At 40.1% G+C, this 108,066-nt stretch overlaps 2 protein-coding genes across 7 annotated transcripts; one reads left to right on the plus strand and one right to left on the minus strand.

Moving 5' to 3' along the window:
- Positions 1-973: 973 nt before the first annotated feature.
- On the minus strand, positions 974-13,705 carry Peg10 (paternally expressed 10). Its single transcript, XM_057780223.1, is given in 3 exon segments — positions 974-4,711; positions 4,714-6,044; positions 13,475-13,705. Coding segments are annotated over 3 exon segments (2,544 nt in total). The 5' UTR covers positions 13,480-13,705; the 3' UTR covers positions 974-3,503.
- A 225-nt stretch (positions 13,706-13,930) lies between these two features.
- Positions 13,931-83,510, plus strand: Sgce (sarcoglycan epsilon). 6 transcript variants are annotated; one of them, XM_057777985.1, is made up of 13 exons: positions 13,931-14,089; positions 29,975-30,082; positions 40,193-40,315; positions 41,425-41,582; positions 46,875-46,947; positions 51,823-52,021; positions 65,098-65,260; positions 67,618-67,829; positions 68,752-68,778; positions 69,462-69,650; positions 80,080-80,123; positions 80,952-80,986; positions 83,232-83,510. In XM_057777985.1, the coding sequence occupies exons 1-13, from the start codon at positions 13,981-13,983 to the stop codon at positions 83,280-83,282; spliced, it is 1,491 nt and encodes a 496-aa protein (XP_057633968.1). In that variant the 5' UTR covers positions 13,931-13,980; the 3' UTR covers positions 83,283-83,510. The 6 variants fall into 6 exon arrangements, with proteins under 6 accessions (XP_057633968.1, XP_057633978.1, XP_057633987.1 ...); XM_057777995.1 differs by lacking the exon at positions 80,952-80,986; XM_057778004.1 differs by lacking the exon at positions 29,975-30,082.
- Positions 83,511-108,066: the final 24,556 nt, after the last annotated feature.

Here is a 108,066-nt window from a genome sequence, read left to right on the forward strand (position 1 = left end):
TGTATGAGTGGGACTGACATGCTTCTTTACCCACCACCCGCCCTACGGGATTACTAACCCCACACCTTTACTCTCCCTTCAGTTCTTCCTTCCCCATATCTCAAGAACACCAATCATATTGAATATACCCGTGTTATGTCACTGGAATTGTCATCAATTGGTGCATTTGCATGTTAGTCTTTTGCTCCCAGGGTATTCTTGGTGTACTATTACTAGGCTCTGTGATTGATGTATTCTTCATATAAAACCCCGTTCCGAATTTACTCAACTTGTACCCTCCTGCCACCACTTCCCATCCCCACTCTGCCTTGTGATCCTATTTGCCCATCCTCCACTCATAAATCTCAGTTGTTCCAAGAAGTACATCCACTAAGGTCATGTCATTGTAATCGCTGTGGATCGGTTGCTTCCTTACACATGCATTTTATAAGTGGAATAATTTGGTTTGCTGGGGTAGTCTGGGTACATCATCGATAAGAGTCTATGTGACTGGTATGTTGCATGGCACGTCATCCTCTACCCTCCTGCTCTATCTCCCATTCTTCTGCCCTTGTTCTTCTTCCCTTTCATTCTCAGAGGTCCCTCCCCCTCTAATATGTTAATAAATCAAGTATTCCAAGTTATACGGAATTAATAATTATGTCACTGGAGTTGCTGTGAGGTGAATATTTGGCTAATGTCACAGCTGGAATGAACTAGTCGATATCTTGGAGTGTTCTGGGTATATTATTAATGAACTGTGTGACCAATTGATATATTATTAATGATGAACTGTGTGACCGATTGCTTATATGCCATCCCTATCCCAAACATTTTCCCAACCCCACCCTTCCCCACCCTCTTTTCCCATTTGCCCTCCCCAACCCCTTTACTTCCTAGTTCCTGCCGGTTATCATTCCGGACCCATCCACTGCTCCTCCCTCCATTCTTGATGATGGGTGGGCGCTGAAATGATCAGGACACAATTTGCCTTAACCACTAAGTCTTTATTTATTGAATTTTTATTGTAACATCAATATAGTAAAGAGAATACAGTAATATAGTTTGAAGGGTGGGGTTGGGAAGGGGAAGGGAAAAAGGGGTGGGGTTAGGGAGGGGAGGGGAGGAGGGCTACTGACAAGGAAAGAACAAGAGATTTTATTCATCACATTCTTATAATTTCCATGAATATTTATCATTCAGCATTACAAGTTTTATTCCAGTAACAATTTCTTAAATATGCCTCTCAAAGTTTTACTCACAATCTATCCCTGGAGATAATTCCTGGGCCTTTATTAGACTGATCTAATCATCTTTGAACTTTCACTAGAATTTTATCCATGTCTAATTCACTCATAGAATGTTGATTTCCCTGCAGTTCCCTCTGAGTAGAATTTTAAAGGTAAAATTGTAGGGAGGGGTAAGAGGGACAAATAAGTACACTCGTCCACTTATTGTTATCTTATCCTATCTTATCCTAACTTATCCTAACTTATCCTATCTTATCCTAACTTATCCTAACTTATCCTAACTTATCCTATCTTATCCTAACTTATCCTAACTTATCCTAACTTATCCTAACTTATTCTAACTTATCCTATCTTATCCTAACTTATCCTAACTTACCCACCCACCTAAGATTACTTAATAATCCCTCCCAGCCTAAAATTCTTAATGACTATGTATCCCCTATTACTTGACTATAGAAAAAAAAAAAAGAAAAACAATACAATGTTCAAGACCAACTCAAAAATGTTCTACAATCTGAAACAACCAAAAGATTCCATTCCCATCAGATGTGTGTTCCCTCTCCAGCTGAATATGTAGCGTGGTTCCTGCAGACTCTTCTCTTCCGCAGGTGGTCCTTCATAAATGTTCAGGCCTCTCCAACAGGGTGCTCTCCATTGCCAATCTCGGAACTGTGTGGGATGCAGGATGCTGATGATGCACGACAACCAGATCAGTTCAGGAGTCCAAGAGGTACCTGCAAACTTAAACACAACTCTAGACTGCACCATACAGATGCCCCTCTCAAATTAGCATCTCAGCCAAATGCCTCCTGGTTCAAACCAAACTGACCCTTCATGATGTTAATGAAAAATTAAAATTTGGGCCCACAGCCAATTAGCTAATTTTGTCAGTTTGTATTTTCCTCCTTTTCCAACTTATCTTTCCTTCCCAATAAATGAATAAGGGCATTTTTGTTGGAAATGCCAAATAAAAGAAAAAAAGGAACAATTAATGTAAATTTGATCAACAGAAGAAAAACAAAAGGAAACTTAACAACTTAACAAACTAAAAGGAAACTTAACAACCTAACAAACTAAAAGGAAACTTAACAAAATTTCAGTAAATTGAAGAGTACTTATCCTTAACACCTAACCCTTATAGCTAGTATATAGGAATAGGGCATAGTACACACTGCCAAAAGTCATTAAGCAAGCTTCAAAACACAACCCAGTGTGCGTCAGAGCTGTTGTCTGTGAGCTGTGGGCCCACACCAGCATGTTCTCCCTGACTGTCGTGGTCAGCGTCTCCAGATATCTGCTTGCAGTGGTGGCAAATGTCCGTGTGTCTATGCCAGGGCTGCAGAAGATGGCCCATTTCTAGGCACTCTGCAGCTTGAAGATCAAATCAATTAAAACACATGAAGGATGAAACTGAGTTCTGAGGTAAACTGAAGTGACGCTTCACAAAAATCAGAAGCACAAATGCACCATTTAAAAGTAATTAATGTAAAACATGATGACTGGCAAGCTTTCTGGTCCCACTGAACAGGAATCAATAGCCAATTAGGGTTCCTCCAATTGTATATCTTTTTTGTGAATTTTAAAGGCCCAATTAATAGAATTTAGATTGTATGTGTACTTCCTAATTCAATGGAAATTCTGAAAGCATGGCCAACACTTGAAAACAAAATGTTTAAAAAAAATCTACTAAACTACTTAAACATGCAAGGGTAGGGGAGAGATGATGTGGATGGAAAAGGAAACTTCACCGTGAAGACAAAAAACCATGTTGTGTCCTACTGTTCAAACTGAGCTAGAGACTAAGTCTCAGCAGTCAGGCAGGAAGATGACAAATCCTGCAGCAGGGTGAATGGCAGTAGTAGTGAATCAAACAAAAAGAAAGAGGTTAGACAAATGGAGTTTGAAGTCGGTGAAGTTCCGGAGGGTGCAGCAAGATAATCACGGAAGCCTTTCCATGCTGCACCAGAAAGTCTGGCTTCCTTCATAAGGTGCCCGTCCTAGGATGCGGGCAGGTCGTGTCCTTCCTCCTCCTCTCCTCCCCTCTGTAAGAAAGCAGCAGGTCCTGTGTTTGCATCAGCTTCTCTGAAAAGAAATTAGCCAGTCTGCGATTGAGATGTCAAATTACTAACTGGCAGTCAAGATGGAAAACCGACGTTCGCCCTGCGTGCCTTTGTGCCTCAGGTGGTCTGAAGATCCAGTAGCACACAGTCATTGATTGAGAAGCTGCACAGGTCAAAGTTGAGGGCAGAGACACTCCGAAGGTCACGACAGTCTTTACAAGGTACTGTAAGATGGAGGTGGTGGAGGTGGCGGCGGAGGAGGCGGCGGAGGTGGCGGCGGCGGCGGAGGAGGATACTGGGGTACCGGATGAGGATGATGGCGGTACCAATGTGGACACCAGGTGATCACAACAGGGGTGAGGATCATTCTTCCATGTATATCTCGTCCCACTGGGTACCATGCAAACATCACCTGATGACCTGCGTAGGCATAGACAGGGATATGGTGATGATGGTGGTGGTACCCGTGAATGTGAGGGACAAATTCACCGTAGGTTGCCAGGTGTGCATGGTCTGCCATGTTTGGAAGAGTCATGCGAACGTACTGATTTTGGACTGTGCAGTTGTGTGGAGCTCTGCAATTGTACGTGACTTGGAGTTTCCACCCTCTCTTCACTTGCAGGACCTGGGCTCCGTTGGGAGCCACGGTCGGAGTCATGAGTCCATTCTTCACGTTCCTGTCCACGAAATCTCGCAGGGCAGCCATTTCAGATTCAGACAACGAGTACACATGTCCACTGGGAATGCTGTGAGCTCCAGGGATCATCTCTATGTGGGGGTCAACCAGCCGGTGACCCGGGTAGACGTGCTCATCCACAGGTGTGTACACATTCTGGACGTAGTAATACCTCACAGGGTGGAAAACTCTGTATCCATCCACGTGGTAGAAGAACGGTGGATGTGGAGGATAAGGCGGTAGCAACAGAGCAGGAGGTATCTGGGAATACATCCGGCAGCGATATCGGCAGTAATCGGAGTTGAAGACAATGGAGCGAGTGCTCCAGGTAATGTGAGGGTCGTGTGTGCTCAGCCAACGAATTCCCAGGACAATGGGAAAGAACGGAGACTGAGTCACATCAAAAGACAGTAGTTCTCGGTGGTCACCCAGGTCAACAATCAGGTGGTGTGTTTCTAGAACAATTGGGCCCGAGGCTATAGGATGCCCATCTATCGCTTCCACCATGATTGGCCATTCTTTGATTCTTAGAGGAATCCCATTTTGGATGACGTAGTCTTGATCGATGAAGTTGCCGGATGCGCCAGAATCAATCATAGCTCGGACAAACAGGGTGTGTCGGCCCGGGATATGGATCTGGAGCATCACTTGCAGGTGCGGAGTCGAAGCCTCGGGGGGTGGGGACCTTATTCTTTCTGGCCCAGTCGCTGAAGGTCCCTCTACAGCGGGGCCGGGGAGTTTCCCGACGGTGAATTTTTGGAGGCCTTCGCTGGACAGTTATCAGCGTAGTGGCCTCCACTGCCGCAGTATAGACATAAGTTCAGTTTGCGGCGTCTTTCTTTTTCTTCCTGGGTCAGGCGCATGCGGGCACCTCCCACGGGCTCAGTAGGATCAGGCTGGTGGTTCTGAGGCATCACCAGGGCCCTGGGTGGATCAGGTCGGTGCTTGCGAGCAGCAGCAGCAGCGGCGCGGGCCTGTCTTCTCTCAATGTGAATGGCAAGACTGATCAGAGCAGACAGGGTGTTTGGGAGCTCGTGGCGAGACACCTCCTCACGAATTTGTTCGCTGAGGCCTTCAAGGAACTGGTCAACTAGAGCGTGCTCATTCCAATCCAGATCATGGGCAATCATCTGGAATGAGTTGGCGTACTCGGCAACAGATCCCATGCCCTGGCGCAGACGTCTGATCTTGCGTTTGGCAGCTTCACGTCTCTGAGGGTCTTCAAAGACATGCTTCAACTCCATCATAAAGGCACGGTAGTTGTGCATCAGGTAACTGGATCGTTCCAGCTTAGCAGAAGCCCAGCGGGCGGCTCGGCCGGTCAGCATGCTTGTCACGAAGCATACACGGATACGATCAACAGAGAAATCTCTGTTGCTCCTCTCCATGAAGGTCTGGCACTGGGAAATGAACTGACCCAGCATGTCAGGGTTGCCATCAAACTTCTCAGGAAGGTCTTCAAGACAGTCATCGTCAAAGAAGATGGCTGGAGCAGCGGCCGCTGCAGCACCCTGGAGCGCAAGGTCATCGTCACTGTCTTCTGGGCGGACCCGGATCTGAATGTGTTGAGGTTCTGGTTCAACTTCGACTTCCACATGATCGCGAAGGTTGCGAAAGCTGCGCAGGCTGCGCAGGCTGCGAAGGCTGCGAGGACTGCGAGGACTGCGAGGGCTGCGAAGATTGCCAAGATTGCCAAAATTGCCAAAATTGCCAAAATTGCCAAAATTGCCGTTGTGGCCTGGGAACATCTCCACCTGGGTGTGCAGGCTGTTGTTCCTCACGGTCGGTCTGACCACCTGCTGCTCTCTGAAGCCACTGCTCTCTCCAGAGATCTCACCATGGCGGCGGCGGCGGCGCTGGTTGTTGTTGGGCACGCAGGGGCTCTTGGGCTTGTTGTTGTTGTTGTTGTTGTTGGGGGGAGGAGGGGGAGGAGGGGGCGGGCAGTCGAAACCACCCCCGGTAGCCATGGTGGTGGTGGGAGGGAACCTCCCAGGTGTTGCCTCACTCTGGGGAGGGTGCCCTGGATCCTGGGCCCCTCGTGGTCGGCGTCTCCTCCTGGTTCTCAAAACACGCTTATTCCTGTAAATGAAAGCAAAAGCATACATTCAACATATACATTCAAAGCAGTCGCTATAAACAATATAAAAACAATATTATAAATATATAAACAATATAAATATCTATTGATAATTAACAGAACACACACCCTCAAAAGGGGATGAAGGAATCACTCACAAAATAATAAAAAGCATACCACCTCTTGATGTCCAGACATCCAAATGCCTGTTCTCCTAAAAAAGCCACCTGCTCCTTATAATTAATACATGACCTTTATCAGAAGCACACTCATCTTTCCAGGCTATAAAGGAAAGTACACAATTGTAAACAACTCCATTTGTATGGAGGTTACACAGCAAGAAAGTTCCAAGGCAAAGATAAATAGGAAGTGAATTATGCAAAATAACTTTTAATTATGCAAATAATCCCAACACCATACCTTTTATTAATAAGGGTGTTAGGAAAAATAACTAATACTCTAGTCAATAACAATCCACACACACAAAAGAGGCGGGTATAAGAACCACAGTGCCTACACTCAGCAGCCCTGAAGAAATGAAGTACACACTTTGCCAAAGGTCACAACAGAGGTGCACACTTCACACCGGAGGTCTAATTATAAAGTCGACCAACAACTATCACAAACACAAGGCTGTCTAACTGCTTTGATGACCACAAGTTAATGTCCTCAGAATTGTCTGTGGGACAGAAAAGGTAATGAACAGTACACAGGGATGTCAGTTTACCTTATTAAGCAATCATTAATCAAATATTAATTGATGCCTCCTAAAAAGAAATAGGCTATACAATAGGACATCTTTTCTTAATGATGCCTGATAATACAACAAATTTAATTATGACTTAATTAAATAATGTAGGTATAAATCACTGAATTATACCTGTTAATTAGTTAATAAGGTTATTAATTTTAAAAAAGGTAACTTTCTTATAAGCGGGAAGGGGCTGTAATTATAGCAGCTTGGTCACCCAGAATTACAGATAATTAAAAATATACTTTATTATGTTTATTAATTAAAATTAGTCAAAGAAATACAGAAGTTTATTTATACTACAGGTCACCAGTGCAGCCTTTAGTTTTTAATTGAGATTTTTTCCGTAGGGCCCACCCACAGGCTTGTAAAATTAAGGTGGGATAGGCCTGGACTCCAAAAAGATGAGTGGATGTGGGGGGGGGAGGGAGTTGAAATGTTTTCATAATGAGGGTAGTGATAACCGTGGGACACTGTCTACTTGTGTACTTCCTAAAAAAAAAGTTAAGTACAATTAGATAATTATGGATTCATAAGGATCTCAAATCTCAATTAAGACAATTAAAGTAGTTATAGTAAAGAATAAGATATTAAAGTTTCACAAACTTTGAAATTAGACAGTCTAGCAAACTTTTTAAAAAGTTTAACTAAGTTTACTGAAGTTAAAAAAAACTTTTTAAAAGTTTGAACTACAAACAACTTTTAAGTTTAAAGCCTGAAACTTCAGAAAGTTTTGAAGTTCTGTTTTTGAAAGTTTGGACTTTTTAATAGTTACAAACTTTTAATTTAAAAAGTTCAATGAAAGGTTAATGACACAAAGTTTAAAGCTTTTGAATAAACAAAAGTTTAAAAATAAGTTATTTTTCTCTGACCAATCAAGGCAAAAATGGGCACTATTAAATTCTATGAAACAAAGATTTAAAGATGTTAATTAGAAAAGTTGGGTGGAAAGCAGCTAATATTTTACTCAATAGAATATTTTTAAAAAAGAGGAAAACTGTCATCCCATATGACACCTGTTCATCACCCTCGTCCAATCCCCTGCTTTCCCCCTCCCATCTTTTAGGCCCCTCCCCTGCTATGTCCAATCCCCCTGCTTTCCCCCTCCCATCTTTTAGGCCCCTCCCCTGCTATGTCCCATCCCCTGCTTTCCCCCTCCCATCTTTTAGGCCCCTCCCCTGCTACAACCACCTGCAGCCATTTTCCCTTTATCCCAAGCTGTCCTGTGGCCTCTCCAATGAGTAGAGCACACGAGGTCCTTAAAGGACAGGGAACAGTGTGCCATTTTAACAGGTTTAACACTTCTACTTAATCACTCTAAACAGATAACTGATAATATTCAAGTTTTTAAAAAAGTTAGAAGACACCTTGACCTGTGGCATTCCCAATTCTTTAAAAACAAGTATATTAGTAACAAAGACCACAGTCAAAGCAAAGCAATATTTTTTAATTAAATTGCTTTAATCTCTCCTCAAAAAAAATAACAATTTCAAACCAGAAATTAAAAACTTCCTTAAGATGGTCTCAGCATGGCTTGGTGTGGCCTAACCCAGGTCAGGAAGGTAGATAACCAAACGGGGTGGGCTTTACTGAAGCCAAGTCTGGTGGGGATTAACACTTACAAAAGACAATTCATTATAGGACAAAAATTGCATTAGCAAATCAGCAATCAATACACCATTTGTATTGATATTGCAAAATATCTCATTGTTTGTAAAAGATAATTTAAAAAGAGACTTGAGTTAAGGAAATGGGGGAGGGGTTGTACCCATATACCTTGGAGAAGTGTGCCCCTCCCACCAGGATACTCAGGGGGGCACCACCCATGCACCTTGAAGAAGTGTGCCCCTCCCACGAGGATACTCAGGAGGGAACCACCCGTGCACCTTGAAGAAGTGTGCCCCTCCCACGAGGATACTCAGGAGGGAACCACCCGTGCACCTTGGAGAAGTGTGCCCCTCCCACGAGGATACTCAGGGGGCACCACCCGGGCACCTTGGAGCAGTGTGCCCCTCCCACGAGGATACTCAAGGGGCTGCACCCGGGCACCTTGGAGAAGTGTGCCCCTCCCACGAGGATACTCAGGGGGCACCACCCGGGCACCTTGGAGAAGTGTGCCCCTCCCACGAGGATACTCAGGGGGGCTGCACCCGGGCACCTTGGAGAAGCGTGCCCCTCCCACGAGGATACTCAGGGGGGCTGCACCCGGGCACCTTGGAGAAGCGTGCCCCTCCCACGAGGATACTCAGGGGGGCTGCACCCGGGCACCTTGGAGAAGCGTGCCCCTCCCACGAGGATACTCAGGGGGGCACCACCCATGCACCTTGGAGAAGTGTGCCCCTCCCACGAGGATACTCAGGAGGGAACCACCCCTGCACCTTGGAGAAGCGTGCCCCTCTAACCAGGATACTCAGGGGGGCACCACCCATGCACCTTGGAGAAGCGTGCCCCTCCCACGAGGATACTCAGGGGGCTGCACCCGGGCACCTTGGAGAAGCGTGCCCCTCCCACGAGGATATTCAGGGGGGCTGCACCCGGGCACCTTGGAGAAGTGTGCCCCTCCCACCAGGATACTCAGGGGGGCTGCACCCGGGCACCTTGGAGAAGCGTGCCCCTCTAACCAGGATACTCAGGGGGGCACCACCCATGCACCTTGGAGAAGCGTGCCCCTCCCACGAGGATACTCAGGGGGCTGCACCCGGGCACCTTGGAGAAGTGTGCCCCTCCCACGAGGATACTCAGGAGGGAACCACCCGTGCACCTTGGAGAAGCGTGCCCCTCCCACGAGGATATTCAGGGGGGCACCACCCATGCACCTTGGAGAAGTGTGCCCCTCCCACGAGGATACTCAGGGGGGCACCACCCATGCACCTTGGAGAAGTGTGCCCCTCCCACGAGGATACTCAGGGGGGCACCACCCATGCACCTTGGAGAAGTGTGCCCCTCCCACGAGGATATTCAGGGGGGCACCACCCATGCACCTTGGAGAAGTGTGCCCCTCTAACCAGGATACTCAGGGGGGTACTTTTGGTTTTTAATAATACAGTACTAGCTAAACAAATTAAAGGCCTTATTTGGCCTGTGAGGTCACCACTTTAAGATTTGTGACCTTCCCCACTCCGAGACCCTAGGCTCACCCTATTGGGGGCCTTGCATTTTGGGGGTGGGGCTCTACTGTAAAAAAGAATATTTAATCAGAAAAAGTAATAGGGCCCTGGGAAAACAGTTAAACAGTAATTATAAACAAGTAATGAAAAGTTTGGAGAGCAACTGGGGCAGCACAAATTTTGACTTAATTTTAATTTGATTTATCCCTTTCAAGGGGCTAGATTACGAGTGGGTTCGCTGAGCACTCCCACTCCTGAAAACTGGAAGGTCACACCAAGCCACCTGAGACAGGGACCATTTTCACTTACAACAATTACATTTTAGTCTATTTAGAAATAAATAAGTACATCTGATTAATTATTAGGTCTTTACAATGACTTCTTCAAACTCTTCTTTAATTCCCCCAAACACATCAAAGTACAATAATAGTAAATAATCTTATATAAATGTCTCATTAGGAAATGAAACACCAATAAGCAACTCTTAGTTGCTTTAAATTTTAAATGTCCCTTTCTTAGTATTATGTGAAATGCAAATTCTAATTTGCATGTATTTATTTCCAATGTTTTGAACCTCTTTAATAGGCAGATAAAATTAAGGAGGGACATTAGGACGGGGAGAACTGAGGGCAAGAGCCCTATAAGTCCCCTTAACAAAATCCTGGTTCATAGTCTGTAATATATAAAACCATTTTTCTTAATTTCTTCATTAATTAAGAGACATTTCTATTTGGCTTCTCTGTAAATTACAGATGTTTAATTAAGCCAGTTGAAACAATCTATGTCTTGTAATGTAACCACTCTGTTACATCACACAAATTTTATTGTCAACATGTAGCATTAATAACCCACTTGCCCCAAATTTAAATTAGCTTTTTATGAAAAAAGCTAATTCCTTGGGACAGCAAATAATTAGCTTTTTATGAAAAAAGCTAATTACTTGGAATATCAAATAATTAGCTTTTTATGAAAAAAGCTAATTACTTGCAATAACAAATAATTAGCTTTTTATGAAAAAAGCTAATTATTTGGAATATAATTTTATTTCACATTATAATTACAGCTTACTTTACTGGAACTCAAAAACCCACTTTTTAAATGTGTGAGAGAGTGGCCAGCAGCTCAGCTCAGGACAGCAAAGCACCACAGGAAAAGGACCCAAAACTCAAAAGCCTGAAGGCCAGCAGCAAGACATTAATTTGCTTTGGCCATTCAACAAACAGTTACTGAATGCCTACTATGTGCCAAGCACAGTTTACTGTATATAGGCATGTCAGTCAGAGTTAATCACCTAGAATTCTTAAGGAAAATCAAGAAACTGAAACGTTTATGCTCACAAACTTCTCCCTCAGAGGCCAAGCCATAAACCAATGCCACTTCAAACTCCTAAGAAACACATTTCAAGATGCTCCTGTTTCTGTATTCACCAAAGCAGTCAATTCCAGGAAGTCCAATGGTGTCTTGAGAAAATAATTAAATATAAAAATATTTTAAATTTAATTTTTAATTTAAAATAAATACTTGGCTTAATTGCTTTAAGGCATCAGCCAGGTCTTCTTAGAAGTTCCCATATCCCACTATCAGTTTTAATTGTGGGATCATTTTTATTTAATAATGCAAGGCACTTATTAAAAGTGCTTATACATGCCAAGTATACTTATTATTGTTGCTAATTATTCTTATTATTCTTATATTTACTAGACACCTGTGGACAAAAATCAAAACTGCGCAACACTGAAACCGCAGGGAGGCGGGGCTGTACAGCCAGGCTCAGACAGTGTGGCGCACTTGCGCAGTGGAGGCAAGCCTGCGGGAGGGGCTGGGGCCCACACTGCGCATGCGCAGGCAGGATAAGGGGAAGGCGGGGCTCTGAGCCTCTTCAGTGGAGGAGTCAGGCATTAGAGAGGCGGGGCCTGGGCCTCAGAGGAGGCGGGCCTTGGGCGGGGCTGAGCAGATTACGTCAGAGGAGGCAGGCCTCAGGAGGGAGTAAGGAGGCTGCCTCAGAGGAGGCGGGCCCTGGGCGGGGCTGAGCAGGCCACGTCAGAGGAGGCGGGCCTCGGGCGGGCGGGGCTGGGAGGCCGCCTCAGAGGAGGCGGGCCTGGGGCAGGGCTGAGCTGGTTACGTCATTGGAGGCGGGCCCTGGGAGGCTGGCTCTATGACATCAGCACTTGGGAGGTTGGGCATGTGGAAGCAAGTTCTGGAAAAGCGCGTGACCAGCGAGGCGCGCGGACGAGGCGCTAGGCCTCGACACTGCAGAGGCAGGCTAGGAGGGGAGGGGCAGGTCTGAGACTGGCTGCTACAGGGCTGCAGAGTGTCTGCGCGCCTCCCCCCGTCCCCCCACCTCCCCAGACCGCCCCCACCAGCTCCCAAGCGCCCAATTTCCGCGCATGGCCGCAAGAGCAAGCCACCCCCCCCAACCCACCCAGCAAACCAGTTTGCACAAACTGTTGCTGTAGGCCTATCTGCGCCACCAAGCCAACTGCAGCGTCACCTCAATCAATCACCCCTAGACAAGGCCCATTCGGCCATCTCCAAAATCCAACACCCCTCCACTCGCCTGCCTGAGCAGGAATGGTGTGGGCAGAATTTTAAAGATTAATTTTTGCAGCCCAGGACTCCATTTTGTCGTCCCCCCCCCATCACGCAGCTAGCTGTCCTACAGAAAAACAGAAACGGGACCTGTTCCAAAAGGCGAACCGCGTTTTGTACCCCCCTCCAAGGAGAGAGTTGTACTTTCTCCCTCGTCTTTCCAAAACCACTTTTTCTGGAGCTCAAGAGTGCTTATGGCTCTGCAGCAGTTTGTGACGCATTTGTAAATTCATTTTTCTTGCGCGTTCGTATTTGGTTACCTTCCTACGGCTCAGAATTAAGTGCGTGAAGCACGAATTGGCCGCGGATTGCCGCGGATCGCTGCAGTTCGGGCTGATTTGTTGCGCATGAAGCGCAAGTTTGCACACAAACGCGCAAAAGGCGCCCATTAGTACATCGCAGAGCGCATGAAACGCCCATTAGCACACACTGAAGCGCAATAAGCGCCCATTAGTACATCGAAGCGCATGAAGCGCCCATTAGTACAGTAAAGCGCATTAAGCGCCTATTAGTATATCGAAGCGCGTGAAGCGCCCATCAGGTCTTAGCGCATGAAGCGCCCATTAGTAGTTCGTAGCGCATGAAGCGCCTATTAGTTCATCGCAGTAGCGCATGAAGCGCCCGTCTGCAGCGCAAGTGAAGCGCTTCTCCGTTTGTAGCGCATTGAAGCGCTGAAGAGTTGCAGAGCCGTCACTTTGCAGCGCATTTCAGGAGCAGATTGCAATTCGGTCTGTAGCTCATGTGCGTCTGCAGCTCATCACTGTCCGCAGCTCATGCGTCTACTGACCAATTCTGGACGCGGGTCGTGGAAACCGAAGCCGTGAAGGCTCGCTTTCCACACTGGCGTCTCAGGGTCCGGCCACTGAAGGCGTGGAAAAAAAAGATATGCGAGGAGATATTCCGGGGCGCTACTTCATCTCCCGCAGCTCCCGAAAAAAAAAAAACGGGGATTGCGTGTGATCGTTTAAAAAAAAAAAATCCTCACCGCATACTCACCACTCGAGGACCCCTCTGCGAAGCCGGGATGGATGACGGGGTCCCACACCTGGCCCGCGATGGTCCACTGGTGACCGCGGTCCGGAGAAGCTCCGGACCGCAGTCGCGCAGCGGACCTCGGCGAGGCCCGGTGGACCGCCTCCGATGGGCTGCCTTCCTCAGGTCGCCGTCAGGATTCTTCTGGGTTCTTCGACACACACCAACCGAAGTTGGAAACGCGTGTGCCGAGGGCTCGGACTGCCCGCCTTATATAGTCTGTTCCAAGGAGGGGGCGCCAAATCCCAGCGTGCTTCGCGGGCTTGCGGGGGCGGAGAGGGGGGGGCTGCGTGGGCGGGCGCCTGGGGGGATGGGGGGTGCGGCATGCGCTGCATTGGCCCGCCGCTAGGGGGAGCATGGGCCCGGATGGGGGGTGCACGGTACCGATGCTGAACCGGCCAAGCTGGGAGGAAAGAAGAAAGGGAGGGGAGGGGAGAAGCCGGCCTAGGCAGGCCAAGAATGCTATTATCGTGGTGGTGGGAGCTGGGAGACCCCTGTGCTTGGACGGGAAAGGGTCGGGGGACACGCAAGATGAGCCCCGCGACCACTGGCACGTTCTTACTGACAGGTTAGTGGCCTGCGCGCGACACGGAGGATTGGGGGACCACAGGCCGTCGCTTCCCCATCCCCCACTCGGGTTCCGGGGTACCAGGGCGCGCCCAAAGGGTGCTTAGCCCCCCTCTACGCTCAATGCCCCACAGCACCCCGCTCTTCGGGCATGCTGAAGCCCACTTCCTGGGCCCAGTGGGTCCCTCCCCAGGCTTGACCCCTGGCCTTTTCTTTCTTTCTGCACCCCCACGGTCCCTCCCTGTCCAGCAGGGCAGGAATCCGGCTCCAGTTTCTACTGTGAGCACCCCTCCTCCACCCCCCACCTCCACCCCCACCCTGGTGGTGGACATCTTCTGATCCCTGAAGCAGAGACCTGGGGTTCATTGCCCCTCGGGGTGGGGGTCTTTACCCCACAATTGAGACTCCTTGGCCTACTGCAAGCCAAAGGACATGGCTGACCAGCTGCTTTCTTCTTTCACAAAGATGCACGTCTTTTCTCCCTTTCGGGAATCTGATTGAGAGACAGAGACCACCGAAATATGACATTCAAAAGACTGAAATCCCCCCATTCTTTTTTAAGAATATTTCCTGGTGGCGCAAACCTGTTTTTTCTTAGGTCTTACCAAACAAGGAAGCAGAATCATAAAATGCTGGGAACCAAAGGTGTCCAGGTCAGGGTCAACCATGGCTGGGGGCCAGAGATGCTGCAAACAGAACCCATTGCCCTACTGAATACATTCTGAGGGGAAAGGCAGGAACAATTGAAAACAGCTGTGGGTGCTTTGGAGGTCTCAGCTACGGACTTTTGGTGGTGATTACAAGGTTTACACAGAGACCTCGGCTTTCTCCCCGCGCCGTTATGTTTTTCTAAATCTTGGGGGTGAATGAATGTTTTTGAGCACGCTTAACCTAAGAAACAGGTTGCTGAGACTCAACTCCAAACATTTGCTTGGCTTGGTACATATAAACTTGTAATTTTTGTTTTTAACGTTAGGGAAATTTGCAAAGGGTCAAAATCACTCAAATACTGAAGAGAAAGGAGGCGAAATAAAGCAACGTGGATTACCACTTAAGCTGCTCAAAATGTTAGGTGCTGAGAAAATTGACAATCTGTTGCTAAATCTTTGTCCAAAAAGTTAAAGTTAAAAATCAAATTGTCTACAACTGAGTTGGATTTATTCACCACAGATGAAAGATATTTGTCTTTCCAGACTAAAACTCGGTGCGTTTCAGGAAGATTCCTACAGCTTTTTCCCTTAAAGAAAAAAGCGAGACTTTGATTCATTGTGCACTACAAGATGGAAGGGACTTTGCGCTATACAAAAAGCGTTCAGCTTTTTAGCATTAAGCTAAAACTCATTGATTTACTGGGAACTAACTTATTAGAAATTAAGCGTTGACCCCCAGAAACAGAAATGAGGAGGTGTAGGTTTCCAGCAGGAAAAGGCATTTATCTAGGAATTTGGGTGAACATAATCATGTTTTTTGAATTTAAAAATGTTTATCCTCTTCTGTGAGACAGACTAATTCCAGGATTTTTAAAGGAATGTTTATTTAACAGTCGCTGTTCTGGCGGCCGCGGGACTGTCTTGTGCTTCGCAGTTGTTTCTCGTACGAAGTTAATTCACCTAGCTGTTCCTTGATAGCTTTGCTTTTTCCAAAGGTGAGATTTATAGCAAGCATGGATTAAAAATATAAGGAAATTCAAGTTTAAAAAGTCACCGAGTCTTTCAAAGTTTAAACTAGTTTGATTTTTCATTTCAAAATTTGAACCAGGATTTTTTTTGTCTTAAAAAGTAAAAAAGGCTTTGTTTGTATTTTTGTAATAATAGTTATTCTATTCATTGTCCAAATTCCAGAGAGAGCCTTAGTAAAGGCGACCGAGATCACCTGTGACACCCTCGCCTTGCTGTGGGGAGGCAAACTACCTCTTTGCTTACAGAGGTATCTAAAGAAGACATTTTTTTCAGAGGGTTGCATATATTTTTTTCTCAAAATTAAACAGTGGATCAAATTAATTTTCTCTGTGTTTTCTTTCCAAGTAAGTAGATTTTGAGCATCAAATAACATTATTTTTACAGTTTTCTTTAAAAGAAAATATTAAATTAATATTTTCTGGTTGATGTATATGAGCAGCCGTAACAGCAGCGGTTTCAAACCCACGAGCTGAACAGACTCCCTGACCTCAGTATTCTCACGTGTAGCTGTAATCCTGATCAATATCCTTGAGGTTTTTAATGTCTACTTATGAAAAGAATTTCACTTTGCTTCAAATTATAATTTTCCCATAGAAAAAGCAATCACAGATATTCAGGTAAAACTTTCTTGCTATCTGGAAGGAGCAAAACAATATTTAACTGAATAGAGAAAATTAATAGATACTTTAGATTTCTGTCGTTGTTGTCACCAAAATGTGCTTTAAATCCCCGTGTGTCCTAAATCTGATAGACAAGGCTCTCAAATTCTCTTGGTGTTTACTATGCAGGTGAATTTCAGATTTCCTAAGCGATTTTCCCCGTGTGGATTATTTTGTGCCCGGTTTTCACAAGGGTCAGCGTGGAAGCGTGCACTGTTCCTAGGCATGACTTACCTCACTAGGTACTAGCTGTCCTTTGTAGCTGAACATTTTGTCCATTTCTGTTAGAGTTTTCACTGGACCTATCAATTTCTTGCTTTGCCACCATGTTTAGTTTTCAGCAGTGTAGGTAGGGAAAGTACTTTAGCACCAAGTAGGGTTTTGATATCACACATAATATTTCTTCTGTTTGTATATTTTACCTATTTTATGGCAATTTGCCATGTATCTGTGGAGCTGTTGATTTGTATCTTATATTTAGGGTAAATTCTAGAGGAGTAAGGGATTTATATTCTAAAGCATGGGTAGAATTGTCACATGTCAAATAGTAGACCTCCTATTTGGACATTTTATCCTTTTTAATGAGAATTTGATATGCTGATTTGCCACCTGTAGTTGGCTTAAACAAGATAAAATTTTTACTTGTCAGAAAGTAGCTAGGGTGTGAATTGCTCATTTTATCCATTGTTGTAACCGTTTACCATGAATTTAGCAGCTATTGGTTTGCTCTTAAAGGTAGCACATCTTTTAGTCGGGGGAGTAAATTATATTTCTAAGCCAAATGGAATTTCCACTTGTCTGCCCGACTTTGCAAACAGGAATGAACAACACCACAAAGACGAACTAGATATAACCTGAGAGAGAAAGATAGCGTGTGCCCAGCTTTCAGCACTGGTTTGCACTGATGAAACTCATCCCTAAAGAAAAGATGGTAACGGTGAAGAAATCCTGGCTTGTTGAAAATGCTTCAAGTCAAATAGTCCAATTGTTTGTGGATCTCAGTACAGTATTTGCACATGCTGTTTTCAGATTGTTTGTGGATCTCAGTACAGTATTTGCACATGCTGTTTTCAGATTGTTTGTGGATCTCAGTACAGTATTTGCACATGCTGTTTTCAGATTGTTTGTGGATCTCAGTACAGTATTTGCACATGCGGTTTTTCAGATTGTTTGTGGATCTCAGGACAGTATTTGCACATGCGGTTTTTCAGATTGTTTGTGGATCTCAGGACAGTATTGACACATGCGGTTTTTCAGATTGTTTGTGGATCTCAGAACAGTATTTGCACATGCTGTTTTCAGATTGTTTGTGGATCTCAGGACAGTATTTGCACATGCTGTTTTTCAGATTGTTTGTGGATCTCAGGACAGTATTTGCACATGCCGTTTTTCTCTACAAGTATCCCACAATTGTTTCTTTTCTTTTTCCCTAATTGCCTATAGGCTCATACCCTTCCCGGTCCTTTTTCTTTAAGCTTACCCTTCCATAGTCTCTATTCTAAACCCCTAAATCTATATTCTGTTTATTTATCTTATTTCCTAGTCTCAGCGTGGAACAGGACCCTAGGTAATCAGATGAGACAGGTTTGTCTGTTCGGGTTTTTGGGCTGGAAGGAGTCTTTACACTTTGCTCTGTTTTATACTGTTTTTCCAATTTCTCAAGTCTCTAGCAGAGGCAGACAGAGGGATGGCTGGACACACACAGACACGCACACACGCTTTCGTGTGCTCATACACACAGGTATGCACATCATCCAGACTTTTTTTCTAAATTTCAGGATCCAGGTTTCTAGTCTGTTCTTTCCCTTATTATCGGGTTATTAAGTCTAAATAGCAATGTAGTGTTGAAAAAAATAGGAAAGAAGAAACGGGGAGAAAAGAAAGCGAGGCTGGTATTTCTAGGGATCAACAAGTCATATCAGAGACTATTTTTCTGAGTAGAATTTTCCGGTTGGAAAGAGATTCTCAATGGTCTAAAGCCATTTCACATGGACTGCTTCCAAGCCAAATTCTCTGTACATGATTTTCATTGTGAATTATTTTAAAGAACTTGTAACTGTAGTAAAGACAGCAATGAATTAAACAATAGCAACAATAAACCCCAACAACCTCTGCAGCCTGCCATAAACATTTTCACTGCTATTCTTTCTTTCCTGGCTTTTGCTTGGTGTGAATGTATGTTTTCATGGACTAGTACTTTTAAGCTGTGTGGACCTTTTACACTTTATTTGGAAAGAAAGTGAGCCTTGTTTTTAGGGAAGCAGTTTGCAGGCTGATGTGAGAGACTGGTATTCAGACTAATTACCAGGATCGGTGTGTGAGCCAGAGACTAAATGGGACCAGCGCTGGCCAGATGTGTACAGGTTACTTCCTGGGTCTGAAGAAGTGGGAACCGACTAGAACCACAAACCTTTGCCCTGGGTCTTCACTTGTTTAACATTGGCATAGTGATTTTGACAGAGATCTAGAAGGCTTGCTTTACAATTCATGGATGACTAGAAAAGGAATAGCTGTTGAAAATATATAGCAGAATTTAGAGTTAAATACCATTTAAGTTGAGTCAAATGCGATGCTGCAAGCACAGAATGCAGCAGCCAGTGTACTTTAATTCACTGATATGAAGAGGAGGGGGTGACTTTTGTGTGCTTCCTGTTTCTTAGGAAGATCAGTATGAAGCAACGGCATGATGTGGCTTATGAAAATAAAAATCCAAGTTAGACTGTGGTATTAACTTGTAATGTCTGTACATCATAAAAATTAATCGGGCCTTGTTCTAATCAAGCACATCTGGAGTATTGTGTTCATTTCTGGCTGTCAGTTTGAAGAGAGATGTTGACACATTAGACAACTTGCAGAACAGTCTATGAGGTTGGTGAGCATCTGGCAAGTACTCTGTCCTGGGGGGTATCCTCAAAGGGTCTGGAAATGCTTAGCTCCAGTAGAGTGGAAGTAGCAATGAGCTCCCTCTGCTTCAGAGAGCAGAACCAGCGTCAGTGGGTGAAAGTGCACATAGAGTCAACCCAAGAGCTTTCAAATAGTGCAGCACAGCAGGAACATCAACTCCACTATTCTCTTACAGTATCCGGAACATTCGCCTCCTTTGCAGTGGGGAATCTGAAGACAACTGGAACATTTTCATGTAGCCAGTACACAGACTTGTCATGGAAACCTTTCATCTCCCGACAAATGTTCTAAAAAAATGAGCATTTAAGTTGCAAGTTCATGTTTCTCTCCTCTGCGTTGCAAACGTGAAAAAAATCCAGGATCCTTTCTCCCTTTGTCTTAACTAACTATCCAGAGTCACTTTTTTTTCTTTCTCCCCTCATTCCCCGGGTGTCTTGTCTGGTTCAAGCAGACTTCTGCCTAGTGGTGGCAGATACTTAGGACTCCAGGGTTACCTGGCAGGCCGCTGGCCCAAGATAGCTTGGTGCCTGCCATCCTTTTCCTCAGAGGAGTGTGGGACAGAGCTCTACAGTAGCCCTTTCCCCCTTGTGGTATAATAAACTTTATAAAAAAGTTGAGGTTTTTTTGTTTTTTTCACTAGTACCATAAAATCCTAATCACCAACTGTGGCTTCCAGCCTGTGCTGTTTTAACGACAGTCAGCACGAGCTGGTTTCTCCCTGCCTCGGGGGCACATTCTTACTGTGACAAACAACAGGTCTCCGGGCAGATTTTTCTTCCGTGCATCTGCCCATTGATTGTTTATTTTGATAGGCATATCTAATTTGGAAGACGTGATTATTCAAGATGAATTCAGGAGGTTGTAGGACTTCCATAGGGGACCTCTTTTTTGAGCAGTATTTCTGACTTCCTAGAATCTGCATTAAATACTTGGGAACCTTGCAGACTCTGGAGGGCTCTGTGAGAGAGCTGAAGGGAAGGGAGGCTTGTGTGCCGTCCTTGCTAGTCTGCTCTCCCCTATTGCTTTCACTCCTGCCTCAGCCGGGAACTTTCTTCTCCACGCCAGTGCTCACAAGTCAGCATCCTGACTGCACGAAGTGAATTTTACTGTTAAACAACTTTCTTCTCTTTCTTACTCATTTTGTAACAGTGCCATACACTTCGGTGAGGTTGTAATAACACACACAGCCGCTTGTGGTGGCTGCCTTCCCAGTTGCTGGGGATGCCACAGGCATTCTTTGGCTCAGCTCCTATTTCCGGAAGAGAAACTCTCAAAAGTGAGGTTCTGGCATGGCAAAGCTCACCTGATCCACAGCCGGCTGGCTACTTACAATTCCTTGAGTGCGGTGCTTGCCCATGTCCCTGAACTACAAAGTAATAACCCCAATGTTTAAACTTTAAGACTTATTATCCTGGGAAATGACTATGCTGCTTCCAAACATTGGTTTGTGGTGTGGCTATTGTTACTCTCAGAAGCATTAATGTGTTAGTGAAGGCTATACGCTGTTCTTAGGTCTCTCTGGTGAGGTTTTTTTCTTCATTGTTGTTGTTGTTGTTGTTTGTTTTAAATCTTCATTTTAATGCATCTATGTTAGTGGTTTAAATTATTTTATTATTTAAAGATTATCTTTCACATGGCTCACTTTCTACCTAATTACCTTAGGCTAATCAGATATTTAGAATAGATCCTTGGCAACCTGTACCCCGGGAATCACCACAGCATCTATTGTGACATGGAAGGACAGACTTTCTTTTCAGATAAATGAAACGGCTGGTTTCAGAATTGTTTGGGAGATAGGCAGCTTTGGTGTGGATTGCTTCCCATTCTCTGCCCTTTCGCTCATTCATCCGCTCACCATTTGATTCTTATGGAGATCGGCATTCACTCTCTGAATTTGAAAGAGATCAGTTAATTTTCCTAGCAGTTATTGCAGAGAGTTTCAGTTCTGTATTTTTTTACAGCAATTTGCAAAGAAATATAGCTTCTGTTTTACCTTCGAATACAAAAGCAAAGAAAACATTAGCTCTAAGATTTTTGTTTTCTCTCTTTAGAGATCTGTGTTTCTCACTAGGCAGTAAAATTATACCGCTTGCTTTTCTCCCCCATGCAACAGTTAATCAGTGTAGCACCTTTGACAGCTTTGATTTTCGGCAGTTACACAGTTGATTCTAATCAAAGCCTAGCACTGCAGCAGGCTGTTAGATATCTTATTAGAATCTGAATTATACATTTTATTTTTTGGTCTAACAATTTTCCCTATGGATGTTTAGCCTACATGTAAACTGGTAAAAGCGCTCAGAGGTACAGACATGGATGTTTATTGCAGTTGATAGTAAAAATGAAAAACTAGAAAACCCTTGGTAATTTTAATGAATGAATAATTATTTTATACTTTGTTTGGAGATGCATTGGGTGTTTTTGAGACAATGTGACAGATGCTGAGAAATATGTGATCCAGCTATAGAGCTTTTTACACTATTGAATTGACAAAGATGAATCAAACTTTTTTCCTTCAAGATTAGTCTTTGCGAAGATTAATCAAATAATCACATACAATATCATACTCACTGGAACTAAGCTAAATGCTGCAGACACTGGCAGAGGATTTGGCTGGAAGAAGGGTGAATGGGCTTTTCAAGGAAGCTTTTAGATGTGAAGGGGAGTAAATGCTAGGGAGGTGAGTCAGGAAAGGGCCAGTGAGACCAAGGCTCTGCTGAGTCCCGGGGCAGCCAGAGCACGCTAAATAGAAAGTACTGAGAGAAGAAAGAGATGGGCAAGGATGATGCCAGCAGGTCAAGGAGCCAATCTCTCCCAACCTAGTAGACCTACTTAAAGAGGTTCATCTCATACTAACACCAACAGGACATCTCAGAGGGGGGTTAAGCAGGACAAGACCAGATTTGCATTTTAAAAAGAGTACTCTAACTGCTGTGTGAAGAAAAGGTTAGAGGCCTCTGAATAGCCGGCCGCTGGAGGTTGTTTCAATCCAGGTTGGAGATAGTGACTTTGTAGGCTAATGTAGGAATAGCAAAATGGACAGAGGAGGAACATTTTTGAAGGGTAAAATTTGGGTGAGGGTATCAGATTGAATTTGGGGTTGTTTGCCAGAAGGTTATGATTGCTACATTTTTGTCATCTGTGTGATGGTCGCTGTAGTGTCAGAAGGAGGTCTGATAGCTGGTCTAAGTTTGATCCGGTTGAATTCACAGTGACAGTAAATAAAGTATGATTGAGTCACAGGACAGAAAGCTAGGCAATTTTAACATGTAAATAGGTGCAAGTATGCTCTAAGAGAAAAGCAGAGAGAATCACATGTATGGGAGAACATGGTATGTATATTTATGCCTGTGTACCAATATATGTTTCACATGAATAAACCATAGAAAGGTACAAAGACAGTGCATGTTTTAGCCAGTGGGTGGCCTTGGTAGGATGACAATGGGGATGTGAGAAGGGACCCTTATAAAATAGAGCTTCCTGATGGAAATGCTATGAAGCATGACTCTTATAATACAGACAATTAATGACAGTTTAAAACAAACACTTGATGCGAGCCTATTTCTCTTTTAGATGCCTGCTAATTGGAAAGAGGGTGTAGCAGTATTGTGATTTTGATTCTGAAGAGCAGCAGCCTTAGCTGCATCTTCCCTTCCGTAGCCCGGCGGCTCACGCAGACCCCAGTGCTTTCCAATCCCTTTCCACTAGATCGCACTAGCAGTCTGGGTTTGTTCTTCTTTTCATCCCAAGCAAACGAGCACGTTAGGTGGCGGCGATGCCTATAGCTGCTGCATGAATGGTAGACGGCTTTTGTTAAAGGTCCCAGTGCGTTCCCTTTCAGCAGACAGTCCTGTGAAGCACAGGGGGGACTGCAACTTTCTTTCTAATTCATTTGAGCAAGGGAGCAAACCTTAGCTAGAGACCTCTGGTCTCAGTTCCTCTGTCAGATGTTGCAATTTAATTTTCACCCAGTCGTGGAATTATGTTTACTCCAAAACTGAATCGTGCACCTGGCAGGCAGCTTTTTCCCCTTTGGTTGCATTCTTCCCTCAGAAAAACACCTAAAGAGTTCATGAGATCTCAGAGAAGATGTAATGGGAATGGAATTCACATAGCATCTGCTTTCTTCAAAGAGATAAAGGGTGACTCTGAGTCGCCAGAACTCCCTGGCTGAGGGTCAGGCCTGAGGACATGCCTGGTTACCTGACTCTTAGTTCCAGGAGGCAATGGGACAGAGTTTCACAAGGCTGGAGGCACTAGGCTTAAAAGTTTTTGAGGTGCTTCCAGAATGTTCCCTAGCCCAGCATAGAAATATAGTTAAATTTCATGCATCACAGTTGTGGAAAAAATGAGAGTGCTATATAATGCCTGCTGAAGTGATTGTTTTTTAATTGGAGATCACTTGTGGATTATCATTTTGTGCTAACTTTCACTGTAAAGGTTTTATGCATGTTCTCTCATTCAGTACTCTGCTCTGTTCCTGTCCCACCAGAGAAGAAACTGAGGCACAGAAACACTGCATAGCCAGTGTTATGTGACTCCCCGCAGCACTGCCTTCCTGCCTCTCAGCACTTAACTCTCCTTTCTCCTCTGTGTCGCCTAATCTACCTTGCTTCGCGACGAGAAAAGGTCTAGTAAACTGGAATCGTATTAAATAGCTGCTCAGGTTCTGCTAGGATTTTTTGTTTTTGAAGTTCTTGATCTCAAGTCCAGCTGCAACAAGCACTTCCCTTGGGAAAACCTTTTCTGGCCCCTGAGAGCGGCTTAGATGACAGGCTCGGAGAAGCCTCTTCCCCGCCTAGATGCTTACCGACATGATGGCTTTCTTCTGTCAATGAATTGCTTTGTGTTTTCTTTTTGTTTTGATGCAAAAGCGCACCGGCTTAGTTTCTCTCTCCCAGCTAAAGCACCATCTTGTTGCTATTTCTAATGCACGAATCCAGCAATGCACTTTTTTTTTTCTCAGAAGCAAAATAAACTGTAGTTGATATGCTAGCAATAATAAGGATATCCGAGCTGAGAACATGCTGTTTACGCATTACATTCTTAGGTAGGGTTGATAAGTATCTAATAGTGATTTTGACATTAGCTGCAAAGTGGATTCAAAATCCCATCCCGCCACTTACGAAGCATGTCACTGGTGGCAAGTAACATCATTTCATAAGACTTCTTATTCTTATTGTGAATCGGAACTAATACTATCTATTTCACACAGTTAATTCAAGGATAAAATTGGTAAATATGTGTAAACACTTTTGTTCAGTGTCTAGCTATCATAACACTGAAAACATGGACGCTAATTTGAAAAGTTATAGGTGATCTTTTTTTTTTTTGTACAAAGGAAAAAAGCAATAGAAACAGTTTAGGAAACAGTTTTGTAAGGAGTAGGAAAAAAGCATAAAGAAAGGAAAGTGGGCCTGGAGATGCAGCTCAGTGGGTAAAGGGACTTTACTGCTAGATTTAAAAGCTGAGAAATCTGAGTTCAATCCCTGGAACCCATGTACAGCTGAAAAGAGAGAACTGACTTCACAATGTTTTCCTTTGATCTCCAAACATAGAGTGAGGCGTGTGCACCCACAGACATCCCTCTCTCACACACATGCCAACACACACTGATGATGATAATGAATATTTTTTAAAAAGGAAAAGGTCTTGAAGGGAGTTGGAGAAGGGAACACTGGGGGATGTGAGCTATGCAGTCAACAGAGGCAGCTTCTTTGAGCAGAGGATATGCAAAGAGATAACTGAAGCAGGGACCTGAGAGAGGCCTAAGAAGGCTTGATCACTCCCTGGTAAGGTGAGTGTGCTAATCAGATTAAATTTCATTTGACGTGTCCTGCTGTTTACTTGGACAGTGATGTCTGAGCAAGTTATTATTTATTATTTCTGTCCCTTGTCTGATTAGCTCATCAGCAATCAGCCACTATTCATAGCTCCTCAATTGCTTGTATTAAACAGCAGCTCCCCTCCCCTAGTCTGCAAATTACCCAGGTTGGGGAAAGAGGAATACTCTCTTTTCAGAGACTGCTTGCCCCTTCCCTTGCCAGATGAAAACTTCTGCTGCTACAAGCCTCCAAATGAATCAGAAAATCCTAAAACAAACTTTAAGTATTGTGTGGTTTCTAAAGAGCCCGAAGGCATGCTACCTTCAGATTCATTTGGCTCGGATTATTTTGGTGGGGAAGCATTGAAGAGCTGGCCCAGTGAATCGTGTGAACTGCTACAGACTTTACACTGTGTGAGGCAGGAGCCATAGAGCTCGCTCTTTGCCTTTACGCTCTTTAGTTAGAGCAAAGCATTCTTGTCAGTGTAATTGTGTCAAATGCTCACCGCTCTCCCTGTAACGATTTCAGAGGACTGTGTGCAACCTTCGCAGTTCGCCCAGTGACTGGTCTATTCAGGTTGGCATTGTTTTACACATTGAAAGAGTTGTATACAGGAAAATTATTTTTTTAAACTGAGTCATAACTTTTAAAAGATTTTTTTTCTCGTAGGAAATAAAACGCTCTCTTCAGTCTTCTAATGAGGATAAAGCTACCGAATATTACTTTTGTTTTTTCAGTGAGTAACCTCCATTTTCAGTGCAGATTGCAGGGATTTTTTTTTTTACACAAGAAATTAGTTAAGTGCTTCCATAATGTTGAGCATATAATTAAAAGCAAATAATTATTTTCATATTATTGGGATTTTTCTGTAAAGTGTGTGGGGCACTTGCGTGTCTAAGCAATCCCATTCTCTGTGGTATTCTGTCTTGCCTTTAATAACACTGCTTGTGAGCAGAGCATAATAGTTGCTCTTTTATTTAGATTTATCAGGCTTCAGTTTTTCTGAGGTCAGTCAGCTATTATATGAATTTTAAAAATGAATATGCACGGACCAGTGTGGTAGCTCCACGGTTAAGGTGCGTTTCCATGAAGTGCAATGACCTGGAGCCCAAATAAAACAGAAGGAGAGGATTGATTGTAAAATTGTCTCACAGATGTATAACATGGCATGCCTAGTTTCATGAACATGTATCGCACACCCCACTATATAAATAAACACTTTAAAAGAAAGCTCTGGCTTTCTCTTACATTAGAAAAAGAAAGATGTACTCAAAGCATTGCTGCTCCTAAGGTGTAGTAGCATCTGTGAGATGCATGCAGCTGTTTCGTCCTACCTTAATCCTTGACAGTTGGGGCACTAATCATATTTTTTAAAATATCTTATGAAAGATAACTAAGCTATCTCTATGGAAGACTCGGGAAGTATGGAAATGATACATTAGTTTACCAACCACGGACACAAAGTGGCTGCAAAACTCATACTAGGTTAGTCGAGTTCTGAAAGCGAGAGTAGAAGAAGAAAATCTCACGGATTAAAGTTATGCACATCAACCCCTCGAATCACTCATAAAGCACAGTGCATGTGGTTTTGTGCATCAACTCTGAGCGGTGATTCCTGTGTACAGCATAGTCTGATGCGGTTGAAGGGAGGAAGAATCAACCCAGTGCTATCTGGTCTCTCAACCCGTGCTTCCTTTGTGATGAGTCACCACCCAGTTCACAGAGAAGTGACAAGCCCCGTCTGCCTCCTGGATTTACTACCTTGTGCCTTAAGATTAAGCCTCTGTAATCTTCAAACACATTGATAGAGTCCCTTGGGTTTGTAAGGATTGAGTGAGACAATACATGAAAGCTCTTCACTCAAGGTCTGGCAGTGTGAAACAGTAAAATCTAAATGCTGCTGGAAAGTCCAGTTGAATTTGTCGTCTGCTTCCTGCATCTGTAGGGTGGGCTTCTTCACCATTCAGCAGCGGCTCTCATCTTCTGACTGTTAGGATAGATTAGCTTGGGGGTAAGGAGGTAGGGGTTTCAGTGCTGGTTTCCCTCTTGTTTTGATACATACAAGCAAATCAGACTGCTAACTCATATTCTTTCATGTTATACCAGTCTTCTGGACTTACTTCATAACTGTTTATGAGAATCACGTGATGAAATTGTGTAGCCCATCTACCCAGCTTTTATAGAGTCATGGATATCTGTTGTGTTTAGATTTGCTATAAAGCTTTTAAGGTATATGAGACATTTATTCTGAAGGGGCTGCCTAGGTGTGTAACCAGGCTTGCTGCCTTTGGAACCCAAAGATGAAGAGACCTAGAGAGGACTTCTGAGTCATGGGACATTGTTAGCAGTTTTTGGATTTTGTTTAAAATTGAAGCTATTAGGAATGCCTACCATGTGTTTCATCTTTAGAAATCCAAATTTCAGTTATAAAACTTATTAGGAACGTCACTCTGAGATTAGCCACTTAGTAGAGTGAGCTAGTTCACTTAAGTTTACATAGTTTTAAAACTGAGTGCCAGCCAAGTACTTTCCTCCAGTGGGGTGCTAGATCCTCCCACTTATTCCCCGAAGATTTATACTTGTTTGATTATGTGGGTTATGACCCAGGGCTTTGCAGGATTTGTTTGTTTGTCTGTCTGTCTGTCTTTGATCTCTTTACCCTGCTGTTACCTGCAAGCACAGGAATCAAAGGCATGTATTACCACAGTCCATAGAGTCTAGATTTAGTTGCATTCTTCTTTTTCTTTTTCATTTTCTACAGGTACTTGATATTTTTCATTTAGTTTGTTAAATATGTTACTCAAAAGTCAACGTGAAAAGAAAATGCATTCACAATGTCTGATTTCATGTCCTTTAGCGTTAAAATTTTCGGGACTCTACATGTTTGTTTTCAGTTGTTCTTCCTCATTCAAGAAGTATTTTCTTTATTTATATTGTCTGTTTCTAGCCCCAAAAGTTCTACTTTTCTTGGACTTGTGCCCCAATTATTACTGTTCTTTCCTTTATCTCTATATGCCTTTCTTTCTCCTCTCATCTTTTCCAGTGCTAACGTAAACCCTCGGTTTGCCTCTGCTATCATGACTCCACCGTTTCTCCACCCTGCCCGCCGCCACTGCCCACTTAGCTTCCTCGTGCTGACTGCTCTCACAGAGGGACTGCGCTTCTGCATCTTGATCTTTGCAGTTTTATCCTTTCTCCACTTTACTCGAACTCCACTTTCAGGCAGTCACAAGTAAAGCTCCTACATTTGAAAGCTAGTGGTCTTTTTTCTAATGCTCTCATCTTCTGACCACTTTGTAGCAAGTGAGGATATGGGTCAAACCCTCTTCCTTGACATTTCTTCATTGGTGTATGGGGCGTTTCAGACTCTGTCATTCGACCTGTGACTACCTTTGTCTTGTCTTTGTGGACTCACTCTCTGATTTTGATATATAAGTATTTATGTTAGCACATTCTACTTTTACTGTCCCTGCCAATTTTGTGCATTCTATCTTACTCATTTCTTTTTTAGTTTTTAAATGTACGTGTGTGCATGAACTCTTGTGCCCAACCTATACACAGATACCTGAGGAGATCAGAATAAAGCGTCAGATTCCCCTGAGTTATAATAGGGCATGATTACTTGAGTTGGATATTAGGAACCAAACCAGTGTCTTTTTAAAGAACAGAAAGTGTTCTTGACCACTGAGTCACTCCTCTAGCTCCTTATGTGCTCTATTTTTCTGCATTTTGGGTTTAGGAGAAAGGATAGATGAATTGGAGTAAACCCTAGGGAATTTCGCAGCCATGCTCAACCCAGAAGCAAATTCTCTGAGATGGCGAAAAGAGGGAGAGTAGACTAGAGAGCTGGTGTTGTCCAAAGAATGGAGGCTAACTCCGTGACTCTGACCAGGTAAGGGAAGGACTGGAGAGTCAGCAGTGAGATGTGCAGTTAGGATGAAGAGAAGCAGGAAGAACTTTGTACGTGCTCCAGACCACCTCATGGCTTAAGAGTGTCAAATGTCTTCCCTGGGGGCATGGTGTGCTTGAGCGTTGCACTGGGACTTCAGCTTTTCTAGTCAGTTCTGTTGAGAAATGACTTCAAGTCTGTACCTGAAGCCCCTTTATATTTGCTTGTGAACCAAATCTGTAGACCTGTCTTCTTAACTAGGTTCACTTGGATGTCCATTTGGTACCCTAAATTTAAAATATCTCCAATTTGATTATCATCTTTCTCCTGAAGTTAACCTTTCTTCTGGGTTTTTCTGGCCAATATCATTCTAGACCAAACCTTCAAAGCCATCTTTGATTCTCCTTTATCTACGTACCCTGAGGTTTGAAAAGTATTCAGTTTTATCTCTTTTGGGTCTTGTGGCTGGCGCCTCTTTGTTTTTCCCTTAGCTTTGAGGTGACTGTTGGGATAGTCTCAGCGTATCTATGGGCCCTATCTAATCCTCTTCATCGCTGCCACTTTAATATTTCCAAACTCAGCTCTGGGTTGATGTAATGCAAAATTCCTAACCAGAGATAATTGTCTCCCCTCCAGTGTTTCTGTGGCCCTTATGCCTTTGGCCATCCGCGGATATCATTGATGTCATTTCATAATCAATATTTCTGTATAGAAGTTAGCATTGAATCTTCACACACTGTAAGCGCCGTATGGACCAGGAACCATGCTTGTTTACTTGTTATTCCTGTAGCTTCCCCACATTGGCAGGTAATAAACATCTGCAGCTACTTTGACCAGATGTGGTCTGAGCCAAGTTAACAGTATCGGTGATACTCATTTTTTACTTAGACATTAATTTCATTTCTTTGTGTGCATTTGTTTTATTCTGAAAAGCTTTTTTATTAAGCTGTGCTGATGGCATAAATGGAACAGTTAACTGGAAGACCAGACAAGCAAACAGTTTTATTATCAGCAGAAAAATGGCTGCCGGGAAGAAAGACGGTGAGTTTAGGCATTCCTCTGCTTGGGAGTCAGTGTTCACGTCCAGCGTTCCTCTTGCTCTGCTCTAGCCCTGTGGCAGTGAGTGTTTAATAAGTCAATCTGGAAAATAGAATTTTGTTTTCCTAATCTTCTAAAAAGACTTTTGATCCTCTTGTGTTCTTAATACACTGTTTTCCTTAAAAACAAAACTAAAAATCACTCTGGATTTTAACCTGCGCCCCTCATCCAGCTTCTGTTGTGCCTCTCACAAAAATCGTCTTGAGTCTGCTCATTATAACAATCTATTGAAAACATTGAAAAAAATTAAGAAGTATAATTAACAATTATGATTTTAAAACACTTTATGTAAACTTAGAAAAATAGCCTTAAATATTTTGTCTAATTTTGGGTGATTTGATTGAAAACCAAATTGATGTTCTGCTATTAAATAATTACTTGGTACTTAATTTTTATTAGAAAGATGGTTCATTCTTGTACATTTTTCTATCTATAAATGTGTCCATTAGCAACATTACATGACCTTTGAAACAATACATTTGGGGAAAAGCCTGCCTAAGCATTTGGTTTTTTAGACTATCAGTTGCCATTGTAAACTTTCACTTCATATTTTTTGTTTATTCATCTTTAAGATCTTTCTCCTTTCCTAAACATTAGCTATATGTGATTATAAAGATTAACCAAATAATAGACTGGTTTCTGTAACTTTGGGGTCACCAAAATGTTTGCTTAATATTGATAGTGTTAAAATATTTTGAAAAGAGCAAATTCATATCATAAAATGTTCTTCCTGTAAGATAAAAAAATAAAGGAGTCTCTCCATGTACCTTTGAAGTTGGCACAAAGATTTTTATAACTGGTACCCAACTATGCAGCAACTAGAATCTTCGCCCTCCACGTGTGTTTCACAGTAGGGTAAAGTTTCCCAGGATCGCCTCTGTCTTTGAAACAAACATCTGGGTATCTTAAGGGACTTTCATTGCTCATTTCTGTATGGAGATAACAGCGTTATAACAGTAACTGTCAATGAAAAGATGCAAAATATTTGTCTTAAAAAAATACTAGAGTGCTCGTTCTTGGATTGCTCATGGTTCCTCTTCACACATCCTCTTTAGGTTATGTCCTGTGGATTCTCCCACAGGTTCTTCAAAAGACTCACTCTGATAACCCTTATTATTTTGTTAGTTTGACATAGCCACTTTCCTCTTTCTTTCTTTTTTTTTATTTTGAAGAGATGAATTTATTTTATTTATTTATTTATTTATTTATTTATTTATTTATTTATTTATTTATTTATTTATTTAAGATTTCTGCCTCCTCCCCGCCACCGCCTTCCATTTTCCTCTCCCTCTCCCAAGCAAGTCCCCCTCCCTCAACAGCCTGAAGAGCTGTCAGGGTTCCCTGCCCTGTGGGAAGTCCAAGGACCTCCCACCTCCTTCCAGGTCTAGTAAGGTGAGCATCCAAACTGCCTAGGCTCCCACAAAGCCAGTACGTGCAGTAGGATCAAAACCCAGTGGGTCTGTTGTGTTTGTGTCTTTCGTTGTTCTGGTTAGCACTCTTCCTTATACCATGTTCTTTCCAAAGGAATGGAGCCTTCTTTGGCTCTGCTATACCCATGGGATTCCAAAAGATTCTTCCACTGATCTTCACAGAATTGTGTAATAAATTATAGTGATCTTTTCATTTTTCATTCTTCATCTTGTTTTAAACAATGATTCTTAGGCCTTCTGCCATACCCCTCTGGTCCCTGTTTGATTTGCCAAAAATGACCTGTTTAAGGAGCTGTTAGCTCCAGCCAAGTCACTAAACCAGATCTACTCTGAAGGAGATGCATTTCCAAACAGACAGATAGACAGACGGACAGACAGCATCCACTAGAAACTCCAAAGGGTGATTTCTTTTTTTCAATGTCATGCTTACAATTGGACCTGAAACTAATGTTCAGTGTGTAACTTGAGACATACTCCCCCTAGAACTAGAAATAAAAACCCTTCTCAAACTATCCATGAAACCAGTTTGGGTTGTACTGCTCTTAACTTCCTCATCCTTGAGATGTTTTATCCTTCCATGTTTCTTCATCCCATCTAACATCCAGCGTCCTTCTGAGTGATTAGAATAACTTGTAGAGAAAGCTGTTAGTTTTACTAATGATAATGAAGAGAAGTGGTCATTACTTTAAGACTTAGCAACAAGTACTAGCAGCCTGTGCAGTGAGGATGTTGTCACTGCTGTCTCTGAGTTCCCGTCTCTGTCATGTCCTTGACTACAAATGCCAGTCACTATTCGACAGTTTCGAGAAATTAAAACTGTGATGTGTATCCTTAGGGTAATTTACATGAAAAGAAGTATATTTTCATATTTATATACTTAAAATTAACTTTTCTTTTTATTTTCATTACATGTTAATTATACGAAGTATATTTTTCCATTTGACACTTCCATATATTCATGTAGTGAGCTTTGATTGTCTTCTTGTATTCGCTTCCTCTTGTTATCCTCCCCTCTTTAGGAAGATTCACATTCTAAAATTTGTCAGCCTTAGGTTTACTGCTTGACATGCACTGTGGTTTCTTTTTTCTAAGAAATTAAGACAAAAGTCAAAATGATTGTGCCTAGGTTCCCTAATTATTTTCAACTTAAAGGTTAAACTTTAACTGAATATTCAGGGGATAAAATAGTATGCGCATTAGATAGCTTAATCTTCCGTCTTAAAGGCTGCTGTATTGACAAGTAAATGAGTGTCAGGAAGACAAAGCCGGCACACTGGCGGAGCACTTGCTGCTTTGCAAAGGACCTTGGTTTAGTTGCGAGAAATCACACAGGTGACTCCCAGCCAGCTCTAGTTCCAGTGCCAGAGCACACACAGTGAGACACTCTTACATATACACAAAATAAAGGTAAATCTGAGAGACACACAAACACACTCACAGAGAGAGAGACACGAGACTCGAAGATAGAGATAGGGTTCTTAATTACCTCTTTTATTCCATGAACGCAGAGGAACAGGAAGTGCCCTCGGCTGAAAATATTCCTTTGCCTATGATAGGAGGTAAAATTGGGAGTAGAATCTCAAAATTTTAAGACTCTAAAGGACCATGTACAATATATGTGAGACTCTCCTCCTGAATTTTAGCTACGATGTTAAGATGCCTCCTCCTCTTATAAACCACTATGTAGGCTTCTTCCTACTTGAGTTTGTTAAGGTTTGTGTGTATACAGTCGCCTTTTCTTGTCTGAAGTGTAATTAAGATTCTCTGAAATGAGAAGCTTAGATTATCTGATCAAGTTCTGGTTCTTTATAAATCACGGAGAAATTAAGAAAGATAAGGAGCTATGCAATATAAACAACATAAAACAATCTTATTGTAGCAGAGCCATTAACTACTGAATGTGTTAACTTGTGTTTTGTATTGTCAGATTGATAAACTCCATGGCTGATCTGTCGGTCCTGCATCTATACTTGTGAAACAAACATTTAGTCTCTCTGAGTTCACTTCTGTGAACAGCCTACACAGTAAAATGAGGGACTTATTCTTCCAGGGAAGCAAATGCATGTCAATCCTGGCTTGTGTCGGATGCTGAGGCCATGTCTGGGTCAGAAGGAGTGCTTTGATCTGTCTTTTAATAAAGATATTTGCATGCCTAGCTAGCATGGCACATAAAACTCTTTTCAACTTTTTGGCATTCTCCAAATCCCGTGTTCTATTGATCACCCATTAACAATAGTTTGTACCCTTTTTTTATTGACATTTAAGCCACACAAGCAAAGAGGAAAATACATTTGATTAGATAATCAAGAAGATAATTCCAATTTAGAAAAATTAAAATTAGTGTCTTAAGCTAGGGAGAAAATTTTTCATGAAGAAATTCTTCTGCCTTTTTATATAAAAAGATCCAAGCCATGTTTTCCGCCTCCCATGAATAGAAGTGTCTGTGTCTCTCAGCAAAGGAGGCACTCTAGTGCTTTCCTTAGGACGAATCCCGCAGCTTAGCATGGACAGTTTGTGACTGCTAGGGAAACAAAGCTGCCTACCTCTAAATGAACGGCCCGCTGGCCTTTGATACCCCGAGGTGAAGGGCTGACAGCAGAGAAACGCTTTCAGTTGAAAGCCAACATTTATAAAGCTGAATTGATCAAACCTAGCATAAATCTTACTGAGACGTTAAAAAAAAGAAAAGAAGAAAATACATTGTTTATCTGGTTGGATATTAAGATCTCTTAAAATATTTTTCTACAGTAATTCTCTGGTTTAATAATTAAATTTTAATTTTAAGGGTGTAATAACTTGTTAAAATGAATTAGGAAGGAATTCATACATTTATTAAGCACTGCAGATCCCGAGGTGAATTATCTTGAGTCAGAGAGCCAAAGGGATTCGTCTTGCAGGTTGCTCCGGTGCGCTGAGTAGCGGCTTCTCGGTGGTGTTGGCTATGCAGGGGCTCTGAGGCTCAAGGAGATTGTTAAGCCCCTTAAAGCTGTAATATGAAAAATGAAGTCTCATTTCCCCCGCTAGTACTTATGATGTTTGATTTTCAGGACACTCATGCCTAGTTGCTTAGGTCAAGCTTCGCTTTTTAAGTTATATTAAGAAAGGTGCCTGATCAGTGCTCTCCTTATAGCTTGAACATCCTGGAAAATCTTCTTCACAATTTTTATCTCATTTCTTCCAGGTAGTATTTTCCATTAAGATAATGCTGTGAACAGTTGGAAATATATATGCTGTCTTATTTAAATAATTTGTCTCCCTGAGTACTTTTTTGATAGTTCCCAATGACTGGACACGAAGGGCACATTGATAAAACTGAGATGATTTTAGAAAGAAACTTGTCATTTCTCATGCGAAAGCTATTCCTTATAGTAGCTTGGTGCTTTTTTTTTTTTTTTTTTTTGGCTGCTTAGGTTACTCCTGCTGGGAGTAATATTTAATCCGTAGGTCTGTTTAAATTATGCAGTCTGTTTCCCGCATAGCAAACATGAAGTTATTTCACTTAACCCTTTATGTTCATTTTGATTTGACAGCTCATGTTTACATAACATCTGGATTGAATTAAGACTTTCAATTGTACACTTATTTATTTCTGAATGTATTATAGTGCAGAGTTTATACTGCTTTTGCCTCAAGGAATGCCACTTTCCTGAGTATAGCAAGAGAGTCTATTCAAAGGCATACAGCGTGAGCTCGGAGCCAGGAAATACACCACAAAAGGGTCCTTGGGCAGCTAATGCTTCAAATGCAGGCTTCTGTTTTTTCACATCTAGCAGAGCAGTGCACACACAGAAACGGCACGTATCTTCTCTTAATTTAGCACACAGTCCACCTCGTTTGCTAGTCTGGTTTTTAAACCTGCATCAGGTTAATAATGGCAAACTTAAAAGGCTAGAAAAGCTGCTATAGAAAACATACTGATAGCAATGAGAAATGACAGCTGACAACTTGTCTACCGGTGGAGAAAACAAAATCTATAAAAACACACAGCCTTAAAATGCATTAGCCTACTGGGACCCACTCGTGTGATTTGTCAATGACATACGGCCCCTGTATAATAGAGTGGCATGCGGTAACTGATGTGCAAAATGATGACCTTACAATGTTATGAAAAAGGATCAACTGCTGCTACCTTAAGAACAGCAACCCTCTCCTAGCTCCATTCTGTGGAGTTCCTGGTAATCTGAGATTTTATTCCTTGTAAACCTTAAAATGAGAAGATGACAATATAAGTGGATGTTTTAAAGCCATCAATTTGTTGATAAAGCTCCTATAAATGAGCCATTCGCATAATTGGTGCCTAACAAAGACTACTTGGAACACTTATTGGCAATAATTTATGACATTCTCAAAGATTGCGAAGAAAGACGGGTTTAAGATTAAACGTAGCTGGAGTTCTCTGGCCTCACGCTCAGTGTCTGTTTTATCTTTATGGCTGTGTCCTTGTTCTTAGTGACGCAGAAGAAAGGGCCGGGACGTGTTCCTTGGACTCTTTGTAAAGATGGGATGGTATGTGTGTCTGTTTACCTATTTCAGTAATGATCACAGCAATCGTGAAGATCTCTTACAGCTTCTTTAGCAGCGTGATTCTTTCAAACTTCAGTGTTTGTGAAGTCCGCCCGTGTTTGCTTTTGTTTTAAGGTAATTGTAAGGAAGCACACTGATGCCACGCTTACCTTCTTCTTCACACAGAGAGAAAATTCCTAACAGAGACTTAGCCAGGGAAGACGGGCACAATTTAGCTAGTGTGAGGCCCCACTTTATTGGTACTTCTGTCAAGATCTATTATTTGATTCTTGGCTATCTACTGTCGTATAATACAGAGTTGTTGAAATGCCCTGACCTTTTCTATATTCCCTGTGACAAAACATGCAAAGAATATTTCTGTGCATAAGGTTTTGGTCTCTTGGTAATGAGAGACATAGGAGCTTAGGGAAGGTAAAATATTTAAATTGTTTTCCAACACTATTTTCCTTTTGGCTCTTATTTATTCAGACATGAGTTGTTTTTTAAAAATAAATTATATTGCTTATGGCAGTATATTTTCAAAAGTTTTAATCTTTATAACCATAGCCGTCTCTTCTATTTAACAATGCTGATTTTGATTCTCCATGGGTTAAACTTTTGCTTTAATTGTTTTGTCCACTAATGTTGCTAGATTTGCAGGGATTTAGCTCCATGCTGGTTTTCAGTTTCATTTGTTTCCAGTGACATGCTTGCAGAGGTGATGGATCTGCAGCTGTACACGATTACGGAACCATACAAGACACAGAGAGGCCAGACCCTGTGACCCTGGCTTGATTAGCACTACAGTGCTGTACACATGTATATTGTGGAGGTGATCAAATCTCTGTGCTGTGGCTTCTTAGGGTGTTTATGTTTCATTTTCCATATTTGTTATTAAGAAAGAGTATGTATCAAGTTTGTTGTTTGTGGATGCAACCTCGGCACCTGTGCATGCAGCGGGCATTAACTCTTAAAAGAAGCAGTCTCTAGGGGTAATGTGCGGACCCGTGAACATTATTGACATCGCCCATGTTTAGAAGAACAACAGCCCAAAGCTTCAAATTCTATGGCATTTTGCTTTTGAAAAGAAGCAAAGGTGTAAATACTGCCCAAATAGCCTCTCGTGAAGAGCTCCTTGTTTTGCAAATCACAAAGGAACAGGAAAAGGGCTCTTCTCTAAAAATGTTTTGTGGGCGCCCCTAATTTAAACCTATCATACAGAAAGGAAGTATTATTTTCACAAACAAAACAGTGGCTTAGTCATTTTCCATCTCTAGATGATGACTATATCATGCATCTGTATCGTGTTTTTCTCCATCGAGTGGCACACTATACTTAAGTGAAGAAGGCTTTACTGTGAGTTTCCAAGGTAACTGACCAGCAAGGGTACAGCTCAGTAGATTGCACAACGGCAATTGAGTATACATGAATAAAGAAAAATGTGCATGTCATCTCAAAGCCTGAGAGGGCCATGGTGAATTGTGGCTTAACACTGTGCATTGAAGAAAAAGTTTTTGTTTGTGTGTTTTGTTTTGTGAGGGCAGAATTTGAGGTGTTCTATACTAGTCATGGTGGGGTGATATAGAATGATAGGTGCCCTTTAATGGGTTCATGTTAGGCTCTATGAGAGCTATATAGAAAATAGAATTATTTCAGTCTTATTTAACATGAGAAACATTTCCTTTTGCTTCACAAACTGACATATATATCACTTTGTGTAGCAAACACTAAAGAAGGCTATTACTTTATGATGGAAATGGAGGATAGTAATCTTCAAAAATACTATACCTTAAATTAAGTGTCATATATGTTTAGCTCCCTAGCGTGAGACTTGTGTCTGTCTCTGCATTGCTTTCTATTAGAATGTATTCATTCATTCCAGAGGCATTTATAAACCTATTTAAATATGCTCAACACTCCTCAAGGTATTAAAAAATGACAAGGAAAATAAAACTCAGTGTTGCACAGCACGGTGTTTTCATCTCTAGGAAGATTAATAAATCAGATAAGTTCAGAAGAGATTCATTTAGATCATTCTAAATATTCCTGTACTTTGGATATAAGGTTGCAGTAGGAATTTTAACAACTGTCATATAGAGAAAGATAATTTCTCAGAAGCAGTTTGAAACTCTTCTCAATTTGATTCTTTTCCCAGTTTTGTTTTCTTCTGCCATGAACCCCAGGATTGTGCTTGTTTGGCTTACTCACTTCCTTTAAAGGCTCCCCATGACAGCCCACTCCTGCATCCTGCATGTTTTCATTGCTGAATGCCTGAATATCCTGTTTCTGGCTTACAAACAACTACTATTAGGAAAAATATTAAATCTCTTAATTTTTTACCAGATCTTTCCAAAGTCAGACTACCCTTGCTAGTATTGCCAGAGCATCTTATATCTCTGGGATAATACCTGGTTAAGAAGATGTTGGTCTCCCGAGTTGGTTTGTGGGAAGCAGGGTTGGAGCTCTGAGGTTTTCCCATTTCTGACACCATTGATATTTAGGATACATTGTGTTATTCAACTGGGGCAAAGAAAGTCAGATTCTCTTATTTTCCATCCTTATAATATTTCTCTGATTCAGTGATTATTATTTGGAATGTGATCATCATTTCCCCAGGTGAGTAACTTGTCTGTGAGCAGAAGCTGACAGTCGGAACACCAGTACCAAACACAGCAGTGTCTTTTAACCTGGCTAAACTATCTTGCAGCTTCATTTATTTATTTGTTTTTTTATTTATTTATTTGGATGCATAGCCTTTCTTGCTGTGGTTACTTTGAGACATGATCTTGCTCTGTAATCCAGGCTACCCTGAACTTATTCTATAACCAAGACTGTCTTAAAGCAATCCTAATACAAATCTCTTGTGTGATAGAATTACAGGCATGAGCCACCACTTCTGACTGCTCCATAGACTTTGAAGTTGTGTCTTTAGTACCCAAATTATGGATACATGAAACTACAAGTTAAATGTTTTAGTTCAGACTTCTTTTTTAGGGGTAGCTCTCCACAGAACAGAGGGACAAGGTTTCTCAGAGGGGGGGTACATTTTGTGGTAGCTTTTTTGTTTTGTTTTGTTTCCTTTTGAATACTAAAAACTTTACTGTCAATGATCTGGCGGTCTAAGGGCTTTTTGTGAGTTTTGAGCTTGGTGTGAGAAGTCTTGGGGTTTCTCAGGTTAATGGTGACATTTACAAATCCATCAGTGACTAAGGGGAAGAACGGGATGAGTAGGGTGTATCTGTCTAGAGGTTGCAGCTACTGCCAATCATGAAACTAGAATCCCAAAAGATATTGCAGAGGTGACAAGGGGTGCTGACAGTGATGTGTTGGTGGAGATGATGATATCAGAGAAAAAAAAAAGAGGTGGAAACTAGTCAGACTAACTTAGCCATTTTTGTACACTGAAATTTTATGTCCTAAGCCATAGTGAATCATGAAATTGGTCCCATTTCGCCTAAAGAATGACTTGCTCAGAACTGTGCAATTGTTGCTGCTTATTTAGGAGAGAGCATAATGGAGTAAATTATGCTATTTTAATTATTAGATGCTAAAATCAGGAGACATGAAATAAAGTAATTGTTTCTAGACAAGGTTTCAGTAATGCATGGAGAAAGTCGTCAGCACATCTTCATAAGTATAAGTGAGTCTGGTGAGAGTTATATGGGCTGACTTGCCTCTACTTGGAAAGCCATAGTGCTTATCATTTTAAAAGTGCTAATAATATATTTTCTTTTTAAAAAGGGAAAGAGAAAAAGCTCTAGTAATTATGAAGTTTGTCAATTCTTGTTATATATATTTTGTATGTAATATTTTGGACAAAAATAAATCATCAAAATGATATTTATGTTTTTATGCTTAATGGCAATTAAAAATACTAAATATAACATGTGTCATTTTACTTGTGCAGTATTTTAATGGTTTCTAAACACAAGTCGGAAAATTTTTCTTAGCTTTGTCCTAAAATTGTTTCCCTTTCAATCACATATGTACTAACACGTTCCCTCATGTGTTGTTTTGGTTCTCGGCAGTTTCTGCGTAGAGAGACCATTTCTATAGTCACTGCTCAGTCATTGAGGGCAATTCTCATTAGCACCTCTCTCTTCTCTCCCTTTGCTTTCAGTGTACACTCTTTTCTCAAAGGTGCACGCTGACCGGAACGTATACCCGTCTGCAGGGGTCCTCTTTGTTCATGTTTTGGAGAGAGAGTATTTCAAGGGTGAATTTCCTCCTTATCCAAAGCCCGGTAGGTTCTTGGCAGGAGGGAAGTAGGGGGAAATATTTCCTTTTGTTCACTGTACAGAACCTGAACGATATGAGATCAAACATGATTAACACTTTTTAAAATGATTTGGATATGTGAAAAATTGGTTGTTGTAGGATCTTTCTCATTTTCAGACTAGAAATTTAATTATAAAAGGAATTTTTTTTTTAATTTTAGAGAATAGGTATTTCTTAAGTTTCAGTCTTGAGTGTTACATCCCTGCCTGGCAAGTGACCTACATTTAGTCACACAAAAATAATTACAGCTGTACCCAGTTATGAGTTTCTGTACTCGGACTTAGTTTCTTATTTAATTCCCTGTTGGTTTAAATGTTAATTATCACGAGTACTGTCACACTAATGAAGATACAGAAAGAATAGCAAGAGAAAACATTAAATCAGTAACAAAAATGACTTTTGAAAATTAACTTTTCAAAATACATGTTTAATATTAAAATTCATACAATTATTCTTTGTGGGCTATATGGTGAATAGCAATTTATCTGACCACATTAATAAAGTGAAGATAGATCTGTTTTTAATAATTAAAAGAGTCTTTTCCTCTATTAATTTTAAAGTATTTTCTTATGAAATATTCATTTTTTAGAAAACTAGATGGCCAGGCCTTTCAGACAGCAATTGTTACATATAGGAAAAGTATGTAGTCATGACACATTATGACACATTCATAATTATCTGACCACTCCTCGGTGTTGCTCTTATAATGTTTGAAGATCAGGGAAGGTTTGTCACAAACAAATGAATGCATCTTGGGAGATATTTGTGAATGATACTTGTTTTCTAACTGGCAAAACTTCCCTAAAGTATCATCCTCAAAATAAAACCAAGAAATTTGTTAGAATCTACTATGCTTATTTATTTGATCTCAAAACCAATTGAATAATCAAAAGGATATTTTTATTATGTGTGTAATTAAAGTTAAATTTCCAGATAAATATTTTATTTGTATATTTAGGTTGCTACAAATGTCAAAAACTTTTTTTTTTCTGATGGAATGTTCTGACTGAAAGCACCAAAGAAACATGTATGAAAATAACTGTTTCATGTCTTAATTCTGTGTTCCTTATCTAGGTGAGGTTAGTAATGATCCCATAACATTTAACACAAATTTAATGGGTTACCCAGACAGACCTGGATGGCTTCGATACATCCAAAGGACACCATACAGTGATGGGGTTCTGTATGGGTCCCCAACAGCTGAAAATGTGGGGAAACCAACAATCATTGAGGTAATTTATTTTGAATGGGAAATGCTATTTTTTTGTCATTTATTTTAAATGTGGATATTAAAGTTACATGGAAGTGATTTTTAAGAGTTTTTAAAACATAGAAATGTACTCGCTAGTGTTTGACACATAATATTCTTCTTTATAAAGTTTGCTGTTTCAACATTTATATTAAAAATGATAAAATAAACTAGTAAAAATTATTAAAGAAATAGATTAATGTAAAATCTATTTAATAAGATAAATGCAAACCTAAAACATTTAATTGTTCTATATTTCAGTTATTTGTGTGTGTATGTGTGTGTGTGTATGTGTGAGGTGTACGTGTGCCTTGATGCATTTGTAGAGGTCAGAGAAGAACCTTCAGAAGTTTCTCCTTCTATCATGTATGTTCTGAGGCTCACACTCAGGTCTTTGAGCTTGGTAGTAAGTATATTTACCCACTGAGTCATATTGCCAAGTCAAGTCTATATTTTTTTATTCAAATTTTATACTTATTGAAAGAAAGTCAATCACTAGACATCTTAATTAGCAAACATCATGAAAGGTGACTAAGGCTGGAAGGATGAGTGACAAGTGCATTCAACCATGCGATATGGTCTAGGGGCTGAAGAGTGGGGGAGAAACACGCCTACCCAATACTAGCATAGAAGCTGCTGGGGCAGTTCATACAGTCAAGGAAGCCTTCTAGGTTTTGAAAATAGGGTTTGAGCTCTGGCTTAAAGGTAGAGAAGATGACAAGCATATGCAAGTTCATTTCCAGCACTGAAAAACAAAACAAACAAACAATAAAAGTACACCCACCCCATCCCGAATCCAAAAAACTGAGGGAGGTGTAAAAGTAGATGAACTCAGAGAGCTGTATTTGTGGTTAGAAGTTAAGGTACATTCTAGGGGACAGGTGATAGGCACAAGTTACTAGTGTTGCTAAGCAAACCCCCAAAGGCTGTGCAAGCTGTGATAGTAGGGTTAACCTGTATTCTGAACGCCTTTGGCGTGTTTTAATTCCCCAGTTTTTTTCTAATATCAGCATACATATAAGACATGAGAAGTTAAAACCCCCAGCAACAATGGTAATGGTAATTTGAATGAATAGTTCCTTTAAAAGTTCTAGTTTTAAAAGATAAAAGTTTCACTGTTGATGTGGGTGCTGGGAACCAAACTTGCATCCTCTGTAACAACAGGAAATGATTTTAACCGAGGAGCTGTCTCTCCAGTTCCTCTGTTGAGCACTTTTTAAACTAAGGATGAAATTGATCTTCCTTAACCTGATAATTTTTCCCAAAAGAATAGCAAACATCTTTCTCAGTGGGAGAAACATTAGAGAAATCGCGCTTAAATTTGGGAACAAAACAAGAATGACATCCTCTATATTTTATTATAGGATATATTAGAAGTCATAGCTAGTCAAGAGAAGAACATGAAATCAAATCCCCAATGATTTGAAAGAAATTGAACACTCAATAGTATAAAGTCTATTGACTATTAAAATATTATCAAAGGCTACCAATCAGCTGTGGGGTAAACATAAATGTGTTTTATTTCTGCACTGAATAAAAAGTATTGAGAAAATAGATGCTTCAAAGAAGCACATATTTTCAATAGAGACAGAAATTATAAGGTACCAGGAGTAAATAAAACACAATGAATACAAAATTTGCATAAATAGATGATAATTTCAGTGATAGGAAGATAGTGTGATAATGGCATAATTTCCCTTGATCTATAGATTTAGTGCACACCAATATAGTTTCCAGCGGATTTTTAAAAGTAGAACTTAACTGTTTCTTACATGTATGGGGAGGGCTATTTTCTGGAAACAACTAAGCCTTAGTAAAGAAGAATGAAGGGGAAGTTTTCTTTTCTCTCATAGGCATCCAGATTTCCAGAAACTCATGGTGGTGATCACAGAGTTTCAGTGGCACAGGGGTGGACAAATGGGCTGAAAGGTTGAGTAGCAAGGACAGAAACAGACCACACAAGAAACAGTGACAGATGTTTGAAGAGTTGGTGCCACACGTCATTGGAAAAAGGAATGTCTATTTCTTAACTAGTGCTCAGAAAATTTGTTAGCCACTTGAATTAGATCCTTCATACCAACCATAGAGTTAGATCCTTCATACTAAATGCCAAGCAAAAATATAGGTAGATTAGACATTAAATGTGAGAAACAAAAAAATTAAACTATTATATTAAAATACAAAAGACTCTTGCCGACTTGGGGACAAAAATAGATTTCTTAAATATAAACTGCATATTTTTGAGAGAAAAATGCATAGTTTTCACTCTTATATTTGTGAACTATTCATCAAAAGAGATTCTTTAAGAAATAAAAGAGCAGAAGATGTTATTGCATGTTCCTGACATAGGCATGTGAAATCGAAAAGAGACCCTCAATTCAATAAAAAAAAGATTTCACTGAACAGAACACACAAATAGTCATGAGACCAAGTAAGATGTCTATTCTTAACCAGTAATGAGGAACATACATATTCAGACAATAATGAGAATTTTACCATCAGTGAGATTCATTGCAGAGAAATGTGGAGGTTGACATAACTACTATGGGATCAGTCTTAAATTATGTCCCATGAGTAAGTATCAGTGTGTTGTGTCACAAAGCAGTCCCACTTCTAGGTATCCACCCAAACAAGCAACTTGTAAAAACTCACCTGAAGACATGTATGGACATACTCCTTGAACATTGTTCATGAAGCGGAGCACTGGAAACCCACAAAACAACAGACTCTAAAGGCTGTGAGCAAGAGCTAGGTACATGCATTGTGTTGTGTATATGTGGTAGATACTAAGAGCAAAACTGAACTGAGCCTTGTCCAACAACATGGATAAGGTTTAAGCAGACTGTCGGATGGGAGGTGGGGAGACAGACCTTCAGGAGAACATGTGGATGATATATAAAGTAATAGTCTTACAGTGTTCAAAAACAAACAAAACTAAGCAATATATTTGAAGTCTACATATTTTTGTAATGAGCAAATGAGCTCTTAAGTAAATAGGTAAATGAAATCTTAATCTCATTAAGTAAATGGGATTTTAAACATCCAGTTCAACTATTGCTGGAAAGCAGCCTGGGCCAACACAGGTGAGCCGTAATGTTGTCGAGGGGAGTTCTAGAACAGTCAAGACATTCTTATAAATCACCACAGACATTAAATAATATGCTTAATAAGTGCCGATGAAAACTCAGCACAATGTTTTATAGAAGACAAATATATCTATATAGTGTAAAAAGTGTATAGGATTTTATATATTATTCTATTTAGTCAAATTTTATGTCTTAAAACATTATTTAATTATATCAATCTATGAATTAATCCATTCAGCAGCTATGAATTTGAAATATTTAGATTATAAACATCTAAAATTGGTTAGGCATTACTTTAGAAAGAGAGTATGAAGACTAAAGCCTCTTCCATCTTGTTTTGAAGCACTTCATATTTCTGAAGTAAGGAAAATCTGATTGAGGTCATTATAGATCTTAAATATCTGAGCAGGAGTGAGGAAGAGCATGCTGTTCTGGGGTAGCTGCTAACACTAAACATTAGATATACATTCAGGTAATTAATTTTTTCTCTTAATATGAAATGTTCTTCACTTCCTCTAGTAATCTGAGATTTTTTAAAAAAGAAACTTGCAATCATGAAATTTGAGACAAATTGGGAAGGCTACTGTTTTTAATTTAAAACACTCATCTCTTCTGAGCCAAAAGCTCACAATAATAGCACATTGGAGAAGATCAGTCATTCTTTTTTCCACTGATAATATGATTATGATTATTGGGGGGAGCATGGCAAATTAATTAATTAGTATATATTATTTGTGTAAGCTAATGAGTAAAGGCTAATTTTTAAATCACAAAAATTTTCAAGTACAACTTATTTTTAATGTTTTCATTTGCTGTCTTAGAAAAATATCTCCTATTTAGTTTTGGTATCCACCATACCTGGTGGTCTATTGGTCAGAACTTTGCACTCTCTCTCCTCCTTATTTTGGTAACAGTCTCAGGTCACTGTTTGACTTGAGGAAGAAAGTGGCAATGCCAATGGAATTTCGACAAGTTGGAGAGAGAGAAACTCCACTAACTCTGTGGGTTAGTGTGCTGTTCAGAACAAACATTGCCAAAGGTTTGAAATTATTTATCCCCCAATTCTGAATCTTGCTGTTTTAGCTTTCAGTATTCCCAAGGAGTGTAACCTACTTCTGGCCAAGCTCCTGTTGATATGTAGAGATCTGCAGTGCCTATTGCACAGCTATTGATATGTAGAGATCTGCAGGGCCTGTTGCACAGCTCCTGTTGATATGTAGAGATCTGCAGGGCCTGTTGCACAGCTCCTGTTGATATGTAGAGATCTGCAGTGCCTGTTGCACAGCTCCTGTTGATATGTAGAGATCTGCAGTGCCTGTTGCACACAGGGGTCTCTTCTAGTAGCTGGAGTCAGTTTCCTCCCAATCTTCTGTCTCCGTGTCACCTACAGCTGCAGTCATCGTCAGAAACCTAGTACCTGGACTCTAAAGAGTTTGACGCTCTTTTGGTTTTGCTGAGGTACTCCGGATGTGTCTGCACCATTTAATGCCTGTTTCAAAGTTAATCATCCCTTGAGTTCTCCAGCCTTTGTTTTGTTTGTCTTCGGGAGCCCCTTCTGAGCTGACTTTGATAGAAGCTCACTGAGCCTGCAAATGTTTACTAACATGTGGCTGTATGAAACACCGATTTGTGGCTTTTGAGCATGTGCTCTAAGTTTATAGACGGTCACCCGCACTGCTTTACTCTGAGGTATATCTACATCATGAGAGGGTTATTTATGGCATCTTTTGACCGATTGTTGTGCAGTTCGACACTAAATGCAACATTGGTGTGCGTGGTTAAAATGTACTTTTCATGATGATTCTTAAATTCATTTACAAGCACAACCATATATTTTAAGTTTTTCTCTCTGTGTGTGTGTGTGTGTTGTTTAATCTTACTGTCACCAGCAAGTCACTAATGGTTCATAGTGACCCATCTATGTGCCCCCTCCTGTGCCTAATGGCTTTCTAGAAAAGAATTTTTTGTATTTAACTTTTTGTTTTAGCATGTTAAGTAGACTTGACTAATTATTTTCCTACAATACTGCTAAAAGTCCTAGGATTTTTATTGCCCAGGAAAGAAAGTTTTCTAGATAAATCAACAAATAATAAAAATAGGAAAAGCAATGATTTGTTTCATTTTGCCTTTATTGAGTTGTATTTTCTAAAACATTTCACTTTCTAAACATAATTTTCCTTTTCTAACAGATAACTGCCTATAATAGACGTACCTTTGAGACTGCAAGGCATAATTTGATAATTAATATAATGTCAGCAGAAGGTAAGTATGGAAAATATGTCGATCATTTCTTATTTTTAAGAAGGATTTCATTGCATTTATAAACATAAAATATAATCATGGATTGCAAAGCATCGCATACCTATTATAACTGATGAAATAGTAAAATGCAGGAAGAAAAGCAAGCCATTTCTAACTTTTTATAAAAGTGATGTGCTATGCTGACGAACTGAGGATGGCTCTTCCCAGATGCTGGTGTCTTCAAGCCTTGCTACATCAGTGCTGAAGGGGCCTAAGATGCTTCCAGGCTTGCTCTAACGCCTATGAGTTGAGTCCAAAGACAGAGTAGTTGTTCACTACTTTTATATTGAACGTCAATGTAATTGTAAGTAGCAGTTTAGCTGCAGGTGAAGATAAACTGATTTGGGGAGTGGGGTACACTGTTTGCTAATTAGCTAATTTTGCTCATTGTGTAAATAAGAGTCCATCAACAATTTAGAAGAACATACTCAAACTGTAAGTGATTTCCTGAGGATTTTGAAGGTTGGGGACACAGAAAGCATAAAATTATGCTTATATTTGACCCCATTTTGACAAAGACTAGGAAATGTATTTAACACTTAGAATGTTCTAACAAGGCTACCAACTTGAGAGTGGGGGCAGGGGAATGGTTCCTGGGAAGATAGGTTGAGGGCCTCAAGGGAGGAAAGGGGAAAATATTACCATCCCATATTCAGACTTGAGGGATGATGATGATTATTTTTTTTTGAAATAATGTTTCTCTGTGTAACCTTAGCTGTCCTGGAACTTGCTCTGTATACCAGGCTGGCCTCAACCTCGTAGAGATTCACCTATTGAGGCTTAAGTATTAAAAAAGAATGAGAAGACATTTTAGGTAGCATTAGAAAATTATGGGATACTCTACTTCTGTTAGTGAAGGCACCAAGAGGAGGGGAGCTATGACAGATCTTTTCTTCTGAAAAAGAGCAAAATAAGAGAGCATTCCTGATGGGGAATTACTGCTCCTGTTTATTAGCAGAAAGCAGACAAACAAAAGCATTTGCCAGAAACAAGTATTTTGAAATTTATAACTCAGCTAAGCTGAGCTACAAGTTGCTCTTAGACTATATCAAAGGAGAATTAAATACAAAAATTGGTAATGTGTACCTGGAAAGACTGCTTGAAGACTTGAACCTTAGGTGTTTTAATAGTACCTTCTGCAGACAACTGCCAGGTTAAAATGTAAAGCGCTTTTCTTATAAAAAACCAAGCACGGTGAAGCATTCCCTCCCCTCACTCCTGCCTTCTGCATGGTCTCTAGGCACCCATAGATCAGGGAAACTGGTTCCTGACTTAAGTAGGATTGGATAGTTGTGTCTAGTTAAGCTATTGTTGTAGAATTGGGAACTCTTGAGTGGGCAGAGTCATTGTCTTTTCCTTTTTCTTCCAATCTGTGAATTCATGGCTTGAGTCACATAGATACCCCGTGGTGACTTTGGGCTCTCGGACCCTGTAATTATAGGCTGAAGAGACCAGATCTTTGTCAGATATGGCAGACTGGAAGAGAGCCTGGTCTGCAGTTGGAACTCTGTCTTTCTCTAGACTGGTCTCTGCTGTAGAAAGTGAACATTCAGAAGCTACTATAGGTGTTAATGTCACCCAGGGATCCATATTCACCTGGTTCCTGGTATGAGAGAGAATACTACCCAACAGGAGGGTCAAGAGTAAGCCTTAGGGGCTCTTCATCTGCATGAGGTAGGTAGAAGCTGTCTTAGTGAGGGAGGAGGAGAAGATTTTAGAAGTCTCTATTTGGAATTTAGGCAGCTCTGCTCCACTTCTTTTCTACATAGGGTTCAGTGACCCCCAAACGGTTTGAAAACCACTAAACTAAAAAGGTCACACATTTGTCCTTGCCAGTCTGGACAAGATTCATATGCACTTGAGAATGACGGTCTTTGAACATGGCCTTCACTCATGCTATTTGTCCCAGATAAGCTTTAGAGGAAGGAATAACAAAGTTGTAAATCAGGGGACTCGTGCTCAGCCCAGCACTCTGGCCAGCTGTCTTCTACTCTGAGTGACCTCATGGGAAATTAGTCATGTAGCCTCACAGCATGGTGCTCAAGAAGACTGCATAAAAAGTGAATCCCTAGATTGGGGTTAGCACCTCAGAGGCCTGCTGCCACCAGTCTGTTGGCCTACTGTTCTCTTGGCCTTTCTAATTTCCAAATATAGCAAGCATGGGGATTTCCCCAGAGTTAGAAAGCTCTGCTGACTCATGCTAGAGAGACCTGGCACTCGTTCTTGGCCCAAGCTGCACGGGCCAGAGCCTTGGAGGGAGACGGTAGCAACCGCAAGGCCTGTAGCAGATCTCAGAAAGGGAACCACTAAGTGGAGCTGAATGGATCGGAAGAGCCAAAGAGTGGTTCTCCAGAAGTAGTACTGATGATAAGACCGGTGGGGTGGGGTGTGGAGGGGGTGGAGTAGGGGCTTTCTGTATTTTTATGGAAAGTTGAATGTGAAAAGATTTAGGGAAAAGAGTAATTTTATACATCTGGCATATCCAAAACTATATTTGCTATTATTTATAAATATTACATCATTTACCACTGAGAAAGCCTTCATCATGATTCACTTGTGTGACTATTTTAGGCTTGGGAGAAAGTGTCATATGATTAAGCTACTGTAGTATGTAAAGAGGAAATGCATTTGTATCAACTGAAATCTTATCTTCAAGGAGAGAATGAAGAATTTATGCTCTAGAAGACTACATATGGACCATGCACTGAATAAATCTAGCATAATCACAGACCAGATTAGTGCCTGCAGGAGAGGAGCCAAGGATTTTCCTTGAGAAGGGCCTTGCAGAGCTATGGCTTTGGAAATGTTTGCTACGTGGCTCTGGACAAAACTCTACAGCCAATGCTGGCTCCCTCACTGAATTTCTGGTGTCTAGAGTGTCCATTAGTATCAAAGAGTCTTCCAAGAAATGAGGTCATTAAGATGTTGGGTGATTATTATGTATTTTATCTTCCATTTATTAAATAAGAGTAGATTAATTTACAAACTCATGATTTTGTTTAAATAGAGAATGTACATAGTATAATTCATATTGAAGACATTAAGTCTGTTTAGCACTCAGAAATATTGATATAACTAGCCTTTTCATGTTAAAATAGGACTAAAGTCTTAATATTTTATAAGTTTTTACCATATGTTTGAAGTCTGCTAGGCACATTATAGACATAATCTCTAATTTAGAGAAAAATTGAATGAGATAAATTCAAATGATTGTGTCTTTCTGAACATCTCTAAAGAAAATCTTCCAAAGTGGAGAGAGAAGCCCTGTAGCCCTGCCGGAGACAGATGCCGGAACTTTACCCAGTACACCACTGCCACGTGATAATACATAGATTAAAGGAGATGGGTTAAATTTAGATGTAAGAGTTAGCCAATAAGAAGCTAGAGCTAATGGGCCAAGCAGTGATTTAAATAAAAAATAAAAAAATAAAAAGAAAGAAAATCTTCCACTGACAGTATGGGGGGTGGGGCGTGAGGGCAGAGCCTGCTGACCCTCCCACTGTTATAATCCACAGGGGTCTCCTCATTTGCCCTGCTTTGTAATCGTTTTCAAATTAACTCTTATTATTGTACAAATGATATTGTGTAGAAGAAGAAAACATTTTTACTTTTAAAAGGACAATCATAATATAGGGAAAATGTCAGTAATTCAAGACGAACACTTGACAAACATATATTTAGTAAGTGTTTCTTATATTAATAGACTGAATTTTTTATTAGGTTTGTTGAAAGTTATTTACATTTTTTTGTTTTTCAAGACAGGATTTATTTGTGTAGTCCTGGCTGGCCTGGAACTAGCTTTGTAGTTTCAGACTGGCCTTGAACTCAGAAAGATCCTCTTGCCTCTGCGTCCTGAATGTTGGGGATTAAAGGAGTGAGCCACACCACCTGGTTTATATTTTTTTAAAGGAGAATTTAGTGAATGTATTGAAAGAAAAAAAAAGCTCACTAAAACTCTGTGAAACTGTACAAGAGCTTTCTGATTTTCTGAAATATTTAGTACACAATAATCCAAATAGAATTGAGGTAAATTTTAGAATTCTCACTAGCTATATAATCAATATCATAGAAACAGCAATGATTTTTAGCATGTTCCAAAAAATATGAGAAATATTATAAAGACAAGGGTTTAGTCATCTTCTTGCTTTCTCTGGTTAAATTCTGAAATTATAAATTATCTCCATGAAGCATGGATTTTATTATATTGCAGATACAGTTTCAGTGCCTAATGTATATTATGTTCTTAGCTACATCATCAGTTATAGAGAAGTCTTTGAAGTCACAGCAATCCCTCAGTACCCACTAGGAATTGGTTCCTAGATCCCTTTGGATAATCAAATTGGAAAACTCTCAAATCCCCTGTATAAGATGGGCAAGTCATATGTAAAAACTTTTTTTACTCATGTAAAAGCTATTTTTATACATGATCTGCACAATTCTACCATATGTGAATTATCTCTATATTATGCATTATACCTGTGCAATGTAGGTTCTATATAAATAGTTGGCACATTGTTTAAGCATTAATGGATGAGAAAGTTTATAAATTTATACTGTTGAGTACAGACATAATTTTGTTGTTGTTGGATAGACAGGGTCTCATTATGTAGCCCTGGTTGTCCTAAAACTCACTCTGTAGACCAGGTTGGCCTCCACTTCACAGAGATCTGCCCGCCTCTGACTTATCCAAGCGTCTGGACCCATTCAGATGGAGAACTGACTGTTTTGTATTGCTCTCTGCTGTCAGGTCTATAACAAAACTCAGCAAAACTCAAATTGTTCCTTTTAAGAGATTGCTTCATTAAACATATGTGTATCCCTTTTCATCAACACTAGAATTCCCGTTGCCATATCAAGCAGAATTCTTCATCAAAAATATGAATGTGGAAGAAATGTTGGCCAGTGAGGTTCTTGGAGACTTTCTTGGGGCTGTAAAAAATGTGTGGCAACCGGAGCGCCTCAACGCTATAAACATCACATCGGCCCTAGATAGGGGTGGCAGGGTGCCGCTTCCTATTAATGACATGAAGGAGGGGTAAGACAACTTTTATCTCATTGCCTTAAATGTAGATTTTTAAGTATGGTGACTTTATCAAACTTATTGTAGATGGAAGATAGCCTATTGCATTTTCTTTTTAATAAGAAATAGATATTAGGAAGATATGAAGACATAAGCAATTTTCTATATTGACTAAGAGATAGTGTCAATGGTTGCTTCAATCACAGTACCCAGGCCCTGTGAATCTAATTGTAGATCAGGATCGACATCATAAATTATAGCACTGAGCCTTTTGTACCTTTAGAGACAAGATGATTATTTAGGGCCATGAATTTCAAAGGAAATTGACTCCCAGTTATCAGCTGGAGGACTCCCCGCCTGCTGGAGCTTTATTCTAGGAAACTATTTCTTCGCCTGCCACATTCTTTCCACCATGTGTTGGTGGCTGATGGCTGAAGTGGATTTGAAACCCATCCCTGTGACACTAGAGCCAAAAGTTTGGCCTTGTCACTCATACGCTGGGTGACATTGCAGAAATGCAGAACCCCTCTGTGCCTCAACCTCCTTTTCTGTTCCAGTGGGGATGACATTCTCTCTCAAGCTTCTTAAAGTGATTAAATGAGACAGTGCGTTTGAGGTGGATATGCCAACTCTCAAGCAGTGCAGAGTGTGACCTGTATAAGTAAAAACAGTCCTGTTGGGTGAATTGAAAGCATCAGTGTCAATATCACAGCAGACTTCCATCTTTAATTTCTTATCTGTAGGTTGATGGAGAATTGCTTCTTAACTCAATCCTGTGAAAGTGTCGTCCGTGGAGTAAATCACAGTTTGCACAACATAACCCCCTTCTAATTCTCCCGTCTCCCATAATCCTGGGAACACTTCTATGCAGGCGATATCTAGAATTAAGTAGGATAACTGGATTCAGAAGAATCAGATTTCAGGGCTGCTTCAGGGAGAACTTGCTTGGAAATAACAGCAAAGATCATAAATGAAGTCTGGGAGGGCAGGCAAGAGAGGGCTGGGGCAGCAGTGGTCTGTGAAGTTCAACTTAAAATTTCAGAATTAACTTTTATCTTGAATGCTATAGCAATGGATTTTGAAGTCAGTCAAGCACACATAGAAGTGCTTTGACGAAAATGGCGGGCTTATCTCTTGTCTGAGTGCTGGTTGGCTTTCTATATGACACGTAACTCTAGAGCTTAACTTTTCACTGTGGAGTTCCAGTGTGACTCTCTTTCCCAGGGAGTAAATTAAAAAGCATAACTGTGGAACAAGATGAGCAGGAGAGTCCCCTGAAAACACTCTCCCAACTTGCCCCCTTTTCAGCAGGTCCCTTAAGATGTTCCAAGACGACTGTCAAAACAACAGCCAGAGTTTGGAAACAACAGCATGAGCTCCAGACACCAATAGTTCCACTTCCTCTGGGCTCACACCGTCTCTAGTCAAACACCATCCCAAAGCGTTCCAACTGTGCCTAGCCTGAGCTTGACTCAAGTATTATTTAAAATGTAGAAAAGAGATAGGTTGCTGGCCTCTGGTACCCTCTAGAGATTTTGAAGTTTTAAGCAGGGCCTGAGCATATGACTCTAAATTAAGAACAGAATTTCGGCCCTCCAAGTCCTCGTTGAGCGTCCAGTCATTAGCTAACTGACCCGCAGCACCTGCTTGAGGGCACTATCCACTGTCAGCTATTTAAGAGCGCTTGCCCTGTGGCATTAATTTAGACCCTTGTCTCAGATCCCTGCCCAACTTGAAATGCTTTCCATGACTGTAGTTTAATGTTAAGCTTTACCCTTTGCAAAGTATGCACAGGAGAAGTCTTCAAAATAGTGCTTCTATAAATTGCCCCTGATGCCAGCTCTGCCCCTCTAGGGTCTCCACGTGAGCCCCAGTGAGAGAAGATCCTGATTGGGTTACAGTTGCCGGAGAAAAGCATGTTCCTAGGAATGATTTCGCATATTTTCTTTCATTGTTATATAAATTTATGATAACAAAAGTTTCTTTACCCACATTGCCTTACGAAGACAAATAAATTCCACACTTTTCTCAGCTCTATGTTGTTCTTTCGCTTTAATAATATATAATGTATATATGTAATTCACTTAATGTATTTTAAATGATATATCTGTGCATATGTAATTCACTTAATACATTTTAAAATGATATATAGTGTGTATAGTAATTCACTTAATATATTTTTTGCCTTTGCATTTAAAAATATCAGGAGTTATAAATATAGTTAAAATAAAATATTGAAAATATAAACAAGGAAGGACAGATATAACCAAGGAATTTCAGATATTGCTTTTTTATAATCTTATTTAAAAATAATATGTATGCTTTGGTAATAGCAATTAAGAACTAATAAATGTGTTCTCTTAATACTTAACATAAATCGTGCTCCAAGATTTAAAGGAAAAATAAAGATCTTGATGAAATTATTATTTTAATCATGGCAGCCCCGCAATCCTCTAACCTATTTTTGTCTGTGCTTGCTATGCGTTGTGACACAGCTCACAGGTGACTTGGAGTATCTTGGTAGTAGACCCTTTTATGCCCTTCTACAGCCTACGGTGCGTTACCCATCAGCCAGCAGGGCCCATTCTGGAGCATCCCAGCTCAACTTTCATGATGAGCATTTTTGCATCTCTACAGACACTGCTGACAACTTTCAAATTTCTTCTAAATCAAACAAGAAACAATTATAAAGATTTACTTCAAAGTGAGTAAGCTCCTGCAAGGAAGGCTGAGCCCTCTGAAAAGATTAATTTTCACTTGCCAACTCGTAATCCCAAGGCAAGTGTGCATGAACTCGGTGTTGCCTTTGCTCCTGACACAGAGCCAGAGGCTAAGGACTCATAGATGTATTTAGCCCTGGATAAAACTAGTGGAAAGAAGAGTAGGGTCATATTTCATGCTAGGCACAGTGTAGCTGCCAACCGTGGGTGAGTGATGTGGTGTAAATGGTGACTCTGAAGGGAATGATGGGGTGTGAGGATTAGAGAATATATTTACTTCTCATAGGAGATTGTCAAACCTATTTCCTCTGGTGACCAAAGCGTGCAGATCTAGCCTCAATCAGTGGCAGAGAAACTGGCTTCGTTTATTCTGTGAGCCATTTCATAAAATACTCTATCTAACTGGCTGGGTTTTGCCTATATGATGAGAAGTGAGGAAGAGAATGTTAGTCAGTGGCTGTTAGATACTGTTGTGATGGAAAGTCATGTTGCTGGACCAGGGTGCTTAGCTCAGAAGCTGTCTCATCTTTTCCTTCTCAGAGAAAGAGAGAGAAAGGGGAAAGGAGGGAGGCAGGGAGGGAGGAAGAAAGAGAGAGACAGATGGGGAGAGAAAGGGAGAGGGACAGGAAGACAGAGAGAGGAGAGAGAGAGAGAGAGAGAGAGAGAGAGAGAGAGAGAGAGAGAGAGAGAGAGAGAGAGCTAGCCAAATTGTGGTCATTCCTCAGGAGCTGCTCACCTTGTTCCTTTGAGACAGGGTCACACTGGCATGAAGCATACTGATTAGACTGAGCTAGGTACACAGTGAGCCCAGGATTTCACATGTCTGTGCTTCCCCAACATTGGGATAGCTATGAAGCTGCCACACCATGGAAGGCATTATAGTCTATGGAAGCTGGGTGGGTATCATCCTGAAGCAAAGGAATCTTTTCAGAAAATGGTTAATAAGATAACTTTTATGTTAGGTTCGTCACATACAGTTTGGAAAAAAAATAAAACAGAATGAAGGAGTATAGATAGATGTGCAGATTTTAGATGGCTCGGGGGCATGGAGCTTGGGCCATCTGAAATCCACACAGCATCTCCACTCCTCCCTGTCTCCCTTTACTATACACCAATTCTCACAGAATTTACAGTAATCCTGTCTTCTGGTCTCTAGGAAATAGCCACACTCTTTTATTATTAAGAAGGTAATATATTTTTACTGTTGATTTTTTCTATTTTCAGTTGTTATGAGAAAGTTTACTGTGAATGCAAAGCTTTGAATTAAAATGCAATTATTAATTTTAATAATCTTAATTTCTGGCATTTACTTAGTCATTTTGTTATATATCTTATAAATAGCTTTATAGATCTTTAATTTTATACCTTACTTTCTAATTAATTGCGATTGTATACAGAAAAAGAAGTAGGCTGAGAGGCAACTCAGAAGATGGTGTGTACATTCCTGGGAGACATGACATATTTTCAAGTTGGTTTGTATCTCTTGTAGGCACAAGGTCAGGAGTCGAATGTATTCCATGAGTAGGACAGTTATGAAAACCATATATTCATGGTGATCGTTGTCTTGCTGTTGCTGTGAAAGACAGTATTGAATACAGCTATTTTCCTGCTTGCTGGCTCCTCACATGAAATGTTTATCAGCAAGTACATTCTACCTCAAGGGAAACTGAGGTGTTCAAATTGTAATAAAACTATTTATAAGGCATTTTATCGAGAGTGCAGAAGCTCCTGGCATTTTGAAGCACAATACTTTATATTCCGCTAGAGTAGTGTTTCTCAGCCTGTGGGTCGCAACACCTATTAGGGTCACATAGCAAATGTCCTGCATATCAAAGGTTTACATTACGATTCATAACACTAGTAAAATGACAGCTATGAAGGAGCAGTGAAATAAGTTCATGTTTGCGGGTCCCCACGATATGAGGGACTGTTAAAGGGTCGCAGCATCAGGACGCGAGTTGAGAACACTGCCCTAGAGGTTTGTCCTGGACAGTCTGGCCCATCTCAACTGTTTAGACACATTGGAAAATTTGAAAACATATAGTTGAGTTCAAGATAATAATTAGCCTCATTTGATTTGATAAGATTTTTTTATACACACACACACAAACACACACATATGATCCCTAAAAGGAAAACATGAAAAACATGTTTTTTTTTCATGTACAACATTGGGTTGGTATTATTAAATATGTTCTCATACAAAACTATATGTTAAAAAGAGCCAATGTACCCAAAGTTGCTTATTCTACAAAAGAAGCAAGAAATCCACCGTTGGCCCATGAGACAGGTCCACTGTGTATTTGTCACTCCTCACTATGGCATGTGCACTCGTGACTCTAACTGATAAGTGCTATTCTCTGGTGCGTCTGCTCATCTGCAGTAGGTGGGCTTCCAGAGGACAAGGGCAAAGACTGGCTTTGGGAATTACAGGACTGTTGCTTTGCCCTCATCTAGGGTGGTGGTGACTCAAACTAAAGTGGTATCAGTGAGATGGGACCAAGTGACACTTGTGTTCGCGAGTTATTTCAGGGCAACTGTCAGCGACTGATGATGGATTGAGCTGTGAGGGAAGGAGAAGACTCAAAGATGATGGCTCTGGCGTTCATGACTTGAGCATCTGGGGTTGCCAGTTACTAGAGAAGGAGATGGAAGGAGGAACAGGTGGGGTGGGGCGGGGTGACTATGAGCTCAGTTCGGAACAGATCAAGTTTGAGGGTTTATAGATCATCCTAGTAGAGATGAAAGTAACTGGCACAGTGACCACTGCCATAGACATGTTTCCACTTCCAGCCTTGCTTTTAAGGCAACAACAGCAAGGAAGGAAAATGCAGAGAGCGGCTTTCCTCTCTTATTTATAACATCAAAAAATTAGAAACAACTGCATGTCCAACTCTGAAATAATTGCCAAATAAATCATGTGCACTTAAAAAATTATATTGCCATAAAACCATAATTACAAAGACTACAATATGGAAAATGCTTATGACGCATTAAGTGCAGAAGCAGGATACAAAATTAAATTTTAGAGATGATTGCAATTAGGTTAAAATATATGCATTTGAAAAATAGTCTGCAAGGTACATTGGAAAATGAAAATAGTTATCTTGGTAATATAAATGAGTACTGTTTTTATATTCCAAGTTTTCTGTAATGTTTTATATTGCTTTTAAAATTTAAGAGAAAACACATTTCAAAGTACCCAAACTTCATATGCTTATTTGTATTAACTTCAGCTGAATTAATCTAAAACCTTACTAATTATAAATGCAAATCACTGTCATGTTTGAGTAAGAGGGCCCTTAACAGATGTGAGAAACACATCCATTGTGTCTGTTTATGAAAATACTTTGCAGTGATCAGGAAAAATTGTGTGGTATTGGGCAGGCAGTTAGTAAGGGGATGGAGACAGTTTGCGGAAGCTGGAAAGCAAAGGCTTTATAAACAATATGTCATGGAGCACTTGGCTTTTCCAGTGATTTCTTACATATACTTCTGTTCTGAATTTTTCCTTTGATCTTTCACTTAGTGCATTATTTACTCTTTATTCCCCCAAAGGCATATAGTTGTTGTTTTTAAGTTGCTCTTTACATGAAAATGAAACTTCAGCCTGAGTATAAATTGATGGAAAGGAGAAACAGATTTGTGCAGCTGTGTTCTAGAACAATTGTCGCCTCAAATGTCGCTGTGATATCATGCTTTGAATTTTTATATCATGCTTTGGTTTCTTTAATGTTAAATGAAATAACAGTAGGCTCCTGTCTATTAACTTGCTACTTGGGTGACTGAGGCAAGAGGGCTGCTGTGAGTTTGAGCCAATCTGGGCCCCATAGTGAGTTTATATAGTAAGTCCAGATTATAAAAAAGAGATCCTACCTCAAAAAATTAACCAAATAAAATCTTTATTAAGGTAGCGTACATGTATGACATAATTCACCGGTTCAGAGTGGATCGCAGTAACCTGTGGGTGTATTTTATCACCTGGGAGTCCCCCCCACCCTGGGCACAGACGTCAGTAGTCACTTAACCAACATGCTTAGTTTTTGACTAGCTCCCTTGGCTGCTTCTTTCCATGAACCTTTCCTGTGCACTACACATAAATGAAATGGTGCAGGATGTGGTTGTTGTGATTGACTTTTTCATCATTTTCTATAATGTTTTGAAGTCTCATCCGTTGTAGAAAAGATATTCCGTTCTGTCTTATTATTCTCAAATATGGCTGCCTTTAGTTGTTTGTTCATAAATTGACAAGACTTTGGATTATTTTCACATTTTCACCATTAGAAATGCTTTTGCTGTGAACATCTAGCTACATAGAGAGCCATTTTCATTTCCCCAGGCTTATCCATGGGAATAGAATACCCGAGTCCTCTGGTGGAGGAACTGTTGGCTGTCTTCCCAAAGCCTTGAGTCCTTTCTCGCTCCAGTCACAGACTAGGAGGGACTTGATTCTTCTGCTCCCTTCTTAGCACCAGCTTTCATCTTGCTTTCAGGCTATCACCATTCTAGCAGGAATTAAGTGGTATCTCCTTGTGAATTTGATGTCTCTCTCACTAGGGGCCAATGATGTTGTATGTCTTTCTGTACATTGTTTGCATGCAGTGCAACAGAACCATCTTTTTCAGATTTTCTTTGGAGATACGTCCGTTCAGATCCTTGATTATTTTTTAACTGGGTTATTTGTCTTTTTAAGACATGAGATTCCTTTACATATTCGGGATGCAAGTCACTTATCAGACATGCAGTTTGTAAATAACCCCTTTGTGACTTATCTTTACTTTCTTGTTGTTGCTCTTTGAAGCATAAAATGTTTTAATTTTGATAAAGTTTAGCTTATCTAGTTTTTCCTGTCACTGCTGGAGCTTTTGATGTCAAAGCTAAAAAACCCATTGGCTGATCCAAGGCTGCAAAGATTTATGCCTCTTTTCTTCCTAGTTTTAACTCTTGCATTTAAGTAAGTCACTGTGTACATTTTTAAGTAAACAGATTTTAGAGAATTTTTAACTTCATAGCAACATTAAAGAGAAAGTACAGAGATGCTCTGTATGCCATTGCTCCCACACACCTGTAGCTCCCCTCGTTCTTATTATCTATTGCCAAAGTGGTACAGAGGTTGCTGTTGATTGACAGGACTGGTAGTCCATACCTTACATGGGGGTTCGCTATTAGTGGTGTACATTGTATGGATTTGAACAAATGAATATGGCATATATACACTTTTGTGTATTTTTCTGAGTGGTTTCACTGTCTTGAAAATCATCTGTGTTCATGTCTTCATCTTTCTTTTTCGTCTACCTGCTAGCAACTATCTTTTGTCTCCCCAGAGTTTGCTTTATCTGGATTGCCATACAGTTAATAGAGTTGTTTGTTATAATACTGCATGTACCCTTTTTATATTCTGTTACATGCATGTAAATGTCTTTTGCTTGATAATTCATTCCTTTGTGTGTGTGTACTGAATAATATTTCATTTTTTTTCTGGATGTACCACAGTTAGCCATTCACCACTAAAATGCACACAGATGGCTTCTGTGCTTGGCAATTATAAATAAAGATTCTGGATTCTTTATTCATTTATGTTTTTGTGTGGACATAAGTGCTGGATCCTTTTGTTAATAGCTGGGCCATAAGGTAAAATATGCTGAATGTTGTTAGAAAACTTCAAGCTGCCTTCAGATGGCTGCACCACATTATGTTGCTTCATTCAGAAAAGTTGATCTTGTGGTCCAGAGTTTTTGGTCTCTCAGTACTGCTTTCATCGGTTTCCCAGTGCCGTGTGATGTGGGACAGCTTTTCATCTTTATTTGCTCTCTGTATATTTCCTTGCTAAATTCTCTATTAAGGTATTTCTCCTTTTAAATTTAATTAATTAATTTACTTTTTAATTTCTTTTTGAGACAGTACCAAACTGGTCTCATGCTCACATACTGGGAATGGTTTTGGATTCCTGATCCTCTTGTCTCCACTTCCTGGATTCTGGATTGTAGATGTATACCGCCATGCCCAGTTTATGAGGTGCTAGAGATTGAACCCAGGATTTTGTGCACACGCTCTACCAAGTGAGATAACCCCCCCCCAACGCTGAGACACTTTTAAGTCAATTTCATTTTATTGTTTATGTTTGATAGCAGCTTTTATGCTATAGGAGGTTTGCAAATGTTTTCACCCAGGCTCTGGAAAGTCTTCTTGAAATTTTGTTTAATATGGGAGAAAATTTAAATTTGTTTCTTTTATCAATTCCTTTATTGTATGAATTATACTCTTAGTGTTTTGTTCTAGAAAATCATGTAGTATTTCTCTGTGTTTCTTTCTCAGAATTGTGTACTTTTGCAGTTTTTGCTTAGATCTGTGACTAATTTTGAGATGACTCTTGTGAAGAATACAAGCTACATATGAAGACTCAATTGCAGTTGTTTTTTATTTTTTAATGTATACATTTAGTTGTTCCAGTACTGTCTGTTGAAAAGATTAATTTAAGTTAGTATATTTGTTCCTTATTACTGGTCAATTAACTGTAACTTATATGGGTAACTCATATAGGTCTATTCCTAGGCTCTCTCCTTGGTTGCACTACCATATCTACAATTAGATTGTTTTGATGGCTTTGCTTTATTGTGAGTCTTGAGGTGGGATAGTTTCAGTCCTCCGACTTTGTTTTTGTGTTTCAGTGTTGTGTCTGATATTCTAAGTCTGTTCTCTCTGTGCAAGCTGTAGAACCAATTTGTCAGTAGCCACAGAACAAATCTCTGGGCTTTTGATTGGCATTTCATTGACATTATGAATCAATTTGGAAAGAATTATCATCTTCACAATACTGAGTCTTCCTATTGATAACACAATTTCTCTGCATTAATTTTGTTTTCTTATTTCTTTATCAGGCTTTGTTTTTCTCGTATATAGTTTGAATACACCTTTAACCTTTAGAGATTTTTATTTAGTTTATTTTTGTTAGGTTCTAATGTCAATGGGATGGTGCTTTTGGTTCAAGACTCATCTATGCTGGTATGCAGAAAAATGATTAGTGCATTTGGTCTTTGTGTTCTGTTGTACTCTGTAATCCTACTGTAATGAATTATTAGCTCAGAGAGGCACTTGTGCATTATTTTGGATCTTGTCATCTGTGAATAAGATGTCTTTATATCTTCTAAATTGGCATGACTTGTATTTCTTTTTCCATTCTATCTATATTAGCTGTAACTTCCAGTACAATGGTGACATGGGAAATCTTGGAGTTGTTTTTTTTTTAAACTATTCATCATTATCTGGGTTTGATTCTAAAAGATGCTCAGTACTGAGATTAGGACGTTTCCTCCATTCTCATTTTATAAGTGATCTTATCATTCATGAATGTTTGATTTTGCTAAATGATATTTCTTAATCTGTTAATAAGATTCAATTCACTAATATGATAAATTATTTTTAATTTTATTTTCATAACTGGGATAAATTCTACATGGTCACCTTTTATAGTTTTATTTATACATTGTTTTTTTTTTTTTTTCATTTTGTTTTGATTTCACTGCGTAGTGAGTGGGACTAGCCTCAAGCTCCTGGCTCCCCTGCTTCTGCCTTGCTAGACTGTTGGCGCCATCTAGAAAATGCTATCTTGGCTTCTGTATTCTGAATGACTTGGCAGGAAACTAGCATTATTTTATCAACTGTGTGGGGAAGTCTACAACTTGCCGTGTGTAGGTCTGCTGTTTCCACACCAAGGACTGACTACTGATGAGTTTTCTTTCTGGATTGTGGTCTACACCAATTCTTTCCTTTTTTACTAGTTGTGTGAGATGGGTCTCCCCCATAATTATTCAAGTTCTTGTGCACAATCAAAATTTGGGTATGGAAATGATTGTGATATTCCTTCATTATTCATTTGTGTTCATAAAATCTCTTATAATGTATAGCATTTATTTTTATATTAACAACTTGTATACCACCATTTACCTGTTTTATCATTTTTAAAAGAATTATCTTTTCATTTCTTTGATGTTCCTCTTCAGTCTTGTTTCCAACTCGTTCATTTCTTCTCTGAATTTTATTGTTGCTTTTTATTTGTTTACTTTGGATTTAATTTGCCGACTTGTTTTGTTGTGCTTTTGTTTCCTAAAGTGGCAGTATATGTGATTGATTTTAAATTGTTCTCTTTTCAAATATATGCATTCAGTGCTATAAATTTCCCTCTAAGAACTACCTTGGCTATCGTCCCAAAATTTTGAAAAACATTTTGCATTCTTTGTATTTATATTTTATGATTTATATTTTAACAAAAACAAACAAGACTTGTATTTTAAGATTAAAATATAAAAATATTTTAAGATTGTTCTTTGAGGGTTTTTGTTTGTTTGTTTGTTTGTTTTGTTTTGTTTTAAACTCACATTATAGGCCACTGTTGCTGGGTCTGGTTCAGACTCTGCTGGAAGTTTCTCAAGCTGTGGTGTTTACCTCCAATGTTTTTCTTGGCACCTGGACTGATACTGAGCAAAAGGAGCTGCTGTAGTTAAGTAATGGAGTAGTTAAGATGTGGGCCTGGGGTAGGGACTGGGGTCTGTTTCTCCAGCTCTGTGACTAGCCCTCTGTTTGAAGTGAGCCTGTGCCCTGGAGCTGAGGACAGCATCCTCTGTGATGGTTGGTGGAGAGTGGAGTTGAGTGTTTCCCTCTGGGGCTGCTAGACTCTTCCCTTAATCCCAGAGGTCAAGGATCCACATGGTTTCTCCTGAAGGCAGGCTTTAAAGAATGGAGTTGTTCCTTTCCCTCTTTTCTGCCAACAGCAGAAACACATTTTATTTCCTGAAGAAGTGGAGGCAGGCCTGCTAGCAACCATATTGCTCTGGAATTTGTAACTATGGGGTTTGTCTACACTGACCCTCCAGCAACTCTGTAACTGCAGCCAAGGTTCCCTTTTCCACCACCTCACAGGCTGGCTCCTCAGAGGCTGGGGGTTGCAAACTTCTTTTCCAGGAAGTTGTAATTCTCTGTATTCATCTGTTGGTCTCTCCAAGTCCAGAGCATCAGTTTTCTCTATGGTCTTATTTGTCTTCTGGGTCTAAGAATTGTTCTTTTGTTCAGCTTGTTCATTTTTTGTTTTTTATGTTAAAATATGGTGGGGATTGCCAGTCTTCTTCTGTGCTAACTAAATCCCAAACCAGGATTCTTCTTTGATCAGTTGTGGGTAATAGTTTTTATGGCATGAGATAATGGTGGGATTTAAAGTTTTCTTCATTTTCAAGTGGATACCTAATTGTTCTGCGACTTTTATTGTAAATATTATTCATCTTCTGTCAGACTTTCTGTGCCAGCAATTGACTAAATACCCCATGCAGGGCACATTGTATCTTTATGTTGTGACTTGACTGGCATTTGCAAACCTTCACTCTTCCTCTTCCAAATTTGTTTTGTTTACTCAAATTTTTCTTTTTTGGCCTTTTGGTTTTCTTGAACTTTCATGAGTCTTGGGATCTGTCTTTTTTTTTTCAAAGATAGCTGGATCCTGGGTAGGCTTATCACATTTTAGAAATAGCTATTCCTTATCTTTTAAGAAAAGAAGTTGTAGTTATTTTATAGTTATTTAGAGAATTTTTCTGTTTTCTCTTTTTCCTTGGAAAGTTGATAAGATTCCGATCTTGTCAAGATTCTGTGAGATTGTCCCTGTCACAGCAGGCACTGTCTCCCTTTGCTTGTGAAATCCTGTTTCTCAATTCTGTGGAATTCTTTCCTCATGATTCTCAGCGTACTCTTCAAGAAAACATGTTTTGGCTCAATTGTGTGACCAAACAATAATTTTCTCTTACATTAACTTCTTAGCTGCAGAGTAGGAGATCTGAGGTGAAGCCAAAAGCAGAGGGGTCTGTGTGCTCCAAACACTGACAGAAATGTACGGTTGACAAATAAAGTTGGAAGAGAGCTTGGCTGTTCCAGTGTGTGATGTCACAATTGCATTAGGATGAAATCAAATCAACAGCCATTACTCACAACTCTTATTTTAGCGATAGGGTTATTTTCTTAACAAATTTATCTGAAGAAGAATCTTAGTGTGATTAGTCTACCAAATATAACAACCAGGGCATATAGCACGTAGCAGGTTTGAATGCTATAAAAAGGATGAAATATATCTTTTAGGCATTCACACAGAATGGAAAGAGTACTGGGTCCACCTAAGCACTCAGTAAATATTGGCTGAATAAAGGAATGGGCAGCAGGAGGCCCTGCATACAGCGTTGCTTTGAATGCCTAGATTCCCACCTCAGAGATGATTCCAGTTAATCCCTCAATTCAGAAGGATAAGACCTGTTTTCAGGGGTAAATGTTTTATTTATTTTTTTCAGTATTTTCAATTTTCTTAAAGGATAACTTGAGAGTTTCGCACTTTTGCAGTGTTTATGTCATGGTTGGTGCCGATGTTGCCTTTTCTTCTTGTTTACGAGAAGTTGAAAATCCACAGAATCAGTTGAGATGCAGTCAAGAAATGGAGCCTGTGATAACATGTGACAAGAAGTTTCGAACTCAGTTTCACATTGACTGGTGCAAAATTTCACTGGTGAGTTTTTTGGTTTTTTTTTTTTCCTAAAAAAGATTTTGCTTGTGCAAATGTACTCAGTAGTGATGTCTGTGAGCATAAACCTGCAGCACTGTGTGAGCATAGTGTCTGACTAAAACCTGCAGTGCTGTCGGAAATAAATCCTAGGTTCTCTTTGTCAGCTGTGTGGGCTTGCTTGTTTTTCAGGATTTGGTAAATTTGATGATGGTACATCTGCTTAAGAAAGAGTCTCGCCACCTTTGTCCTCTAACCTTGTTTAGTTGCTGAGGCTGGATTATCTGGCAGGTGGTTCTGCTGAAGCTCTTAGACATGCAGGAGGAGGCTGTTAACTCAGCATACACCAGGGAGCCAGTGTGGTGTGAGCAGAAGGTCCCCTTAAATGCGCTGCTGCTGGCCCATGTCGGAGGGAAATAAGAGCGCACAAAGAAACAGTGATAGAGTTGCGTTCTGCTGTGAACTCACATGACAGGGCTCAATAGACAAGGAACAATTCGAAGGGAAGAGAATATCTTTCCCCACAGCCTTAAATAAATGTATCAACATTCCAAGTTTTTTTTTAATTACCTTAAAAATTTTTTATTGATTAAATTTTTCCTATGACAATAAAAGTATTTCTGTTTATCTATAGTGTATGTCTTTTTTATATGGTATTTTGAGCTTATTTAGATTCTTAAATTTTTATGACCTTTAATTTTTTAGTGACCTTTAGATTCAACTTGTGTCAACTTTTTGATTGGTGGTGAATGATTTCGATCTAAGTTTAAACCTGATGTCTGAACAGAGTTACTGACACATAAACCCAACTGTCATTTCATGTCTTAGAGAGGCAACTGCAGGTGACTTTCCAGGCCCCGGTGCTGGCCAGGGAGCACATTGCTCACACTGCAGCGCTCAGCATTCCGTGTGGCTTTCTGCCCTGTATGCTTTTTCTCCTGTGTTTTGTATTTTAGAAAAATTATACCCTTCTTTGCCTTCTTAAATCACATAAAATTACTTTTAAAAAACTGGTTTATGTACAATCTTAGGTAAATATTAACAGCTCAATATTTCAGTCACGGTACTAATCACCTAAGACTGTGCAGGAGCAGCTGGTTCCATGACTTACAAATGTTCCTCTCACCAAGCAGGAGCCAGCAGGCCCTGCCAGCAGCATTCTGATCATGGCGACGCTGTTACGTGAATTTATGTTTAGCAACACTGTCTAGCTTCCAAAAGTTAAAAACTGTTTCTGTTTTGAAAGTTTTGAGGTCAAGGCTTTTTATAATGGAAGAGTTTGGGGATTTTCATTTTAATTTTACATGTATATTTATTTATATGCCACATCATTCCAGAAAAATATTTTTTGAACATTTCTTACTATTTAAGGCGGCTCAGATGAAAGAGATGCGATGGTGCTTGCTTGTAACCCCAGAACTCTGTGAGTTTGAGGCGGGCCCATTCAGGCTGTAGCTGCCTAAAACTAAAATAAGATAAAGATAAGTAACACAGTCTTATAACAAACATAATTTTTTAAATGATAAAAGTAGGATGTAAATAAGGTTATATTGGACAGCCAGCTTCCTACTACCAAGACTAACATCCCAGGAAACCGAGTTAGAAGTCCCTGGGAGGACGCAGTGCGCTGGGCCCTCTGCAGGAGCGCCACGGTGAACAGGCTGTTCCTGCAGAGGATGCTCAATACAGCCAACGTAATTCTCCCAGCAGTTTGTTAAATCATAAAATGGAACAAATTTCACATGGCTGCCTTTCTAATGCCTTGCAGGAAACCCTCAGTAGAATGAAGTGTAGCACAAAGAAGCAGATGAGCAAACAGGAGATGTGTGAGCGAGGTGCAGGGTGCGTGCCCACTGTGGCTGGAGTAGGGCACAGTGTGCTGCACCACCCGGGGGGCTGTCTTCTGCTCCTTTTTCTAAAATTAATGTCAGCCCAGTAGAAGAAAGATTGAATAGTGCATTGGAAATTGTCTTTTCTTTTTCCTTTTCCCATTACCTTACATGCCGTCTCTGTGTCCTGGGTTATCAGCCAGGTGGTTAACGTTTCCATTAGGAGCTGGTCACAGGAAATTTAGTCTTAAAGGGACTTCAGCTTTGCAACAAACAAGCAAATACATGGACACACATATGCATACATGTGTATATGTGTTTATCTTGCAAACAGGCTTCTATAAAGTCTTTATTACTTAGATACATACTTTCCCTAGCTCCAATAAAGAACAATAAATCAGGATAATAAAGTAATTGGAAAACTAATTGGCCTTTGAAGGTAACTTGTCAAAGACTGTTTTTGTTGTGTTTAGACCTTAAAATCTCATGTTTGTAGCTACTAATTTGATGTGTAATTGTCTTCTTTTGTATCAGGTTGATAAAACAAAACAAGTGTCCACCTATCATGAAGTGGTTCGTGGTGAGGGGATCTTGCCCGATGGTGGGGAGTACAAGCCCCCCTCTGAGTCTTTGAAAAGCAGAGACTACTACACAGATTTCCTGGTCACCCTGGCTGTGCCCTCGGCAGTAGCACTGGTGCTTTTCCTGATCCTTGCCTACATCATGTGCTGCCGCCGGGAAGGAGTGTGAGTACTTTCAATAAAGACCTAAGGAGCGGGCGAGCCTGCTAGCACCACAGAGAAGAGTCCATTCAAAGCCAAGTGTGTCTAGTTCATAAAGCACACTGTAAATGAATTGAAATTTGATTCAAGTCAAACAGCAGTACTTTATTCCTTCACGATGAATTAATGTAGTTGTGAGTCTAGCAAACCAAATTAGGGGCCAAAATTATTCAGAAATGATTAAGGCTAGATATAAATTCATGATAGAAAAACAATACCAAGAATAATTGAGGCTAGACACTGTGGTTGTGCAAGCCATCTTGTGTGAGCAGAGACAGAAGTCTATTGACATGGTAATTGCATTTAAATAAATAAATTGTCTTAGTCAGTGTGATGAAAAGTGATAGTCAGAATTCTCCTTGGAGTCATTCTGCTGTCAAACAGGGTGACACAATCTAAATGTTTAAAATATATTAAAAAAAATAACCCAGGAGTAAATTAATGAAAATAAGGTATCATTTGAGTAATGAGTCTTCCCTTCATGAATAGTTAGTACTTTCAGGACATCTATGTCAATTAAGATAATCTCCCGAGATTACTTGGAAGTCAGGGTAACAAAGCAAAGGCTCAAAAACTCATAAAGCAGCAAGTAACAAATTCTCCATTCTTCATGTAGCTGATTTCATTATGTCATAGAGTTTATTTCAATCAAGAGCTCGATTCTTAATCTCCATTTTTTTCATTTTCTGTGTGTTTCTCATCAGTATTCCATCGCTGTATGTGTATCATCCTGGTAATATTGTGAACCTGGTGGCAAATGCTGCCCAGTTGCCTCTGAGTCACAACATCAGCACTTCCCCATCACACAAGGTCCCATGAGCATAGAGTCTTAATGTTCCAAATATCAATGCTATTATTTAATTCATAAATTTTGTTTTGTTTCTAGGGAAAAGAGAAACATGCAAACCCCAGAGTAAGTGTCTTCTTTCCTGTTATTTTCTTTGCCATCGTTTCTGTCACTTCTCAGTTTCCCACCATGCTCCGTACATGTGTCTCATGCTTTCTTCCCATTCACCATCGTTCCTAGTTGACGTCACCAACTCGAAAGCTGCTTTCTAAATAGAGGTTTAGGATGGGTAGACACTAAAATTAAAAAGGGTTCAAAACCTAAGGTAACCTAGATAAAATTAAACCTAAATTATTTCAGATTCAGAATATTAACATATCACTTATATTATGTGATTTCCCAACCTGCACTTCTATAAATCAAAGGACAGATGGCAAGGCCTTTCATACATGTTTTCCTGAGTCTATAGTAATAACCTTCCATAAAATGAAACTCCTGGGAGTATTTATAAATGCCCCCACCAGAAGAAATAATATAAAAAGCTATCCTAAGTCTTATCTTAATCATAGAAATAAATAGGTAACCAGTTTGTGACTCTTGCTGTAATGTTAACATAGTCCTTCATAGCTGAGTTTAGCTTGAGACTTAAATAAAGGTATGTTAGATGTATGTTTCTCTGAGCTAGTTTATAGAACACCCCAATGCAATAATGTCTAATTATTTTTAAAGAAAGTGTCTTTTTTCAAATTGTTACTTATTATGCCAGTATATAATTTTAAATATGTGTTGTTTTTATCTCTTTTATGTAGTATCCAACTTGTCCATCACAGTTCTATTCAGAAATCTACCAAGGAGCTTCGAGACATGTCCAAAAACAGAGAGATTGCATGGCCCCTGTCTACACTACCCGTGTTTCACCCCGTGACTGGGGAAATCATACCTCCCCTGCACACAGACAACTACGACAGCACCAACATGCCCTTGATGCAGACACAGCAGTAAGTATCCATGTGGAGGTACAATGCCAGAATGCATGGGTATTTTACTGATATCTATCAAAACCATTCCATTTAGCTGTTACGGGTTTTGCTCATTTATTATTGGAGTACACCATAGCATAATATCATGACTTGGTCTGACATAAATATAAGAGAACCATTTTCTAGATGTTTTTCTTTAGTAATAAAAATGCATCAAAATTAACATGTGAGAAGTTGACACTGATGATAATCTACATGGTTGTCCTAAGCAGATAGGCAGAGACTAAAGCATGGTAATCACATTGTTTCTAAGAGGTAATGGGTTTGATTTTTCTCTTAACTTTCACAGAACTATAAACTATTTTTTTCTGTATAAAAAAAAATTGTGGGCCAGGCAGGGGTGACACATGCATTTAATCCCAGCACTAGGGAGGCAGAGGCAGGCAGATCTCTGTGAATTCAAGGCCAACCAGGTCTACAAGTAGTGTGGGAAGTCCTTCTGTATATGTGTTGCTTTTATTGGTTAATGAATAAAGAGTCTGTCTTGGCCTGTGATAGGGCAGAGTAGAGCTAGGCGTGGAAAACTAAACTGAATGCTGGGAGAAAGAAGGCAGAGTGAGAGAGCTGCTATGGAGCCACCAGAGAGGGAAGATGCAAGCTTCCATCTAGAACCTTGCTGGTAGGCCACGATTCTCATGGTAAAATATAAAATAATGGAAATGGGTTAAATTAAGATGTTAGAGCTTGCCAATAAAAAGCTAGAACTAATAGGCCAAGCAGTGATTTAATACAGTTTCTGTATTGTTATTTTGGGTCTAAGCAGCTGGGAACAGACAAGTGGCCTTCTACTATATACAAGAGCTAGTTCCAGGACTAGCTTCAAAGATACAGAGAAACCCTGTCTTCAAAAAACAAATAATAACAACAAAAAAGTGTATGTGTATATGTTTGTACATCAAAACAAACAACTCTGATTTGAACTTTGAACATACAATTATTTTTATTCGGTTTGCTTTCTTAAGGCAGAGTTTCATGTAACCAAGATGGCCTTGAACTGCTGGTTCTTCTGTAGCTTTTTAAGTGCCGGAGGTACAGGCATACACCTAAGTGTCCAGATGATCATACATTTAGTTGTAGCAAACCCCTGATGCTTCAGGAGGGGCACTGTGAAGGTTAGATGCTGGGAAGGAAGGGAGGAAGTTTACACGCTTAGAAACTATACTTTGATATATGAAGTGGTAGATGAATCTGTCATTCATTCCTTTAGTATGTAGTTCTTTTTTATCTTATAATAGAATGGGTTAAATTGAGTTGCCCAAGAACTAGAAGCCACAACTGTATTTTTGTACGGGTTCCTAATTTTCAAAGTGAATGGTATGGAGACACAGAAAAATCTCTCTGTCTTTCTGACCCTTACTCCTTCACACACACACACACAAAACACGCATGCACGCACACACATGCACACGCACGCACATGCACACACACATGCACACGCACACACACACGCACATACACACAGATATAAAAGTAAAACCTGTTTAAAACTATGCTGGACACAAACATTTTTCCTTTGAGAGTTCTTATTTATTATTATGTAAAATGTATGTGCTAATAAATCAGTTCAAACAATAATCATGTAGAACTGTGTAAACAGCATGGCTCCATGCATTTACCCAAACACTCTGAAAATCTAACGTAATTGTAAATATTTTCTTAAATGTCTAACATCATCTACTTAGGGATGGTTGTATAAGCTCAGGCTATGTGTGTGAGTGACTAATTTAAGTCTTTCAATGGTGGTCAAACTTTGCATTCATTTGAATTCATAATTTTGAAAATAATTATTATAGTAGTGATATATGCAAATTTCACAATATTTAATTTTAATGTAGAGACTTATGTACATTTATCTTTTCTTTATAAAAGTTAGTGGTCAATTGTTATAGGCTAATCTAAGACCTCACTTACTCAAATTAGGGACTGATAGAAAAATCAGTAGTTTTAAGAATATTGTAATAATTCTCAGCTTATCCATCTATCCAATTTTTAGATGAAAATTGAGAATAATCTTTTTTATTCTCAGAATCATACTTGATATTTAACTACTGTCTCTTACATTGTGTAGAGGGCCAAAGAAGTGTTCACAATATTCAAAACATGAAGCTACATATGCTCAAAACCAGACTTTTGTTTGTTTTACCTTTTTCCCACTTATTATTTCGGGGAAGACTGCATGCCATAGTGTTCATGGGGTGGTTAGGGACAACTTGTAAGGGTTGATTCTCTCTTTCCACCATGTGGGTCCTAGGGATCCAACTCAGGGTAATACCCTTTGTAGCAAGTACCTTTATGGGCTGAGCTGTCTCACTGGGTTTTTCTTGAATCTGTGGAGAACATTCCGAGTTGCTAACTCTGCAGAGAACATGGGACTGGAAGTGTTTTTGTTGACAACATCACGATACTCTCAAACTTTAGAGTGCAGCGGTGGTTACTTACTGTGGTGTGTAATGCAGGTAGGCTCAGTGAGTGATGTCTCAGTGAGAAGGGGAAGGCTGCTGCCACTTTTAAAGATACCCTTTCCAGTTATTTGCTAGTTGAGACTAGCAAATATTTTCTTGAAAAATATTTATTTGTCTTGTGCCAAAACAGGATTCTATACTGTTGCTACTGGTAGATTTTATTTTATCTATCAGTGTATATAAAACCTTCTGTCTGGTTTATAAGTCCCTGTGTCTCGCAGGCCTTCTCAGAATCCACTAAGACCCACCATTATGCTGCCCAGCTCTTTGCAAATACAATAGCTTGCAACAATTTCAACGTATATGTGTTTTGAAGTCCAGAAAACCTTTGTATTATTTCTATTTCTGCTAATGGAAAAGCTCCATTAACTAACACTTCTATATAAATGGGGTCCATAGATAATTGATGATGTTCACAGTGATTGTTCTGAGGCACTGTGGGATCATCAAGTGTGCCTGACTCATCAGAGGAAAATTAAATTACATTCGGTGTCATTTCAGTGTTGAGTGTATATTATCTTTCTTTTATTCTTGGAAATAGATAATATGTGCACGGTCTCTATGGTAACTCCCTATAAGCCAGAATATGTGATTAACCTCATTTTCTAACTATGCCTGATAATAGGAAATTTATTGTGTTAGATTCATCCACACTTTTTTATGACAAAATTCAACTTTTATGCTTTAAACTGATTTTTTAAAAAAAGCTTTATTTTAGCACCAAGTAGACACAAATATTTGGGTCATTTGTATGGAGCTGAGTTTTCAAGGTGAAAATGCGGTATTTATCTGAGCAGGCTACGGTCCTCATGGCCAGGTGTGTGCCCGGATGCTGCTGCTTTGTGTTCGCTCATCAGACCCTTGTGAAAGGGCCTGCGTGTCAGCCTCACGCATCCAAGCACACCAGGTTTACCCAGCTACAGGATTTTGTGTTTATTCCTCAGATTTGGTAGCAGAAATAGTCAGGCAAAGTGAGATGGCTAAACACTTATGTGAGCTTATAAGTGAAACTTGGAAATATTCAAAGCTTCCCTTCAAGGCTGCATAGAAATTAATTTGGTCTTTTAAACACGTTAATGCCTTTGAGAGGTATGGAGCTCTCCCAACAGCTGGGTACCTACAGGCTGTGTTATCACTTACATGGAAATATCTTCCTTTTTTGACACAATACTTCACAGGGCTCGAGACTAACACCATAAATTATCCAGTTTAAAAAAATACTAAGCATGATCATTTGTATGCGATAACTTTAAGACACCAACAATAGACAAAGATAAACACGGTCAGGGTGGAGTATTCACCAGTGCTGCTATCTACTTCGGATAGATAGTGTGTGGTCATTGACCTCAGAGGTACTGAGCCAGCTCACAGGCACAGGAACATTAAAAGAAGAAGAAATGCAGTAGGCTGGGCAGGATCGGGAGGCATATCACGTGCTGAGCAAAGGGGTGCATTTGACACACAGTTTCTTTGGGAGGTGCAGGGATAATAGAGCCTGCAGCTGCTCTCAATTACTTTCTTTCTTTACCACACTGTGGTTCCGGGGATGCGTAGGACCAAGGTGAGGATCTTAACAATGGCGCTCTATTACCTAGTCTGCCGACATTCTTGTAGATTTTCCTAGTTTTCCAGTCATGTCCTTTTCCTCTTCCAACATTTTATTAAGGGCACAGTAGTCACCATGTTTCCTTAGTGCCCGCTGCACTGGTAAGTCCCTTAGACCTGTCTGATTGCCTTGATCGGGTGTAGAAGTACTCGCTAAGTGTTCTGAGGAATTGTCCTACCCTCCACCTGGTCACACGTGCTGCTTCCCCACTTTGTTGTCTGTCTCTCAATGTATACATGTCTGTTGATGCCCCTGCCACTGGCAGTTTCCTTAATACAATTAATTTCTGGAAATTACATTTTAAGATAATTCTTAAATGAAATTGAGGTAATGTGTTTAACTAGAGGCTTATCCAAAACTCCAGAAGATACTCTTTATAGCTAGAAGATTGAGTTCTGAGTCATAGAATTTTAAGTCCTCAAGTTGGAGACAATCAATCTAACACCATCTCCCTACCATGGTGCTCAGACCTCTTGGAGCTGTTCCAGTGACGAGGTCGGTCTGAAGTCTGGGTTTGGAGGTGAGTAGAAGCACATGTCACTAAGAGCAGGATCATGACTGCAAATTCGCCTTTAACAGCCTAGAGAATTGAGGGAGAAGACAGAATGCAAAGCCTCTCAGGTCATCCCAATGGGATTGCAATAAGAGTGTTGATGGCACATACATACACTCTTCCACCTAAAGTTTTCAAAGGCATTTTTTTTTCTAAGTTCCTCCGAAGGGCATGTTTGCAAGTATGAAATAGGACTGGATTTTATCTATAGAGTTTAGGTGGTTAAACATTTGGACTTTGCACCAAATTAATTCTTCAGCTGCTCGAAGAAAACACTGTGTGGAAGTGAGCAGTTGTACTGACTTGAAAGCAGTGGCCAAATGAGAGAAAAATGCCAAACCTTGAAAAACTAAAGTAAATAAAGGAATAAAAATACCTTAGGAATTGTGGTTAATGTATGGTTTTATGCCTTGAAAAGCAGAGTGGAGACCCCAAATACTGAATTTTCTAGAGGCGCCCTGATTTATTTTGTGTGTCAAGGAGTTGAGCTACTCCAGGCAGACGGTTCTCTTCCTCATTCCTTTGTAACCAGATCCACAACCCCTGACCTTTTCTAGGTGAAACCTCTTCCCGGAGGACGTGTTTGTAATGGAGCACAAGGGGAAGCCTCTAGACACTTCCCTGTAACATTTTTAACTGGTTGTATAAAAAATGTCCTTATCCATCCTACTAACCCTAACATCTAATCCAGGATAACTGAAGCCCCTCAGACAGACTCTGCTCAGATCCCTTTGCAGATGAACAACTATGAGAGCACAGATGAGAATTAGAATTAAAGCTAGGAAACTAACTTAGCTTTTATTTGAGTGTTTTCCATTTCTCTTCTCTTCAGTGATAATGAAAACCAAGTTTTCAAGGTAAAATTCTACATATAAAAAGTTAAGTTTTAATGAAAGTTAATGTCAGTTAGAGCTGACTGCTTCTGTAGGCCAAGACTGCAGTGTTCCTGCTGACAGGAATCATCAGCTGCCAAGAATATTGCAAAAATGTGTTTATTTATTTAAGTATACACTAGAAGTGATGGGCTTGTTGCTTCTTGGTGGACTCGGGTCCTCTTGGTTTCTACTGCATCAGGTTAAAGCTGTGATGAGTCCTGCTTCTGGACTCGAACAAGCACAGGGGAAAAACTGAAAAAACTAGATGGAGGTGTCTTTCTCCTTTACGTATCATATACAAAACAGAGTTGATTTTAATTAAAATGTCTTCACATTTAAACCACGATAGTGTTTTTGTATTCTGTGTGACCTTCCCTTATTGTTGATTTCTCAGAAAAAAGAGTTGTAGGGTCCAAGCCATCGTGTTCAAGGACAAAAAAAAAAAAAAAAAAGTTTGGCATTATCAGTTTTGCCAAAATAACAGGAAAATCTCCCAAATAATATAACTACTACTTGTTGCTAAATATCTCCATATAATTTTAAAAGACGACGCCTGCACACTGAAGGTCATTTTCTTTCGATTCTGGCAAAGAGTCTGTGCCTTTATACAAATGACTTTGTTTTTTGAGTCTTCAGTCAAGGCGCGGCATAATCGGTTGATAATCATCCACCTTACTCATAGAATTACTCTACAGGATAGTCAACAATGTAAATTACCTTGAAACAGTCGTTCAAACTACGAATAATTGTGTTCTTTCCCAAATCAATTATTTACTAATTTGGAAATTATTACCTTTGCTTTCTTAAAAAATGAAGCTTGTGCACTGGCTAATTCGGACAATTTTCTATTTAGATGCAGGCAATTAATGGCAATAAAATTGGGAAATAATTAATGTGAATAATTTAGAGAATTACAGTTTTTCTTAGCTTTCTATATACTGCTGCAGTTTACATGTTATAACCCTTCCATAAGTCCATTAATAACTTAATTACTCTAAATGGTTTTACGGCTTCATGAAGATCCTTTCTTTGAAGGAGTCTAGGTACTCTGTTTGAAGTTGGCCCCACTCTCCTGCCTAATTGCCGCCAGTGGCTCCCACATCCCCCACGGGTCTTCCTTCATCACAGTGCCAGAAGAGTCCGTTGTAGGCTGATTATTCAGTATGCCTGCTGCAGCGATTTTCTGAGCGCCCCCTACTCTAGGTGGCACACAGGACCTCCCAGCGACCAGGTGAACCAGCATTTGCTCTGCATCGCAGGCTGGCCTCTAACCCATGATCTCTAACTATGATACCGCTGGCCCCTCGGTTTCTTTCGTGTTCACACACAGGTGTGAAGTCCAAAAGTAGCTCAGCTTTTTTGTTGTTGTTTAACCTCTTTGCACAAGTGAGCTCTTTTTATATGACTCACCTACAGTTGTATTTGCAGGCTTTAGGGGGACCATGCATATCATCCAGTCAGATGCAGTGTTAGTTGCTTTGAACCCCCAGACTAATCCAGGTATACAAATGGCTCTCTCATGTACCTTTTCTGAGTTTCTTATAAGCGTTTAAATTCTTTAACAAACAATTTCTCATCATTCATCCAAGAGTATTTTGATTGTAAGTTTGACAGTGTAGTTAAAGAAAAAAATCAGGAAATAACAGGCACGAATTGACAGGCTCTAGTTTTTAAACAATATATTCTATTGACAGAATGTGCTGTGGGGCCCGACAAGAGTGTAGGATTCCAGTGGTCGTATCCCAACCCTATTTTTGGATTTAAGATATCCTTCCTCTGCAGCCTCTGGGAAATCGCTGTCTTTCACCAAGTGTCGGAATGCACATACTCTGGGTTTCCCCTTTCCTCTGTGAATTTTGTTAAAGTGTTGGTTTAATTTGCTATTAGACTAGGTGTTCCTGGAGCTAATGGAGAATGAGGAAGTGTGTTCAGAATGCAGGGGAAGTGTAGAGCAGTTTCAGGTGCAGACTAGACCCATGTCCGTTATGCCTGAGGACCTGAAATAAAGTTCGTCCACCCCTCAGCCCAAGGGCCCACGTAATTGCATTTGGACTTGTGTAATAAAGGTCTCTGCTCTTCCACTGTTAAATGCACAGCTGATCTCTTCATGGTTTCTAAATCAATCTTTTTACTTTTGTGACCAAAACCAATATAAATACATTGTGTGAACTTCTGAAAGAAAACTAATCAAAAGAAATATTCCCTAGGCCACAGGAGCATAAGCATAGCTAAAACCAGTAGCAGAAGAGGAGGTAATCGTTGGGATGAATTATCAGATAATTTCCTTGAGTGAGAATTGATTTTTGTTAGTTCCTCAACAATGTATATTCTAAGTGGTTTAATCACTTAAAGGCATTTAGTAGAGATTATGAGTTTAGGCTAGGCATACTTCTTTAATACCAGCATTCAGCTGAGGCAAATGGATGTCTATGCGTTGGAGGCTAGCCTAATTTACATAGCAAGTAAAAATCTGCTCAAACAAAAACCATTGGAAGCTCTAAACAGCAATAAGCTAGTAGGTGCTGTTTTCACTTCCATCATTATGTATGTTTTTCTTCTTTATTGTTTGTGGTGTGTGCATGTAGATATACCTGTGTGTGTGTGTGTGTGTGTGCATGTGCACATGTGTGTTCAGACTCAAGGTTGACATAGAAAAGCCCTGTCTCAAAAAAAAAAAAAAGTCTATGTTGTGGAGCTCACTCTGTGGACCCCAGGCTGGCCTTGAACTCACAGAGAGCTGCCTGCCTCTGCCTCCTAAGTGCTGGGACTATGTTTGGTGCATCACAGTTCTTTGTGTTATTTCATCTGAAAGGAGTCGCACTGCTAAAGAGAAACTAAAAGCTTGGACAGTCCTTACCACATAGGATGGGTTCACTCTAGGCTTTATTCCACCTGCAACCTAAATTGTATTTTCTCATGAACAGTATAAGTTTATGCATCTACATGTTAACAAATATGTGCATATTACTTGAGTCTTCGTAAGTATCTCACTTCTGCATATAGTCATTCAAGAAATTGTTGCATGTTTCTTCCCTCCTAGAGCTATTAACAAAATAGGATGGTTCTTACCAATACTGCAATATGAGGCAACAAAATAGCATATGCAGAGAAATATAATGGCAGTCATCACACGTCTAATGCAAGCTAAATGGCCTAAGTATCATTATCTAATTTAGGGGTGCTTAGAGACTGAAAATGTGTGGAAGAGGTCTTATTTACTTTTATCTTCTGCATGTATCTGTGTGTGATGCATGCATGTGCGTGGTCACATATGCAGGTGCATGAAGAATGCATGTGTGTATGTGGGGCTTCAAGGTTGATGTCAGGAATCTTCCTTGAGAACTCCCCGTCTTGTTCACTGAGGCAGAATCTCTCCGTTGAGACCAGAACCTGCTGATCCCTAGGCTAATGACCTCCCTCCTTACCAGGGGGACCCTTGTTTCTGTCTCCCTAGTGTTGGAAGTTTATGTAGATACATAAACTGACCCTGCCTGGCATTTATGTGGATGCTGGTAATCTGAATTCTGATCCTTATGCTTGTCCAGCAAGTGATTAATCTACTGAGCCATCTCCCAGACCCCCAAAGTGGTGGTTCCTAAGGTGTTATTTTTTTTAATTAAAATAATACTTCAATATTTCATACAGTCATATAAATCTTATACTCACGAGTAATATGTATCTGCTCTGTGCAATATATATCTTTTTTTTTTTTTAAAAAAAAAGAACTAATGAGATGATTCAGTGGCTAAAAGTACCTGCTGTCAAAGCATAAATGACCTGAATTCAATCGCTATGACCCATGTGGTGTAAGGAGAAACTGACCTCTGACCACGCCCATGCTGTGACGCACATGCAGGGACACAAACACACACAGACACACTCTAAAATATATCTGCTGGAATCAACTTAAAATTGAATTTGCAAAGACAGCTGCAGGCTCACTGAGTTGTTTTTTTTTTTTTTTTTTTTCAAACAGGTGGGTCTCTCTGTGTCGGGGGCAAGTTTATTCATCTTTCTGTGTGTGTGGGTGGAGGCACAGGTAGTTTTCTGACTGCCTGTGGCATACTAAAGAAACCAGAAATTTGACTTGCTGATCGATATAAAGAAGTATTGAGGTATTTGTTGCAAATGTGTGCTTTGAGAGAGCATGTGACAGCAGTGAACATTTTAAGGGTGGAAGAATGTGAACAAAGAAATACATCCGACCTATCAGACATTCCAAGGGAGGGATGCAAGTATAGAAAAAGGGGGCAGATTTAACCAAGACTGAGAAGTGTCCTGACATATCAACTGATTGACTTTGGGAGGAGAGAGAAAGGTTAAGGGTGACTCGTGTGTTCTCACTAGTCAGGTGGGAAAATGGCATTCCTTGGCATGAAGATACAAGAACACACTTGGGACATAGTGAAGAAAGGTGGTGATATGCTTTAAAAGACGTTACAACATGCCAGTGACAATGATGATATGAAGACATTGCATATATACATATATGTATGCATGGATACATACCTGCTCTATGATCTAGACCTAGTTTGAAATTGTACAGATCAATAATGCTGGAATCACTGTTTCCATCTTTATCCACTGTGTTTAGTTGTGTAATTTTGGAATACTAAGACTATTTCCTAATGTAAGAAGATGAAAAAAAAAGTACTATATCTTAGAGTTGTGAAGGACTTAATATAGTATGGTGAGAGTTTCATGGACATTATCAGGGACTGCTGTTTGTCTTCCTTGGATTTCAGTTTCTTCGTGTATAAGCTCCAGAGAGGGGAGCTGAGAACATCATCTGGGTCCTGTCTCTCCATGCAGGCTTCCATCTTAATGTGAATCATTCTCTCTTTACAAGTGTGGAAACACATTTTTGCTTAATTGTGTTAATCATTTCTAGGAACTTGCCACACCAGACTCAGATTCCCCAGCAGCAGACTACAGGTGAGTGCGGAAATGCTGATGTGATGTTTATGAATGAAGCTAATATATTAAAAGATAATCACAGTACTATATAATTGAGGACAGTTTTATCTTCATAAAGAAAGGCAAAACAGTTGTATCATCCCTAATTAGACTTAGAACCTCAGAATAATCGCTTAGATTATTGCATAAATTGGCATCAGAGTAACAAAGGATAGATGATCCTAGAGTGTAGTTAAGAAAGACTGCATTGAGTCCCTTTCTAAAGGGGGTTGGGGATAGTCCCTATTCTTCTCCTTGGTATAAAAGGTTTTTTAGCTTGGATGGTCCAGGATTTGTCTCAATAAGTAAGCAGGTGGAAGCTGACTCACAAAGGGAAACCATTGTGACTAGTCACTGAACCTTCAGACGATCAATCAAAAATGGCCTGGTTTTAAAGTCCTTTTAAAAGGCCATTCGAACATGACCAGTGATAACAAGATGGTGGACAATTCTCCCCGAGGCTGTTACGTTTCCCCAAAACTTGCTTTCTTTAAGTTTATGTCTTTCTAGTGTCCCTAAAAATGTCCACAGCCAATTATCTCATTCATCCCTACTTACTCATGATTGTCCCCTAATTAGTGGTTGATTCCTAGTTCTAATTGCCAGGCAACCAATAATGCCTTTGTGTCTCTTTTGGAAACATCAGAGAAGTTCTAAAAGTGTAGTGTGGAATTCTGAGTATGAATAGCGGCTTTGTGATAGGAGAGCCATCAAGTGAGCCTCTCAAAAATGTCAGCCACATGCACAAATGTATTGGATGTTTTCATTCAGAATTATTTTCTTTATTGCTGCTTTCGGGAATTTAAGGAGATTTTCGTTTGACAACTTTTCAAAGATTTGAGGCAAGTATAATAAAGTTTTTTTTAATCAGATTTTAATTATAAGATGATGTTTATCAGAATTGTTCTTACAGTTTTGATTGCTTGTTTTAATTTTTTAATTAAATGCTAATGTGATCAAGCAGATTGTTCAATATATTGATGGGTGCTGCTATTCCATAAACATTCAGGAGACTGATGAAAAAACAAACTTAGTTATAAATACATGTCACAGAAAGAGGAGAGTTTTCAAATTCCTTATCTCTACTAATGTCATGCCTATATTTTTATTTTTATTTATTTATTTTATTTATTTATTTTTTTTGGTTTTTCGAGACGGGGTTTCTCTGTGGTTTTGGAGCCTGTCCTGGAACTAGCTCTTGTAGACCAGGCTGGTCTCGAACTCACAGAGATCCGCCTGCCTCTGCCTCCCAAGGGCTGGGATTAAAGGCGTGCGCCACCACCGCCTGGCCATGCCTATATTTTTAAAGAGGAAAAAACTAAAAGGAATGTGACCGTAACAAAAATGATACAGCCCCTTCCTTTCTAACCACCACCAAGGTCTATTTCTCCTGAGATGTCTGTTTTCTGACTCTTTCTTATTTGAGGCAGGCAATAAGTAGAAGTCAGATAGTTTCTAGGAAAATCCTAACTCTATGTTGAAACTTGTAAACATCTAGATCTTTATCCACATGCGTACTAGGAGAGCATAGCCATCTGAATAGGTGCTGTTGGGGATGGCGTCAATGTGGGGTGCTTTCTCTGCCCTGATAGGAGGAGCACTTAGAGCTGAGTACATGTGGTAAGAAAACGCTTCCCCTTGGACAGCTTTAGGCTGCTCAGCTTCATTTTCAAAATTATTTTTCTAAGAAGGTTTAGGGGGCAAGCACTTTTGGTGAGGTCAGAAGAATTTCGTCCTTCTTGTTAGGCCTGTCCTTTCACCCTCCTGTCTCCTTGAGGTTTTTCTGCTCCTGTTATTGACTAGAGGGCACCGTCCCACCTTGTGTGTTCTGTTATTGTTTTCTCAGTGAGCCTCCAAAGGGTCTGAGAACTATGACACGCTGTTGTTTCAGTCTCTCATACATTTAAAACTAAGTGGAGCTAGGCCTCCTGGGAAGGGAGCTAAGGGACAGTTATATCCTATATTCTATTCATTTACATTAAAATGTTGTTTTTCTTGGCTTCCAATTTATTCTGTTCCATCTGCAAACACATGGCTTTGGGCCGGTTGTGTATTTTCATGAGTACAGTTGAGCTGTTCTGTTCCCTCACTCTGCTCATCCTAGCATGGTGTGGAGGGCCAGATCTCTGCATGATTATTATGGAGCAGGGACAGGCTTTTTCTGTGTGGAGGAGAGGCTCTCGGATCGTCTCCTGGAGAGCAAGTCATTTTGTTTGTAGCCCCTAAGTGGACTTTGCAAGCAGAAAGTAGGTCTGCAGCTTGTTTCCTGCAGCCAGTTGCTTTCTGCTAAATTTTCATCACAAGTTTAGCAAATGAGTTAGCCAGTGATGTGGATGCTGGGCTGGAGCACTGGCTGGGATATAAGGCAGGGAGGGCCGACAATAGTACTACCTTTTGGACTGGGTCCAAGACAGTGGGCTTCATGTTCTTTCTGGGTCTCTCTTTTACGCTGCCCTTCCAAACGTGGTGTTTTTTAAGCCACCATTAAAAGGTACAGTCATACACCCCGCAGTCAAACTCATTCTGCTTGTTTATTGAGGGAGAAATTTTCAGACTATAACTTTTGAGAAAATAAAACATTGCAGCCCAGTTCAGGAAAATGTTGCTAATTCAGAATTAATCCCTTCCTTTCTTCCTTTCTTTATTCCTCCCTTGCTTCAAAACCAAACCAAAATAATGAATATAATTATTTTAAATTAAGATGATAGAAAAATCCTCCTTGCAACCTAGGTTTTCAGATATGCATGTATGGTATGTATGTGTGTGTGTGTCCTATATACAACATGAAAGTAGAAGTCTGCTGGGGGCAAAGAAGGGGGTGAGTGGTGTGAAGCAGACCCCGAGGACGAAAAGGAGAGTACAAAAAAAGGTGATAAGGAGCCAGATAGGAACAACGTACAAGAGATACATATGTAGAGGTATAAAAAACGCACCATTTTTACATTAGCTAGAAATTTTGGTAATGATATAATATAAACTCTGTACTCATTTTAAAAGAGAAACTTTCTTATAATAATTTCTTACGTTCAAAGTCTAGATATACCATATCCTGCATAACTCATGCTCATATTGTCATCTTGATTACAGGTAAATGGTATCCCTGAAGAAAGAAAACTGACCGAAGCAATGAGTTTATAATCAGCAACACAGCGTTATGTCTCATTTCCTTTCGCTCCAAATAATGCATGAGCTTTTCTGACATCAGTTATGCATGTTGACTGTATTAAGTATATACCAAATACTACAACATATCTTTTATTTACTAATGTATTTTTTGTACTTAAAGCATTTTTGAAAATTTATAAGACATCAGTGACTTTATATTTGTTACAATAAAAAGTGATCTTTAAAATAAATATTAATGAAGTCTAATGTGCAGTGAAATTTTCTTCAGAAAAGTATTTGATTGCCTCCTGTGTGGTAGAAATCTATTAGTTGCTAGGAGCAGGACCGTTCAATGGGATTTTTATTAAGTGCTTCTTATGACTTTATAAATTGTGTTCCAAGTGAACAGCCCATTTAAATAATGCGTCAACTCCTGTGAACTGTACAGCCTGTTGTTTTGATATTGTATTTCATAGAGTGCTCATGCCCATTTTATGTGGGGTGGCCTGCGGTGTAGACTTGGCCTTATAACTGGATGTTTGCAAGCCAAAGACTGCTCCACACAGAGAGAACAGTTGCTAAGGCTGTAAATTAGCCCTGCAGTGTCCACTATGGGAAATTTCATGTTCCGGGTTTGGCATTTTCCTCATCCAATTTTGTTCTGTTTCGTGACTCCAACACTGAACTGTTCAGTTAATCTATTCTTATGAAAGACTTAGAAATTTAACTTTAGTAACTGAGCTAAGTCCTGGTAAAGATAAGCTAAGTCCGTGTAATATTTTCCAAATAATCCCTTTTCACTTTGGACCATTAATTTCCAGATCTTGCATCTTTGGGTATTAAGACAGCTGCTGTGATCTATAGGATTAGCATCTAGTGGACATGTATTGTTTAATCTGTCAACCAGACATAATTTTCTTGGGAAAGAATATACCTGCTCATTTGGGGAAGCTCTTCTCCTACATGATAAATCTTCCACATTGATTCTACCTTGCTCCCAGGGACGATCTGGGAATAAACATCTGATCCCACTGAGTCACAGTACTTTGTTCCCCAAATGCAGGAACTGGTCATGTGACACAAGTCGGGAAGAGCCCTCTCAGATTTGGGGAAGATCTATTTTTTTAAGATGACTTAGCTGAGAAGCTAGGAGCCAAGGACCAATATGGCTGTAGTCACAGACGCTACAGCTTTACCTAGGGATGGACTGGCTGTAACATGCTTTGTTTCTCTATTCTGGGCCAGTTTTGGGGTTACCTTGTAACTAGTCAGATGTTACACAAATAATATATAAATACCACTTCAAATCCAAAGCATTTCCCCCTCTTTTTTGCATATGACAAATTATCTCCTATACAGAGGGAATACTCCAGCGGGTCTTTGGATCACCTTCCTGTTTTCAGTTCTTTCTAGGACTGAGGATATTATATGGGCATGTGTTGGTTTATGTCTTTTTATTTTTTTTAATTGGATACAACGTCTTCCAGTGTAGCTTGTCTGGATGTCACAATCCCCTTCCCTCATCTACCAAGGACCAGAATTGCAAGGATGCAGTAATATACCAGGCTATTTTATTTCTTTTTTTTTATTTATTAAAAATTTCCACCTCCTCCCATTCCCCTCCCACTCCTCCCACTTCCCCTTCCCCCTCTCTCTCCAGACCTAAAAGAAGTCAGGGTGCCCTTCCCTGTGGTAAGTCCAAGGCCCTCCCCCCCTCCATCCAGGTCTAGGAAGGTGTACATCCAAACAGACTAGGCTCCCACAAAGCCAGTACATGCAGTAGAATCAGAACCCAGTGCCATTATCATTGGCTTCTCAGTCAGCCCTCACTGTCAGCCACATTCAGAGAGTCCGGTTTGATCACATGCTCATTCAGTTCCAGTACAGCTGGCCTTGGTGAGCTCCCATTAGATCAGTCCCACCGTCTCCATGGGTGGACACACCCCTCGCAGTCCTGACTTCCTTGCTCATGTTCTCCCTCTTGCTCTTCATCTGGACCTTGGGAGCTCAGTCCAGTGCCAGAACCTGGAAACAACCTAGGTGCCCCTCAATAGAAGAATGGATAAAGAAGTTGTGGCACATATACACTTTAGAGTTCTACTCAGCGGTAAAAAACAATGACATCTTGAATTTTGCATGCAAATGGATGGAAATAGAAAACACTATCCTGACTGAGATAACCCAGACCCAAAAAGATGAATATGGTACGTACTCACTCATTAGTGGATTCTAGCCATAAACAAAGGACATTGTGCCTATAGTTCGTGATCCTAGAGAAGCTAAATAAGAAGGTGAACCCAAAGAAAAACATATATTTATCCTCCTGGATATTGGAAGTAGACAAGATTGCCGGGCAAAAATTTGGAGCACGGGGGTGGGGTAGGGGAAAGTGAAGATGGGGAGAGAGAAGGGAGAAGGGGAGGATTTGGGCAAGCTTGGGGGAATGGGATAGTTGAGATGGAGGAAGGGTGGATATGGGAGCAGGGATGAAGATATCTTAATTAAGGGAGCCATTTTAGGGTTGGCAAGAGACTTGGCTCTATAGGGGTTCCCAAGTGTTCAAGGAGATGTCCCTAGCTAGGTCCTTGGGCAGCAGAGGAGAGGGTGCCTGAACTGGCCTTATCCCATAGCCACACTGATGAATATCTTGCATATCACCATAGAACTTTCATCTGGCGATGGATGGAGAGAGATACAGAGACCAACATTGGAGCACCGGACTGAGCTCCCAAGGTCCAGATGAAGAGCTATTTTATTTCTTAAAGATAGATCTCTTCTTCTAAAACAACCAGAGCATTGTCTCTTGCTGCTCCTTGGGAGTGTTCAGCTGGAGATTGTGTTAGGCTTACATCCCAATGGAAGAATGACTGTCGAGGCTCCAGAGGGTGCGGCACAGAGCCTGGCGTAAACTGCTGGCCCTGCTGCTGAAATCAAAGTCTTCTGCTCAATAAGTGAGAAAGAGTAGGATAAGGTTTAATCACCAGAGAATTGTGCATTGGGAGTCAGTACAATCACTCACCTGTAAAAAATTGTGGAGGGATTTGGAAAATTCAACTGGAGATAACGCTGATCTTTGCAGTGACCATGGTCCAAAGTCTTACACACTGTTGACAGCCTTAATCTCTAGAAAGCCACCTGAAAAGCAGTCTTCCCTCTGATGTAAAACTTAGAAGTCCAAAGGTTTCCTTTTAGTTGCTAATACCCTAGTGATCCTTATTTTGAGTTTGTGTGTGTGTGTGTGTGTGTCTGTGTGTGTTTTAAATAGGCATTCTGCCACACACTGAAGATTCCTATGCATCCTTGTGAGGAAATGATTACATGGTGGGTTTGAAGTTTCAAAATATAAACTTAAAATACCTTTTCAGTTGGCTACAATAAGGCCTGTCCTAAAACTGTAGTGTTCTGCAGTTGTGGAGATTCAATTAAAGTTGGATTTAGGGTTCAGATGTTCCCAGACAGTAAGTGTCTTCTGTCCTCACAAGTATAGTCACCAATAGAAGAGATGAATTGCCTTTCACGAGGGCTTGTGATGTGTCAGTGGTTGTGAGAGTTCCCACAATTCCACAAATCCCATGTCTATAACACAGCTCCCTAAAATTGACTAAAGGAGCATGACCCTTGAAAACACTGAGCCTCCTAACACTGTTTCCCACCAAACTTCTATTTTTGTTTCTGAGCCCATCACCTATTTTGCACATCAGAGGCTATCGTAATTAGTGAGATTGAACCATGAGCAACAGGGAATTATTAGCTAGAGGTACCACATGCATTAAGAAAATTAGGCACTCCAAAACAGTTCTGTTAAAATGTTCATTAAAATTTTGACATGTGCAAGTCAGTCCTAATGATAGTGGAGAATACCAGGAAAGCAAGTTAAGTCTGAGGTTGGGCTAAGATAATAATTAGAAAGCAGCATCTAAACCAATGCCTTTAACTACAGCTATAGCAAGTAGAAGCAGTGTGACTCTGTGGACTCACAATCCACGAGTTAAAGTACCAGGTTTCATGTTTGACTATCCCAGTGGAGATGGTGGATGAAAATATCTTAAAAAACAAAACTAAACTAAGAAGGATGTGCATGTGAAAGCATCTATGGAACATACTTACCAGATGCTTATTTATTTTAATGGCCAGTCAATGTTGGAAGGATACAGTGGTGACACCAAACAGGCACTAGTACCCCTCATGGTGTTTACATTCTGTTGGGAAGACAGATGCCAATCAAGAGCTCACAGAAAAAAGGCAAAGTGCAATCATGAGGACAACTGTGTGTGAAAGTAACTGATTCTGTGAAACATGCCTGTCTCAGAGAGTCCTCAACTGCTCAGCAAGGAAAGAGCTGCTTCCATGAAGGAGTTCGTGGTGACATCTAAAGGCCTGTAGAGCCTCGTTTGAAGGGAAGCGAGGAAGGATCTGGAGCATACAGATGTCCATACTACCAGCAAAAGGCATCCCAGAGACCCCAGTGCTGCCAGCATGGGTTGGTGAGGTGTTGAGCAGATCCAGGAGGTCCCTAGAACTAAGTTTTATGTGAATTTAAAGCAGAAAAATAAAACCTGAAAAATTTTAAGACTAAAAAGTGATGATGTCTTATTTTTCATAGTTTTCCTATACAAGTGATCTAGCAGTGGTGTAGTGAGCAGTGGGCAGAATGGGTGTTGCTAGAACAGTCGGGTCTATAAGACCTACAACTGGAGAAATAATGGCTTTGACTATGAGAGGGGATGGAGGACTCAAGGGCTACTTAGGAAGTAAAGGGCAGCAGCTGTATTGTGGCAAATGTGTTCTGGAACAGGAAGGGGCCTGTTCTGAGACATGATGCCAGGAGGCAAGCAGGGCCGAGAAAATAAATATGAGTTCTGATTTACGCATTTGAATTTAAGGTTCTTTTGAGAGAACTAAGAACAGCAGGGGAGTGGATATTTGAATTTAAAGTTTAGAAAAGAGATGAGGACCTGCGCCGTGAATGGCGAGCAATGGTGGAGGCAGTCATCGAAACAGTGGGAGTCCATGAAAACCCCACTCTCTGTATGAGCATTTCCCAGGTGTTATTCAGCCTAAGACTGTTATTTCTCCAAGAGAATAGGATACACGCAGTTGGTGGACGCTTTCAAAAAGGTAATAACAGAGTACCGGCAAAAGGCCTGTTAAAGGAAAACTAATTATTTCTGGTCAAGAGGATGAAATCTCTGGCCTGGGTAGAGGCTTAATAGTCCAAGCTATCCAAAACATTAAAAAGTGAACCCAGTTGGGCCTGTCAGTCACCTAAGGATCACTCCCAGGAAAGCTGGCTCTCCTTAAGCCTTGCTGAAGTGATCGGCGAAATAATGATCCCTCTCCCATTCCCACCCCCAAAACAGTCTTCCGGAGCGGCTTTCAGAGCTCTGGCTGGGTCCTTCCACCTTTTTGAGTCCTCACTCCTAAAGGCCTCTTTGTTCTCCTTGTTTGTTCTATTTCTTTCTGAGGATGGCCAGAACTTAAGGTGCTTTTTTTGGGGGGAGGGGGGGATTTCTTAACCTTCTTCTAAAGTTCTCCTCCCCATCTTGTGGCTGTCTGTCCCTTACCGAGCTCCATGCTGGCTTAGCTCTAGCAGAGTGGCTTTTCCCCTTCTTTTCTCCTCTGGACAGCTGCTGAGCTTCACAGCTTGCCTGCCCCGGGGCAGCTTTTAAACTTGGTTTTGTCTTCTTCGAATAAATTTAAGCTTTGCTTGATTTTCAAAGTCTTCCTGCCTCTTAATTCTTTAATCAGTGGAGAAAACTAACCCATCCCTGCACCCCTAGGTAATATGAGGAACACTATTTTACACTGTAAACCATGCAGATATGGATTGAGAGAAAGAATATTTGTTGCTTCCTTCTTTCCTTCTTTTCTTTTTTACCGGAGCATATGAGTTACTTCCTTCTTTTGGCTGTTTTGAATGTGAACCACCATTTTCAACATGCCCCATCAAGAGGCAAATGTATCATGTTTCTTAACATTGAACAGGTAAAATAGGTGCTTCTCAGACTTCTGCACAGCGAAACAGTGAAGGTACTGTGGTTTGTATGCGAAACATGCCTGCCTGAGACTAAATGAGAAGAGATATGGAAACAGTGAACTTAAAGGCATACAATACAATAACTGGTCTTAGCCTCCAAAACTGTCAAGCTTGCAGAGTCCAAGACTGAGGAACTTCAGGTTGCTGAAGATAGTGGAGAAGAGTCACAGGTAACATGTGACCTCCACCTGAATTCTGGATCAGAAGAAGCGCCTTATTGGGCCAATTTGTAGAATAAAAATAAGGTCAACCCATCAGATAATAGAATTCTATCAAAACTAAGTTGCTGGTGTGGATTCTGAAACACAGGTAATGTAAGAGCGTATTTCTTTTTTTTTTTTTTTAAGGATTTACACTAAAGAATTTAGAAGCAAAGTGTACGTGTCTACAACCTATTCTTACGAGTGAAACTAAGCCAAAGGTGAATGCATACATGTGCAGAAAGGAGAAAGCCAGTGTGGTCGGTAACACAACAGAATTTGAAGTCTGAGTATATCTGGATTGTTTTCTATATTTAAAGTTTTTGCAACCCTGAAACTATCTCAGAGATAAATTCTTAAAAATGTTTGTGGCTGGCAACATGACTCAGCAAGTAAGAGCACCTGCTCTCAGGCCTGAAGACCTGAGTTGGATTTCTGGCTCCCACATAATAGAAAAAGAGAACCATTTGCTGAAAGGTATTCTCTGACCTCCACATGCACACTGTGGCACACTCACACACATACTGTGGCACACTCATACACACACGCACACTGTGGCACACTCAGACATGCACACTGTGGCACTCATACACACTCACACACATACTGTGGCACACTCACAGTCATGCACACTGTGGCACATTCATGCACACCGTGGCACACTCACACACATGCACATTGTGGCACACTCACACATGCACACTGTGGCACACTCATACACACATGCACACTGTGGCACACTCATACACACATGCACACTGGCACACTCACACACACATGCACAGTGTGCCATATTCATACACACATAAAACAAAGTCATTTTAAAAAGTAGTAAAATAACATTGTAACCAAAATACAAATTCTGAGAGAAAGAGCAAGAAGTTAATGCAAAGGCAGCCAATCAACTGTTTTCATGCTGAGTATGCTAAAGGAATAGACATGCTTGCCATTGAGAAACATAGACTTGCTCGAAATTTTTGATAAACCGCACAATGTGAATGTGTGGAAAGGAGACCTGAAGATAACTTCCAGAATCATGACCTTAGGTTGTGAATGCATTTTTTGCCTCTTTACTGTGTTGGTGAAGGCATGAAGGATAAATGTAAGATTATTTCTGAAGATTTTTTTTTTATCTCTTGTCACAAATGACAACTCTTTCTAGGGAAAAGAACTTGTCACATGTGCCAATTTTTGTCAGTGTCCTGAAACAAGTTTTATGGGCTACAACAGATGGTCACACATTAGCTAGCTGTGATGTGCCTAGGTCAGACAGAACACAGCGTTCAAAGGTTCCACCATGGATAAAGATAGCGAGATCCAGTGGTCTTGTCCAGGTCAGACAGAGCACAGCGTTCAAAGGTTCCACCATGGATAAAGATAACGAGATCCAGGGGTCTTGTCCAGGTGAATGTGTAACACTGAATGTCTTCTGCAGACCTCAAGCGTGATAAACAAGTTAGAGAAGTAAATAAGGGCTATTACCCAATTTGTCTCTAGTAATCGCTCATTATTATGATCTCTGAAAATTATGGAAATTTGAAATGAATTAAAGTTGCTTCCCCTTTTTTGTGTGTTGAGAAATCTAAATGTTGAGAACAAGAACTTACAGCCCATTGTGGCCATTAAGAGAGACGAATTCTTCGCTTATTGTGTATGCAATTCCTACTGAGACATAACAACACACACCAGTGCCTCATCTTGATAGATGATAGTCATGGATTATACACTGGAAGAGCTTTCCCAACAAGAAATCAAATCCATCATGTCCACTCGTTACATCAGAATGACTCACCAGCTTGACGAGTCTGCTTTGTGAGAAACTCCAAGTTCTTAAAATTTCCAATGAAACGGGGTGGGGTATCCTTCAAACGGATTATACTTTGTAGTTCATTTCTTCATGCGTACACAGTTATCTGCTGCAACAATTCTGATGTGTACAAAGCCACTCTGAAACTTTAGTGATTTAAATAACTTTTTAAAGGCCTTTGTGAGCCATCTATTTAGGTTATATTTAATAAGAAGATCTTCTGATATTAGCTGGATTTCCGCTTACGCCTTGTGTTGGTTAACTACTGAATACAGTGGCAGATAAAGACCGTTCTTGTCTGAGATGCTGGGGACATTTACATTCTTCCTTCTCTGGATTAGGCTGTAAGAATGCATTTTCATAGAAAGGCAGAAATGGGAGTAGCTGAAATGTACAGAATAGACATACAAATCACTCTTTGTGACACATTTGCGAGTATCAGACCAAGCAAGTAAATTAGCTGAGCCCTAAATCTGAGTGAGTAAAGCATTCAAGACTACAGGGCAAAGTGTAAATATACAAAAGTTGTTTTGTTTTTTTTTTTTTTGTTTTTTTTTTTTTGGTTTTTCAAGACAGGGTTTCTCTGTGGCTTTGGAGCCTGTCCTGGAACTAGCTCTTGTAGACCAGGCTGGCCTCGAACTCACAGAGATCCGCCTGCCTCTGCCTCCCGAGTGCTGGGATTAAAGGCGTGCACCACCACCGCCTGGCTTACAAAAGTTATTGAACGAAACCAGTGATGCAGTCACTTTACCAGACTATACATTGATCCTAAGTATTCCATTCTTCACACGTGTAAATACACAAGGCTCCCAAACTCTTTCACAAATATGGCAACAGTCTTTGACAACAGAATCTCATACTCTACACTAGGTTAAGATATGTCTCCTTGGCTGTGTCTGATACATTAAATCTGTGACTATTCTGCTCTCTCTCACACCCTAACATAAAGTGAAGAGAAAGGGACAAGATCTGTTCTGAAGACACTTTGGTTAGGCAGCAGAGACATGGAGAACATACAGGCTGCCCATGATTATAAATACCTATGTAATCTATTTATTGTTGAATTCTAACTAGCTACATCCTTAAAAGTTGAGATTTCTACTGCAGATCAGATCCAAGAAATGTAAGCTTTCTCTGTCATTTTCTTCATAATTATTCCAACTTGGAAAAAAAAGACCTATCAATTCAAAGTGTGTCTGACAAAACTACCTATTAAACAATGCAAAGAAATTAAGACAGTTCCAGAAAAATAAAATCTGAGGAAACTTAAATATCATTAGACCTGACTGACGTGCTACTACAGAGTCCTTCAGGTAAAGACAGACAACAGGAACCTTACCCCTGTAAGGTTATCTTCAATGAGGGTGACTCCCCGAGTTAATATGAAAGCCAGTTCTTTTGTGATGGGTAAACATGAAACCCAGGGCTTTTTAAGTTTGACTTGGAGGCAAAGATTTAAAAGATAAATCACTAATCCATACTATGGAGAACACTACCAGGTACTTTACTCATTGCTGTGACAAAAAATTCCAGTAAGAAAGGCAGGTTAACTGGTGCTAGAGAAATCCCAGGAATCTACAAGGATGACCCCAGCTAAGACTCCTAGCAATAGTGGAGAGGGTGCTTGAACTGTAATCAGATTGGTGACCACCCTAATTGTCTTCATAGAGCCTACATCCAGTAACTGATGGAAGCAAATGCAGAGATCCACAGCTAAGCACCTGGTCAGGCTCCTGGAGTTCATTTGGAGAGGGAGAGGGGATCATATGAGAAAGGGGACAGGATTTTGATGGGGAAAATCACAGGGAAAGCCAACCCGAGCTAGCGGGAGCTCACAGACCCTGGACTGACACATGGGAATCTTGTCAGGGACTGAACTAGGCCCTCTGAATGTGTGTGACAGTTATGTGGCTTGATATGTTTGAGAAGCATCCCTGATAATGGGATGAACTGGCTTTTTGGACCTCATTCCCTATGGTGGGATAACTTCCAGAGCCTAATTTAGGAGAGAGAGGCTTGGTTTTGCTTCAACTTGGTATCCCAAGTTGTTGACTCCTCATGAGAAGCCTTATCCCCTCTAAGGAGTGGAGGGGGGTGGCGTGGGAGGAGATGGGGAAGCAGATAATGGGAAGGAGGGGAACTGGGGTTGGAATGTAAAATGAAAAAAATTAAATAAATTTTTAAAAAAGGAAGGCAGGTTAATTCCAGCCCCAGGTTTGAATATAGGGTTCATGGTGGCGGGGAAGTGTTTCCAGCAGTAGACAGTGACTGACTGGTCATACTGCATCCACCGTCAGGAAAAGAGGTGACTGCCAGTTCTCAGATCAGTTTTTCTTTTTTATTCAGTTTAGGACCCTGATGGCATGAAGTGGCCCATGTTCAGGGTGGGGTTACCTCCTCTGTTGAACTTCCATGGAAATGGGCCCCACGGAACACGTCAGAAGCATCTTTCTTGATTTATTCCAAATGCAACTAAGTTGACAATGAAATTAACACCACATGTTTATCATGTATAAAATTTTAAATGACATCAACAACATAAAACAGACAGAGACGTAAATTGGTATCAGCTTGAATTTCGAGGCTGGGACAGGACTGGTAAAGTGGTTTTCTAGCACCCGTGAGGCCCTGAGTTCAATCTCCAACATAGAATGCAGAAGAGAGAGAGAAGTGTGTGTGTGTGTGTGTGTGTGTATGTGTGTGCTGTCTGTGTATGTGTGTTGCATGTGGAAGTGTGGGGTCAGGAGTATGGGTGTCTCTCTGTGTGTAGAAGGTACACAACACAAAAGGAAAAACCAAAAACTGTTCACTGAAAAAAAAATCAACTAAACGCAAAAAGCAAGAATGAGGAAATGAGAAAGCAAAAATCTTTAGCATGTTTACCACAGTTGACAAATGGCAGAGTGAGGCTTATCCTACCAGAAATTACTTTTAAGGTAAATGGGTTAAAAAATAATACAGTTAGAGGACAGATGTGCTTGTTTTTTAAAACATTCTGCTGTGCCCCAGGCTGGTCTGAACACGTTCTCTAGGCAAGAGAGGCCTAATCTTCTGATCCCCTACAGCACTCACCCAGGGCTAGGGTTACAGCTGCGCACCACACACCTGCTTTATTTAGTGCTTAAAATCAAACCCAGGGCTTGTATGCTAGGCAAGCAATCTACCAACTAAGCTATCAGTTCTGGCAGGTCGATGTTTTAAAATGATTCAGATATAGTTAAAAATCCAATTTCATATCTAAATACACTGTAGGCTTGTTATGACATTTGCTGAGTTTATATAATGCACTTTGACAGTACCCCTCACACGCATCGCCTTTGCTGACTCTACACTCTGGCCTTCTTTCTCCTAGCTATGGGCTTTTGGAAAGGGTCAGAAGCCATTGGGTGGAGAAAGAAAGCCCCTATCAAATGCTCTTAGGAAGATAAGATAAGCACATCCAGACCGCGTGGCTAAAGGCTAGTGTGGTGCAATCCCACCTGCCGGTCCAGGCACCTGGAAGGCTGAGGCAGGGGGGTCATTAGTGTGAGGGCATCCTGGCTATTGAGCAAGACTTTGTCTCAAAAAAAACAAAATGTGAAAAGGACAGGAATTTAGTTCAGAGGTAATGTTCTTGTTTACCATCTGTGAGGACCTTCAAAACTGAAAAACGAGGTCGGGGTTGGGGGGAGAGGCAAGAGAATGAAATTGTATTCTGTATCATATTTGAAAATTTTCAGATTAATGGATAAAGAAAATGCATATGGAGGAGTTTTGGTCAGTAATAAAGAACAAAGTCATGTCGGTTGCAAGAGTGGAGGTAAATGAAGATTATCACAAAGTAGCTTAGACTCAGAAAGACAAACATTACGTGTTTTTCTTATTTGTGGGTCCTAGGTTTTATACGGATGCTTTAAATAACACATGCATATAGCATGGGAAGCTGGACATGAGTCTGGAAGAATGGGAGGGAGAGGCAAGAAAGAGAAGAGTAGAGTACAGACACGGCCAAAGTACAAGATCCATCTGAGGGGAAATGTCTAGGAAACCTGCTGCATCCATGCCAAGAAAATTACATTACAATAATAATTCAAAATGTATCAAAGGCTTCAACCCAAAACTACAAACTCAGGAATATAGAAAAACATTATCTTTGTTAAGATTCCCATATCAAAACCACTAACAAGGAAATGAGAAAAAAGTCTGAAGAATGGAAAAATGTTTGCCACTCTTTTATCTGATAAGAGATGTGCACTTTGTACAAAGAAGTACTCCAGTTCGGCAACAACAAGACCCCCTCACCCAGCTCAGAATCAACAACCTGGGTGCACATCTCTCCGAAGGGGACACATAAATGAGCAGAAAGCACATGAACAGATGTAAATCCAATTAAATATAATAAAGCCCACAATTCAACGTATGGATTAACTTATAGTTTAAGGTGAAGTGACAGTCTGCACTGTAGCTGGAAAGCGGCTGTGATCTCCACTCTCTTTTCATCACGTAGGGCGCAGTGCTTTGAAGGAGAACCCAGACGGCTGCTTGCTTAGCAGCCCCGTGCTTTAAGAGGGCACAGCAGAGGTGTTCTGACCCGAGCTGACTACACAGGAGCCATCAAGACAAGACAGCAAAAGTAATATGACAATCTGACCCTGCAAAGGCAGCGGGAACAGAAAATTAATGCAGATAAGAGAGTGCAGAAAAAAATATAAACATCCAAGAGAATCAACTAAACAATTACAAATGAGTAAAAAAAAAAAAAAAAACCCCAAACCCCAATTATTTTAAAACTGACTAATACAATGGTATAAAGATTTAATATAAAGATAACTTATATATATATATATAATGTATATATAATTCCTAGTTAGAAGATATGGTTAAAAAAAAAAAAGTCCTCACTTAAAATAGCGGCCTCAAACTAAACCAAACATAAACCAACAACAGCAACAAAAACAGCTAGTAATGAGTTGGCCTGGAAAAATTTTATGTAAGTAGAAATTTCAAAATGCCAGTTGACTATCACAAAAGAGGGCTGCATAAATGAAAAGGCTTCTCATCTCTTTGAACTAAGCAAACAAAGCATGCCATTTGTCCAACATTAGCAAAAGTGGTGTGCTTTGGGTATATTTGTATATGCATACATATGTATACACACACACGTGACTAGGGTATTTTTGGAAGTAGACAAACTTTGAATTTATTTGGAAAAACAAACATAAAAATTGTTAGTAAGCCTCTCATTTTTTAAGAAAAGAAAAATGGAGATGGATTTTTCACCAGCAACAAACATTTTACAGTACATTGTGAGATAAAGAAACTGGAAGCCTCTGTAATTAGAACTGTGAGAGCTCCAGCACAAAGGTAACTGGCACGGTATGTATGACTGTACTGCTTTATAAACACACAGTGCTCTAGGCACCTATAAAAAGAATATAAGTATATGAAGTATATAGGAAACAATGAGAAGTCACTTATGAAAAAGATGGACTATTTAAAAATTGGTTCTGGCAACAGAGTGGTCATCTGAAACAAAATTAGATTGAATTCCAAGAACACATTACCCAGGTCTCAATAAATGACTGTCATTTTCCCTTTATTAGCTTCCTTTGTTAAAAAAGAATGGGAAGTCCTATTTATTCAAAAATATTCAAATGGAAACGTCATAAGATGGCAGATTGACACAACCTATTCTTTGAAAATATTTTTTCTTGCAGAACAAAACAATAAACAAAAGACAGACTGAGAGAAAGTATATTTTAGATCACTGATAATGAGCTAATCTCCCAATTCTATTAAGAGTTGAAGAAAAAACAATAGATAAGCAAGTACTTAGGTCTAGATGCATGTACATAGCACACGAAAATTTATATACTGAAATTTACTGTGCAAAACATTGGTATAAGAAAATAGGGACTTTGTGGAGTGATAAGGGCATACAGATGGAATGGGATTAGTAGCCTCACAAGAGAGACATGCCTGGCCCCTTCCGCCATGTGAGGATACAGAAAGAATGCTGTCTCTGAGACAGGCATTAGGGCCTCACAAACAGGGTCTGCCAATGCCTTGATCTTAGACTTCACAGAGTTCATAAATGAGAGAAATAAATTTCTTGCTTATGAACCACTTTGTCCATAGCCTTTTGGCTATAGCAGCCTCAAGGACTAAGACAGAGGGGCAAGCGATAGATGCAAATTGTTCACATGGAGAGAAATATTAATGCCTTTTTTTGTTTAGTTTTTCGAGACAGGGTTTCTCTGTGTAACAGTCCTAACTGTCTTGGAACTAGCTCTTGTATACCAGGAAGGCCTTGAACTCACAGAGATCCACCTACCTCTGCCTCTTGAGTGCTGGAATTAAAGGAGTGTGCCACCCATGCCTGGCATATTAATGACATTTAAATCTACAGTAGAGTATGCGGTGATACTGACAGTGTGGTGAGGGAAAGCTACGGTGCCAGGAAAGGCCAAGGATGCATTGTTATTGGAAGGGTGCTTTCCCAAGGCCCCTAAGGAGGGCAAACTTCCAGAATAAAATTAAAAATGCATATTCCCTAAGACTCAGTAATTGCACGTCTGATAATCTCTCTTAAACCAATGCACTTATAGTAGAAAATGAAATGCAAGCAAAGCTACGTGTATAGTACTGTTTTTTAAAAAATATTTTTGTTAGAATTGACAGTATTAATAAATAAAGATGTTGATGGTATGTCACCCTGTCACCCAGGCCAATGACTTACATCCATACTATGCAATGATAAAAACTGATGCAGAAGACTGTGGAGGATGGTTCAAGAGTCAAAGTACTCATCTCTCCATTGTAAGGACTTGAGCTTAGTTCCAAGAACAGACACAGAATTTGAATAATGATACATAGTTGTAAATGATAGTGAGGTAGAAGGCAGACAGGCAGATTCTCTAGACATCTGGCCAGCTAGTCCAACCTAAGAGATGAAGCTCTAGGTCACTGAATGATCTCATCTCAAAAAGTACGGTAGATGGCACCTGAGAGTTATTCTTTGACTCTCTCTCTCTCTCTCTCTCTCTCTCTCTCTCTCTCTCTCTCTCTCTCTCTCTCTCTCTCTCACACACACACACACACACACAAACACACACACACTCACAATGAAAAGACAGCATATTAATAGAGATAGATACTAAGGAAAACTTTTAGGTAAGAAAAAGTTCAAATCTTTAGTATGTTGCAAATTAAAAATAGCAATTTTCTTGTGGCATATGAAGCAAATTTACAAGAACACAAAGAATTAGTAGATGGGTTCCATGGAGCTGGAATGTGGACATCATAAGAACTGCACAGGTGAGAAATGAAACTTTGTGCGATTTCTCCTCAGCCCTTCTTGTTTTCTGAACCTTCAAAACCTGCTCCTGAACAGAAATAAATACACAATGAAATGTTTTGTCCTTGAAAGAAGAGGATGGCGGTCAGGACTGGCTCGAGCATGCATCCCGTCTCTGCTGACTTCATGTGGCTCGTCTGGTATTTTAAAGATGACCAGAATGCCGAGACTGGGCAAGGGCGCCTGTCCTTCTTTCGGATTTCGCCATATGTCTCCACTGATATTTTCAACGCTAGATTCTTGCCAGAAGTGAAGCATGCACTTGTTTCATGTGTGAAAGGAGGAGGATCACTGCGATTGAAATTTTTGTTCCCTAACATGTCTGCTCTTACGCACAGCACTGCTCAGATAACAGAAGAACTGTGAGGCAAAGAAGAAAGACCACCCCTGGCATTGCATGACTCAGGGAAGTGAAAAAGAACTAAAAATGAGATGATTACACCATATGAGAAAAATAATTCACATTACTGAGTAATAGAAATAAGCAAATTAAGATGATAGAAGCAGGAAGTCTTTATCCGAATAAGTGTGAAAGTGTAAAATATCATACAGTATCTGCCGTATGACTGCCTTGTTTGGTTCAACAGGATGGCAAAGTTAGGCATGAACCGGGGACTGTCGGGATGCAGGGTGACAGGAAATTTTTTTCTACATATTAAAAACCTAACTAGAAAGTACACACCGTGTGAGCTGAGACAATCACTAAGGTCTGGTCAAGAGCTTCTACCCCAAAAAATTATAACTCTCATTAACATTGTGGCACTGTAGATAGTACACACATCCTGAGGAGTACCAGTGCATACAGCACACTCAAGCGTGTAACAACCAAGATCATCTGTGTTGTACGAGACAGAGTTTCATTACTAGAACAGGCTGCTGAAGATGCATAAGCAAGTCCACTGATTTAGTAAATTTCTTCCTTCTATCTAGCCAGAAATAGTTTGCAGTCACATAGAATAGAGAGTATTCATTTGACTGGAATGTAGCTGTGTTCGCCCTGTCTCATCAGATGGCCCGAAGAGCTGTGAGCTGTGGGTCCTCCATGTGTTGCATGCATGGACTCTCACAATAATATGCTATACTGAGGACAGAATGTGAAAAAGGTAGCCTCTGCTCAGACTTTGGTAAGATATACACGCTATGGACTCTGGGTAATAAACCTTTCAAAATAGGTCAGGCTCTTCAGCAAACCTTTTAGGAGTCCAGCAATGAGTATTGTGCCCAGGCATGTCTATCAAACCAAAGAATACATTACTGCCTCTAGCATCTTATACTACAAGGAAAGAAGAGCTCCTTAGTTAGGATTTTTCTTTTTAAATTTTAGAGACAACACATTCTTCTTCAAAGACTATTTCTCTGGCTATATGCCAAGTGACAAAAGAGGCAGCCAGCTTTTAGAGGGGCCCTGAATAGGAAAACACTTTGCAGAAATAGAGTTTTTAATAGGGATTTTATTTTTCATGTTTTCTTTTTTCCCTTTTATTGAAAATAGATTCATTTCTCACATAATACATTCTGATGTTTTTTTTTCATGATTTTCTTCCCAGTTTCTCCCCACTTCCCCTCCCATTCAGATCACTCTCTTTCTGTCTCTCATTAGAAAAGAACAGGCTTCTAAGAGATAATAATAAAATATAACAAAATAGAATATAATAAGATAAAACAAAATTATCACATAGAAGTTGGACAAGACAAGCCTACAGGATGAAAAGGGCCTAAAAGAAGGCATAATCAGAGACACACTTGAGTGGATTTTATTTTTTAAATTAAAATTTACATAAAGAAATGAAAAGTCAAAATAGAAGGCAAGTAGAAACTGGAGATAGTATTTTCAAAATTAGAAAAAAAGGGTTATCATCCTTATACAAAAAAATGCTTATAGATTACTAAGAAAGCTATACACCTTTACGTCACGTAAGGATAAGGGCAATGACCTGGCATTTTATGGTGAGAAGTACAAACTGCTAATTGTAGTTTGATTTTCCCATTGCCCTACCACTAAAATGCCATTTTCCTTTAGAGAATTTTTTTTTTTTCAGAAATGTGAGTTTCCCAGAGCTTGCACTATCTCCTTGGAAGGTCTTTCCTGATTCTTGTATGGAAGCAGCTTATTTCCAGGATATTTGAGAAGTGGCCAAGGAGACCAAAAGTCTAACTTCTTGTACTGAGTGGTCATTCAGCACCCGAGCTCTGTATTCACTATTTTTTAGCTGTTGCTAGCCTCTGCCCACTTTGTCATAGGTGACACATTATGCATGCATTCATGGATTCAAACCCCTCTGAGGGTAATAATGTTGGGTCACCAAAGGAAGAGGGTACTCCTTCCAGAGAGTAGTAAGCCATGTTTTTCTAGAATTTCCCTGACTCTGTCAGGACCAACTGGCATACTGGAGCAAGGGGAGAACAGGCAGTGGCATGAAGATTGTCAGAGAACAAAGCAAGTATGCACACACTTCTGCTGGAAAGACAAGGATGTGCCACCATCTTGAGGCTGTGGTTTGGCACCTGGTCTTCAGGACCACAATCTCTGTAAGGGGAAATAGTATCAACAGTTTTGGGGAGAGGGTTGGGGAAAAGGGCAGAAATGATACTAGAACTCATGCTAACTTAAAGAGAAAAAGAGAAGGAAAAATAAGATCGAGAAAGAGGGCACACATGCTGTGAGGAGGTAAAAAGAACTTCCAGCCATGTTGTTAAGGAGGAGTGAAGAAGGCCATGAAGACCTGCTGCAGAGACACGTAGTAAGAGCGTGTTGTCCAAGTGTGGCCACTAAGATGAAGAGTACTGTGGTGTTTCTCATTCTGACTGCTGTTAGCTATAGACACTCCCAAACCATAAGACTGCCTTGTTTCCAGAAAGGATGAGGGCAAGGTAGAGAGCAGTATCATCTGAAATAGACAAGAAAAAACAGGTGGCCAAGAATGCGGGTGATGTGAATAAGACACACCAAAGTTCTCTGTTCTTTGAGACAACAGCTTCCCTTCTAGTTCTTACCAGTAAAAACTAAGAGCCAAGGCACGGTGTCTACAGGCAAAGAAACTAGACTAAGTGCGCCATTGCAGAGGGAACAGAACAACTGAAGTGCACAGAAAGAGTTCACTGAGGCGTAATTAAGGTTCTGAGGGATATAGGGTGCATCTCATAGAGTTGGTTTGCAGGGTGAACTACAATGCAGATGATTGTCTTCAAATTCAAGGGAGATCAGGGACTTAGTAAGGAGTTACTAGCCAGATGATCTTTGCTGGGTTCTTGGTTAATATTCTGATGCACTGTCCTGGCGAATTTTGTCTGTTTGATTGGATTAAGAAAGGCCTAGAGCATTAGCGAAGAGCACCTTTGAGTATATCCATAAAGGGCACTCTGAGAGGTGACCTGAGTGGGGAAGGCCACCATTGTTTTCTGTTTGTTTTTGTTTTGAGATAGGGTTGAAATAAGCACTGAGTGGTCTTGAGCTCCATCCCCCCTTTTGTGAGACAGGGGTGTTCTGTAGATTTGAAACAAGCCCTAGAACTAGCTCTTGTATACCAGGCTGCCCTTGAACTCACACATATCCACTGCTTCTGCCTCTGGAGTGCTAGGATTAAAGGTGTACACCACTACCACCCGAGGTCACTTTGTAGACCAGTCCAGTCTAAGACCCACAGAGATCTTCTTGTCTCTGTCTCCTTAGAGCTGGGATTAAAGTTATAACCACCACACTCTGCAAAGACCCTGGTTTGAAAGTGGAAGGCACCCTTCCTGGGAGGGCAGGGCTGGGGCATGGGGAGAAAGCCAACTGTGCAGTCAGCATGCTTCCTGGTCCACTGAATTGTGAGCAAGCAGCTACCTCTGGCCTGTTGGCAGGGAGTTCTTGCTGCCCTGCCTTCCCCACCATGATGGGCTGCACCTCAAAAGAAGAATCAAAAGGAGTCTCTCCTTTAACCAACCTACTTCTTCTTTGATATTTAGTCACAATGGCAAGAAAAAGCAAGTTGTACAGGTTGTACAGATACATTTTAAAGGACTGGATGAAGTAACAACATGAATATTCTTAACATCATATTACTAACAGTTTGCTACAGCCAAACCCGTATACAATTTGCACTACTATGTGGGATTCACTGGACTCTTTGCCTGGGGTTCAACAACCCCAGGGCTCCAGAGAAAAGATCTTAAGATATTGGGCAGGAGCGACATCTTTTGGGGGAAACTTAGAGTTTAATACTCTTGCGATAGGCCAAGATTCTCCTTAGTAAGAAAAATAATATTGAATCTGTGCTCTCACACAGACAGATGGGCCATTTAGTTTCCAAATTTCTGCTAAATATAATCTAGTCTTAATTAATTTTAGTTTGGGAAAGGTTGAAGGAAGCATAAGAAAACACAGTGGTTATTAAGAAAAATTGCCCTTCTCGCCAGTTCCCAGAAGGATCCATAGAAAGACTGTATTTAGTATGCTGGTTTCCTGATGTTCTTCCAAGTTAAATTATTTGTGCAATATACATTAAGGCATGTGAATGAAGTGGCCTTCTGTCCAGAATTAGCAACCAACTGGAATCTAGAGACAACTTGGTATTTCTACACCAAAAGAGCCCTCTATATGCTCAGGGCATTAAATTTCTCTCAAATAGTCATGTTCTGCAAATTTACAGGTTGCATTTTTTTCTATTTATGTCTTTTGGCATGTTTCAGTTTTAATTTCTTATATAGTGGAATTTAGAGTTAAGTTTTAAATTTTCATATACTAGAATGTAGTGATTCTGAGTTTAACTTTTGGTTTCCTTTCACGTCTCATTTTTCATTTAAAGACAAGAACTCTGAGGTTAGTCTTTATTGCCAGCTGGACTGGCTTTGGAATCACCATGGAAATGGGCCTCTGCGAGTATCTATGGGGCATTCCCAGAAGTTTGATGGAGGTGGGGAAGTGGCACCATCCCATGGGATGGGGGCGTGACCTCTGTTTCCTGACAAAGCTGCTCCTGTTTCTGCCCCTGCCACCATCCTTGTCCACTACGGTGTGCTATACCCTCCAGCCATGAGTCACAATAAATACTTTCCTTCTTTCAAAAGCAACCATTGTCAAGCATTTTGTCATAGCCATGAGAAAAGTATCTCATGTAAACTCATTTATTTGAATGTCCTTTAAATAAAGTAGGCTTTTATATTGATCTCTATATTTTTTTCATTTTTTCCATATTGACATAATTGTAATTTAATAATGTGCTTAGATAACCAATTATGTAAGTCTCTTCCTCCCTATTACATTTAAAGATACTTACTGACCATTCAGATCCATGTACATATAACCTCTTTATGATTCCCATTTAAAATGGCACCCTCTGAGGAAGGCCTCCTGCTCCAGTTTCCATGAATAGGGAGGCTATTTGCAACTGATGGACCAGGATTTCCACTAGGCACGTCTCCATGGCCATTTCTCTGCAAATGAACGGAATTTAAGATAGAGAGGAGAATGAAAGAGGCAAGAAGTAGGTGCATATTTCTAGTTCACTACACCAAAAATACCTGTCACAACTTTCTCCCTTTACACAAGAGAGAAGGAGCAAACTACATCAACAGTAAGCCACCAAACTAAAGTGGACTTAAAGCTTATGCCTTTGTGTGACATCATTCATTTTGATTTCATTTCGCAAGTTCATACACTTCTCAGATTGAACATTGAAGAGTATTTTTGGCTTTCATAAAAATTCAATATTTTAAAAAAGTTTTCTTTTGTATTTTCATAGTTTTGGATATTTAAGTTCCAAGAAAAGATTTTCTACTTTAAGAAGGAACAACCAAAGGCGATGACCAGAGAGGGAATGGTAGTGAGGGGAGGGGTGACGCTCTACACTGCCGGAAAGGCTGTGATCAGTTCTAGCTGGAATTTCCATTGGGAACTCAAAGAACCCCATGCTAATACAAACTGCTTACCTGTTTAAAATGTTAGAGTACTGTAATTAACACTGTAAAAGCCAACTAAAGTATCACTTCAGCCCTTTGTCTCTGTCCCTAAGAGAAACATTTTCTCTTAGCGTCTACTTTCTTACCTCAAAAATAGGTTTAGTACTAGGTGTGACTTGGCAGTGTTGACTGAGCGGTGATGTCAGCAGACCATGTGCTCAGAGAAGCAAGGGTACAGTGGTTAGAAGAGAATCAGTGAATGAAAAGAAAACTTGCTGTCTTCAGAAACATATGCTCTAGGGAGTCAGCTAGACACTTCAAATACAGGTAGAGATGTGTGCCCATGGCCGCAGCCAGAGGGGAGGTGGAGACAGGCCAGTCTAGCCTAATGGGTGAACTCCAGCTCAGTGAAAAGTTTTGAGTTTCTCTCAAAACAGAGAACAAAAGGCTTTTGAGGAATGAGAGTAGAGGGCTCTCTACACGTGTGCTTAGTAGTGTCTAAACACGTGCACATATCCACCCCACCCCTCAACAAACAAAACCAAACAAATCACAGACAGGCAGTAACCCAGGTTTGACTCTGTTTCGGGTCAGTGGGCATCTTGGAGGTGGTGACAACGAGCTGAACTGTGACTGTAAGCCATGGTGTATATGAGTAAGGGTATCAAAGAAGTGCATCCATTTCTGTTGTTATAGAGAAATATGGTTACCATTTGCCCAGGTGGGGAACAACTGGGAGGTTTGATTGGTCAGTTTTTATTTGACCAATAATAGGGAAGCTTTGCACGTCGTTTTAATGGTTATATATACATTTTTTGAAGTAGTTGAACAGAGAAAGCAAATGCATATGTGAGTTTGAGTTCAGATAAAATATAAACTTCATAGTCCTTAGGATAGAGATGATATATTAAGTCATGATATTGGGTAAGGGACATTGAGAAGTGGGAATGGGGGTCAGATCTGGGATTTGGGAAATGCAGTTTAGATGCTAAAGATGTGAAGAGGACCCCAAACCAAGACTGGAGGAATGGCTCCTCAGATAGGAAGAAGACAGAGCAGAAATGGCAGAGGTGCTATGACAGCAGCTGCCTGGGGAAGATAGGGACAGCAGTGACAGTGGGATTTAGCGGGAAGGGGCTCCTTGCTTATCCTGACAAGAGCAGATTGGGCTGTAAGAAAAGTGAGGCCCCAGTTCTGGGGGTGCAAGACAGCAAGAGGAATCTTGCTGTAGCATGGGAGAAATAAGGCCTACTTGTCTTAGATAATGGCTATGGCTTTCTCTTATTCGCTGCCCCCATGTTCACAAGCAATGGCATTGTCACTCTAGAGTTGCAACTTCTATGAAGTAATGGAGCCTCGATGGTTAATGTTTAAAGAAAAGAAAGTATTTGGTCTCACGATGATGTTTCCATTTCACTTATTAAACGACTTAGAGGTAGGCAAGCAAAAAGAACGAGAACAAGGCGACCTGCAGAAAAAACAACAAGCATGGCTTTTCAGGTGCTAGAATTTATATCTGAGAGATGGCGACAGCGTGGAGTTTAAAGACTCAGTTTGTCCATGGCAGTTAAAATAATTCATCCATCTGTAATAATTCAGAATTAAAAAAGTTTCTGTATTTTGAATAGTATTTTATGAGAAAATACTTGTAAACAATTTTTATTATTAGATAATTCTCTAAAATACAAGCACCACTAGATATTAGTAATTGAAATCCTAATATAGATGATTTTTAAAAATAGTTTTAAAGATTTTTGCCTGAAATGATATACTTCTAAATAATCACAAAATTATTTCTATTTTTCTTTTAGTTATTCTATGTTTAGTGTGTGTGTGTGTGTGTGTGTGCACGCCTGCATGCACAGAGGAAGACTTGTGAAAATTCTGTCCTACCACTTGGGACCCCAGACATGGCAGCAAGCCCCTCACCTACTGACTCATCTTACCAGCCCCAAGCTTCTTTTTAAAATGTTTATTTGTCCCATTTTTACTTTTCAAAATTTAAGTAGGTTACTAATTAATCCAATTAAGGATTTTATAATAAATAGCCTTATTTCTTTTGAAAAATAGTTCTATACTGTTTCATGGTTTTTCTAGGGAACTTAAGAGTATTTTTAATTCCGATCACACATAACACTACGATAAATTTTGTTGAATACAAATATTTACCACTGCTTTTAAAAAATTAATGTCTAAAGTTTCTACCAATCCTTACAAAACTACCCAAAATATGACCAAACTTATAAATTCTGGAATAATTAATTATAAATATAAAATAGGTAACTAGAACCCATCTAGATTCTTAAAAACAATGGAAGATGTTAAGTTGGACAACAGGAAATATCTATTTCTGTATGTCAAAAATATTAGTATATTAATATGCAATTTAACATTTAACATAAAAATGTCAATTTAGTTTTTCTAACATTTCCTAAACTGACAAAAATACTAGCTTTCAAAGATGGGGAGAAGGGGTTCTCTCTGAGAAAACTGCAAGAACCTGTGATAATATTAACTCTTATTTAGTGTCGATCACATGAAGTTCTGTCCTCCCTCCCTCCATCTATGCATCTATCCACCTATCTACCTAATCATCACTATCTATCTAACCATCTACTTATAAAATATTTGTAAAAGTTGAAAATACTGATATGCTTATTATTAAAGTTAACTTTATCACATCTAAAAGCTTCCTAGCCTTGAGAAAAATAAAGAATTTATGGAGGAAAAAATGTATCCATTAAAGAAATTGTAGTGTTATGCTGTGATGGAATAGTGGCATATCAATATCATTTATTAACTCACAAAAACAAACAATCCATTCTAATACAGGGAGATGGGCAATGTGCTTGGACAGAAGGGCAAGATTTGCCACAAGAAGCGGGGCGGACATGGAAAATTGAGTAGCAAAGCAGCTTGGAGGCAGAATGGTTTCCTGCATGTGATTTTGACTAGAGACAACTTGAGTTTGAGAACTGTCCTCTCTATTTGTTAGCATACAGAAGCAGTTTTATGAAGATTGACATGCCCAGCAAGTCAGCATCTATACCAAGCAGAAAGAACACTTTCTTTACCAAACACAGATGCCATCCTTGTGGCAGCTGCTGCAATGCCCTCTTATCCAGAAGACATGCTAAACCAAGTTAAATATGATGGATTTCAAGTATAAATATATATAAAAACCCATTATGTTTTTATTATATTCTTATGTATAGTGCTATCTAAAAATGCCTTGCAACTTAAAAAAATGTCATGAAAAAATAATACTTTTTCACTTAAGTTTTAGGCTTGAGTTCAAATAGAAGAGAAAAACTTCGGCACCAGGCATTCTCTTGGGCATCATTACTAAAAGACATAGTTGCCTGCAAACCACAGAAAGAACTGGTCATCTTTCTCTTTCAATTGCTCCATCAGCAAGACTTCTTCAGGTGATAAAACGTACAAGCTAAATTAAAATGCACTCTGCTCATTGGCAAGCTACATGAGCAAGAGTAATGTGAGCACAGTGCTGGGAAGTTTTTGATTTATAACTCTACGAGTCTCTGCTTACAAGGCTG

This window comes from Chionomys nivalis, chromosome 1 (assembly GCF_950005125.1).
Source record: "Chionomys nivalis chromosome 1, mChiNiv1.1, whole genome shotgun sequence".
NCBI classification, from domain to species: Eukaryota; Metazoa; Chordata; class Mammalia; order Rodentia; family Cricetidae; genus Chionomys; species Chionomys nivalis.

Bases quoted from the DNA above. Each gene is read 5' to 3' on its own strand.
- Sgce (XM_057777985.1), top strand. From the start codon at position 13,981: ATGCTATTATCGTGGTGGTGGGAGCTGGGAGACCCCTGTGCTTGGACG. The intron at 30,083-40,192 runs GTGAGTTTAGGC...CTTTGCTTTCAG, and splicing joins GGCTGCCGGGAAGAAAGACG to TGTACACTCTTTTCTCAAAG. The intron at 40,316-41,424 runs GTAGGTTCTTGG...TTCCTTATCTAG, and splicing joins TCCTCCTTATCCAAAGCCCG to GTGAGGTTAGTAATGATCCC.